At 45.9% G+C, this 144,179-nt stretch overlaps 1 protein-coding gene, 2 long non-coding RNA genes and 1 pseudogene across 4 annotated transcripts; 1 reads left to right on the top strand and 3 right to left on the bottom strand.

Moving 5' to 3' along the window:
* Positions 1-15,281: 15,281 nt before the first annotated feature.
* On the bottom strand, positions 15,282-24,639 carry LOC122213739. The gene is made up of 3 exons (XR_006199624.1): positions 24,551-24,639; positions 18,917-18,996; positions 15,282-16,167 (listed from the first exon to the last, which is right to left on the bottom strand). It is a non-coding gene; the product is annotated as an uncharacterized LOC122213739 (long non-coding RNA).
* LOC122213738 lies at positions 24,579-28,111 on the top strand (annotated as a pseudogene).
* A 28,936-nt stretch (positions 28,112-57,047) lies between these two features.
* On the bottom strand, positions 57,048-138,444 carry LOC122213736 (zinc finger protein 77-like). Its single transcript, XM_042927932.1, has 6 exons — positions 138,389-138,444; positions 121,717-121,843; positions 118,468-118,525; positions 117,794-118,049; positions 65,541-65,667; positions 57,048-57,133 (listed from the first exon to the last, which is right to left on the bottom strand). Exons 1-6 carry the CDS (start codon positions 138,389-138,391, stop codon positions 57,072-57,074), a joined length of 633 nt encoding a protein of 210 aa, XP_042783866.1. The 5' UTR covers positions 138,392-138,444; the 3' UTR covers positions 57,048-57,071.
* LOC122213737 lies at positions 81,618-97,614 on the bottom strand. 2 transcript variants are annotated; one of them, XR_006199622.1, is made up of 4 exons: positions 97,140-97,614; positions 88,120-88,246; positions 85,014-85,177; positions 81,618-84,600 (listed from the first exon to the last, which is right to left on the bottom strand). It is a non-coding gene; the product is annotated as an uncharacterized LOC122213737 (long non-coding RNA). The 2 variants fall into 2 exon arrangements; XR_006199623.1 differs by lacking the exon at positions 97,140-97,614 and adding an exon at positions 95,786-96,465.
* Positions 138,445-144,179: the final 5,735 nt, after the last annotated feature.

The raw sequence follows: 144,179 nt of genomic DNA, 5'->3' as shown, positions 1-144,179 counted from the left end.
GTAGAAAGTCTACATGACAGAGGCACAAAGAAAGTGTCCAGGTTTCTCCAAGGACTTTGGTTTCTCAGGACAATATGAACCTTTGGAGATAAAGAGGGGAGGTTTGGGAATTGGCCAAAATGACAGGCTGAAGGAGTTTGCCTTGTTTTTGGATAATTCTTGGGCCGTAATTAAAGATAAGGACATTCACAGGGCACCCGGGTGACTCAGTTAAGCGTCAGCTTCGGCTCAGATCATGATCTCATGGTTCATGAGTTCCAACCCCGCGTCGGGCTCTGTGCTGTCAGCTCAGAGCCTGGAGCCTGCTTCAGATTCATTCTGTCTCTCTCTCTCTCTCTCTGCCTTTCCCTCCCTTGTACTCTCTCAAAAATGAAACATTTAAAAAAATTTTTTTAAAAGATAAGGACATTTGCTCTCAGTTCCTCAAAGAATTGCATTGCAACTGAAATGACATCTTGGGTTGATCTGCCCATCCAACTACATTATCCTCAGTTTACTTCTTTCTCTCTGGGTACCTGGTTTTATTTTACCTTAGGAGAGAAAGCCTAAATTCCTATCAGGCTGAAAATATCAGCTTCCAATGTTGCCAACTTTTGACCACAGAGCTACTTTAAAAAAATTATTTTGAAGATCGTGTCAGTTTTCAGCCCAAACAGTAAATAACTGCTGGCAGTATTGAGTAACTTATCCCCGCCCCCTCCAAAGGAGGATGCAAAGGATACTGCCTTCCCCAGATACAGAGTCACTCCCAAATTTAGCCATAAGGAAGAAGTGACAACCTGCGTGTCCCAGGCAGGCAGACAAAATGAGCCAAGCAAGGAAGCAACAGCTATACCTGGGAGAGAAAGGACTAATAACCAGTGGGTCTGGATTTGGAAAGGAGGAGGCATCATGGAATTTTATCGTGGTATCCTACCAGCCCCTGAACATCAGCCTTCAGCTGGTCATTTGTGGGAGAGCCCAGGAGAAATTCTAGTCCTCTGTTCCCTCTGTGATGGGGGGGGGGGGGAGGTGAGTAGCCACTGATTTTTCGAACTTCTCTCTGAATTTCGTATAATCTGCTGAAAAGATCCGCTGCTGTTCAGAGGACAAGAATTCTTTGGGTAGGGGCCCAGGACAGATCCATAAAGAACGTTACAGAGGAAGACCAGAAGCTGGCAAGCCCTGCCTGTCCCGGGTGCTTCTGACTTCCAGCATTTGCCTGAGAAACCTGCATACCCCCAGGCCTGGAGAATGAAGGGAAGCTAAAACAGGCAGATGGGGCCACATTGTGATAAGGGGAATTGGCACTGAATTTAATTTTTGTTCTAATTTCTGTTCTTCATCTTAAGGGACTCCCTAAGGCTAGTCGTTACATTTTTTTTTGTGCTAGGTCTCTCCACAGGTGCCAATAAATTGATTGTTTAGGATGACAACTCTTCTAAGGTGTTTTTTTTTTTTTTTTCTCAAATATAGCCAATTCAAAGGATCCATCATCTGGTCATTGATGAGTGGTATCTGTCAATAGCGATTCAAACCATGAAGGCTTTTTGTGGCCCAAAGAGGCCTCACACAAGAGACTATGAAATATGCAGTGTTTACAAGATCCAGAAAGCTCATTCCCAGAGAGTGTAGGAAAGCAAAGGCCTTCATTCATAGGCAGCAGTGATGGTGTAGTCCAGTTCCCAGGAGAACATGAAATGCCTCCAGCCACAAACCCCCTTCACTGGGCAGGTGCTCACTAACAAAGTAATGACGATTGAAATGACAAAGACCCCTCATGGACTGGGACCCTTGATGACAGTTCCCCTGAGACTTGGCATGGCTAAATTGTGCTGCTTGGAACCCCAGCCTATTCAACGAGATGCGATGTTGCCATCCAGATGGTGGAGCCCAGAAAGAATATTCTCAGTGGTCACAAAACCATATTCTCAGGATATAGAACAAGGCAAAAGGTTTTTTTACATGCACATTAACAGCTTTAGCTGAATCTTGGGTCTCTCAGAGCCAAACTACTACCTCTCTCCCTGTGCCTATCAATTGTGTGGCTTTGGCTTTCAGATGTCCCTTAGCAGCAGACTTTCCCTCATGTGCACGTTAACCCATGGCAGAGTTTGTCCAGAAAGACGTGGTCTGGTGAGAGCAGAGCAGTCACCAGTCTGGGACACAGGCTTGGACAGCAGCCTCACGTGCAGAGTTCTGCCCTGTGGTTTCCCTTATAACAAACAACACAACAGAGAAAAACTAGGACCATCTCTGAGAAAAAAAGGACCACTAGAGTTGCTAATCCCAGGGAACCAGTTTCACAGATAAGCTCTCCTGCTAATCTAAGTTTAGAAAAGGGAAAAAAAAAAAAAAAAAAAAGGAAGGAGACTCACCACTGCTTCCACTGGACTGTGTAGGTAGACACCCAAGACTCCGATGTAAGAATTCTTAGTTTTTGCCAGCTCTTCTCAGAGGTCCCAGGATCTTTCTACTGCAACAGGTGTGGGGTGAGCAGCACCCAGATAGTGAGGTCTCCTGGCTGGCTTGCCAAAAGTGTTGGAGAGGAAAAATTTTCCTGTACCCTTCAAAGGTTCTTCTGGCTGGTGTAAGAATTACATTGACATGGGACACATTAATAGGAAGAAATCAAACTTAATTTTGTAACATATGGGAACCTAACATACAAGAGAAATTCAAAGACAGGTAAAATGAGGTATGTATGCCATCCTGAGCATAGGAATGGGATAGGGGCCTGGGGCTTCAAAGGGGAGGAGGGCAAATTCACAGGTCAATAAGAAGAGATGTTTGGGGGCACCTGGGTGGCCCCGTCAGTTAAGTGTCCAACTCTTGATCTCGGCTTGGGTCATGATCTCATGGTTTGTGAGTTTCAGCCCCATGTTGGGCTTTGCACTGACAGCACAGAGTCTCCTTGGGATTCTGTCTCTCCCTCTCTCTGCCCCTCTCCTGCTGTCTGTCTCTCTCAAAATAAGTAAACAAACTTAAAAAAGCAGATGTTTGGTAATCAGATGTTTGCCTTGTCATACAGATAGGTCACTCAGATAAGATTTATCTTTTTAATTGACTCTTATCTGGGAAAGGCCCCCAACTTGGATTTTTCTAGGTAGTTAAGGGAGGGACCAAAGTTTCTCTTCGGGCATTAGACTCACAGGGTCTCTATTGCCTGCAGCTCAGAATAGTCCTTGTGCAAAAGTGGCCTGTTTTAGATTTGATCTGAATCCCTTCAGGAGTGAAATGTATTGAGTAAATCTAGGCCGGCCAAATAGAGGCCCTGAGCTTCTAGGATGTCATTTATCATCATCTCTATTACATTGGGGATGGGAGAATTAATGGCAGGAACATATGCATCTAAACTTCCATTGTTAGAGTCCATTCATTGCCAGCCAGTTTTAACCTGGCACATTAGGCTACTGCGGGGGTGGGGGGTGGGGTGGGGGGGGTAATGACCTCAGGATTAAGTGTGTTTCTTTTTCTTAGGTTTGTTTATTTTTGAGAGAGAAGGTGGGGGGCAGGGAGGATCAGATAGAGAGAGGGAGAGAGAGAGGGAGACACAGAATCTGAAGCAGGCTCCAGGCTCTGAGCTGTCAGCACATGTCTTACACTGTGCTGCATTTACTGTTTGCAATGGCAGAGGCAGTTGCTAATGCCAGTTGGCATTCCCTATGGATGATTAGAAGCATGACCCAATCCATCCTGTCTGTGGTGCCAGCTCTGATTTTTTAAGTTAGCATTTGTTAGGTGGAGCCCAGAGCCCTAGGGTTTCTAACGAACAGTCCTGGTTCAGCAAAAATCCAAGGGGAACTGAAGTAGAATTGATCACACACAGCTCTAGAAGAGGTGCATGGCACACTTGAGGGGCCAGCTGGGAGGTCACTGCAAGTGCCAGCAGAGTGTCTCCTGTAGACAGAATACAGTCAGGTCATGTTTCATGATGCATTCTGACCACCTCTGCCTTTTGTTGTGTTGTATGGTCCTTTCACACTTAATGTCATCATCGATGTGGTTGTCCTGTGTCCCCATTCACTCCTGGTGTGTCTCGTGCCTTTGTTCGTACACTCCTCTACTACTTTGTTTTGCATTAATATTTTCCAGTAAAGCATTTCAATTGGTTTAATTACATTTTTCAGTATTTTTTCTTTTTTAAAACTTGGTTGCTTTATGATTGCCATATACACCTAATCAGATCAGCTTCAGATTTAGGATTGCTCAACTCCAGTGAGGTACAGAAATGTTACTCCTAGGTAGTTCTCTTCCCCCCTTTATGAGACATTACTTCTCTATATGTTACAAAGCCAAAAATGCATGTTTTAATGTATACTTTATCATCTTGAATCATTTTCACCTCTTTTCCATTACAGTTTTGCTCCTACCACCTCCTTTGTGCTGTTATTAGGAAGTAGATTACAAATATGTAATACATCATATGTGTTATACACCCAACGATACATTATAAACATTCTACACCATTGCCTTTGAAGTCAGGAAAGTTAAGGAGAAAAATATGCATTTATGTCACTACATTTATCATTTTTCTTTATTATTTAAAAAAATTTAATGTTTATTTATTTTTGAGAGAGAGAGACAGCATGAGCAAAGGGGGTGGGGAGGGATGAGGGAGAGGGAGACACAGAATCCAAAGCAGGCTGCAGGTTGTGAGCTGTTAGCGCAGAGCCCGATGCAGGGATTGAACCCATGAACAGCGAGATCATGACATGAGCTGAAATTGGACACTTAACCAACTGAGCCACTCAAGTGCCCCTGTTCTTTATTTTTTCATGTGGATTCAACTTTCCATCTTGGAACAATTGCTATCATTTTTTTGTTTTGTTTTATTTTTTTCTTTTTCAAGTTTTTATTTAAATTCCCATTAGTTAAGATACAGTGCAATATTAGTTTCAGGAGTAGAATTCAGTGACTCATCACTTACATACAACATCAGGTGTTCATCATGACAAGTGGCCTCCTTAAAAAGTGCCCTCCTTAATACCCATCACCCATTTAACCCATTCCCCTGCCCACCTCCCCTCCAGCAACCCTCAGTTTGTCTCTATAATTAAGAGTCTGTTTTCTGGTTTGCATCTCTTTTTTGTTTTTTCTGTTTATCTGTTTTATTTCTTCAGTTCCACATATGAGTGAAATCATATGGCCTTTGTCTTTCTCTGACTTATGTCACTTAGCATAATACTTTCCAGCTCCATCCATGTTGTTGCAAATGGTAAGATTTTATTCTTTTTTATGGCTGAATAATATTCCACATACACACACCCCACATCTTTACCCAGTCATCAGTTGATGGACACTTGGGTTGTTTCTATATCTTGGCTATTACAAATGATGCTGCTATAAACATTGGGGTGCGTGAATCCCTTTGAATCAATATTTTTGTATCTTTTAGGTAAATAGTAGTGCAGTTGCTGGATCATAAGGTAATTCTATTTTTAACTTTTTGAAGAAACTCCATACTGTTTTCCAGAGTGGCTGTGCAGTTTGCAATCCCACCAATAGTGCAAGAGGGCCCCCTTTCTCCACATCCTTGCCAACACCTGTTGTTTCCTGTGTTGTTAATGAGGTGTGAGGTGATACCTCATTGAATTTTTATTTCCCTGATGCCGAGTGCCATCAAGCATCTTTTCATGTGTGTTGGCAATTTGTATGTCTTCTTTGGAAAAATATGTATTCATGTCTTCTGCCCATTTTTGAAAGTGGACTATTGGTTTTCTGGGTTCCGAGTTTTATAAATTCTTTATATGCTTGGATATTAACCCTTTATCAGATATGTCATTTGCAAATATCTTCTTTCATTCCAAAGGTTGCCTTTTAGTTTTGTTGATTGTTTCCTTTGCTGAACAGAAGCTTTTTATCTTGAGGAAGTCCCAATAGTTTATTTTTGCTTTTGTTTCGTTTGCCTCAGGAGACCTATCTAGTAAGAAGTTGCTACAGCTGATGTCAAAGAGGTTACTGCCTGTGTTCTTCTCTAGGATTTTGATGGTTTCCTGTCTCACATTTAGGTCTTTCATCCATTTTGAATTTAATTCTGTGTATGGTGTAAGAAAGTGGTCCAGTTCCATTATTCTGCATGTTGCTGTCCAGTTTTCCCAACACCATTTGTTGAAGAGACTTTTTTTTCCTTTGGATATTCTTTCCTGCTTTGTCAAAGCTTAGTTGACCATACAGTTGTGGGCCTATTTCTGGGTTTTCTATTCTGTTACACTGATCTGTGTGTCTGTTTTTGTGCCAGTACCATTCTGTCTTGATGACTACAGCTTTGTAATATGACTTAAAGTCTGGAATTGTGATGTGTCTAGTTTTACTTTCCTTTTTCACAATTGCTTTGGCTATTTGGGATCTTTTGTGGATCCATACAAATTTTAGGGTTGTTTGTTCTAACTCTGTGAAAAATGCTGGTGGTATTTTGATAGGGATTGCATTAAATGTGTAGATTACTTTGGTTAGTACAGACATTTTTTAAAAATGTTTATTTATGTTTGAGAGACAGAGTGTGAGCAGGTGAGGGGCAGGGAGAGAGGGAGACACAGAATCCAAAGCAGGCTCCAGGCTCTGAGCTGTCAACACAGAGCCTGATGCAGGGCTCTAACTTACAGACTGCAAGATCATGACCTGAGCCGAAGTTGGACGCTCAACCTACTGAGCCACTCAGGCGCCCCATTTTCTTTCGTCAGTGTTTTATAGTTTTCAGAGTACAGGTCTTTACCCTCTTTGTTAGGTTTATTCCTAGGTATCTTAGTGCGTTTGGTCTAATTATGAACGAGAATTATTCCTTAGTTTCTCTTTCTGCTGCTTCGTTATTCGTATAAAAATTCAATACATTTATGTATGTTGACTTTGTATTCTGAGACTTTATCTAATTAATGTATCAGTTCTAGCAATTTTTTTGTGGAGACTTGAACTTTCTATATAGAGTGTCATGTCATCTGCAAATAGTGTAAGTTTGACAACTTACTTGCCAATTTGGATACCTTTTATTTTGTTTTGTTGTCTGTTTGCTGTGGCTAGGACTTCTAGCACTATATTAACTAACAGTGGTGAGAGTGGACATCCCTATCTTCTTCCTGACCATAGAAGAAAAGCTCTCAGTTTTTCCCCATTGAGGATGATGTTAGCAGTGGGTTTTTCACATGTGACCTTTATGATGTTGTTATGTTCCCTCTATCCCTACTTTTGTTGAGGGTTTTTATCATGAATGTATGTTCTACTTTGTCAGATGCTTTTTCTGCATCTATTGAGAGGATCATATCATTCTTATTCTTTCTTTTATTAATGTGGTGTATCATGTTGGTTGATTTGTGAATATTTAACCACCCTTGCAGCCTAGGAATAATTCCCACTTGATCGTGAATGATTCTTTTAATGTACTGTTGGATTCAATTTGGCAGTATTTTGTTGAGAATTTTTGCATCTATGTGCATCAGGATACTGTCCTGTAGTTCTCCTTTTTAGTGGAATCTTTAGTTTTGGAATCAGGCTAATGCTGGCCTCATAGAATTAGTTTGGAAGTTTTCCTTCCATTTCTATTTTTTTGGAACAATTTGACAAGAACAGGAGTTCACTCTTTCAATGTTTGGTAGAAATCCCCTGTGAAGCCATTTGGTCTTGGACTTTTGTTTGTTGGGAGATTTTTGATTACTGATTCAGTTTCTTTGCTGGTTATCAGTCTAAGTTTTCTATTTCCCCATTTTGGTTTTGGTAGTTAACATGCTTCTTACATGCTTTTACATGTTTTTATCCATTGCTTCCAGATTGTCTGACTTCGTGGCATATAATTTGTCATGATATTATCTTATAATTGTTTTTATTTCCATGATGTTTGTTGTTATTTCTCCTCTCTCATTCGTGATTCTATTCATTTGGATCCTTTCTCTTTTCTTTTTGATAAGTCTGGCTACGGGTTTATCAATTTTATTAGTGTTTTCAAACTACTAGTGTTCCTTGTTTCATTGATCCGTTCTATAGTTTTTTGTTTGAAGTTTCTGTATCATTTATTTCTGCTGTAATTATTATTTCCCTTCTGCTGGCTTTTGGCTTTGTTTGTTGTTCTTTTTCTAGCTCCTTTAGGTGTAAGGTTAGGTTATGTATTTGAGATTTTTATTGCTTCTTGAGGTAGGCCTGTATTGCAATATACTTTCCTCTTAGGACCACTTTTGCTGCATCCCAAAGGTTTTTGACCATAGTGTTTTCATTCCCATTTGTTTCCATGTACTTTTTAAATTTTCTTCTTTAATTTCCTGGTTAATCCTTTCATTCTTTAGTAGGATGTTCTATACCCTCCATGAATTTGTGGTCTAAATTTTTTCTTATGGTTGATTTCAGGTTTCAAGTGTTGTGGTCTGAAATTATGCAGATATACTCTCAATCTTCTGTACTTCCTGAGGCCTGATTTGTGACCTAGTATATGATCTGTTCTGGGGAATGTCCCATGTGCACTGGTTTAGGATATAATATTCTGAATATATCTGTTAAGTCTTTCCCATCCATTGTGCCTTTCAAAGCCTTTGTTTCCTTGTTGATTTTCTAATTAGGTGGTCTGTCCACTGATGTAAGTGGGGCATTAAAATCTCCACTATTATTGTATTATTATCAACGAGTTCCTTTATGGTTGTTATTATTGACTTATATATTTGGGTGTTCACAAGTTGGGGGATAAATATTTACAATTGTTAAATCTTTTGAAGGACAGATCCCTTAATTATGATATAATGCCTTTCTTCATCTCTTGTTACAGTCTTTGGTTTAAAATCTAATTTGTCTGGGGCACCTGGGTGGCTCAGTTAGTTAGGTGTCTGACTTTGGCTCAGGTCATGATCTCACGGTTCGTGGATTTGAGCCTTGCATTGGGCTCTGTGCTGACAGCTCGGAGCCTGGAGCCTGCTTCAGATTCTGTGTGTGTGTTTCTATCTCTACCCCTCTCTAGCTTGTGTTCTGTCTCAAAAATAAAGAAACAAACATAAAAAAATAAAATCTAGTTTGTCTGATGTAAGTGTGGCTACTCTGGCTTTCTTTTGATGTCTGCATGATAGATGGTTCTCCATTCCCTTACTTCCAATCTGCAGGTGTCTTTAGATCTCAAATGAGTATCTTGTAGGCAGCATATAGATGCTTGTTTTGTTTGTTTGTTTGTTTTGACACAGAGAGAGTGCAAGTGGAGGAGGGGCAGAGAGAGAAGGAGGCACAGAATTTGAAGCAGGCTCCAGGCTCTGAGCTGTTGGCATAGAGCCGGATGCAGGGCTCAGACTCCTTGATCATGAGATCATGACCTGAAGTCAGATGCTTAACTGACTGAGCCACCCAGGTCCCCCTAGATGGGTCTTGTTTTCTTACCCATTCCGATATCCTATGTCTTTTGGTTAGAGCATTTAGTCTATTTAAATTCAGAGAAATTTGTCATTGTTTCTGGGGATATTTCTGTTTCTTTCTAGTCTTTGTTACTTTTGGTCTTTCTTTCCCAAAGAATTCACTTTTAATATTTTTTGCAGGGCTGGTTTAGTGGTCAGTAATCCTTTAGTTTTTGTCTGGGAAATTCTTTATTTCTCCTTCTATTCTGAATAATAGCCTTGCTAGACAGAATATTCTTGGCTGCAGATTTTTCCCAATCAGCACATTGAATATATCATGCTACTCTCTTCTGGTCTGCCAAGTTTTGTGGAGAGACCTGCTGCTAACCTTATTTGTCTTCCCTTGTAAGTTAGTGACTTCCTTTGTCTTGCTGAATTTAGAATTTTTCCTTATCTCTATATTTTGCAAATTTACACCATGTCTTGATTTTGATGTGAGTTCTTTGTGCCTTCTGGATTTGGATGTCCGTTTTCCTCCCCAGCTTAGGGAAGTTTTCAGCTATTATTGCCTCAAATAAACTTTCTGCCCCCTTTCTTCTTCTTCTCCTGGGACTCCTATGATATGAATATTATTACATTGGATCAAGTTACTGAGTTCCCGGAGTCTACTCTCAAGATCTATCATTCTTCTTTCTTTATTTTGTTCAGCTTCATTTTTTCTCCATAATTTTATCTTCTATATCACTTATTCATTCTTGTGCTTCTTCCATCCTTGTGTTCATTACACGTACATGGTTTCAAATTTCAGTTACAGCTGAAATCCTGACTAGGATCTCAAGTTCTTTGTTGCTTTAAATTCAGCATCAGGCATATTATTTATGTCTGCTTCAGTTAGATCCCTGGCCATGACCTCTTTTTATTCTTTCTTTTAGGACGAATTCCTCTATCTTAGAATTTTGTCTAGGTCTCTGTCTTCTTCTCTGTGTTAGGAAAGCCTGTGTCCTCCTCCTGGGCCAGCAGTACCTGCAGAGCACAAGGAGGTGGGACTTGGTGTAAGCAGGTTAGGTAGCCAGTGTTGATGCTGTGCTGTTTACTGAAGTTGGTTTATGCTGAGGGGTGGGGTAGGGAAATGGCACCAACCAGTTCTTTTGCCCCTGAATTTGCTGCTCTCAGGGATGCCCTCCCAGAAGAGTGAACAAAGGCGCCCTAGGTTTTTTTCAGATCGCTATTCTTACACTGTCTGTGTCTGGGTTGCTTGTCTCCCTGGAGTAGTGCAGTGTACTTTGAGCTCTGTCCAAAGCTGGCTGATGTTTATTTTCTTTAAAAAATTTTTTAAATGTTTATTTTTGAGAGAGAGTGGGGGAGGGGCAGAGAGAGAGGAGGAGACAGAGAACCTCAAGTAGACTCTGCACTGTCAGCACAGAGCCCAGTGTGGGGCTTGAACTCACAAACCAGGAAATCATGACCTGAGCCAAAACCAAGAGTTGGATGTTTAACCGACTAAGCCACCCACGTGCCCCACAAGCTTGCTGACTTTTAAAATTACAAATTTCAGGGACCTGGTGTGGCAGGGACCTGCACTGGTCCTATGGGAAGGGTCTCACCATGCGCGATTGATGCAGGTTTGACTCAGAAAGGCAGCCATACCAGATCACAGGGGCATGGCATTTGGAGCAAGCAGGTTAAACAGCCAGTGTCCATTTAACCACCCCTCAACAGGTGTCTCTGTGCCTATGCTGAGGGGTGAGGGAAATGGCACCTGTGGGCTCTTCTGTCCCTTGAGAGGTGACTCTGCGAATGTCACCTCTCACAGATGCACTCCATAAAGAGGAAAGTCTCTCCCTCTGCCCCTTTGGTGATCCTGAGATCATACAGTCAGCCCCAGGATTGTTTGCCTGCCTTCTCTCTAGGAGTAGGGCAGTGGTCTCAGGTCTCTATCCCGGACAAGCATGCCAACCTCTGAAACTCCAGTCTTTGAGCCCTGCTGGTCCGCTCCTCTCATTTTCCCAGACAATGGTTTTGGAGAAGTGTTCTCCTTGTCCATATCCCTGTGTGATCAATCTTCTCTCACCTTTCTCTGCAACCGAGGCTCCCTTTCCTCCATGGCACCCGCCATCTGTTTCTCCCCCAAACCACATCTCCACCCTTCCTAACTTCCTCAGTGTGGCCTCGCCTCTCCCTCTAGTTATGTGCAGTTTGTTCTGTCAGTCCCCAGATTGATTTCTTAGGTATTCAGAGTGATTTGATGCTATCTACCTGCATTAGAGGGATGAGGCAAGCCTGGAGTCCTCCTCCTATGTTGCTATATTAGCTGCATCCTTCGATTGCTACCAGTTTAAGGAATTTTCTTAGTATTTTCTTATAAGGTCCTTCTCTTAGGAAAAAAAGTTCTTAGATTTTTGTTATTTGGAAACGTGTTCATTTTGCCTTCACTGTTGGAAGTTAGCTTTCTGGATGCAGATTCTTTATTGGCAGCTGCTCATTCTCTCAGCACTCCACAAATGTTATTCCATTCCCTTTGACCTCTGCTGTCTCTGTTGAGGATCAGCACTTGTCTTATTGTGGTTCCCTTTTAGGTGACAGGTTTTTCTCTCGCTGCTTTCGTGATTCCTCCTCAGGCCTAACTTCCACAATTTTTACTACGATATATCTGCTCGTGGATCTATTTGCAGTTTTACTCTTTGGAATCAGTCCTTTGAACGTCTAGATGCGTATTTGATTTTCAATAACTTTGGATCATTTTTAGCCATTATTTCTTAAAATTTTTTTTTAATATTTATTTTTGAGAGAGAGAGAGTATGAGCAGGGGAGGGCAGAGAGAGAGGGAGACACAGAATCCAAAACAGGCTCCAGGCTCTGAGCTGTCAGCACAGAGCCCGACGTGGGGCTCAAACTCATGAATGGCGAGATCATGACCTGAGCCAAAGTCAGATGCTCAACCGACTGAGCCACCCAGGTGCCCCATTTTAGCCATTATTTCTTGAGTATTTGTTCTCTCCTGTCCTTGTATGGCCATCACATGTATGTTGGTACACTAGGCAGTACCCCACATTACTTCCACATTTTTATTCTCTCTGTTCTTTGGATTGTATAACCAATCAGTCTGTCTGCAAGTTCACTAATTAACCTGACCGTTTTAAACTACCATTAGCCCTTGTAGTGAATTACTTTCTAACCCAGGGAGTTGATGGTTCTCTGTGTCAGGTCTCCAACACCAACCTCAGATATGAGGACTCACTCTGAGGACTCAGTGAAATATTTATTCCACAGAAGGACTTATTTCAGAAAAGCTGTTATGCACAGTGCTGCAGTTTATTACTGGGAAAGGGTCTGTATTGAAATTAGTGAATGGAAAAGGAACATGGGGCAGAATCCAGGAGATATCAGGCTCAAGGTCCAACTCATCCCCTCTCAATGAAATTGTACAGATAGAGCTTAATGTGTGACAACATTTGTGAAATATTTGTAGTCGGTGAACCTTGGAGGCCTTGGATTTTATTTAAGGATTGGTCATGGGCATGCCCATGTTGCTGGTCTTAGCTTCTTAGCATCCAGTTCCTCTAGAAGTCTGATAGAATGTGCCCCAAGGCCCCGGGTGTACAAAAGGAGGCATGCATCAGAAATCACACTGTTAAATACTTGGAGACTAAAGAACATCCTACTAAAGAATGTATGGGCTGACCAAAAAGTTAAAGAGGAAATTAAAAAGTACAGGAAGCCAATGAAAATGATAACACCATAACCCAAAACCTCTGGGACACGGCAAAGGCAGTCATAAGAGGGAAGTATATAGCAATCCAGGCCTTCCTAAAGAAGGAAGAAAGGTCTCAGATGCACAACCTAACCTTACACCTTAAAGAGCTGGAAAAAGAACAGCAAATAAAACCCCATACCAGCAGAAGGCCGGAAATGATTACAGCAGAAATCAGTGCAATTGAAACCAAAAAAACAAAAACAAAAAAACGGATTAATGAAACCAGAAGCTGGTTCTTTGAAAGAATTAACAAAATTGATAAACCACTAGCCAGTTTGATCAAAAAGAAAAAGGAAAGGACCCAAATAAATAAAATCAAGAATGAAAGAGGAGAGATCACAACCAACACAGCAGAAATAAAAATAATAGAATTTATGAGCAATTATACGCCAATAAAATGGGTAATCTGGAAGAAATGGACAAATTCCTAGAAACATATACACTACTAAAACTGAAACAGGAAGAAATAGAAAATTTGAATAGACCCATAACCAGTAAAGAAATTGAATTAGTAATCAAAAATCTGCCAAAAAACAAGAGTCCAGGGCCAGATGGCTTTCACCAAACATTTAAGGAAGAGTTAACACCTATTCTCTTGAAGCTGTTCCAAAAAGTAGAAATGGAAGGAAAACTTCCAAACTCTTTCTATGAAGCCAGCATTACCTTGATTCCAAAAGCAGACAAAGACCCCACTAAAAAGAACTATAGACCAATTTCCCTGATGAATATGGATGCAAAAATCCTCAAAATTAGCCAACCGGATCCAACAATACATTAAGAAAACTATTCACCATGACTGTTGCAGGGAGTATGGCCGGAGTCGCAAAAGAAGAGTCTGCAAGCAAAATGGTTAAGTGAAGGTCCTCATACTCGAGTCGGAATGAGGCCCGACTCCAGAATGAAGCCCCCTTTTACTAGGGAAACTGCTAAAGGCTACGTGCATAAAGTCAGCTCAGCAAGTGTATTAATCAACTTAATAGTTTTGTTTTTCAAGGTTGAATTTCTAGATAATTGTTCTTTATGAAGCCAGGAAGGGTCGGGAGTGAAGGAGGATCCGGCCCTGGACAATGCTAATGCCTCAAGGCATTCCTTAAGAGCAGCAGCCACGTTCAGCTGTGAAAACATGTCCTAAGGCCTTGCACCTGCTCCAGCCTTTCCCTTTTGAAGTCTTTTCCTTTGATGTTTTTCTCCTACATCTCCCACATCTTCCCCTTTTTCTTTCATTTGGCAAAGCTGAACTACAAAGACAGAGGCTTGTGAGGCATATTCTTGGCTTCGTCATTGGCCTCTTCTCCAGACTAGGTATATCCAAATAAGACAAAGATTAATATAAGAATACCAATCGCAGAAAAGCTTAAAGGTTTTGTATAATTCATTGGATTCAATTCTGAGATTCAATTAGTCATCTCAGCTAGAGAGGGAGCACCAGAAAGCCTCTCAAGTTTAGTTTTGAATGTATCATAAATGTCCTTTTGCAACTGGGCTATATCAGTGGAGGTATTACCTTAAGAAGGTGTCGATGCACAAGGTCCCATGATATCTTGGACTGATTATATACATGGAGAGTGACACAAAAGGTGGTTATGTTCCAATCACATTGAAGCTTTACCTGTTGTTGTAAACTAATCAGTTGATCTCCTAGAAAAAGAACGGGTTGTTGCAAGTCAGATAATTGGCTCTCTAGTTGGCTATCAATCAACCGTTGGCTGTTCCATAGTCTTTCTGAATTTTGATGCCAGTGTTGTACGAAGTGGGTAGTTTGTACAGTCTGGTGCAGCGCAAAACCAGCTGTAGCTGCAATAGCTATCATCCTAAGTACAGCGGTTACCAGTAAAGCTACAAATCGTCAGGTGCGATGTAATACACGTTTCAATATTTCATCTATGAGAAACATTTCAGGGGAGTGCTGCCAAGACCAATCCATAATTACAGGCATCCAAACCCGATCTCATGCCTTAAGGACATATAAGCTTTGTCTCTCCTGTTTAAAGGGATAGAATTAAGACAAGTATAAAAAGAGCAATCATGGCAAGTAAGAAGATTGTTTTCAGGGTCCCAATGGGGCATACCTAACATAAACAGAAGAGGAAGTCTGACACATGCTTGAATTTTATGAGTCTCATTTAATCTAAAAGAGAGGGAGAATTTACTTGAGACATTAAGCAGCCTTTCCAAGAGGACATGCCTAATGATCCAGTACCAATTTTCCAAAGCTCGGAATGAACTGGCCCATCAGGTAAACGTGGGCTGGGGGGGAGTCATCCCTCCTTCATGCCATACAGTGGGTTCAGATGTTATATCTGAAAGGATGTCGTCATGATATCGACACCATCAGAGCTCTTTTTTGGAGTATTTGGTCTGAGCAGAGCCTACAGGGGCCCAATCAATGACGACGTTTCCTTTGGAAGTATTAAGAAGAACTCTACCAACTTCTCCTCTACAGAGCTCCCAATTAATCCGTTCCTCAGGATTTATGGTTTTTCTTAACATCGAGGCAATTTAGGAGGGTAATTGTATGTAGTTTTTTGACTTCTCATGCAGACCCCTTGTAGTAAATACAGTATGGGGACATTAGTCCCATTGGGTATTTCTGCTATCCATGCCTATAAATGAAACACAGTGGTCACCTGTTCCAAAGCATATAGGTGGCCCCTCTGCACCTACAGAATATTCAGGGATTACTTTTCCTTCTTCTTCTGGTTTAAATGGACCTCTATTATCATAAGGTCCAGGCAACCAGACTGAATCATTTACGTAAGCCTGGAAAGAGGGATCATCCTATGCAATTAATCTATTAAGAGGTGGATTTGGAATATAAGCCCAATATGTGTGATTCTCTTTAGCACTCCCAGTTAAAGTAACAACCGACATCATGGCAATAAACAGAGTAGAAGTCTTAAGTGTTCCCATTTTTTGGAGGATCTGTTAGGCTTCTTGAGTCATCTTCACTTGTCCCCATGTTGGAGGTTTGGCTCTCATTGTATTTTTGGTTCTTATTTCTACCTTCCTTATAATCTTGGGTTCCAGGCTTAATTCTTCCATATCTTCCTCCAGTGGTCGAAAACTGTCGAATCTTTTTCTCTTCGTCCAAATGTTCATATCGTGGTTTTGATCACCAGGCTGGAAGCCAGGTATCTCTATCTGTGGATACAAGAGCAAATCCTTGACCCCACAATTTAACATATCCAGGCACCATTGTTTAGTATCATTTTTCCAAAATATCAGTTATGAAAGAGGTCTGGTATTAAGATTGTGTGAGGTTTTCCGGCTGCGGTGAACTCTTGTTCACCTCTTAAATCCGAAAAATTAAGTGTAAGTAATGTTTTCATTAACTGATTCTTTGGATTCAAGGCCATATCCCCGTTTTTGTTTTTGTAACATGGTTTTTAATGTATGGTCAGTGTGTTCAATAATGGCTTGACCCTGTGGATTATAAGGAATGCCCCATTTTTGGTAAAATACAAGGAAAGTGTGAGAAGTATAAGCCGGGCCATTGTCAGTTTTAAGATTCCGGGGGAGCCCCGTCGTGCAAGCGCTTCTGAAAGATGCTGTATAACGTGGGCTGGTTTTTTCCCTGTCAAAGGTGTAGCCCGTATAAAACCGGAATATGTATCTACTGATACATGTACATATGCAAGGCTGCCGAATTGCAGAACATGAGTAACACCCATTTGCCATAAGTCATTAGGTTATTGACCTCCGGGATTAACCCCCTGGGAGTATGGAGGAATGACAATAGGCCCACAAGTAGGGCAGTGTGTGATGATTTCTCTAGCTTGTTTAAGGGGAATAGAAAAGCGTTTACTTAGGCCTTTAGCATTAAAATGAGTAAGATTGTGAAAATCTTGTGCTGTAATAACAGGGGCTGTCAATAAGGAATCAGCTGTAGCATTTCCTTCTGCCAAGGGGCTGGGGAGGCCAGAAGGAGATCATATGTGAGTAATGTATATAGGATGGGATTGGTGCTGAAGATAGTATTGGACCTGAAGGAATAAGTCAGACAATTCTGAGCCATCTGAGTAAATATTAATGATTTCCAAATTTTCAATCACTTGCTTAGAATAGGCTGAATCCATTAAGATATTGATGGAGGAGGGAACGTCTTTAAGCAATAGAATATGGCAAAGTGTTCAGCCTTTTGTACTGAGGCATACAGGGATTTTACACATTTAGAAGTAGGATCATAATATGCAGAATAGCCAGACTTGTTGGCATCCATGAAATAATTAGGTCCATTTACAGATACTGATTGTACAACTCGAGGCATGATGAAGGAGGTGGTTTTGATAAATCCAATTAATTTGGATTTAGATAATGGTTGTCAATGGGACCTATATAATCTGCAACTCCAAGTTGCCATGAAATGCACTGTCGATATGTCATGGATATTTGTGCATGAGATAGAGGTACTATGATTGTCTCAGGGTCTTGGGCTGTTATTTCCTGAAGTCTCTCTCAACCCTTAAAAATTAACATTCCTATTTTGTCTAAATATGTAGATAATTTTTTAAGGGCTTTGTTGGCTAGAAATATCCATTCCATGATTCCATTAGCCTGCCAAAGCACTCCTGTAGGGGAATGGGGTGACGGTAAAATTAACAAAGAGACGGGTAGTGAGGGGTTAATTCGAGGAAGCTGACTGGAAGCAATTTTCTGCTCAATCCACTGTAATTCTTGGGATGCTTCCGGAATTTTCCAGGGCTATTTAAACTGGAATCCCCTTTAAGTAGATCAAAAAGATGAGTCAGTTGATAAGTAGGTATGCCCAGAGTAGGCCGTAGCCAGTTAATGTCTCCTGATAACTTCGGGAAGTCATTTAAAGTATGCAAAGTATCTCTACGAATTTGAACATTTTGAAGCATTATTGAATTTTGTACTAATTTTTGACCTAAATGGAATAAGGGATCTTCAAGCTGAATTTTATCTTCTTCAATAATAAGGCCATATTCTGAGAGGGTTGTCTGAGCTGCTAAAAAGAGTGCATATAAATCATGTCATTCGGGTAAAGCTAATAGGATGCCATCCATGTAATGGATGGTCTTAGCATGAGGAAACTGAGATTGTAAATATCGGAGAGGTTCTGCCACAAAGAGCTGACAAAGAGTGGGACTATTTAACATTCCTTGGGGTAAAACCTTCCATTGAAATCGGCTTATGGGCTCTTCATGATTAACCACAGGAACGGAGAATGCAAATCGCTCAGATTCTTTAGGGCTTAAGGGAATGGAGAAGAAACAATCCTTAAGATCAATAACTATAATTTTCCAATCTCAAGGGATAACAACAGGCGTCGGAAGGCCAGGCTGTAGAGCCCCATTTGCTGTATGATTTTATTTATGGCTCAGAGATCACTCAGCATTCTCCATTTCCCAGATTTTTTTTTTAAATAACAAAACCTGGAGAATTCCAGGGACTAGTTGAGGGTTCAATATGTCCCGCTTCTAATTGTTCGGAAACTAAAGATTTTAAAGCTGCCAGTTTTTTCTTGAGAAAGCGGCCACTGCTCTATCCATATGGGCTCATCAATAAGCCATTTTAAAGGCAGCGCATATTTTTGTTCTCTGGCAGTGGCCATTAGGGTAAATTTGGATATCCTAGCCCTACGGTTTTATGTTTGGGGAAAATATCAAGGGGTGTTTTAATGCCCGTTGATTTTTACCTAATCTCCTCAATGCATCATATCCCATGGCGCACATTATATTTTTACTTTGAGTAGATATAGACGGGATATTAATATATGCACCCCATTGTTGAAGTAAGTCTCTGCCCCACAGATTAATGGCAATGTTAGCCACATAGGGTTTAAGAGTTGATCCTTGGGTCCTTCACATCTCATAATTTGTTGGCTTCTTTTTATTCCCCCTAAAGAGCCAAGTCCTGTAAAACTTACGGGTACGTTGTCGACGGGCCAAGATGAAGGCCATAACTTTTCAGATATGATGGTTAGGTCAGCTCCAGTGTCCACTAATCCTATAAAAGATGTATTATTAATTTTAAGATGTATTTCAGGGTGAGGATCTTTCAAAAAAGTTTGCCAATATAGTTGTTTGCCAGTACTACCAAAATCTCCATTTAGAATAACAGGATTGCTTTGGCCCCCTATATAAGGAAGAATAAGTAAGTGAGCAATTTTATCCCCTGGTTGAATAGTATAAGGGTTATCGGTCGATATCATAACTTGAATTTCATTTTCATAATCACAGTCAATAACACCAGATATACATGAATACCTTTGAGTGTAAGACTACTCCGTGTAAAAATAAGGCCTACTGTGTCTTTTTCCAAAGGCCCATAAACCCCTGTTCTAACTTTAACAACACCTAAAGATGGCTATGAAACAACCGGGTGAATAGCAGGGAGATCGAAGACAGCACTCCCAGTTGTTGCATGACGGAGGTCTGTGACCCGTCGGTGTTGCGGTGTTGAGACCCACTGCTGACTGGATAAAGGCTCATTTTGTTTGTTGGGCCCTGAGCTAGGCCCCGTGAGAAGTTTCCCTGATTTTGATCAATATTAGAAGATTGAAGAGAATGCCCCATCTGTGTGATATTTGGAATAGCGCCGATTGGCCCGATGATGTCCTTTTCACAATAAGGACATAAAGCAGTTGGAGGTATCGATATGGGTAGATTGTTAGTACTGGTACTATTATCATAAATTTGTCCTTCATTTTTGACAGTCTTTCTTCCTATGGCTGATTTTCCCATAACCAGAGCATTCGGTATTAGATTTAAAAGGGCCCATCCCGGGGCGCCTGGGTGGCTCAGTCGGTTAAGCATCCGACTTCAACTCAGGTCACGATCTCGCGGTCCGTGAGTTCGAGCCTCGCGTCGGGCTCTGGGCTGGTGGCTCAGAGCCTGGAGCCTGCTTCCAATTCTGTGTCTCCCTCTCTCTCTGCCCCTCCCCCGTTCATGCTCTGTCTCTCTCTCAAAAATAAATATACGTTAAAAAAATTTTTTTTAAAAATAAATAAAAGGGCCCATCCCTTTTAAAGTAGGTTCATATTGTAAAGTGGGGTGCCCAAATCAGCACATGCTTTCACATAGTCAGCTGTGGACCCAGCAGCTGCTCTTACCGGATGGACGAAGAACTTGTTGGCATTCCAAATTAGCATTATTGTAGGCACAATGGGAAGCAACAAATCCCTTAGGCCCTCTTGAGGAATTGTTTTCCAAAACATCTCTTAATCTTGCTAAAAAGTCAACTTAAGGTTCAGTAAATGAGGGGGTAACCTCGCCTGGAGTAGCTATATGTGGCCAAGCCATCTTGCAACAATTTTGTACTTGTTGTGTCGCTTGATCACTCATACCACATTGACCTCTTAGTTGAGAATATTCTCCTTGTCCAAAAAGTTGTTCTTTGTCAATAGGAATATCATCATGAAGGTTTCTTTCCCCTTGAATCTTAGCCTGATCTTCCCACCGAGTCATAAATTATAAATATTCAGCACGGGATAAAACAGTTCTAGCCAACATTTCCCAATCTTTAGGGATCAAGCGTTCGGTCTCAGCAAATGCTGGAAGTAAGCCCTGCATAAGGGGAGTTAATGCTGTACTGGGCACAAGCCATTTGAAGATCTTTCAGGATTTTTACAGGGATCTGAGAATATTCAGCATTATAGCCTCCATTAAGATATTGTGCATTTGGCGGGAAAGCATTCAGAGTAACCGGAAATAGTTCTGATACCGGTTGTATCAATTCTAAATCTCCTTCCTCTTTAGCCTTTATCAACCCTCGAATCAGAGGTGTAATGATAGGGCCCTCCTGCTCCCTGGGAGGAACTAATATGCAGGGCTGGTTATTAGAAAAAGGATTGAAAGTAACTGGACAGGCAGTTTTTTGTTTAATATGAGTAGGAATTTTTGTATCCTCAGGTAAAGGAGGGGGGGTATACTTTATTATAAGGGGGGGGGCAGTAGCCTCCAAATTATCATTTGTGGGTGGTGGCGGAGGCCATCCTGGTAAAGTATTTTCCTCAGGTGCTACAGCCTTGATTCCTTCAGAAGGAGACTCATCCTCAAAACTATTGGATGTAAAATCCGACTCGTCTCCTTCTTCCGGATGAGTTTTCATTTAGGTGAACGTATATTTTGTTCTGTGTCAGATGTAAAGGCTGTAAAGCCATCTCAATTAAGGAGCATAAAGACCAGACTTTTAAGGAAATGGTATCTCCGTTTTGATGAGTGCATCTAAGCATTTTCGTAATCAATCTCCATTGTTTAAGGTTTAAAAGATTTTTTCCAGAAGGGGTAAATCAACAGCAGTGTTTTCTAACCAACTACCAGGGCTCATCAAAAGTTCCCCTTGTTACTTTCACTCCTGAACTTTGTAATAAAGTACAGAATGATTTAGAGTAAGCCTCTTAATCATGAGATTGGGAGTTTCCTGTAACTTCACTATCCCAAAGCTGAGATTTACCTGTCCTACCCCTCCACTTTGGTCCTTTGCGACTGTAAACCAAAAGTAGTCTCGGAAACCGTTTGCCGCACTGTATCCTGCCGACTACACCAGATGTTGCAGAGAGTATGGCCGGAGTCGCAAAAGAAGAGTCTGCAAGCAAAATTCAGTTAAGTGAAGGTCCTCATACTCGAGTCGGAATGAGGCCCCGACTCCAGAATGAAGCCCCCTTTTACTAGGGAAACTGCTAAAGGCTACGTGCATAAAGTCAGCTCAGCAAGTGTATTAATCAACTTAATGGTTTTGTTTTTCAAGGTTGAATTTCTAGATAATTGTTCTTTATGAAGCCAGGAAGGGTCGGGAGTGAAGGAGGATCGGCCCTGGACAATGCTAATGCCTCAAGGCATTCCTTAAGAGCAGCAGGCACGTTCAGCTGTGAAAACATGTCCTAAGGCCTTGCACCTGCTCCAGCCTTTCCCTTTTGAAGTCTTTTCCTTTGATGTTTTTCTCCTACATCTCCCACACGTGACCAGCTGGGATTTAGACCTGGGATGCAGGGCTGGTTCATCACATCAATAAAAGAAAGGACAAGAACCACACAATCCTCTCAGTAGATGCAGAGAAAGCATTTAACAAAATACAGCATGTTTTCTTGATAAAAACCCTCAAAAAGTAGGGATAGAAGGATCATACCTCGATATCATAAAAGCCATAGATGAAAAACCCAACGCTAATACCATCCTCAATGGGGAAAAACTGAGAGCTTTCCCCCTAAGGTCAGGAACACGACAGGAATGTCCACTCTTGCCACTGTTATTCAACATAGTATTGGAAGTCTTAGCCTCTGCAATCAGACAACACAAAGAAATAAAAGGCATCCAAATCGGCCAGGAGGAAGTCAAACGTTCACACTTCCCAGATGACATGACACTCTATATGGAAAACCCAAAAGATTCCACCAAAAAAACTGCTAGAACTGATCCATGAATTCAGCAACGTTGGAGGATATAAAATCAGTGCACAGAAATCTGTTGCATTCCTATACACCAAGAGAAATCAAGGAATCGATCCCATTTACAATTGCACCAAAACCCATAAAATACCTAGGAATAAATCCAACCAAAGAGGTAAAAAATCTATACACTGAAAAGTATAGAAAGCTTATGAAAGAAATTGAAGACACCAAAAAATGGAAAAATATTCAATGCAATCCCTATCAAAATAACACCAGCATTCTTCACAGAGCTAGAACAAACAATCCTAAAATTTGTATGGAACCAGAAAAGTTCTCAAATAGCCAAAGCAATCTTGAAAAAAAAAAAAATCAAAGCAGGAGGCATCACAATCCCGGACTTCAAGCTGTATTACAAAGCTGTAATCATCAAGACAGTATGGTATGGGCACAAGAACAGACAGGTAGATCAAGAATAGAGAAGACAAAGCAGGAAAGAATATCCAATGGAAGGTGTCTTCAGCAAGTGGTGCTGGGAAAACTGGGCAGCGACAGGCAGAAAAATGAATCTGGACCACTTTCTTACACCCTACACAAAAAGAATCTCAAAATGGATGAAAGACCTAAATGGAAGACAGGAAGCCATCAAAATCCTCGAGGAGAAAGCAGGGAAAACCCTCTTTGACCTTGGCTGCAGCACCTTCTTATTCAACATGTCTCTGGAGGCAAGGGAAACAAAAGCAAAAATGAACTACTGGGACCTCATCAAAATAAAAAGCTTCTGCACAGCGAAGGAAAACAGCAAAACTAAAAGGCAACTGACAGAATGGGAGAAGATATTTGCAAATGACATATCAGATAAAGGGTATCAAAAATCTATAAAGAACTTATCAAACTCAACACCCCAAAAAAAATCCAGGGAAGAAATGGGCAAAAGATATGAGTATACACTTTTCCAAAGAAGACATCCAGATGGCCAACCGACACATGAAAAAATGCTCAACATCACTCATCAACAGGGAAATATAAACCACAATGAGAACCTAACTCACACCTGTCAGAATGGCTAACATTAACAACTCAGGCAACACAGATGTTGGCAAGGATGCAGAGAAAGAGGATCTCTTTTGCACTGCTGGTGGGAAACAGCCACTCTGGAAAACAGTATGGGGGTTCCTCAAAAAATTAAAAATAGAACTACCCTATGAGCTAGCAGTTGCACTACTAGATATTTATCCAAGGGATACAGGTGTGCTGTTTTGAAGGGGCACATGCACCCCAATGTTTATAGCAGCATTATCAACAACAGCCAAAGTATGGAAAGAGCCCAAATGTCCATCGACAGATGAATGGATAAAAAAGATGTGGTATATATACAATGGAGTATTACTCGACAATAAAAAAAAAAAAAATGAAATCTTGCCATTTGCAACTATGTGAATGGAACTAGTGGGTATTATACTAACCATAATTAGTCAGAGAAAGACAAATGTCATAGGACTTCACTCATATGTGGAATTTAAGATACAAAGCAGGTGAACATAAGGGAAGGGAAGCAAAAATCATATAAAAACAGGGAGAGGGACAAAACATAAGAGACTCTTAAATATGGAGAACAGAGCATTAATGAAGGGGTTGAGGGTGGGGGGATGGGCTAAATGGGTAAAGGGCAGTAAGGAATCTACTCCTGAAATCACTGTTGCACTATATGCTAACTAACTTGGATGTAAATTTAAAAAAATAATCATATTGTTAGCATGAGCTCTGCCACAGCCCAAGGCCCCACCTATATGCACAGAGTTACCATTGTATTTCAAGGGCTTGCATGTTTCCTCCCAGGAGCTGGTCAAGGGCTAGTCCTAAAGAATGTGCTTTAGGACTCAGTTTAATGAGTTCTAAAGGATTATTGAAATAGGTTTGGATAATTGAACTCTGTTACCCTTTTACTGCATACTTTCCAACAGAAGTATTTATTTCATATGCATGGCATATCTGTCTGGGGCCTAATGATAGAAAGGAGTAAGACAAGAGTGGTCATAATAAATGTAGATTTAAGGTTGATTCCTTAGTGGCTCAAGAAAGCCTATTAGCAGTCAGGTCACGTATTGTGAGACCAGAAGTTCCGTTTTGAACCTTCTATGAATCGATTTAGTTCCCCAGTGCTTTCAGACTTACCCTTCTTCCTCCACACACTTGAATATGTCAGGACTCAGTGGTCTTTGAGGATGTGGCTGTGGACTTCACCTTGGAGGAGTGGTCTTTGCTGGATTCTGTGCAGAAGAACCTCTACAGAGATGTGATGCTGGTCTCAGTGGGTAAGGATGGCTTCAGGCCAACAAATATCTCTCATCTGTGCTTTTCTTAGGTTTGAAATGTGGAAAAGGAATACACTGGTAAATAAGACAGATGTGGTCACAGCCATCACAGACCTAGAATCTAATAATGTCTCCACGGTAGTGGAAATGTATTCATTAAACTGAGGGTTTATCAGTGTGGAGGTTCCTCAAAAAATTAAAAATAGACCTACCCTATGACCCAGCAATAGCACTGCTGGGAATTTACCCAAGGGATACAGGAGTACTGATGCATAGGGGCACTTGTACCCCAATGTTTATAGCAGCACTCTCAACAATAGCCAAATTATGGAAAGAGCCTAAATGTCCATCAACTGATGATAAAGAAATTGTGGTTTATATATACAATTGAGTACCACGTGGCAATGAGAAAGAATGAAATAGGGCCCTTTGTAGCAACATGGATGGAACTGGAGAGTGTGATGCTAAGTGAAATAAGCCATACAGAGAAAGACAGATACCATATGGTTTCACTCTTATGTGGATCCTGAGAAACTTAACAGAACCCATGGGGGAGGGGAAGGACAAAAAAAAAAAAAGAGGTTAGATTGGAAGAGAGCCAAAGCATAAGAGACTCTTAAAAACTGAGAACAAACTGAGGGTTGATGGGGGGTGGGAGGGAGGGGAGGGTGGGTGATGGGTATTGAGGAGGGTACCTTTTGGGGTGAGCACTGGGTGTTGTATGGAAACCAATTTGACAATAAACTTCATATATTGAAAAATAAATAAATACACATATTTAGAAAAAAAAGAGCAATGAGTTTGGAATAAAAACTTGAGTCTTTTCCAAAAAAAAAAAAAAAACAAAACTGAGGTTTTATTTTTGTCTTGGTTTAGAAGCCCTGAAGCTCTTTTGGTTTCAATAGTCTGGGTATTGGCTTCATGTGTTGTTTTGGTTCACAGAGAGGTTTCTTCTTGGAAACCTTGTGACGGTCATTACTAGTGTACTATGTTGACCCCTTTTGCCTACCATTGATGAAGTTTTGAAAGCACTAAAGTCATCAAAGTCTTTCTTTGCTCAGAAGTGCCTTCTTCCTCTAATATGTTCATTCACCTTTTTGTTTCTGATTACAAGACACTGTTTAAAGCCAGTGGGTTGGTTCCACAGGATGCACTTGAGAAAAAAATATCTAATGAACAGAAAATGGCGAAATTCACAAGAAATAATTCTTGTGCCTACGTTTTAGAAAAAATTGGGAAGACCATAGCATTGAAGATCAGCATGGAAACCATGCAAGACATCTGAGGTGAGTTGTGTTCACAAGATAAAAAAGTCGCAATCCCAGGACAGAATTTTAGTAGGTCATGAACTTTAAAAAAAAAAAAAAATCCAGCTCCAAATCTATTTATTTAGAATTTTAAGAAAGTTTTCAAAAACTTGACTGAGACATTGAATGTTTGAAGCATAATTCAGTTAGAAATGATTCTAGGAAGACCCCATACATAACAAATAGTAATGAACAGTGAACATGCTGAGGTCACTTCCAGGGCATTTAATGAACTCTAAGACAATCCACAGAGGGTAGAAAAACTTCCTGTATACTAAAATGAAGTTAGTCATCTAGTTATAATACTTACTAGTTGCTAATAACAAATCACTAATAAACATAACATTGATAATGTACTTCTTTTAACAGAAATCCTGTGACAGATTCTATGAAAGCAATGAAGGAAATCAACACAGAGACACGTGCAGCCACTGTCCCCATCTTAATTCCCGCAAGAATATTTCTACTGGAGTAAAACTCTATGAATGCACCAAGTGTGGAAATGGCTTCATACATCTTTCTTCCCTTAAGAGGCATGTCAGATCTCACTGTGGGCAAAAAACATATCCATGTCAGGAATGCAAGCAGGCCTTCATTTGTCCCACATGCCTGAGAACTCACACTGGAGAGAAACCCTATGGGTGTAAATTATGTGGTAAAACCTTTCCTTATTTCTGCTCCCTCACTCAACATATCAGGATTCACACCACAGAGGAAAATAATGAATGCAAGCAATGTAGGAAAACCTTCCATGAATTCTCCAGTCTCACTAGACACATGAGAACTCACACTGGGGAGAAGCCATATAAGTGCAAGGAATGTGGGAAACCTTCATTTATCCCTCAATCTTTCAAAGACACATGATAACACACACTGAAGCCGTATGAATGCAAATTACTTGGAAGAGACTTTTACCATTCTTACTCCCTCACTCAACATAGGAAGGTACACACTTCAGGGGAAAACCTATGAATGCAAGTGGTGCAGGCAAGCCTTCAGTCAGTTCTCCAGTTTTACTGGGCATGTGCAAATGCACACAGGAGAAAAGCCATATAAACGTAAGGAATGTGGAAAAGTCTTTATTTATCCTTCAGTCTTTCCAAGACACATGATAACACACACTGGAGAGAAGCCCTATGAATGTGAGTCATGTGGGAAAACTTTCTGGCATCCCTACTCCCTCTCTCAACATATAAAGAGTCACACAGGGGAGAAAACCTATAAATGCAAGCATTGCGGTACAGCCGTCCCAGAGATCACCAGTCTTACCAGACACACGAGAACTCATACTGGGGAGAAGCCATATAAGTGTAAGGAATGTGGGAAAGCCTTCAGTTATCCTTCAACCTTCCGAAGACACGTGATAACACACACTGGGAAGAAGCCCTGTGAGTGTAAACAATGTGAAAAACCCTTCAGTTATCCCCAGTCTTTTCAAAGACACTAAAAGACTCACACTAGAGAGAAGCCCTATGAGTGTAAGGAGTGTGGGAAAGCATTCAGCCCTAAACCTTCCATATACATGTGAGAGTGCAAATTGGGGAGAAGCTGTTTAACTGTGGGCACTGTGAGAAATTGTTCAGTTCCCCAAGTCCTTCCAGGGGCATGTGAGAACCCACACTGGAGAGAAACCTTACGAGTGCAAACAGTGCAAGAAAGCCTTCAGTTGTCCCTCAACCTTTTGAGAACATGTGAGAATTCACACTGAAGAGCAACTGTATAAATGTAAAAATTGTGGGCGAGTCTTCACTTCTTCCAGATCCTTCCAAGGCCACGTGCGGACCTACACCAGAGAGAAGCCTTATGAATGTACACAATGTGGGAAAGCCTTCAGCTGGTCCTCGTCCTTACAGAAACACTTGAGGATGCACACGGGAGAGACACCCCACATGTAAACAGTGTGGGAAAGCCTTCAAGTGGCCCTCATCCTTTCGAAACTATGTGAGGATGCACACTGGGTAGTAGCTCCAGAAAGGCATGGAATATTTGAAAAATTTGTTAAGTCATACTTTTTAGAGGGGAGTTCCATAATTGTAAGTAATGTTGGAAAACCTTGCACTGATTTATATATAATACTCCAGAAAATTCATGCCAGGAAAGAAATATAGAAGATATAAATATGGTATTGTGTTTGTCATTACCTCATTTAAAAAATGGACCCCTGGGGTGCCTGGGTGGCTCAGTCGGTTAAGCGTCTGACTTCAACTCAGGTCACGATCTCGCGGTCTGGGAGTTTGAGCCCTGCGTCGGGCTCTGGGCTGATGGCTCGGAGCCTGGAGCCTGCTTCCGATTCTGTGTTTCCCTCTCTCTCTGCCCCTCCCATATTCATGCTCTGTCTCTCTCTCAAAAATAATAAACATTAAAAAAAATAATAATAATAATTAAAAACGGACCCCTACGAGTGCCTGGGTGGTTCAGTCGATTGAGAGTCTAACTCTTAACTTCCGCTCAGGTCATGGTCTCACAGTTCGTAGGTTCAAGCTTTGTGTTGGGCTCTGTGCATGGAGCCTGCTTGGGATTCTCTGTTTCCCTCTCCTGCTCTCTCTCTCTCTCAAAATAAATAAACTTAAAAAAATGGACCCCTAAATAGTGAATTTCCAGTTCTTTCACAAAAAAATGTTCATGTGAGAAATAACTCTCCAAGTCTTTCAGCTAAAGTGCATATGTTTGAATAGGGTTCCCCCGATTTTCCCATTTATTTTTCTTTCTTTGTAATTTATTTGAACCATAGTAATTTCAAGTGCGCTTTTAATGTTACAGAAAGGTGCTTTTTTTAAAAAAATGTTACAGAAAACTTAACTCTTCTGTATTGTAGGTAAGTGCCTGACAGTACATCCACTTCAAAGCTCCATCTGGAATAAACCTTGCTGGTTGTATAATACAATTGCCAATAGAACCAATAGATAGGGAACCACCCTCCACCCTTGACCCCAACGTATGTAGAACACCCGGTGTGCATGCTCTCTGTACTCACAACCTTGCTATGTGGCCCAGGTGTGCTATGCACTCTCCAGGACTTGTATTAAACCTAGTTCTTGTAAGTTCCATGATGGCCATTGGTGAGGTGCATCTTACAGTCATATGAAGAACCACAAGGAACAGTCCAGTCACAACACTAGCTCTGGATGGGACATGTCTGTGGGGGCTCACCGCAAGTAGTATGGCTCAGGGGAGTGCCCCCAGGCATTCCTAGCCAATAGCATGGCTACTGGCAGGCTGAGATGAACAAAACCGTAGTTTTTCTGTATCGTTAGAACAACAGAACTTTAGCAATTTTCTTACTGTTCTAGTATGGCACATAGTGGATATCACTTCTGTATTTTTCTTACTAAAATAGTCTTGTTTGATGCAAAATTTGGTAAGTATGCAAAACTCTACAAAGAGCAATCTTTATCTCCTGCAATTTTCTCTTTTCCTTACTTCTCCGCGTGACCTGGACAGTAAGTTTTGAATTAAGAATAGAGACCTGTGACATAATGAAATGTATAGATGGAGTTGGAGATGGTTATACCGGATTTCATTACAGAAATGTGGGTAAGTCTGGGAATATTTCCCTAAATGTCTTCCCCACAGACTTCTCGGTTCAAATTCATTAACTGTCAAATATGCATGAGACATACAAAAAGCAGACTGGACACTGACTTCTAGACTATTGTAGTGATTCCTGCCCCTTTTAATCAAGAGTACCCTCAAAACAGACAGCGAGCACTTGACTTTCATTCTCAGGCTGTCAGCATTTCCATGTGATCCCCCAGCATGGATACTAAGAAATGTTCTTTTTTACTTTTCACTCTGGGGATATATTAAAAAATCCCATTGCAATTATGGACTGTGAAATCAACTAATTACCAACTTAGGCAACACTTATTCTGTCAGGGTTACTAGGTTTGTACAAATTCAAGGACTTTTCTTTCTGGTATGATTTGATTTTATTTTTTTTTAAGTTTTTATTTATTTTGAGAGCAAGTGTGTGCATGCAAGTCGGGGAGAGACAGAGAGAGAGAGAGAGGGAGGGAGACTCACAAGCAGGCCCTGTGCTGTCAGTGTGGAGCCTGATGCAGGGCTCAAACCCACAAATCTTGAGATCATGACCCAAGTCGAAACCAAGAATCAGATGCTTAACCGACTGAGCCACCCAGTCGCACCTTGATGCTATTTTCTGAGCAGCCCTCATATACCCAGCATTTTAGTCTCAAAATGTATACAGTTAGGTTTAAAGCTAACCAGGACATCCTAGGCCCTGGATATAGAGGCATGACACAAACAAGTGTTAACACTCCTGGTCTTGTATTTTTGTGAGAAAAGAGAGATTGTCAACATGGCAAAGGTGTGGTTTATAAGGAAATAGGGACCTTTCAGGAAAGCAAACTGTGGCAAGTCAGCTAACAGGAAATGCATGGGGTGTGATGTATATTTTCTCTATGGACAGTAACAGTTGCAGTGAGGAGCTCGTCATTAATTCATACAAACACACTGAATAAATTGTGAATGAAGTGTTTCAGGAACTGTTGGAAGTACTTGTAAATATTGGGAAGAAATACTTACAGCTGTGAATTTGTGGAGTCTACATGAATGACGTCGCATGAAGATAAAGGTGGGGGCATGCTTCAAGCTTAAAATCTCGACGGCTAAAAGTTTTAGGCCACCTGATGTGCACTCAGACTTTGGAAATGGGTATTACGGATCAGGGTCTTTCCAGTGTGGGTGCTCTTGCCTTGGCGTACCACTCCCCTAGCCTCTCCTGCATTCTAGCCCATGATCTTGCTTGGCAGCCCTAATGCCAACACTATAAATGCTGAATTTACTGCTCGGGGTCTGAGTAAATTTGTAATGATTAAAAAAAGGAGGGGGAGGCCGCAGGCTTTCTGTTTTGTGCTCTTGCTTCTGGATCGACACGTGGATGGTAAAAACAGACATAAATGTTTGCAGCGATCGTCTGATACACAGACCGACTGTACTGCTAACTTGTGATTCCTACCAAAAGCTGTTCGTTTGGGGAGGGCACAACACAGGGACAGTGGCCTCTCTGTCCACCCCTGACATCAGGCTCTGATGTCACAACTCTCATCACAACTCTCATCTGCTTTCTGGAAGCCTGACCCACCTCCCTTGCCCTTCCTCCTGGTATGCACACTGTACTAAGGTGGTGGTCTCCAGAAACATACTCCTCTCTTCTGGGCCGCTTGCTGGATAAATCATCAGGACAAAATGAGTGGGAGGTTGTGCAAATTCATTTTTGAAAACTTAGTGTCTCGTCCTGAACAACTTTTAAATGGGATGTGTCTGAGTAAGTTGTAGCAAAATGTTTTCCATGGAAAGGTTGTTATTCCTCTTCTGCACGCCTCTTCCACAGGAAAGGTCTGGATGAGAGGAGGGGCTGGTTTTAAAATGTCATGTTATAATGGCTAAGTGGGACACAAGTCTGGTGTCTAGTGAGGTGATGGGGAAGGCAGAGGCCAATGTCAACCTTGTTTCTCAGAATCCTTCCTGAAGGAAACCTCACGCCACCTTTCTAAAGTGCTGTGAGTGTCTGAGCGCAGACGGCTGGGCTGACCCATGTGAGTCTGGCTCTGTTATTCCCATATGGAGCACATGGAGACACTGTCCAGGCGAATGAAGCAGGGGGTCAGGGCAGGCAAGCCATCTGGGAGTGAGGCAGTCCTTCTAAAGTCAAGGACTGAACTAAATTATCTGGACAGGACAGAGAACTCTAGGGCAGAAGGGGCCACATTAGAAGCCACACAGGGACCTCTGAGCCTGAACTGCCTGATGCACCAATGTGTGCTCAGGACACCGTGACAGCTGTGCCCTCTCTGCCTCCTTTGGGACTGTACTTCCTGTGTGTGTCACATGTGCTGACACTGCCTGAGCTGTGGGAGACATTCGGGTCAACTTCCAGTTACTGGGCAGAGTTGTGTTGTGTCTGAATTGATAGGCCAGCCAAAAAGGTGGACACAGAGGTTTAAGGAGGAATCCAGCTGGCTTTCTAAGAAAAGCCTTTCTTTTTTCCAAAGTCCACTATCCTTAAACATCATAACAGAGATCAGCACTGGCAGATGGTCTCATCCTGCCATATGGTTCCCACTGATAACTATTTTGCTGTAAACCAAGGGCCAAAGGCCTGGACTGTAGACAAGAGTTAACACAGCAGGCCCGACTTCTGTCCTTTGAAACGTTGGCTACGTCTATACTGTTTGTATAAGCAATGTAGTTCAAGCAGAACTTCTGCCCTCCTTCTGGGAGTCTGGAATGTTGGCATGTGACAGGCAGGCAGTACTTGTGTGAGCAGTTCCCCGATACAAACCTTGGCACTGTTTCTGTACTGAGCCTCCCTGGCTGGCAACAATTTACATGAGTTGTCACAAAAAATTCATGAAGTGCACCCTGTGTGCCTCCAGTGGGAGAACACAAAAGCTTGGGCCTTGGTTCCCAAACTTGGGCCCATGGACCTATTCCTCTCACTAATCTGCCCCTGTATCCTTTCCCTATGAGAGATCTTGGCAGTGACCGTGACTAGATGCTGAGTCCTGTCAATCCTTTGGGAATGCTGTGGCCATGAAACAAAAGCCCAGCCCAGTCTTTCCTATGGGGAATCGTAATCCTTGGGCCTCAGCAGCATGTCTCTCTCTCTCTCCAGGGCCTGTCCCGAGGTCTTCCCGAGCTCCAGTGTTCCCATAAGGAACCGAAGTGTCCTCCTGCTGAGAAGCATCATTAGTGATGCACAACTGCACCCACTAGGGAGCAGGTCTCTATGGCATGAGGTGCGGAGGCTGGAACAGTGGCAGAATCCACGTCACAAGGACACACACTCCTCAGCCACAGCAATCCCCACGGCCACACAATTCAGCTCAACACATGCACAGTCACATCCAACAGTGTCACGACTGCCAAGGATATCACAAAGGTGCATGCAGCCATGTGTCCTTCAATCACCCGCTATTCTGTTATGTACCCCAACCTATTTGTAAAACACCAAGAAACAGAGGAGAGCATAAAGACAACGACAGCTATTCTCCACGTAGAACTTGCATACTCTTTGAAGCAGCTGGTTAATTTATCTTTTCTCATTATTTTAGTTAGATTTTACTTCCAGGTATTTCAAATTGCTATCATTTTATTCAAACACAGAGAAGCGGATGGGTGGGTGCAGTAACTGTAACTGCACGAGGACTTCCTTTGCCCTCATCAACCCCAACAGCATATGGTTTCTCTTCAGCAACGGCACCTTTTCTCTGACAGCAATGTTAATTACCATACTTTAAAATAGCTCAAATTGGGGCACCAGGGTGGCTTAGTCGGTTAAGCGTCTGACTTTGGCTTACGTTACAATCTCATGGTTTGTGAGTTCAAGCCCCACGTCAGGCTCTGTGCAGACAGGGGAGCCTGGAGCCCGCTTCCGGTTCTGTGTCTCCCTCTCTCTCTCTCTCTGTCCCCCCTGTTCACACTCTGTCTTTCAAAAATAAACATTAAAAAATAGCTCAAATGGGTCAAAGAAGGCATCACAAGAGAAATTTACAAGTACTTGAGTGAGGGGCACCTGTGTGGCTCAGTGGGCTGAGCATCGGACTTCAGCTCAGGTCATGATCTCGCAGTTCTTGAGTTCAAGTCCTGCATCAGGCTCTGTGCTGACAGCTTAGAACCTGAAGCCTGCTTTGGATTCTGTCTCCCTCTCTATGCCCCTCCCCTACTCACGCTCTGGCTCTCCCTCTCTCTCAAAAATAAACATTAAAAAAAAGTTCTTGAGAGAAATGAAAAGGATAAACTTACCAAAACATACAGAGAGCAGTAAAAGCATTGCTAAGGGAGAATGTATGTACATATGCTTACATTAAGACACAAGGACGACCTCAAATCAACAACCCGACTTCACAACCTCAGAAATCGAGAAAGAGGGACGAAATCCAAACCTAGCGGAAGAAAGGAAATAATAAACATTAGAGCAGAGATAAATGAAGAAGAAAATAGAGAAAATCAATGAAACCAAAACTTGGTTGAGAAGATCAACAAAATTGGCAAACCTTTAGCTAGGTAGACTGAGAAAGAGAAGACTCAAATTACTAAGATCAGAAGTGACAGGACATTGCTACTGAATCTACAGAAATAAAAAGGACTGGGGCGCCTGGGTGGCTCAGTCGGTTGAGCGTCCGACTTTGGCTCAGGTCATGATCTCGCGGTTTGTGGGTTCGAGCAGCGTGTCAGGCTCTGTGCTGACAGCTCAAAGCCTGGAGGCTGCTTCGGATTCTGTGTCTCCCTCTTTCTCTGCCCCTCCCCTGCTCATGCTCCCTGTGTCAAAAATAAAAAATAAAACACTTTTAAAAAAGCAATAAAAAGGACTACAAGAGAATACTATGAAGAAACGTACAGCAAAAACTTGGACAACCTAGATGGAATGGGGGAATTCCTAGAAATACAAAATGTACCGAGAATCAATCATGAGGAAACAAATTCCAAATAGAAATCTAATGAGGTTGAATCACTAGTCAAAACTCTCCCAAAGAAAAGTCCTGAACCTGAAGGCTTCACTGGTGTATTGTACCAAACATGTGAAGAATACTAATCCTTATCAAAATTTTCCAAAAAATTGAAGAGGAAGGAAGGAACACTTCTCAAGTTATTCTATGAGACCAGCATCACCCCCCAGGAAACAAAACTACAAACCAATATCCTTTATGAATTTGTATGCAAAACTCCCCAACAAAATGCTAGCAGATAGAACTCAGCAGCATACTGAAAGGATTGTACACTGTGATGAAGTGAGACTTATCACTGGAATGTAAGAATGGTTGGGTGTACAAAAATTGATCCATGCAATATGCCACATTACTGAGAAAAATGAATGAAGAGAAAAAATCCAAAGGATTATCTTAAACTGATGCAGAAACAGCACGCAACAAAATTCAACACCCTTTTATGTTAACATTCCATCGACTAGGAGTAGAAAGGTACCACCTCCATTTAATAAAATCCGCATGAGAAAAACCCCCAGAGAACATCACACTCAGTGGTGAGAGACTGAAAACTTATGCCCTCAGATCAGGAATAAGAATGAATTTCACCACTCCTGTTTAATGGAGTACTGGAAGTCATACCCAGAGCAATTAGGCAAGGAAAAGAAATAAGCATCCAACTTGGAAAGGAATAAAAATGATCTCTGTACAGCTTAGGTGTAGAATACTCTAAAAATCACACACACACACACAAACCATTAGAAATAATAAATGAACTTAGAAAAATATCAGGATAAAAACACAAAATTTTCTTTTCTAAATCAAATAAAAAATCTAAAAAGGAATTACAAAAACAATTCCATTTAAAACATCATCAAAAAGTATTAAGTGTTTAGGAATTAACCAACGAGGCAAAAGACTCATATAAGATAAAACTACAAACCATTGCTGAAAGAAATTAAAGATATGAATAATGGAAACATCATATATTCATGATTCAAAGACAATTTTTTAAGTATTTTTGTATTTTTAAACTTGTTTTATTTTATTTTTTTAAATTTACATCCAAATTAGTTAGCATATAGTGCAACAATGATTTCAGGGGTAGATTCCTTAATGCCCCTTACCCATTTAGCCCATGCTCTCTCCCACAACCCCTCCAGTAACCCTCTGTTTGTTCTCCATATTTAAGAGTCTCTTCTGTTTTGTCCCCCTCCCTGTTTTTATATTATTTTTGTTTCCCTTCCCTTATGTTCATCTATTTTGTCTCTTAAAGTCCTCATATGAGTGAAGTCATGTGATTTTTGTCTTTCTCTGACTAATTTCACTTAGCATAATACCCTCCAGTTCCATCCACATAGTTGCAAATGGCAAGATTTCATTCTTTTGATTGCCAAGGAATACTCCATGGTATATATATACCACATCTTCTTTATCCATTCAACCATCAATGGACATTTGGGCTCTTTCCATACTTAGGCTATTGATAGTGCTTCTATAAACATGGGGGATGCATGTGTCCCTTCAAAACAGCACATCTGTGTCCCTTAGATAAATGCTTAGTAGTACAATTGCTGGGTCATAGGGTAGTTCTATTTTTAGTTTTTTGAGGAACCTCCATGCTGTTTTCCAGAGTGGCTGCACCAGGTTGCATTCCCAGAAAGACAATATTTTTTAAGGGCACCTAGATGGCTCAATTGGCTAAGCATCCCACTCTTGATTTCGGCTCAGGTCGTGATCTCATGGTTTGTGAGATGGAGTCCTGTGTCAGGCTCTGTGCTTGGAATTTCTCTCTCCCTCTCTCTCTCTCTGTCCCTCCCTATTCACACATCTGTGTGATCTCTCAAAATTAAACTTAAAAAAAAAAAAGACAGTTTTTTTTTAAGTTTATATATTTTGAGAGAGACAGAGATAGCGTAACTTGGAGGGGCAGAGAGAGGGAGACAGAATCCCAAGCAGGCTCCATGCCACCAGCACAGAGCCCAACATGGGACTCAAACTCACAAAACTGTGAGATCATGGCCTGAGCCAAAACCAAGAGTCAGATGCTGAATTAATTGAGCCATCCAGGCGCCCCCCCCCCCCAAAAAAAGAGACAGTATTTTTAAAATGTCAGTACTACTCAAAGCAATCTACAGATTCAATGCAACTCCTATCAAAATCCCAATGGCTTTTTCTTTGCAGAAATAGAAACACCCATGCTAATATTCATAAAGAATCTCCAGCAACCTCAAATAGTCAAAACAGTTTTCAAAAGGTGTGGGGAATAAGCTTAGGAATCCCCTGGGCTTACACCAATGGGTTAACAAGGCATAAAGAAATACAAAGCCATAGGATACTCACAACCTGGGTTTGGGTAAACAAGAGTAGGGAGGTGCAAAGGCACCTCAGAATAAAGAGGGGGTGCAAAGGCACCTAGACTAGAGACGGGGTGCAGATCCCCCCACTCAGAATAGAGAGGGGTGCAAAGACCCCCAATACAAAGGTGTATGAGGTAAGCAAGATTAGGTATTCAGGGCAAAAGTGCCCCCCAATTTAGTAGTATAGCAGGAAGCTGCTTTCATAGGAAGGAAGGACCAAATTAGGTAAGCAGGTAAATTGGGCTATAGACCTGCACTTCAGGTGAAGCAGCCCAGAGCAGAGATGATTAACAAAAGAAAGGTGACTTGTTAACCCTGAGGTTATTTGTCCTGCCTGTCTCATCCCCTAGGCTAGCTAAGATAAACAGGTGGTGCCTCAGGTCCGCAGTAAACAACCTCCTGCCCACCTGCCCAGCACCAATTTTTTTTTTGTATTAACCCAAACCCCTAACCCCGAATATGCTCAAGACCCCCTTTCACTCACGTCCACAAGTTAATGTTCACAGATTCATTGTCTCTTTGTGCATGTCCGTAGCCATGTTTATAAGCCTTCTGATCCTAATAAAAACTGGGCAAGGACCCTTATTCAGGGCTCTTGTCTTTTCCTGGATATTAGCCATCTCTCGGTTTTCATCCTGTATCCCACTCTTTTGCTGGCCAAAAGAGAACTTTAGACTTAGAGTCTATGACTAAAAGGAACAAAATTTGTAAGTCTCCCTCTTCGTGGCTTACAAGTTAACTACAAAGCTACTATAATCAAAACAGTGTGGGAAGGGCATAAAGATAGACATATAGACCAAGCAGATAGAATAGAAAACCCAGAAGTAAATCCTTGCATACATGGTCAACTGATTTTGACAAGTGTGCCAAAACCATTCAATGAGGAAAGGACAGTGATTTCAATAAATGGTGCCAAGGAACTGGACATCCACATGCAAAAGAACAGAGTGGAACCCTTACCTAACACCATACCCAAACATTAACTCAAGATGGATCAAGAACCTACATGTAAGCCCTAAAACAACAAACTCTTAGAAGGAAATATAGGAAAAAAGCTTCACGTCATTGGATGTGGCAGTGACTTCTTAGCTGTAACATCAAAGTCACAAGTAACAAAAGAAAAAATAGACAAACTTGCCTCCATCACCCTCTTCCTCTCTTCCTGCTGAAAGTCCCTATTCTTCTGAGTCTTGACCCAATCCTTCCTCTCCTGCACCTGTTAAAACCTTCCCCTTTAAAACTAAATCTGATGATCCAAACAAACCCCAATTTTTTCCCTGGATGAAAAAGCTGAACTGTGAGCCAGGGTGAATGAGTTTCCCAAAGTGACTGAAGACCCCCATAGATTTGATGAAGAATTTAACATACTTACTCAAACTTCCCAAACTGATTACTCAGATTGATATCAATTAGTCCCTATATGTGTTGGTGAGGGGTCAGACCACACACAGGATGAAGCCAGTCTGCCAGGAAATTCTTGAAAGGGATTTAGAGAAACAGACCCCTCACTTCTGGCAAGATGCTAGAACACACAATGAAAGTCTCCACCGGGCAAATGTGGTAGCTTTTCCTAAGCCTGCTGACTGGAACAGGGTTTAGGATTGCAAACAGCACCTGATGAATGAACCTGTTGATGACAATTACACTCAACTCCAAGTTGTCCTCAAAGAAAGTTCTGCTCTTCCTTTAAGATGGGGAATCCGCCCAAGTAGCCCTTAACTAACTCCATGTTTGCTAATCGTCTGAACCAGGAACATACTCTTCTGGTTAACAGGACCAGGATGGAAAGGGAAGACATATCCACTCCAGACTGAGTTAATTTGGCAATGCTGACAGATCACCTTTTGGCTCCCCATTGCAGTGTATGGGAAACTAAGGCATAGTTTTTATGGTTTACTGCAGGTTTTACCTAAAGGATGATAATGTTGAATGGGTTGTGTGTGCTATTGCAACTTATTTTTGAAATCACTGAGGGGGCACCCTTACTTGTGGCTACTTCAGCCTAATAAGTGAGTTATATTCCCTTATCTGAGCTTGTACCTTAACTAAGGGTAAAACCACAGACTATACCAATTGTCAGTATGCCTTTGGGGTTGTTCATACTTTTGGAATATTGTACAAATTGTGTGGCTTCCTTACCTCCAATGGGGATAAAATTAAAATGACTCCTATGTCCAAAATGTGTTAGATGCTATACTTTTGCTAGCTGCTTGGGCCCTACTAAGGTTCCTGGGCACTCCAGGCTAAACCCCATAGTGGCCCAAAGGAAATCATCTCACTGATATTTCCATGAAAAGCACTACTCTCCAGGAAACCAAAAGCCAAATATCTGTCTTGGTCCAAAGGGATGTTCTCCCATATGATAATTTGGAAAAATTAACAAAGGATACCCAATAATTGGCCTCAGAGAGGGAAAAACAATACTGAAAATCTAATAATTATTGATTCAGTAAAAAGAGAGAACATTGGTTTGGACCAAATAACACTCTGGCCCTACTGGAGATTCCACAATTCCCACTACTCAGCACTGTATATGCGTTAAACCCTGGCCTAATGACAGTGGTAATGTTCATGAACTAATATTGGCAAGGAAACATTAATAAAACCACAGAAAGTGCCTACCTCCCTGGTCCCACCTGTCCAAGTACAACCCAGGGAAACACGTTTGCATAAATGGACTTCACACAGCTCCCTCTCTCCTGGACATGAATACAGTTTAGTCATGGTTTACCTGTTTTCTCACTGGACTGAAACTTTCACTTGCAGACAAGCCAGTGCTTGTCCTGTGGCTGCAGTGCTGTGAGAAAACATTATCCTTACCTGGGGAACACCTCTCAAACTTCATAGTGATTGGTGAACCCATTTTGCCAGTCAGGTGCTTCCGTGAAACAGTTCTGTTAAGCTGGTTTTACAAAACATTCCCTGCACATACCATCCACAATCCTCAGGCTTAGTTGAACACACTAGTGGCACTATCGATGCTCAATTGACAAACTGGAGAGACATCCCCCCACCCCCTACACCATGTCCGAAAGCACTGTGGTTAGTCCTTCTAAATCTCATATCCACCCTCCAGAACTCCTAGACTCCCACCCTGAGATATCACAGCACGTCCATTGCACTGGTCCCTGTTGACTTTGACCCTCAATGAGAAAGGGAGGTATGCTTGAGTATTGGAAAAGATTGGTCGCTTCTATTTGAAATAACCATGCTTTGGAAGAGCAGTCTTCATGGTACCCTTCTGGAGAGAGAGGAAGACCTGGATCCTCCCACCTTGCAACCCCAAGATTTTGCCTACTGACAAGACACCTCCTGGTTCTCTCCATTCTCCCTGGAAAGGCCCCTCTCAGCATCTGCCTGCCAGCCCTTGTGTCACCACACTCCAGGGCACAGACTCTTGGATGCACGTGACCTGTCTAGACACACAGCAAACCCTGACTGCCTTGCACACCACGTGGTGATGTGACAGTAAGGGTTTCCCGGAACAGCAGCAGACCACATCTGTGCCACAGCCTTCCTGTGATGTTTGGCCCTGGTCTGGGGTCCTTTAGCTCACTGTTGTTTTCTTCTCTCTTCACCGAGAGATGCCCTGCCCTTGTCTGCGTTTATAAAACACTTGAGGGAGGGGGAACCCTTTTCTTGGTCTTCTGGCCTTTCAGGAACAGGCTCATGAGCATCCCATGAGTTTTCAGAAGGGATAGAAAGTTCAGAAAATCAAGTCTTTCCTTCACTTGACCTATTGACTGACTTAGGATTTGTACCCAAGTTCATGGTCTCTTCATTTGCAACCTTACAGGCTGTATTATTATTTTTTTTTTTAAATTTTTTTTCAACATTTTTTATTTTTATTTTTGGGACAGAGAGAGACAGAGCATGAACGGGGGAGGGGCAGAGAGAGAGGGAGACACAGAATCGGAAACAGGCTCCAGGCTCCGAGCCATCAGCCCAGAGCCTGACGCGGGGCTCGAACTCACGGACCGCGAGATCGTGACCTGGCTGAAGTCGGACGCTTAACTGACTGCGCCATCCAGGCGCCCCACAGGCTGTATTATTGAGAACACATTTGGTTCCAAGTAGTTTGAGATAAAAATACTATTTCAAAATACCTTTCAAGTTTTGCTATTTTTTTTTTTTTTCAAAAACTTCACCACTAAGCTTTGTGTTCTCCCCCGCACTGTCTCCTCCCACATGCCCTGGGTTCGTTCTCGCCCTGTGCTTCTGCAGGGCCCACTATCTGCCCTCACGGTCTCCCGGGTGGGAACTTCCAGGAGGCATACAGGACTCTGGGTCTGCCTCCACAGGGAGAACTTTCCCCCTGAGGTTGGAATAAGTGCCAATAAACATTTCAGTGAGCTGCCTTCAGACTCGGGGTCCCGGATTAGATTCATCTTACAATTTGGATTTGTCATGTTACTTCTTTACTGTATAATATTTTAATTTTATTTATTTATTTGTTTGTTTATTTATTTATTTATTTATTGCCTCTCAAAACATTTTAAGAAAATGATACACCTGAGGGCACCTGGGTGATTCAGTTGGTTAAGTGTCCAACTTCAGCTCAGGTCATGATCTCGTGGTTCACGAGTTCGAGCCCCACAGTGGGCTCTGTGCTGACAGCTCAGAGCCTGGAGCCTGCTTCATATTCTGTGTCTCCCTCTCCCTCTGCCCCTCCCCTCCTCATGCACTCTCACTCTCTCTCTCAAAAATAAACATTAAAAAAATAAAAAAATAAATGATATACCCAATAATGTGATGTTGGCTCAATGCTTTGAGATAATCTCCAAAGCTTATCACCTCCAGAAGATAGATTATTTAATTGGCAAGTGCCTGAGAGTTTCTCCCTCCCAACCTTCCTTGTGTCTCAAATGTGGCCTTAACTGGTTCCCACTGCTCTGTACGTTCCCCCAAACATAAGACACAAGTAGGAAAGGTTCTTCTTGGCAAAAGACAGAAACACTAAAATACGGAAAAACTGACTCTTGATGAGCAATGCTTTTGAGGAAGGAGCTTGATTGAAAGGGGCAAGTGTGAAAATTAATAAATGGAAATGTGCTTTAGAATGGACTCAGGAGAAAAGCAAGGCAGCCCTTGTCCACTACCACTCGTGCTTAATTGCAGATCCCACAGAAAGAGAAAAGCCTTGCAAGTCAGTAGGACCTCAGCTAATACTTTACTCCCCCAGGAGCAGGAAGAAAGGCTTTCACCCTCTGCCAGCCCAGCCAGTGAGCAGCCACAACGCGTCCAACTGCTAGTTTCCTACAACGCACCCTTGGTTCACAGCAACCCTCCCAACCTTCACATTCCACTAGAAGACTGTTTGTCTCGCTTGTTCTCTGGACTTGTGTGGTTCTGCCATCGCTTGTTCCAGACTGTAATTATCTACTGTCTGTAAATAAGCCAATTTACCAAATTTATTTACTTATTTATTTGCTGGTAAAATAACTAAGAGTTTCATTTTGAAGGTTAACAAGGTTGACATTGATTTCTCACTTGAACTAATGGCAGCACAAATATAGTGCAGTGGCATATTTAAAATGTTAAGAGCAGGTGCGCCTGGGTGGCTCAGTTGGTTGAGCCACCGACTTCGGCTCAGGTCATGATCTCACCATCCGTGGGTTGGAGCCCCAAGTCTGGCTCTGTGCTGGCAGCTCGGAGCCTGGAGCTGCTGCAAATTCTGTGTCTCCCTCTCTCTGACCCCACCCCACCCCCACTCTCACTCTGTCGCTGTCTCTCAAAAATAAACATAAAAAAATAAAAAATAATTTTAAAGGCTAAAAGCAAAATTATCTGTCAAACTAAATGTCTATGCTCAGCGAAAACATCCCTCGAAATGAAGAGGAAGCTAGAGACTGGGTCAGATGAAAGTGGAAGGAATCCGTCCAGGTGGACAGGCTCCACAGGCCCGTGAAAGGCTGTCTTTGAGGCAGAAGAGACCTGATTCCAGCTCAAGTTGAGGTTTCTGCAAAATGTCTTTCTTGCCACTTAAACCTAAGAAACGTTTAATTATTTCAGTGTCATGCTGACCCAACATATTATAGGGCAAATATATGCCTAAAAGTGTGGACAGCCAGGTGCAGCCTCATGGCTTCCACTCTGCGGTCACGGCTACGGTGGGAGGGGCAGCTCTAGGGCACCTGGGTGGTTTTATGGAAGCGGAAACTGTTCACACCTTCACAAAGCAGTTAACCTTTAACTGTATCCTCATGATAACAAGTCTTAAATTAATGAGAATTGACCACATCTTCCTTCACTGAATTTTCAGAGTCCTAAGGATTTTATGAATTTTTAATCACTCCCGCACCCACTTCCCCTTAGGGTGCGGAACTGTGTGTATCGGCCCTTCCAGGACCTTCCTGAGACCCTGCTCTGGTGGCACTCCCACAATGAGCCCCAGAACACATGGGACAGCACTTGGAAGTACTTCCTCAAGGACAGAAACTTACTCTTCACCAGAGAACAGCAGACAAGGCCGTTTACCCAAACCTCAGGCCTGTGTGAAGGCAGTACTATCAGCCCGTGCAGGACACAACTGTCGTTACAAGACAGATCCGTGGGGGGTCGTCCCAGACCCGAACCACCAAAGCAGCGGTGGGCCCCTCCGCCCTCTGCCCCCCTACATTGCCAACAACTGGGGTTGGGGGTCCTGGGACCACCACTCCTGCACCCCACCTCGCGGACAAGGATGGAGAGTCAGGTGAGGACCGACGGTGACCCCAAAACCAGTATGGGACACCGGAACCCCACTCGGGAAGACGGCTATAACTCGGGGCCACACCCCTGGGATCTGGGAGACCTGGGCCCATGACTCAGCCTTTCTCAGTCCCACTCCAGGCTCTCAGAGCATCTTCCTGGTGGTTCTGGGACTGTGGCAGGTAAGAATGTGGACACCACACCTAGAGCAGAGGGAGGCATGTGGTTATGACCCAGCTGCACTGGAAGAGCCACCTTGGAAAGCACAGGATCCCGCCTACCCCCGAGCCTGATTGGATGGTTTCTGAGCACAATGATATAATTGCACCGCGTTATGCACCCCTGTGACCTGATTGGGCATTGCTTCAGGTCCTGACACCTGATTGGACACTGCTCTGAGAAACCCGCTCCCACCCCGTGATAGGACGGCCTGCAGCCCCTTCACGTTCTGATTGGAAGGTGATCCTGGCACCACCCCTGTGTCCCAGAATTGGGCAGATCTGCTAGGTCCCACCTCCTGCTCCCTGATAGGTTGGTGGTACACACGTGTTTGACCCGCCTATCCAGAGGTCAGCTCCCAGCAGGATGGCTCCTGGCCAGGGGATGCACCCGCATCCTCCCTCCTTCAGGTAACTAAGTTTCTCCAGGAACCTCCCTTCTCCAGGAAACCTGCCCAAGTGAGACACAGCAGGGCTGTGAAACAGCACGCTCCCGTGACATCAAAGACTATTCTAGGATTACTCCCTTATTGCAAGTTCAACAGGGGCAAAATCAAGCCATGCACTGCTTGGGGATGAGAACAGAGGTAGAGCTGCAAAGAAAGGAAAACAACAGTAGTCCCCAGGGACAGCACACTCACACACTACAATAGAAAAATCATACACCTGCAAATACGGCACAAAGGTCTTAAGTGCTTGTGAACACTGGAGTCACCATAGCATGAAGGCGTGGAGCCCCCAACCCTGATGGAGAAGGACAGTTCTGTCCTGAGACACTTTTCCCCAGGGGACGCTCTCTGGATAAAGCCCCCCAGTAACCCGAGGAAGAAAGGAGGCAGAAAGAACTCGGGCATTTTACACCTGCTCAACGCGAGGCTGGCGGAGGACAGAGCCATCAGTGCTGAGCTGGACAGGGACAGCGCTGCTCACAGGTGACAGGTGACCTGCAGACGCCTACCTGAGCCCTGTGCTCCTGGGTGGTTCAGTTGGTTAAGTGTTAAATCAAGTGAGTCTTGATTTTGGTTAAGGTGGTGATGTCATGGTTCGTGGGTTTGAGCCCCACATCAGGCTCTGAGCTGAGGGTTCAGAGCCTGCTTGGGATTCTCTGTCCCTGTCTCTCTGCCCCTCCCCCTGCTCACACCCTCTGCCTCAAAATAAATAAAATAAATATAAAAACAGAGAGAGAGAGAGAGAGAGAGAGAGAGAGAGAGAGAGAGAGAGAAGACTCACAGGAAGTCCCCCTGGCTCACCCACGACAGGGCCATGCACAAAGCCCCCAAATCCACACTTTGTGCCTCATCCACGATCAGCTCAGCTGCTTGTCCCCGTGACCAAGGGGCACAAAATGCTGGCTGGTCCCAGCAAAGTGCTGAGAAGCAAAGTGCTTTGGCTTCTCTCCTTCCTCCAGGCCCCTGAATGTGGGCTTGCTCTCAGCCTGAGCCACACACAGCCCCTCCTGGGGACAGGGGGACAGGCTGGCCTCAGGGAACCTCCACGTCAGCACCACACCTGCTCATGCCTGGTTTCTTTCCTCCTCTCCTTTTACATGACTCTTGAGACACTCGCAGGTCTTAGGCTCACAGTGTCCTCCCTGTCGATGTAGCCCCTGCCCCAAATGCAACTGCCCCCCCGATCCCCTGCAGGCCCCTGCCCCCCTGCACAGCCATTGTCCCCAGTGCAAAAGCCATCCCCCCCTCCCCGTCCCCCTGCAAGGCCCCTGCCTCTAGTGCAACAGTCCCCTCCCCCCCGCCCTTTGCAATCATTCTCCTCAATACAGGACTCTCCTTACTCAGTTGGGAATCTTCATTTGACACTGGTTTAACCAACTGTCCACCACCGCCCATTTCCTACCCAAACTTTACCGAGGCCACTGTCCTCCCCACAGGCCCCTGCACTGCGGGTGGCCCACACTCTGACCATCCACTCAGCTGAGGAACAAGGCCCTGGGGACATGAGCCAATGAGGCCTTCCTCCACCGCAGTTGCCGGATCCGGACACTGGGCTTTCCTGCCCATCCCCCTCTTAAAGAACAGCCACGCCCCGGTTCTGTTTCACTGGAGACACTGGAGGATCTCTGAGACTGGACATTGTCCCTGTTGGAGTTTTTTGTATTAAAGGGTCCTCAGACAAGCTGGGATTTGAATTTCTCTCTTAGGTCCATCATGAGTTCCCCGGATTTACCGCCCCACGGGTGGTGGTCCCGGCCTTCTTCCACCAGCCAGGGACTCAGCTGGTGACACGGAAACCAGCACGTGAGAAGGGGACAGGACGCCAGAACCCCACTCCGCGGACGAGGGCTGAAACTCGGGTCCGGTCACCGCGGTCCGGGAGACGTGGGCCCGCGGCCACTTCCGGACGGTTCCGGCCAGTTGGAACGAGCGCCCCCCACCCCGTCTCAATCCCGCCGGACTCACCCTCTGGCGGCTCCGCTCCGGGCTCTCCACGCGTCCTCCACTCGGCACTGCGGCCCCAGGCGGGTGCCAGCCCCGCGCAGAGGAGCCCCAGCCCGCGGGGAACGCGGATTCACGTCCACGAGGTGGGATCGCGCCCGCCCCCGGGCCTGATTGGACGGTTCCCGGGATATAATTGCGGCCCCCGCGCCGTGATAGGACAGCTTGCGGCCCTTCACGGTCTGATTGGAGGGTAACCCTGACACGGCCCCTGGGGCCCCAGATTGGACAGCTCCCCCAGGCCCCGTCTCCTGCCCCCTGAGCGTCCGGCTCGCGATACACCTGTGCCGGATCTGTGAGCCCCCAGGTGGGCTCCCAGCAGAATACGCTCTTGGCCCGTTGACCCGTCTGCACCCTCCTTCTGTCCCGAGAATCTGACTCACTTTCTCCGCGGAGCCTCCCTTGTCCGGCGCCAGATCAGGAAGAGACAGAACAAAAGGGCCCGGCGACCCTTGAGTCCGCCGTGGACACGGGGTGGCGGTGCACGTATCCCCTGTATTTAAGAACAGCTCAATGACCGGTGATGTCACCAAACAGAAGATAAGGTCTTCCTGGGTTTTGACCTGACCCTTTGACACCGCGAGGCCCCACTCTCCATCCCCGCCCCACTTCTCTGGTCTCAGGTCAACCAAACGTGCCCTGTGTCCTCAGCCCCCACGAGACGTGGGATCCCGCGATCCCAGCAGGACACAGCCACAGGTGTGCATGGCTAGGGGAATGTAAGCTAGGGCACCTGATGTGGATAAAATCTTGATTGTTTCTCAAGAAGTTAACCACGGAATTATAATGTGACCCATGTATTGAGTCCTACCCAAATCGAAACAGCTTCCCGGATGTGTGCACACGAATGCCAGGTGCAAAACTATTCAGGACCCACAAGAGGGAAACGTCCCAAGTGTCCCCCAGTGCGTGGATGGATGAAGAGGGTGCAGTGTATACACAGGACGGACGGTGATTCAGCCCCAGAAAGGAATGAGGCACGGACACATCATGCACGTGAACCAATCGTGAAAATGTTATATACCACGTGGAAGACACCAGCCACACCAGGCCACATGGTGTGAGTCCGCTTCCATTAAATAGGCAGAGTGGGCAAATCCATTGCGACATTAAGTATTTCAACAGTGCCCAGGAAGCATGATTTCCTGGCTATTGTGGCCTTTAAATTTGTTTTGAAAATTGAGATATAAGTCACACACCGTAGTGCTCACACTTTTAAGAGTAAAATTCAGGTGTTGTTTTATTTGGTGTGTTCTCAGTGCACCATCTGAAGAAGGAAATGGAGCCTTTTACATTCCGCTTTCACAGGGACTGATTACAAAGAGGATCTGCTGTGACCTTCCTTGCAGAACACAATGCACACCTGAGTATTGCAACACATCACACCTGTGGCTGTGCCCAGCTGGGGGTCCTGATAACACACATCCCTAGACATCGTTTAACGCGATAGGCCATGAAGGAGTTTCTGGTTTAAGTGATGATCTTTGATTCTTATGCAAATACACATCTGTACATCCATACCTTCATCATTATGCTTCCAACATACAAGTTCTTGATGACTGCTCAATTTGGGGTAAGTCCCTGTACCTCATTTTATAAAAATTCATGTCTCTGAACAATTGTTCCTATGTGTAAAATTTTGAAGTGGGATTTGTGAAGTTCCAAGAAAAACTTGGTATAATGCTGATGGAATTCTATTAAAATGATTCAACTATTTGTTAAGTATTGACACGTGGGAAGATTTCCTTGAACCTCTTTCTCAGCCCACCTACAAGCCAGGAAATTCTGATGGCTCTAACTTCAAATACTATCTGGGCTTCAACCTCCACATCATAGCCATTCTACCAACCCAGTGTGATCCACCACCTTGGTTGAAATCACCATCCTACTGTCTGTTGTCATGGTAACAGAAGGATACTCTGCGGGTGCCTGATCAACTCATCTTGAGAAATCACCATCCTAAGGGACCTGAATGTGAGACAGGAAACCATCAAAACACTAGAGGAGAAAGCAGGAAAAGACCTCTCTGACCTCAGTCGCAGCAATTTCTTACTTGACACATCCCCAAAGGCAAGGGAATTAAAAGCAAAAATGAACTATTGGGACCTCGTGAAGATAAAAAGCTTCTGCACAGCAAAGGAAACAATCAACAAAACTAAAAGGCAACCAACGGAATGGGAAAAGATATTTGCAAATGACATATCAGACAAAGGGCTAGTATCCAAAATCTATAAAGAGCTCACCAAACTCCACACCCAAAGAACAAATAATCCAGTGAAGAAATGGGCAGAAAATATGAATAGACACTTCTCTAAAGAAGACATCCAGATTGCCAACAGGCACATGAAATGATGCTCAACATCGCTCCTCATGAGGGAAATACAAATCAAAACCACACTCAGATATCACCTCACGCCAGAGTGGCCAAAATGAACAAATCAGGAGACTATAGATGCTGGAGAGGATGTGGAGAAACGGGAACCCTCTTGCACTGGTGGTGGGAACGCAAATTGGTGCAGCCACTCTGGAAAACAGTGTGGAGGTTCCTCAAAAAATTAAAAATAGACCTACCCTATGACCCAGCAATAGCACTGCTAGGAATTTACCCAAGGGATACAGGAGTACTGATGCATAGGGGCACTTGTACCCCAATGTTTATAGCAGCACTCTCAACAATAGCCAAATTGTGGAAAAAGCCTAAATGTCCATCAACTGATGAATGGATAAAGAAATTATGGTTTATATACACAATGGAGTACCACGTGGCAATGAGAAAGAATGAAATATGGCCCTTTGTAGCAACATGGATGGAACTGGAGAGTGTGATGCTAAGTGAAATAAGCCATACAGAGAAAGACAGATACCATATGGTTTCACTCTTATGTGGATCCTGAGAAACTTAACAGAAACCCATGGGGGAGGGGAAGGAAAAAAAAAAGAGGTTAGAGTGGGGGAGAGCCAAAGCATAAGAGACTCTTAAAAACTGAGAACAAACTGAGGGTTGATGGGGGGTGGGAGGGAGGGGAGGGTGGGTGATGGGTATTGAGGAGGGCACCTTTTGGGATGAGCACTGGGTGTTGTATGGAAACCAATTTGACAATAAATTTCATATATTGAAAAATAAAATAAAATTAAATTAAAAAAAAAACAGAACAAACTGAGGGTTGATGGGGGGGGTGGGAGGGAGGGAAGGGTAGGTGATGGGCATTGAAGAGGGCATCTTTTGGGATGAGCACTGGGTGTTGTATGGAAACCAATTTGACAATAAATTTCATATATTAAAAAAAAAAGAGAAATCACCATCCTGTCTGTTGTCATGGTAACAGAAGGATCCTCTGCGGGTGCCTGATCAACTCACCCACCACCAAAGTCCGTCTTCTTGACTGACCAGCACATGCAACCCACCCCATCCTCTCCTCTCACATCTGCTGTTCCTCCTCCCCCCTCACTCTGCTGGGGGCACAGTGGCCTCTGGTGTCCTTCAGATATCCGAGGTCCCCTCCCTCCTTCAGAATGCATTCGTCTCCTGGGGCTGCCATAACACAGCATGAGACAGACATTTGTGGTGTCACAACTGAGGCTGATGAAAGCCTGAGATCAAGATGTCTTGCAAGGTTGGTTCCTTCTGGAGGCTCTGAAGGACAAACTGTCCCAGGCCTCCCTCCCAGCTTCTGGGGGTTGCCCACAACCCTTTGCATTCCTTGAGGGGGTAGATACATCATGCCAATCCCTGCTGCTGTCTCACATGGTCAAGCCCTGTCTTCAGTGCAGGCCTCTGTGTCCAAATCTCCCAGTTTTATAAGGACACCCATCATTGGGTCAAGACCTACCCTGATCCAGTGTGGCCTCCTCTTCCTTACATGGGCAAACACCTTATTTTTCTTTAAAAAAAAAAAAAAATCTTTTCATGTTTTTATTCATTTTTGAAAGACAGAGCACAAGCAGGGGTGGGGCAGGGGGGGGGGTGTGTGGAACACAGAATCTGAAGCAGGCCCCAGGCTCTGAGCTGTCAGCACAGAGCCCGATGTGGGGCTTGAACCCACGAACCGTGAGCCAAAGTCGGACGCCGAACCAACTGAGCCACCCAGGTGCCCCTGAACTACTTATTTCTAGAGAAGGTTGTATTCTGAGGTTCCACGTGGACATGAAATTTGGGGTGTACAATACTGAACCCAGAGTGTGTGTGTGTTTGTACTGCATATACCTTGTCATGAATTTATCAACTTCCAGTGTTACCTGAAATTGTTATTTTACTCTTCCACTTTCCTATTCCCACCAACCTCCTAAATATATATCCCTGATATTTTAATTAAATAGAACTTGTATAGCAACAAAATGACACCCTGTTTACTTTTCACTGGTGAGACTTATATATAAAAATGATATTTTATCTATTTACATTTATGGGTTGTCAAATCAGCCTTGCAGTTTTTCATTTAAGACAATTCTTGTCCATATTCTCATACATGCTTAGTCATAGTACCAGCTACATATGACCTCATGGATTTTCTCCTTATGAATCAATTTTTAAAATTCTTATCTATTAAGACTTTTGTGATTAACATGATTGTAGTACATTAATAAGACTAAGATAATGACTTTGTCGATGCCCTGAGCCAAAGACCACCAGGACCACACCTGTAGTCAGAGAGGATCATCCTGGATTAGCGCATCAAATGACAACTCATGAAGGAGGGTAGAGGTGTCAGTGTGAGGGGCACACTGTGACATGAGCCACGTGAGGACGTGTTCTGACATGTCACATTCAGACATGTGATGGATGATGTGTGTGGGATGTTCTCCTTTACTCTGGACTGGGTGCTGTCTAATCGAGATACCATCAGGAGGTACGTGTAAATTTATCATTGAAAAATTATCATAGTTCTTATCTGTTTTTATTTTTTGAAAATGTTTATTTATTGGTGCACCTGGGTGGCTTAGTTGGTTAAGCATCCCACTTTGGCTCAGGTTATGAACTCATGGGTCTTGAGTTTGAGCCCCACATGGGGCTGGCTCTCTGTTGTCAGCATGGAGCCTGCTTCCAATTCTCTGTCACCCTCTCTCTCTCTGCCACTCCCTTGCTTGCCCTCTCTCAAAAATAATTAATAAATTAAAAAACAATATTTTGAGAGAGAAAAAGAGAGAGCAGGGGAGGGGCAGAGAGAGAGGAAGAGAGAGAATCCCAAGCAGGCTCCACGCTATCAGCAGAGAGCCCACCGTGGGGCTCAATCTCATGAACCATGAAATCACGTCCTCAGCCAAAAGCAAGACCCGGATGCTGAACTGACTGAACCACCCAGGTGCCCACACAGTTCTTATCTAGAAAAAAGAATGCAGTGCAGCTCAAACTATGAATAAAGAGGCAGCCAGCACATCAGGAAGAAGCAGGGAATATTTGGTGAGTTTTATGGACTGGACTCTATTTTCAAGCCTTTTACAGACATGACCATAACATGGTCTTCATGTGCCTCGACACATCACAGACAAGGAAGTGCCTCGTCCGAGGACAGGTGGGTGAATGGTTTCTGCTCAGTGAGAGAATGTCACAGCCCAGTACTGAGTGCCGGGCCGGCTTCCGTGTCTGAGGCTATGACTGCCATTGTCGCTGACTGTGTGAACACTTGACCTGCTGCTTACTCATATCCGGCAGTGTGTTCCTTCCATAAAGGAACTCCACCAACATATATAAATCCAGTTTCCCCTGAGCAAAATCTGTAAGATAGATATTTTTTATCTCCTTGTCTGAGTTGCCTGAGGCCTACAAATGCAGGTGATTTTCCAGAGGACACAAGAGGAAAGGAAGCACTCAGGATGGTCACTGAAACTGAGCCTTCTTTCCCAGATTCTATACTGTCCGGTAATAAATAATGAGCCTCCCTCATGCCCCACACCGTCGGCCCAGAGCACACAGTGATGTTCCATGCCGATCCAGGCACTGCAGACACTTGCCCACATGGCCTCGTGCTCATGGCCGCCCACCCTCTTGCTCTGCTCGCTCGCCCCCGTGGTGCTCCCCAGTGTCACCCCCTCTTTACATGCACTGACTGTCCTGGGATGTGATCATAATACACGATTATCCTGGGCCTTTCTGTGCACCTGGGTTGGTCACACGAACTGGCTAGCCGCTAAAGGCACACAGAACACGTGCAGAGTCACAGCCTACAGACATCAATGGGCATCCCAGCAAAACTTCTCAGTCAGAATCTGAAGGCACTACAAAGAATAGAACTCCAGGTTCAGAAGGAAAACTGCCACTGGGTATGCAGAAGGGCTAACAACTTATAAGCCAGTTTGACAAAGTATGTCATGGGTCTGCTAAGAAAAAGAGCGTTCCATGGAATATGTCCAGCTTGAACTCTTTTCCACCGGTGATGAAACAGAAGCGTGGTTCTGACCCACAGCTTCCATGCTGTTCTAGTTCAGCGCAGCTATATCTGAGCCTTATCAGTGTGTGGTATCCACGTGACCAGTGGTCGTATCGATTGGTGAACTGAGGACAGCAGAGAGGAAGGCCCATTCTGACAGTGGTTGGAATGACTAGACATAAGCATTCCTCTCTGCAAACACTGTACAGATATCTTGATTTTCCATTTAAACTACCACATTCCTGAACATTCCCTTTACCATTTCCTTCCCCCAGCCCCAGTGGGACTGCTCACCTCACACATCATCTCAGACATGAAGCCCAACTCCACCCGAAATACAACCAGACTCCCACCACGCCCAGGACCAGGGCATCATCCCTGGAGGCCATGTGACACAGAGATAGAAACTGATCTGTGTCCAATGGGGGCGGACCAACAGAAGCATGAGTGGTCTGCAGGAAAAGGGAAAGGCCTGGCCTATTTTTCCTCCACTGGAAATAAGGAAACACCTCTGAGTGAAGCATTACCAATCAATTACCCATCCTTCATGGGAAGAAACATCCTTTTCAGCACAATTTCTAGCAGGGAGGAAGTACAGGTTTCCATTCTGGTATCGATTTTCAAGTAAACATCTAAGAGCTATTTTGGACAACAAACATTGGAAAGATGCCTTTCCAGATATTAGCAGTGTCCTCAAGGCAGTTATGCCCGGAGCTCCATATAAGAACTCATTCCCACCACCACTAGACTCACCTCATCAGCCACACTGTTTCTTCTAGTCGTTCACAGACAAGTAGGGAAGATGCGTGTGTCTGCCTCCTCCTCCCATATTTTTGAGCAGGACAGTCACAGCCCAGCTGATGACAGACCATCAGAGCTCCGCCGTTGAGAGGTGGTCATAGACCAGCCAATGAGAAGGCACCATCTTCAAACCCCCAGTTCGTCCCAACGGACTTTATCTTTACCACAACCCCTCCCAACTCTCCCCATTTCCTGTAAAAGAGCATCCTCTCCTTTCTTCTCTGAACTTGCCCATGGATCGGCCATGTCTTGCCTGTCCTGATTTGCAATCCTTGCTATTCCCAATAAACTCGTTTTTGCTTGTAAAATAATAGACACTTAAAATTAACCTCACTTTGGGGTCAGAAACCACACCCGTTAGAAGTGTGCTTTCAGTCCTACTCCTGTGCGGACTCAGACTCTTCCTACCTGGACCTGTGCAGGCCTTTGGATCATGGCCTTTTGAAACCAGCCAGTTTGCAGGAAACTGTGGTTTTTAGGAGTTTTAGGAGATCCCAGTCATCGGATGCCTTGAGGAAAGAGACCACATTCGGATCCAGACAAACCTCCTCAGGACTGCGGATCGCCGACACGTCTCCTTTTGATTGGTGGCATTTTACACGTCACTCCTCTGAACAATGAAGACTTTTCATAGTTTACTGATAGGTCTTTTAAATAGGATGGAAGTGGTAAATATTCGCTTGGGTGTGCTATCGGAAATCTTTTTTGTTTTTTAAATAACATTGTATCATTTTTTTAAAACTATCTTGACAGCCACTATGGGGATCGAACCCACAACTCTAAGTGCAAGAGTTGCCCACTCCACTGACTGAGCCAGCCAGCCTGCAAGACCTTTTTTAAAAGGTACTACGGGAGCAATGCTTTCCCTTTCACATCCAGCCCAGTAGTATGAGTTACAAACTGCCACTCGGCCATATGCCTTAGCCACGGGCAAAACCAAAAACATTTAGCCCGATAGTTGATATGCACTTGGGGTACCTCAAGACTCTGGAATATTATGGAAACAATGAGGTGTTTTTATCTCCAATGGGGATAAAACTGAAGAGGTTCCTATGTCCAAAATTTATCAGATGCTATATTTTGGCCAGCTGATCTGGCTGATATTAGGGGTACTAGGCACCCCAGGTATTATGTCCTGGGGGCCAGAGGAAAGCACCTCATAAGGATTTCCACCACAATCACTGCTCATGGAAACAAACGGGCAAACCTGAGTCATGGTCCAAAGGGATGTCCTTTGAAGTCACAACTTGACACAAAATTGACTGACACCAAAAATTAGTCCCAAAAAAGAAACAATATTGGAAGTTTACCAATTGTCCATTCAATAAAAAGAGAGAACTCGGGGCACCTGGGTGACTCGGGCAGTTAAACATCTGACTCTTGACTTCCACTCAGGTCATGATCTTGCAATTCGTGGGATCAAGCCCTGCATCGGGTTGCATGTGGACAGTGTGGAGCCTGCTTGGAATTCTCTCTGCCCCTCCCCCACTCTCTCAAAACAAATAAATAAACAACAAAAAAAAGAGAACTGATGTGAAAATATATCCTTTAATAATAAGGATTGAATAGAAGAGTTGGTACTGACTCAGGAAATTGCAGTATCTGCAACAGAGAACAGAACTTTCAACAATAGAAGTCTACATGTTGTGATCATATACTAGAAACATTCTGCAAGGTGAAATTAAAGAAATCTTTTTCTATAATTATATAAAGTTGTACACACACTGCCACACACACACACACACACTCTCTCTTCTCACTCTTGGGTCTGAGATATATACTAATGGAAAGGAGACATGTTGTGCATAACAGTGTGATTACTTGAAATCTGAGACAACAACATCTATGTTGTACAGATGCAGAGGAGAAAGAAGGCCACTTAAAACCAGTAGCATTCATATCAGTGACATGAACTAGGAATTCATACATTTGGGATCCCCATTAAGGAAGAGGCACTTTGAAAGACAAAGTCATATTCATAACAATGAAAAGATTTCTGTCCTGCCGGAATTTTTGTGAACAAAATACATCAAGTTCTATACCTGATGTTTTCCCAAAATCTTGTTTGTTCAGGATCATCTCCAGTGTGTTGGCTCACATTCCCAATAAAATTTTAAGGGAGAATAAATGCTTTTCCACAGTGTGTCTGTGCTCACAGATTCCTGGGATACCTGAAGGCTTTCCCACGGTGCTGAAGTTAATAGGGTTTCACGTCACTCTGCTTGCCCGTGTGTGTGTCCTTGAAGGGAAGAGAGACAAACGAAGGCTTTCCCACAGAGCAGACATTTACGAAGTTTCCCCAGTGTGTGTTCTCACATGTACCTGCAGATGTGTGTGATCCCAGGAGGCCACGCTGCTTATTCAGAGTTTCACTGCACTGTGCGTGTTCGAGTGACGTTTGAAATGTTCATGCTTCTGGAAAGTTTGTCCACACTCCTTAAAATCATGGTGTCTCTCCCCAGTGTGTGTCCACGGGTGTGTTTCCAGGTGTGATGGACACTTGAGGGCCCTCCCACACTGCAGACATTCATAGGGTCACTTTCTAGTGTGTGTCCTAATGTGCACTCGCAGGTTCTCAGAGGAGGTGAAGGCTTTCTCGCAGTGCTGACATTTATAGGGCCTCTCCCCAGTGTGTGTCCGCACATGTATTTGTAGGTCTCTGTGATACCTGAAGGCTTTGCCACACTCCTCGCATTCATAGGGTTTCACTACATTGTGAGTGGTCATGTGACGTTGAAAAGGTCGATGCTTCCGGAAGGTTTCCCCACACTCCTTACATTCCAAGTGTCCATCCCCTGAGTGTCTTCTCGCAGTATGTAGTACGAGGGTGTGGTGTCGAATGAAGGCTTTTCCACAGTGCTGACATTTATAGGGTCTCTCCCCAGTGTGTGTCCTCACATGAGCTTGCAGACTTGAGTTGTACCTGAAGGTTTTCCCACACTCCTGACATTCGTAGGGTCTCTCCCCCGTGTGTGTCCGCATATGTTCTCGCAGATTTCCAAGATATCTGAAGGCTTTCCCACATTGCTGACATTCAAAGGGTCTTTCCCCCGTGTGTGTCCTCATATGGATCCGCAGATCTGTCTGATCCCGGAAGGCTCTGCCACACTGCTTACATTCACAGGGTTTCACCATACTGTGCATGGTCATGTGCCGATTAAAATGTCCACAATTCCAAAAAGATTTCCCACATTCCTTACATTCATAGGGTCTGTCCCCTGTGTGTGTTCTCACATGTCTTACAAGGGAACTGCGACCAGAGAAGGCTTTCCCACAGTGCTGACATTCATAGGACTTCTCCCCAGTGTGTGTTTTCTTATGTGTCCGCAAGCTTGACTTATACCTGAAGACTTTCCCACACACGTCACATGCATGGACTCTCTTTCCACAGTCACCTCGCACATGACCCTGAAAGGAAGACGTGCGAGTGAAAGCTTTTCCACATTTCTTGCACTCTAGAGATTTTTTACTACTGAGCCTCTTCGATGTCTTAGATACTCTCCCAGTGTCCTGACTTTCATCGGGTTCCTCTATAAGGTCTGTGTCCGCGTGAGTGCTGAGGCTCACGACGCAGCTGCAGGCTAGCCCACACTCCTCACCGGGACTAGGTTTGAGTCCTGGGTGAGATCCTCTTGGCTTCCCAAGGAAGGAACCATCTGCGAAGGCTTCTCTACGCTTAGCATGTTGACAGGATTTGCCTCTAGTAGGATAACCCTCATGCACAGTAAGACTTGTAATCGGGTTCAGGGTTTCTCCACATGGATCTCCTTCAATACGTTCACAGACATTCTCCACCAAAGGACTTCTGTTCAAAATAGGAAGGCACATGGTTAGGGAATAATGCTTATAAGCGATCTCTTTGTTAAATAATGATATATTGATGTTTGTTAATCATTATTGGACTACCTAATGGCCATTGTCAATGAATGGGTATGTTTGTGGCACTGTCTCCATGCTTACAAAGTGGTACAAGCTTACTGCTCTGGCTAAGGACTCAAACAAAGTCATAACTTTCTGGGCTTCTTACATATAGTTTTCCCTGATCATTCTTCCCAACTGAATTGTTTTATAGATGATCAATATCTACAATGCATTTATAAAAACTTTGTCTTGTGGGGCGCCTGGGTGGCTCAGTCGCTTAAGCATCCGACTTCAGCTCGGGTCACGATCCCACAGTTTGTGGGTTTGAGCCTCGTGTCGGGCTGTGCTGACAGCTCAGAGCCTGGAGCCTGCTTTGGATTCCGTGTCTCCCTCTCTCTCTGTTCCTCCCCCACTCATGCTTTGTCTCTCTCTCTCTCTCAAAAATAAACATTAAAAAAAAAATTAAAAAAAACAAAAACCTCTGTCTTGTGAAAATTCCGACTGCACAATTGTTGTGCTAGGTTTACAGCTGTTCTTTAATTTCTAGTCTCATAACCGCCAACATCCCCGTTCCTCCCATGCAAGTGTCAGTCACCTTGAATGCCCTTCCTGGGTTTGCAGGTGATCTCCTCTGCTACAAAATGTCTGCTTTTCTCCAAAAACAGAACACGAATCTTTTCTTGTAAATATTCCTGTTTTGTCTTCTCCCGGTGGCTCATTCAGCAAAATGCTCCACTGAAGCCTTGATGCACTTGTGTTACCTTGACTTCGACAACCTGCAAGAATTAGTAGCGTAATTTAATTTCTTGGGAATGGTCGATGTTTCAAGATAAGAAACAGACCTTACATCGACTTCCAGTCACATACTGATCCCAAAATGTAAATGAAGTTCGTCAGGAAGAACGGACACATGACCACAGAAAAATTCTGGGGACCCTAGTGGTTTGGGACTTTGCCATTAAGAAGAGTGTATGAAATGGCAGCCTCTTTACTCAGCAATACTTCAAAATACATGGAGACCAATGTGGAGATAAGTATTATCAGATTATTATCAGATACTAACTAGGCAAGATACACACAGCCACCCGTACCCCTACAAGAGGAACACAAAAGGCTCACTTTGAGGGTGAGAATGGATGAAAAGTCTGGCAGGGAAGCCAAGTGAATGACAAACATCATCTTCTCAAAGAAAGACTGAGTCACCTTTCTAATGGACGTGTCCAAATGCTTTTCCCTTCTCTGGCACCTGGTGCACCCGAGGGTTGCTGGTCTGTCCTGAAGGCACAGAGGCCCTTGGTGAAGCCTTCTGCACTGTCCCAGTTGCCAACGGGAGGTCGGGTGGTGGGTGTGGCTACTGCCCTGCCCCTGGAGAACAGCTCAGCAGGGGGCAGTATTTGAAGGGCATCAAGCAATTTGGAAGATGGATTCATAGTCTTCAAGGTCATTGCTAATGGATACCTGTGTTTTGTTTTGTTTTTAGTGGAAGCATTTTGATCTACACTATTGTCAGTTGTACAACATACAACTATATGTTGGACAATTATATACATTAAAAAGTGCTCACCATAATAAGTGCAATTACTGTCACTATACAAAACTACTATAAAATTATTGACCATATTCTCGGTGCTCTACTTTTCCTTCCTTCCTTATTTATTCAGTAAGTGCAAATCTGTTCTTCTCAATCCCCTCCATGATTTCACCTGTCTCTCCATCCCCTTCCAATCTCACAAACACCATTTTATTCTCTATAGTTCTAAGTCTATCCTTATTTTTTGCTGTTTGTTCGTTCATTATGTTCTTTAGATTTCACATATAAAAGACAGTGTTTGTCTTTCTGTCTTATTTACTTGGAATAATACCCTCTAGATCCATCCAAGTTGTCACAAATTGCAAGACTCCATCCATTTCATATTGCTGAGTGATAGTCCCTTGTATGTGAAGATACCACATCTTCACTATCCATTCATCTGTTGATGGACACCTGCATTGTTTCCATATCTTGAGAATAGTGACTAATGCCACAAAGAATGTGGGGGTGCATGTATCTTACTGTCCTGGTTTTTCCTTTGGTGAACTACCCAGAAATGCAATTATGGACCATATGGTACTTATGTTTAGCTTTTTGTGGAAGCTCCATACTGTTTTCCAACGTGGCTGCACCAGTTTAAATCCCACCAACAATGATGAGTTTCCTTTTCTCCACATCCTCACCAATACTTGTGATATCCTGTGTTTTTTGAAGGTAGCCATTCTGGCTGCTTTAAGGTGACAGCTCATTGTGGTTTTGATTTGCATTTCTCTGAGGATAAGTGCTATTGAGCAGCTTTTCATGTGCTAAGTGGCCAACTCTATATCTCCTTTAGGAAAATGTCTGTTATGTTCCTCATCCCATTTTTTATTTTTCCTTTTGTTTCCCTTACCTGAAGGGAGAATTCCACAAAAATATTGCCAAGGCTGATGACGTCCATGAGTTTATCTCCTCTGTTTTGTCTTAAGAGATACGTGAGTTCAAGTCTTACACATAAGTATCTAATCCATATTGAGTTTACTTTTGTGTGAGATGATGTAAGAAGGTGGTCGAGCCTTACTTTTGCAGGTAGCTGTCTCATTTTTCTAACACCATTTATTGAAGAGACAGTCTTTTTTCCATTGTATATAATCAGCTCCTTTTTTTGTGGATGATTTGACCATATAAGCATGGGTTTATTTCTGGACTCTCTTCTGTTCTCTTGATCTATAGGTCTCTTTTTGTGCCAATACGATACTGTTTTGTTTCGTATAGTTTTGTAGTATAGTTTGAAATCTGGGACTGTTATATCTTCAGCTTTGGTATGCTTTCTTTCTCAGCATTGCTTTAGTTATTTGGAATCTTTACTGTTTCAATAAAAATTTTAGAATTTTTGCTCTAGTTCTTTGAAAAATGTTATTAGTATGTCAATAGGGATTGCATTGAATATGTAGAGTGCTTTTCATAGTATGGGCATTTTTAACAATATTAACCCTTACAATCCATGACAATGGTATATCTTTCCACTTATTGTGTCCTTTTCAATTCATTCATTAAATGTCTTATACTTTCAGAGTACAGGCCTTTCAACTTCATTGAGTACATTTATTCACTATATTTTCTTGTTTCTGAAGGAACTGAACATGAGATTGCTTTCTTAATTCCTCTTTCTGCCATTTTGTTATTATAGAAAAACAACAGACTTAGGTATTATTACTTTTGTATCTTTCAATGATTCTAGTTCTAATAGTACTTGGTGAAGTTTCAAGGATTTTCTATAAATAGTTTCAAATCATCTGCAAATATTGACCATATTTTCATCTTCCTTAACAGTCTGCATATTTCTTAATCTTGTCTGACTTGTTTGGTTAGGACTTCCAGTACTATGTTAAATCAAAGTGGTGAGAGTGGACATCGTTTTTTGTTCCTGATCATAGAGGAAAAACTTTTGGCTCTTGACCACTGAGTATGGTAGCTATGGGTTTGTCATATGTGGCCTATATTCTGTTGAGGTATATTCCCTGTATACACACTTTTTGAGAGTTTTTATGAGGAATGGAGGTTCAATTTTGTCCAAAGATTTTCTACATCTATGGAGATGATCACATGATTTTTAATAATTTATCTCATTAGTGTGGTGTATCATATGTTGATGGATATGCTTATGTTAAATCCTTGCATCCATGGAATAAATCCCTCTTGATTGTGGTGAATGCTCCTTTGAATATATTTTGAATTCAGTTTGCTAACATTTTGTTTTATATTTGACATCTATGTTCAACAGGGATATTCCTGTGTAACTTTTTTTCTCTTTGTAGTGACTTTGTCTGGTTTTGGTATCAGGGTAATGCTGGCCTTATGGAATGAACTTGCAAGTATTCTTTCCGCCTCTATTTTTGAGAATAGTTTGAGTAGGATAGGTATAACTCTTCTTTATATGTTTGGTAGAATGTACCTGTGAGGCCATCTGGATGGTTCTGGATTTTTCCTAGGAGTTGTTTCAGTAGTAATTCAATTTTGTTTCTTGTAATGGATCGATTTACATTTTTTATTACGTCTTGATCTAGCCTTGGCAGATTACAGTTTCTAAAAACTTGTCTATTTCTTCTAGCTTGTGCAGTTTGTTGGCAATTTCTCATGCTAATCTATTTTAGTCCATTGTATTTCTGTGGTGTTGATTGCAAGTTTTCTTTCTAGTTTCATTAGTTTCGTTTCTAATTTTGAGCCTTCTCTCTTGTTTTCTTGATTACTTTCACCAGATATTGTCAATTTTATCTTTTCAAAGAACCAGCTCTTCTTGCAATTGATCTATTTTTAAATCTCCATTTCATGTATTTCTGCTCTGTTCGCTATGATTTGGGCTTTGCTTGTTCTTTTTCTAGTTACTCTAGGTGCAATGGTAGAATGTTTGAGATTTTTCTTGTTTCCTGACGTAGGCTTGTGTCACTATACACTTCCCTCTTCAAACTGCTTATGCTACACATGCCAAAAATCTTCCATCACTGCATTCATTCAGTGAATACCTGGAGGTATTTAACAACTTCACTTTAATTTCTTTGTTGTTTAGTAACATTCTGTTTAGGCTCCATGCGTTGGAGCTTCCTTCTGTTTTCTTGTACTTGACTTGTACTTTTATACTGCTATGCATGGAAAACATGCTTGGTATGGTTTCAGTCTTCTTAAATTTACTGCAACTTGTAAAATTTTGGGCCTAACCTATGGTCTATCCTGCAGAATGTTCCATGCAGACTTGAAAAGAATGTGTATTCCACTGTTTGGGATGGACTGTCCTGTATACATCTATTAAGTCCATCTGGCCTGATGTGTCATTGAAATCCATTCTTTCCTTACTGATTATTAGTCTAGACGTTCTATGCATTCACATTAGTGGAGTGTTAAATTCTCTTACAATTACTGTACTACTGTCATTTTCTGCCTTTGTATTTAGTAATGTTTGCTTTATATATTGAGGTGTTCCTGTCAGATGCATAGATATATGCAATTGTTATACGCCCCCTGTTGGATTAATCTGTTTGTCATCGTGTCATGGCCTTTGTCTATTACAGTCTTTGTTTTGAAGTCTGCTTTATCTCATAGAAGTATTTCTACCTCTGCTTTTCCCCCCACTTCCATTTGCATGGAAAATCTATTTCCATCTGCTTGACTTTCAGTCTGTGTCCACTGGGTGACAGTGACTCCCTTGCAGGCAGAATATACATGGGTCTTTTCTTCTTATTCATTCAGTCACTGTAGATCTTTTGATTGGAGCCTTCAGTCCACCTACACTGAAAGTAACTATTGAGAGGCATGTACTTCTAGCTATTTCGTTCAATGTTTTCTAAGTGCTTTCATAGTTCTTCTCTGTTCCTTTCTACTCATGCTCTCTCCTCGTGTGATCTGACAACTTTCCCTAATGTTTTGCTTGTGTACCTTTCACTATTTTCTGTGCATGGATTATAGGGTTTTGGTTTATGGTCACCATGAGGTTCATATGTAATATCTTATGCATACAGCAGTATGTATTACATTAATAATTGCTTATTTGAACACATTCTAAAACACATTTATACTCCCCCACATTTTAGGTATGATGTCATACTTCATGTCTTTTTTTCCCCAAGGGTTCACACCAATGAATGTGGGGCTTGAACTTATGACTCTGAGATGAAGAGTCACACACTCTACTGACTGACCCAGCCAGGAACCACATATTTCACATCTTTTCTTGTGTATCCCTTGAGTAACCTCAAGATACAACTTTTGAGTTTACTACTTTTGAGTTTTACCTTCATACTAATTCTGTAAGTGATTGATTTACTATCTTTACCACACATTTGCTTCTACCAGGAATTAAAAAAAATTTTTTTAATGTTTATTTATTTTGAGAGAGAGACAGAGTGTGAGCAGAGGAGGGGCAGAGAGAAAGGGAGACACAGAACCCAAAGCAGGCTCCAGGCTCTGAGCAGTCAGCACAAAGCCTGACATGGGGCTCGGACCCAGGAACTGTGAGAATAGGACCTGAGCTGAAATTGGATGCTTAACTGACTAAGCTGCCCAGGTGCCCCTCTACCAGCAATTTTGTTTTTCCTTTCATACTTTTCATGCTTCTACTTATGGCCTTTTCTTTTCCACTTAAAAGAAGTCCTTTGAGATTTCTTGTAAAGCTGGGTTAATGGTGATGAACATCTTTAATTATTTTTCTCTGGGAAGCTCTGTCTCTTTCAATTCTGAATGATTACCTTTGCCTGGTAGAATATCCTTGGTCATAGTTATTTCCTTTTGGCCCTTCGAAAGTATTATGGCACTCCCCACTGACTTGCCATGTTTCTGCTAAAAAAATCAGCTGACAGCCTTACGAAATTTCCCTTAGAGTTTACAGTTTGCTTTTCTCTTTCTTCTTAGACCTTATCTCCTTAGTTTTAAGTTTTTTCCCGTTTTATTATAAGTCTTGGCGTGAACCTCCTTTGGTTCATCCTGTTTCAGCTTGCTGTCCTTCCTGGATCTGGATATCTGTTCCCATCTCCTGATTAGGGAAACCCTCAGCTTTTGTTTCTTCTAGTAAGTTTCTGCCCCTTTCTCTCTCTTCCCCTCCTTAGACTTCTCTAATAAAATGTTATTCCCCCTGACATGGTATAGTGTGGGGCAGTTAGTTAGACATGAGTGAGGAGGGATAAAACAGATCTGGCCACAACCTCAGAGCCACCCCTACGTGGGGCGTGGCGGGGGGTGGGGCTAACAGCCACACCTACAGAGCCACCTCTAAGGGCTAACAAAACAGGAAAGGCCTAGCCACCGAGCTGGCTCAAAAGCCACAAAGGTGTGTATGAGGGAGGTGTGTGTGAGGGGTGTGTATGAGGGAGCCTCAGTGGCTCAGTCTGTTTAGCATCTGACTCTTGATTTTGGCTCAAGTCATGATACCAGGGCCATGGGATCAGGCCCTGCTTTGGACTCCGTGCTTAGCGTGTAGCCTGAGAATTCCCTCTCTCTCTCTCTCTCTCTCCCTCTCCCTTTGCCCCATCCTCTGCTTGCATACTCTCTCTCTCTAAAAAAAAAAAAAAAAATTCAAAAACAAAAAGCCACATTGGGACTTTCAAGAGCTGAGCCATGTGCAGAAAGAGTGCAACTTACTCCTAAGGTTACAGCAAAAGCTCATAAAACTCATAAATAGCAAAAACTCATAAATAGACAATATATAAATCTGTACAATTCTAACAGAATGAATCATGAGCAGGCACAGGCACAGAAGCCCCAATATTCTACAACCACCATTTTGCCAGTCAAAATGTCAACCAAAGGCAAATTTACACGTACACGAAGCAGGCTTCAAAGGAGAGCATCCTGGGGCCACTGCCCCTCTTACTCCAGCAGTGGCCCCTTTTCTCTAATGGAAAGTGCAATGACTACGCCTATCTACTCAAGCCACCCCAGCTCCCCATTCTGGTACAGGTCTCCGATTCTTTGGTGCATCCAGGACAAGAACCAAGCAGCCCAGTAGTGACAGAGGTCCCGGAACCTGTCCTCACTTATTTGTCAGTATTGTTCTTTTGCTGTTCATCCTGGTGGCTTCTCACTAGCGCATCTTCCAGATGACTGATCTGTGTTTAACATCCTCTTACCTCCTGCAGATTCCATCTGGCGTTTTTCAGGCCAGTTATGGAAACTCTGAGCTGTGACTGGTTTTTGTTTACAGCTTCTATCTTCTTGTTGAAGGTCTGTGTTTCTACACTCTTCTCTCAAGACTGGTGAGGATCTGCAGGACCATGACTTTGAACTCCGTCTCTGGTAGGTCTCTTATCTCCATATCATGTAGCTCATTTTCAGTGGTTTTGTCCTGTTGTTTCCTTTACAACATATTTGTTTGTCTCCTCCCTGTGCTGGCATGTAGCAAGTCGGCAACATTTCTTGGTCTTAAAACTAGTGGCCTTGGAGTGCCTGGTGGCTTGCTCAGTTGGTTAAGCACCCAACTCTGGGTTTCAGCTCAGGTCATGGTCTCACGGTTCGTGAGATCAAGTCCACGTTGCTCTCTGTGCTGACGGTGCGGAGCCTCCTTGGGATTCTCTCTCTCCCTGTCCCCCACTCTCATGAGTAGTGTCTACACACACATTCTCTCTCCATCTCAAAATAAATAAACTTAAAAAAACAGGGTAATAAACAACCAATTTAACACATAAAACTATGCTTTTGTGGAAAAGCTATATGACTCCAGATAGGTTTCATGAATGCTTGGACCAACTCTGTCCTTCTTCCAATGTATTCCCATTCCTCCGGCCCAGTAAGAATAGCCAATTGTAAGAAATATTTCTTCCCTAAATGACTAGTGAAGGTATGGAGCCATCCTTACCCACAGCAGACAGGTTCCTGCAGGTCTCCAGCATCACATCTCTGTAGAGCTTCCTCTGACCACGATTCAGCAAAGCCCACTCTTCCGGGGTGAAGTTCACAGCCACATCCTCAAAGACCACAGAGGCCTGAAACATACCACACACTCTATTGCAGCAAAGCTCCATCATCACCCATGTGTGTGGGAGGATGAAGGGTGTGGGTTAGAGAATGAAGGGTGTGGGTGACAGGCAGGGAGCTGACTCCATTCCTAGGACCCCGGAGTCACAACAGAGGGTGAGGACAACAGCTGACATGGACTTACACACACCCAATTTACTGGGATATTTACACTGAGACAGATCTGAGCAGACCAGTACTGTGCAGACCGAAAACTGAAATATTCACTCGGACAACACACAGACCGGAGGACACACGCTTGGCTTGCTCTAAGACGATTGTGCCTCGTCAGCTCCAAGAACTGGGACCAGAATGTCAGGATGCTGTGGACACTTAGATTCCAGTGCTGCTTCATGGGAGCAGCTCTCGCCCTGGAAGGAACAAGGGCAAGAAGCCTGCTGGAGTCCCCTCTCTTCCGACAGAGGCAGACACGACCCTTTCCGCGGATTAGGTGGGCTCTGGGCACCGACACAGGCCAGGGCCCGGGCGCCTGGCACACCTGATGTGTAAGACGAGTCTGGGGCCTTAAGAAACGTGGAAGTCAGCAGGGCCGCTCAAACATTTAACCCAGGGCCCAGAATTCAAGGAAAAGGGCACCAGAAGGAAGAGTCCCTGAGGGATTGATGGGGACACAGCCACCGCTCACGTTAACACAGGAGGAAGAATCACAGTGTATGGACCGTTTTTAGGCAACAGGCCTGAGTGATGGAAAGATACGCAGCAAAGGGCACAGTGAGCACACAGCTGAATGCACACGCGCTCCTGAGTGACCTGCCTCGAAATGGCCACAAGCCCTAACTAACCCCTGCATACTTACAACCGGGCACAGGTCCCACACAGGGAGCATTCCAAAGGTTCTCATGCTCCCTCATGACCCCATAACTGTAGCCCCCAGCACTGCCTCCCGGCAGACGGTCTCTCCTTTGCCATCCTGCCCGCTGCTCCCTTGCAGGGTATTCAGCAAACTCCCATCTCCTCTGTTCTGCCTTGGGGGGAATTCTCTCACCCCCTGAGCTGCGGGCCTCCCTCTGATCGGGTCACCCCACATTTGATGGCCTTCACAGGGACCCTCTGCTATACTCGGCCTCTCCTGGGATTTCCTAGGAATTTCTTGGGAGTTTCTCTTGGTGGCCTGACTCTAGTGTTCTCTGGGCACCTGACAATCTCCACCTGAGAGGTTCCTCCTTGGTGAGGATCCCAAGTCCCAGGGGGCGTCTATGGGGCACCCCTTGCCCAACAGGATGAGGGATTTCCCCTCTTGCCCTTCAGGGGGATCCGTGACTCCCTCTCCTTTCTTTTCGCCCTTTGGCAGGTACAACCATATTACTCACCAGGCAGCCAAAGTTCTCTATCCAAGGGGTCCCTGGTATGGTCTATGGGTCTGAGGGTGAACAAGGTCAGACCATTCGGGCCTGTATGGGCGAATGACCCCTTTCCTCTCCTCTCCACTCTGTTCCCAAGGTCTATTCCCAACGAGTGGCAAATATGGCAACGGCAGCTCGGCCGTGGTGAATCCGCACATGTGAAGGACTCAGCTGGGACCCTTTCCTGATGCTGGCTGAGTCTCGGCAGCCTTGCTTCTGTCAGATTCCCCCCTTAACTCCTTAGTTCCCATGTATGCAGCTGCCATCTTTTTTTTTTTTTTTTATTTTTGGGACAGAGAGAGACAGAGCATGAACGGGGGAGGGGCAGAGAGAGAGGGAGACACAGAATCGGAAACAGGCTCCAGGCTCCGAGCCATCAGCCCAGAGCCTGACGCGGGGCTCGAACTCACAGACCGGGAGATCGTGACCTGGCTGAAGTCGGACGCTTAACCGACTGCGCCACCCAGGCGCCCCACTGCCATCTTGACCTACAAGCAAACACATTCCTACACATCTGAGTGCTGAGTCCTCCCCTCCTTTTTGCTTAAGTACAATGAGAATCTGTTCTCCTTGTAACAAGACACCATTGGACACATTGGTTATTTCACCAAAGATTTGACAGGAATGTCGGATGTGAGACAGACCTGCATAGACCCAGAACTAACCAGACAGCTTGAAGGAATTAAGGTGGACTTTGTGGAACCAATCAACCCCCCTGGAAATACTGGCCTGATGCCTTGCTGACAGAGTTCCCAGCAGCCTTACCAGGTGAGTCAAGTCAACTCCTGGCAGGTGCCGGAAACCTCAGGATGGTTTGGGGACCTTGAGAAGAAGAAATCACATAAATCTACAGGTCTTGCAGACAAGTCTGGTGACAAATATTTGGCTTGTCTTCTGGCCTCGAGGGCCTATTAAAAGTTCGGTCTAGAGGGGCGCCTGGGTGGCTCAGTCGGTTAAGCGTCCAACTTCGGCTCAGGTCATGATCTCACGGTCCGTGAGTTCAAGCCCCGTGTCAGTGTCTGTGCTGACAGCTCAGAGCCTGGAGCCTGCTTCAGATTCTAAGTCTCCCCCTCTCTCTCTGATCCTCCCTTGTTCATGCTCTGTCTCTCTTTGTCTCAAAAATAAACATTTAAATAAATAAATAAAGTTTTTTTAAAAAGTTCGATCTAGAGATTCCTTATTAAAATTTTGAGCAAAGCAAGCTTTTTAAAAAACTTATATGGCCAATCACTGTTCTTGCTGAGCGTTTGGAAATAACTAGGCCATTTTGTTAAAACTGGACCTGTTTTACAAACAAATCAGTCTTGATTTGGCTATCTCTAGAAATAAGAGTGAATGCAGAGAGAAAATAATTATGTTTTCAAAACAACATCTTTGTAGATACTGGGTTTTTGGTACTATTTCTTATAAACCAGACCAGGTTTTGAATTCTTCTGGTTTCCTCAAATATCTGGCTAGAGCTCTCCAAACTAAGGTTTCATATCTTCCTTTCTCATGACTTAAAATCATTAAAAGTTAAAACTGCTGTTTTTATTAAAATTCTGAATACCAACACTAGACAACTTGACGTGAACTTCAGAGAGATTGCCACAATAACTCATGTACAGAGAATCGTCATGCTTGTTACTCTGTTTGGATAAGAACAGAACCCCAGGGACACAGCATTATTTGAACAGGTGGAAAATGGGAAGGACTCCCCAACAACTGCATGACTCAACTGTCACCTTGACCAATTCTGCATGGCTGTGATAAGAAATTCACTCCTTAAATGCTTGAGCATATCCCACTCCATGTGATTAACTATGGACTTACAGAAATAAGGGATGCCCTCTTTTTCCTTATATTGGATTGCATGGTGCAGGTTGGGATGTCCTTATCTCCGGGGAGAGGTAGCTCCCATTTGCCAGCAATTCCTCATAATTAGGATATTGTTAAGGTTAGACATCAGGCATTGAAGGCTTATTAATGGGACTCTCCTGTAACCATATTTCTCCTGGAAAACCTCTATGGATTTAAAATTACAAATAGAGGTTTTAGCCAGGCATACAACAGCCATCTTTAACCAAGCCCAACACACAGTCACCCACAAACTGAGAAGGTGACCCTCCAATACCCAATGGCCTGATATCCTGCAGCAGCTCAAAAAGGAACCTATGCTTTCATTAAAACAGAGTGCCATGTACGCGCTCCAGATTACCCCAATAACGTAACAGGCGCGCTGACAGATACAAATCCTCATGTGGGTGCTTGAAAGGATCCCTCCCTCTCCTTTAATGACTGGCGACACTCCTGGACTGGAGGAAGATCATGGTCAACTATCAAAGGTCTTTTCTTCAGGCTTATTTTCCTGCTGAATGTTGACACACCAGGGACATCTCTATGCCCTCATTCAGCAGGAAGAAGCTACTGAAGGTGACACCCCTGTCCTAACGCCAAAGATTTGTCATTTTCCACCTGTCAGGGGGATGTCAGGGCCACATTTAGACAACAGGCTTCACCAATGGAAACCTAAGTTAGGCAAAAGGGCCCACAGTGACCACACAGATGGATAAAAAACAGGCTCATTAAGTGACCCGCCTCTAAATAGCCACAGGCCCCAACTCGCCAATGGTCTACTTACAACCGGGCACAGTTACCATAAAAAGGGCGAATTTCCATGTGTCCCTACACTCCTTCACTCTGCCCTATGACCATAGCTCGTCACCACCACCTGGTGGCCTGCAGCTCCCCTGCAGTGCATTCAATAGACTTCTAACTCCTTTGTTGGGTAAATTCTGCTGTGGGTGAATTCTTTCACAGCTTATGCTGCCCACCCTCCCTCCCCAACCAATCTGAACACCCTACACATAGTATCTTTGGAGCAATATGAGGACACCACATCACTGAAGGAAAAAGCAAACAATTATGAGAAAATAATCAGGAATTACTTAAATAAAAGACATGTTTCCACAACCTAAGCACACAGAATTCCAGCTACATCAGCTACAATGAAGGCAACACCATTTCATCTGGGGCTGCAGCGTGGGTTTGCTAGTCACATCTGATACGAGGCTTGTAACCTACACAGGTTTTTCAAAACTTGTATAACAACAATAAAAAAGATTATATTATAGGTTACATTATAAAGACAAATAATGCAACTAAATGATGGACAAAAAAATGTGAATGCACATTTCCCTAGGAAGATACAGAAGTGGCCAAAAAGCACATGAAATGAGCTCAACGTCACCACACATCAGGGATCCATATGCAAAATGCAACCATGCACAGACACTTCCAATCTACCCCATGTGGCCAGTTTATCCTGACACCAAAATTAATCCTATATGAAATGGATTCTACAGGGGCACCTGGGTGGCTCAGTTGGTTGAATGTCTGACTTCGGCTCAGGTCATGATCTCTCAAGTCTGTGAGTTCCAGCCCTGCGTCAGGCCCCGTGCTGACAGCTCCGAGCCTGGAGCCTGCTTCGGATTCTGTGTCTCCCTCTCTCTCTGCCTCCCCCGATCATGCTCTGTCTCTCTCACTCTCAAAAAATGAATGTTTAAAAAAAATTTAAAAATAGTAATAAAATGGATTCTACAATGTGACCAAGTGAGATTTATCTGGGAATAAAATGGTTGGTTCAGCAAGCAAAATAGCAGTCATAAACTTCATGAACAGAAGAGAAACAAAAACCCCATGATCACTTACACACAGAAGAGGTATTTCCTTGAACCCACCACCCTCTCTTGACAAAAATACTCAGCCAACTAGGAGCAGAAAGGAACTTCCTCATCCCGAAAAGGGGCGGCGGGGAAAAGTCCACACCTAACATTTGCGCACCCAGACACTTCTCCCAAGAACCTATGCAAATGGCCAGTGGGTCGATGAAAAGATGCTAGACATTCGTCACGCGGGACACGCACCTCGAACTACCAGCAGAGGCCCCTTCGCACCCACCACACTGGCTATAAAGACGCCCCGGGAAGCGCTGGCGAGGACGTGAGCAGGGCGCATTCTCCTTCGTTCATCCTGCTGCGGATGTAAGAGGGGGCGGCCGCCTTGGAAGAGTCTGGTGGACCCCCAACACGAGCAACGTGGAGTTCCCACCCAACACGGCAGGTCCGCTCCTCGTATCCACCTGCCCCAGACCCGGGAGGACGAGCGCCATCACACACACGCGTGCGCACGCGCTCTGCTCTCCGCGGCACGACTCCCGATCGCCAGCGATGAAAACCACCCAGAAGCCGGGCACCCCTTCCAGGCTGAGTAAAGGCGACACGACTGAAGTGCAGTCAGGAGTCCACAGGGGAAGCTCCCCAACCTGCCGCTCAGGGCCAAGGGCAGACACAACACGGAGAGACGCACCTGCACACCCATAATGTATCACTGTTCATGCAGGAGGAAGGATTATTTCCTCCGGTGGCAACAGCTCAGCCAATGAGAGACAATCATAGGCCAGCCAATGAGAGCCAGTCACAGTCCAGCCAATGAGAGCCAGTCACAACCCAGCCAATGAGGGATGGTCGCAGCCCAGCCAATGAGAGACAGTCATGCCTCGGCCAATGAAAGAGAGCCACAGTTCAGCCAATGAGAAGCCACTACACGTGGAACACCCAGTTTGCTCCAATGGCTTTCTGGTTTGGCACAGCCCCTCCCAATGTCCCCTCTCCTCTAGGAAAAAGCGTTCCTCCCTTTGTTCCTCCCTTTCTTCTCCAGACTTGCCTGTGGTATTGCTGGGGCTTACCTGTCCCAAATCCCAATTCTCTGCTATTCTCATTTTTTTCCTGGAAAAATAACTGCCGGTTTCATTTTTAAGTTAACGTTACTTGGTGATCACCAGGGGACCCAGAGGAGACCCCAACCACTCCAGGCTGGCGAGCAAACAGGTGCAGGTACCCACGGAGCCCACTGCTCTCTCTGCTTTCTTGGGGACCCTGAAGTGGAGGTTGTTTTGTGCTGAGATCAGAGCCCCGCTCCCTGGGTCTGCGCTCTCCTGTGTGTGCACTCTCCAGGGTTTATTCAGAACCTGTGTTAGGGGCTTGTCCTTTCTCAGAGAACTCATTTTTGTTCCGACTACTTTCCAAAACCGGACTGTTCCTCTTGGAATCGTGCCTGTTGCAAATGCGTTGGCCCTTGGTCTGATTTCTTCTGGAACAAGGCTACTCCTATAGAGACTAGTGTTCATAAATTTTTATTCTGGTCTAGAGAAAACTACCAAGAAATGGATTCCAGTTATCAAAGCGCATGGAGGGGGCCCTCAAATGGAACCCTGGCCAATCTTATGTTTAAAAACCATGGTGCATCCTCGTGCATTTCTAACAAAATGAGCAACTGAACCAAATATAATTTAGAACTACAAGGGCCTTTATGGGGAACTTTCAATCTCCCCAAACATGTTTTATTGAATACTTTAGAAAAAAAAATTAAAAATTAAGAAGGAAAGAAAGAAGAAAAGAAAGAATGAGAGAAAAGAAAAGAAAAAAAAGAAATGAGGAAGTCATGAATCCAGCAAACTGAATTTGATACATATTTTATTCAGTACCTCAAGACTTGCAAATATTTTCAGGATCTAAGTGTACCTCTTTGCAAAAGACTGTTTCAAATGAACCAAGGCAAACAACTGAAATAACGACAAATGGCTTCCGAAGTGTCTTTTTCTCCCGCCCAGGCTTCCCTGTCTGCAGACATCCGGTGGCTACTCTACACCCGGGACCTGCCTCCAACCACTTTCCTCAACAAGCTCCGAACTTCCCCTTTTCTTCTGAACCTGCCCATGATCCCTCCTTACCTCAGCCTGTTAACCAGGCCTCTTTAAAGGGAAGGCTTCTCAAGATCTAAAAGCCCATGTTTCTCATGTTCCCTGGACTAAGGCAGAAGTTTCCAAAAGTGCCCAGGACCCCCCATAAGCTCGCTGAAGAACATGACATGGCTATTCAACTTACCAACATGGTTTCCCAGATTTAGATCAACTAGTCCACATGCATGTTGCTGAGGCCCAGGCCACACATGGGATGAAACTAACCCAAGAGAGGGAGAGAGAGAGAGAGGCCCAACTTCTGAAAAGATGCCAAACATCTGAAAATCCCCACCAAGCAATTACAGTAGCTTTTCCTAAGACTGTGAATTAAAACAAAATCCAGGTTTCCACACAAAAGCCTGATGAACCTGTACATAGCTATTACAATGGACTTCAGCCTATCTTCAATGTAACTTCTGGTCTTTCTTCACATGTGGAATCCATCAGGCAGCATTTAATGGGCTGGACTGGAATCTTTCTTTTTCGTTAAAAGGACCAGGATGGGCTGGGAAATCTCATCCCCTGCATATTTAATTATTTTGACAAACTAGGCCACTCACAGCCCACATGAAGGAAAGACAGCTAAAATTCTTAATTTGCACCACGAACAACTGAAGGCTTCTATAAGGAGCGCCTGGGTGGCTCGGTGGGTTGAGCATCCAACTTCGGCTCACGTCATGATCTCACAGTTCGTTGGTTTGAGCCCCATGCTGGGCTCTGTGCTGACAGCTCGGAGCCTGGAGCCTGCTTCGGATTCTGTGTCTCCCTCTCTCTCTGCCCCTCCCCCACTCACACTCTGTGTCTCTAAAAATAAACAAACATTTAAAAAAAACCCACCAAATACCTCCTAGTTTGCACTATTATTGCCAACATCCAGGACTTGTGAGGGAAGGTTATCAGCAGCCTGAATGCTCCAGGTGGGAGCCCTCCTCCTGGCCCCTCCCAAGCCCTCCTCATGCCCGACGGCTGGGCTCTAAGGACCACAGGGGCTCTGCCCCAAATTCCCTCCTGATCAGCTTGGAGAAACCACTCTCCAGATGGGGAGGGACTCTCTCTGTGCCGCCTGACACGGGACCTACACTGTGAAGCAGGTCCCGCCGCAGAGAGCTCACGGGGCTCCAACAGTGGGGTCTCTAATGAACCTGCACAGGTTCCTGCCTCTGAACCCGCCCCCTTGTGTCTAGTCCCGTGTGACAGACACACCATTTTCACGTTAGTTCCTCCACCTCTAGTCATTCACTGCACGGATCCTCAGAAGGGATCACGCTGGAATTTCATTCTCCCACAAAGGGGAAGTAATTCTAGAACTGGATGAAGATACTCAAAATACCTAACCAGGGGGCGAAATGCCCTTTGGACATCTTTTATCTACTTCATCTCTGACGCACTAGAGTGGCATCTGGGGACACTGATCATTTGTCTCGGCTGGATCACCTGCCATCCTCTTTCTGAGCAAAATCCCCAACTAATATTGGCAGAACCCACAGCGTACCTCCTATGAAGATTCAAATAAATCCCTCAGAGCGCTGTCGTATTTAATAAATTTCCTGTAAATAAAGAAGCCCTTAAAGGCACCAAGCCCACAGAAGATTACGAGCCTGAGGCTATGATCCCATTATACCCTGCACCCATCCTCTTTTACCAGTGCCCAGACGACGGAGGACTGTCCAGGACACGGTGATCACTGGCACCTGCTGTTCCCAACTCCCACACGCTGACATCCCTTCCCACTGAGAGCAAATTTTCAAGGAAATGAAACTGCACAGTGCATTTTTCGTATTGCAGTTTGTGAGGATGAACGCAGTTAACTCCGCTTGCATTTGAAAGGAACAGAAACACACCAGGGCACTCACGCCCAGGGCGGCACAGGCTTTCTTGCTTTTCTTGAATCTCAAAAGCTGCTCTGGATGATGGAAAATTGCTGCAGGCTCTGCTCTCTGATGATATGTAGACGGTTTCGGTCTCTGCTCCCCTTCTCAGACCGCTTCCCGGGAAGCCCGAATCCACCCGTTACACCTTTTGGCCTTGAAAGGACAAAATGATCGATATGTAGGGCGTCTGATCCGGGAATGAGCATGACACGTGGACCCACGTGAAACCCCTCGTGACTGCTTAGCACGGACACAGCACCTTCTGACTCCCCCTGCAAACAGGAAGTGCCTCTCACGCACAGGTTCTATGGTTTACTCTTATTTACAAATGGAAAACGGTAAATATCGTGCTGGGGATGCGACTGCAAGTCCCTTGAGGTCACTGAGCAGCACTTTACCTTTGGGCTACTTCGGCTCAACACGCTGAATGATCGGCCCTTCCTCTGGCCCTGCACCTTCACCAAGGGTAAAACATGTTCACACATGTTCATAGGGACAGTCGCCATGCCTGTATGGGAGCTCATGACCTTGGACTACTATGGAGACAAGATGTCCTCACCCACACGGGGGTCAATTAAAAATGGCTCCTTTGTCCCAAATTCATTAGATGCCCTACTTGAACTGACCTCTCTGGCATTACGAAGGGTCCTGGCTCCAGATCTGACTCCTTGGAGACCAAAAGAAACCGTTTGGCTGATGATTCTTCAACACAAAAAAGGAAACACAGCTCTAGGAAACCAAGGCAAACTCATGTCATAGTTCAAAGGGATGTTCTCCCAAATAATAACATAGAGAAACTGAACAGAGGTGTCCAAAAATGTTCCCCAGAAATGTAAAAGCATTGAGGGAAATCTAATAATTGTGACGTTAGTAAAAAGAGAACTCTGGTTGGACAAATACCAGTCCAGCAATATCCAGAGACACTATAATATGCACTACTCACCAGTGGACGGACATTAGAGCAGTGGCCTCCAACAACCTAATAGTGTTCGATAATGACTATGAGCGGAGAAATACTAATAAGGTCACAAGAGTGACAACCTCGCAGGTTCCACCGGTCCAAGGACAACCCCAGGGAAGCTGGCTCGCACAAACGGATGTCACACAGCTCCCTCTCTCGTAAACACGAATACAGTTTAGCCACGGTTTATATGTTATCTCACTGGACAGAAGCCCAGTGTTTCCCTATGGCTTCAGACTGTGAGAGAACGATATCCCTACCTGGGGAACACCTCTCAAACTTCACAGGGATCGGGGAACCCAGTTTACCAGCCAGGTGCTTAAAAGTTCACCAGCCAGGCTGGGAACCTAGTTTACCACCCAGGTGATACCAGCCAGAAGCACTGTCGAGTGGTTCACACTCCGCACCCCGTTACCTGCTAACATGTAACTTACAAGCTACAACATGCAATGTCCCCCCAGCGCAGAAGGACTTACGAGGCATTTACCCTGAAGACAGGACCACACTGACGGCAACAGCAGAGCCCACAGAAGGAAAACATGAACTGGAGACCCCCACGCCCCACCATCCCGGGACAGAGGGGTTCACTAGGAGGCCCCAGCCGCAAATACCCGCCCGAGCGACACAGATGAGCCCTGGGCAGCCACACGGCAGCCACATCACCGGTGGCACTGCTGACATTCCCCTCTCGCACCGCAACAGAGATCCGGTCAAGTGACACCTGCTTGGGGGTGACGACACGGAAAGCTGCCAGCAGAAAGAGGTATGGCCAAAGGACAAAAGTCCTAAGTGTCACCCACACTGGACTCCCGGGGCAGCGAGAGCCTCTCCAGGAACAACAGGCCAAGGAGCAGAGCAGGAGCCGCTCACATCGGTCACCCGCGGTGCCCACACCGCACAGGACACCCCATTGCAGAGGGTCACGCCCAATCCCCATACGGGAGCTAAGCTCTCCCTGCTGACACCAGTCCTCCAGGAAGAAAGGAGGGGACCCGGAGACCCCAGGGGACCCAACCCTGGAGATCTGCACACCCTGCACCCCCTACTCCAGGGCTCCAATTCTAACCAGGGAGGAAACCCTCCCAGTTTAGGATCTGACCCCTACACGCTGTGTTCATGACCCTTCCAATGGCACTTGACCTGAGGAGCCTTCCCTCAGTCTGACCTGCACATCTTCCTGTTTCCACAGATCCCACTTAACCCCACAACCCCTTGGACGATGCCAACACCGTTCCTCAGGAGACATCCCAGGGCGGCCCCAGATCGTTCCCAGCACAGGTGTACCGGCATCCCCTTCTTGGGGCCCTGCGTCCTCTCTGGGCGGCCACAGCCCCTTCCGCATTGGTCCCGGGGGCCACTTGCAGGCAAGCGAGACCCCACCGTACCTTCCCTTGCCTCCCACCAGGCCCAGCTTTGGGGGTGGCCGGTCCCCAGCCCAGAGGAGGCCCCAGCTTCCAGCAACTTGGGTCATCTGAATGACACGGGGACCCCAAGCTGCTGTGTGGACAACCAGGTACAGCATCACGGCTTCCACCCTGAGGGCAAGGCCACAGTGGGAGGGGCGGCTCTAGTGCCCCTGCGTGGTTTCCCATGAATGGAAGCTGTTTATCCCTTTCAGAGAACAGGGACCTGGTACCGTTAGAATTGAACCCATCTCAGTTCACAGAATTTGTGTGCGTCTCTGACACCGGCAATTCCCAAGGGACAGATCAGGAAGACAGTTTTCCAGCTCTGGACCCTGCGTGGAACCGTCACCAGCATTTGGATGAATCCTCTGATCCATGACTCCACCCACCTGCATGAAGGTGTGGAGCCCCCTGCAGATCCCCCCCAACCCTAATGGAGAAGGACAGTTCTGTCCTGAGACACTTTTCCCCAGGGGACGCTCTCTGGATAAAGCCCCCAGTAACCCGAGTCAGCAGGGACAGGAACGACCTGACACATTTACCACCCTCTGCCCTGAAGGGGAAGAAAAGAGGCAGAAAGAACTCGGGCATTTTACACCTGCTCAACAAGAGGCTGGCGGAGGACAGAGCCATCAGTGCTGAGCTGGACAGGGTGACAGGTCCTGCTCACAGGTGACAAGTGACATGGAGACGCCTACCTGAGCCCTGTGCTCCCAGGAAAACCTCAGTGGAAAGGCACTCCCTCCCCCACCCTGTTGGGGTTTGGAAAACAGCAGGCTGCACAAGGGCCCCTCCCCCGTCAGACCAGGAGAAGGCTCACAGGAAGTCCCCCTGTTCACCCACGACAGGGCCACGCGCAGACCCCCCCACACCCACACTTTGTGCCTCATCTGTGATCAGCTCAGCTGCTTGTCCCCGTGACCAAGGGGCACAAAATGCTGGCTGGTCCCGCTTTGCTTTGGCTTCTCTCCTTCCTCCAGACCCCTGAACGTGGGCTTGCTCTCAGCCTGAGCCACACACAGCCCCTCCTGGGGACAGGGGGACAGGCTGGCCGCAGGGAACCCCAACATCAGCACCACACCTGCTCATGCCTGGTTTCTTTCCTCTTCTCCTCCCTTGTACACAACTCGCAGACAACTTACACAACTTGAGACACTCGCAAGTCTTATGCTCACAGTGTCCTCCCTGTCGACGTAGCCCCCCGCCTCCCGCACAGCCCTTGCCCCTAATGCAACAGCCCCCTCCCCCCTGTAGCCCCTGCCTCTAATGTAACAGCTGCACCCCCCCCCCCCCATGGCTCCTGCATCTAGTGCAAAAGTGCCCCGCCCCTGGCATGGCCCCAGCCTGAAGTGCAACGGTGCCCCTGCTCCCCACTTTGCAATCATTCTTCTCAATACAGGACTCTCCTTACTCACTTCGGATTTTTGACTGAATTGACACCGGTTTGACCAACTGTCCACCACTGCCCCCTTCCTACGCAAACTTTGCCCAGGCCGCTGTGCTCCCCACAGGCCCCTGAACTGCAGGTGGCCCACACGCTGAGCATCCACTGAGCTGAGGAACAAGGCCCTGGGGACGTGAGCCAATGAGGCCTTCCTCCACCACAGGGGCCAGATCCTGACATTGGGCCTTCCTGCCCATCCCCCTCTCACAGAACAGCCAAGCCGGTTCTGTTTCACTGGAGGGTCCCTGAGATGGGACCTGGTCCCTGTTGGAACTGATTGTAATAAACTGTCCTCAGCCAGGTGCAGATTTGAGGTCATCTCCCAAGTCTGTCACCAGCTAGACCTCAAGCTGATGAGCTTGTACTCACAGAACTTTGCCCCACGTTTCCCTAAGCTGTCCTTTCCAGCTGTCCTTTTAACTCAGGCAAAGGACAGGAACCCGCCCCTGGAGCAGACCCACTGCCCTCACCAGACCTCCAGGGCCCCAACCTCCCCGACCAGTTTGAGAAGCCCCAGGATTCCTGTCTGTGCAGAGGGACCTGGAGGGACCTCTGGAATGACCACCAACTACCTTTACCTCATTATCACACTGAAGTCTCCACTGGGGGAGGAGCACAGCCTCCTGTACATGACATACTCCCTGGGGACAGGCCTGCTGCCCTAAGGCCCACCCGCAGCACCCCTTCTTCCCACCCCACACAGGACGAGGAGGCTTCCCCATGGGAATACCCATCCAGCCCTAAACCAGAAGAGCCCATCCACCCTCCCTCCGGGGAGTCAGGGCTTTGGAAGTTATTCCCTGTGATCTACTGATCTCTGTATCTGCTGCTAATAAAGTTTTCTTCCTGGGACTGCTCAGTGTGGAGCACTTTCTGACTCACCAAGCAGAGAACTCAGGTTGGTTGGGTGACAGGTCCACCGTGGGTCCCCCTGTAAGCTTAGCAGGTTTAGGGGGTGCCCAGAAAAGCAATCGTTTTAGGACCCCCGCTCCATTCCGTGATCTACGCCTCTCCGGCTCTAATTGCCCAGTACACCCCTTGCAGAACTTCCTGGTCCGGGTCAGAATCACAAAGAAATGGAAAAACAGAAAACCAATCTCAGCCATTTACGACTTGAAGGGAACAGCGGGTTGCAGACTGACAGTCTGCACCAGGCCAGGAAACAGCCAAACCCGTGAAACTCTCCGCGCGGTTTCCAAAGTGAGAAAACCCTGCATTTCTTACCCGAGATCGCAGCCCAGGACCCCGTGCGCGCGCACCTGCTCCCTCAGCGCGCGCTCAGCCCCGGCCCCACGTCCCACACTTACCTCCGCTGGATTCTAACGTCCAAGTCTCAGCCCCCGGGAGCAGCTCTGGCTCCGTGACCGTCACGCTGCACGCGTGCTTTCTGGGCACGTCTTCCAGCTCGGTCCGAGCAACCTCACGCCCGCCTAGACTGCCCCCGACAAAGCTCCCCTTTCTGAATATTCATCGTTACCCTCCATAAAAGACCCCCCCCCCCGGGGAGTCGCGGATTCAGAAGCTATTCCCTGCGGCCTCTTTACGGCTGCAGTTTCCTTTATGAGACAACTCGCCGGACAGTCTCTACCTGTCCCCCACCGAGGAGCAAACTCCTGCTTAGTCAGGTCGGCGCACACGCTCCCCGAATCCCAGGCCTCCCCCCTGCCCTCCCCCAGCCTCCCTTCTCAGTTCCATCCGCCCAGGACCCAGGTGCGGACCCCTGGGGACGGGACACCCCGCCGCGGCCGCTTCCACCTAGGTCCGGCTGGTCCCATCCGCCCCGCCGGCCCGCGCACTCACCATCTTGGGGCCCTGCTCCGCGCCCTCGGGGCTTCCTCCTCCGACGCCCACACCCGCGCCTGGGGCAGCACCGGATCCGAGGGCGCCAACGGCTCCGGCTGAGAGCCACACCCCCCGGACTCTCACTCGGGTCTGGTAGGGTAGCTTACACGTCCCGGGCCCTGATTGGACGGTGCTTCAATCCCTGCGGCCTGATTGGATGCTGTCCCGAAGATACCACCCCGAACCAGATTGGACTTTACCGACAGCGCTTCCGCACCTTGATAGGACAGTCTGGGGCCTTCACGTTCTGATTGGAAGATAATCCTGACACCACCTCTGCGGTCACAGATTGGGCTGAACGCCCAGGCCCCGCCTTCTCCACTTTGAGTGACAGGTTGGAGGCACGCACGTGGTTCCTCCTCCGGCCGGGAGGTGGGCCCTCAGTCCAATGTGCTCTGGGCGGGGTCTCCTGCCCGCCTCCTCCTTTTCTGTCGCTCATTCCACTCAGTTTCTCTGTGGATACTCCCTTGTCCGGCGTGGGATCGGGACGTGACAGAACAGAAGGGCCCAGTGATCCTTCAGTCCGTGCTCTACACGTGGTCACTACGTTTAAGAACAGCTCACTGACCGGTGACCTCATCGCACGGGAGCCAGGTCCACCCGTGTTTGGAGCTGACATTTGACACCTAGAGTCGCCCCCCCCCCCCCCCCCCCCCCCCCCCGACCCAACCTCCACTTCTCAGTCCTCGGGTCAATCAAAAGTGCCCTGTGTCTTCAGCCACCATGAGACGTGGGATCCCGCGGTCCCAGCCGGGCACAGCCACAGGTGTGACACGTTACAACACTCAGGTGTGCGTTATATTCTGCAAGGAAAGTCACGGCAGATACAGTTTGTAATCAGTCCCTGTGGATGTGGAATGTAAAAGCTCCACTTCCTTCTTCAGGTGGTGTGTTGATGTGGGACAGCCTGGGAACACGCAAGGGGAGGGGAGGGCAGGGCAGGGCAGGGGAGGGGAGGGGAGGGAAGAACACTGAGTTTTACTCTTAAAAGTGTGAGCACAGGAGCACCTGGGCAACTCAGTCGCTTGAGCCAAGGACTTCAGCTCAGGTCATGAGCTCCTGGTTAGTGAGTCGGAGCCCAGTATTGGGCTTAAGTATATTGTCCGTTTCAGATCTGTCCCCATCTCTCCCTGCCCCTACCCCTGCTCCCTCTCTCAAAATAAATAAACATGTAAAAACATGTGTGAGACCTATGGGATGCGACTTATATCTCCATTTTCCTAGACAAATTTAAAGGCCACAACAGCCAGGAAATCATGCCTCCTGGGCAATGTTGAAATACTTCGTGTCTCTGCGGATTTGCCCACTCTGCCTATTTAATGTTAGCGGATTCACGCTACGTGGCCTGGTGTGGCAGGTGTCTTCCGCGTGGTATAACATTCTCAGGATTCGTTCACGTGCATGATGTGTCCGTGCCTCATTCCTTTCTGGGGCTGAATCACCGAACGTCCTGTGGATACGCAGCACCCTGTTCATCCATCCACACACTGGGGGACAGTTGGGACGTTTCCCTCTTTTGCGGGGAACGCACAGTTTTGCACCTGGCATTCGTGGGCACACATCTGAGTGTCTGTTTCCGTTTCCGTAGGACTGGAACACTTGGGTCACACTGCGGTTCTGTGTTTCACTTCTTGAGGAACCACCAAACGTTTTCCACGTCAGCTGTCCTAGTTTATACTCCCACCAGTGTAGCTACCAGTGTAGCGAGGTTTTGTTCTCTCTTGGAGGCACAGAAATACACTGGACAGTCGTGCCCCAGGGACTGATGATCTTCCTGTCGTTTCACAAACCACTAAAGCTGATCTGGAGGAGAGAGAGTCTTCCGCATCTCTACTTAGCTACAGTACGCAGGTAGTTTCATTGTCTGCTTGCCCCCAGTGGAAGACATCATGTACCTGTTGCAACTTTTGGCCTTAAAGGGACAGAAAGCCTCAAAAATCTGCAGTTTGCTCAAACTCAGGACCGACGCTTAGGGCACTTGATCGTGGAACCAGACCTCATTTGGATCCAAAGAAAACCCCTCAGGACTGCTTAATGCTGACACGTCCCCTTTTGACTCCCCATGGCAATTTACATGCCACTCCTCTAAACAGTAAAGATTTTGCATAATTTACTGATGGGTCTTTTAAAAAAAAGATCAAAGTGGTAAATATTAACTTGCGTGTACTATTGCAAATCCTTTTTTTTCCTTTAAAGATTTTATTTTATTATCATTGGTTTTAACGTTATCTCTACACCCAGTGTGGAGTCAAAATCCAAAAGTCCAAGACCAAAAGTTGCACGCTCCACTGAATGAGTCTGCCAAATGCCCTGTAAATCCTCTTGAAAGTACTGAGGAAACAATACTTCTCCCTTTGACATCCAACCCAACAGGATAGTTACATATGCTTACTTGGCCATATACCTTAGTGAAGGGTAAAACCAAAACCATTTAGTCCCATAGTTTGAATGCCTTTGGGGTACCTAGGAACTGTGGAATATTATGGAAATAATGAGGTGTTTTTATCTCCAGTGGGGGGATAAAACGGAAAAGGCTCCTGTGTCCAAAATTTACAAGATACCATATTTTGACCGACTGATCTGTCTGATATTAAGGGTACTGGTCTTTCCAGACTTTACCTCCTGGGGGCCAGAGGAAAGCACCCCACTGTATTTCCACCACAGTCACTGTTCATTAAAAAAAAAAAAAAAAAAAACAAAAAACAAAAAACAGGCAAATCTGAGTCATGGTCCAAAGGGATGTTCTTCCAGGTCATAATTGGGAACAAAACTGACCAAAGATACCAAGATTCAGTGCCCGAACACATTAACCAATATTGGAATTTTAACAAATATCCGTTAAATAAAGAGATAACTGAACTTGAAATGTATCTTTCAATAATAAGGACTGAAAGTACACACAGAATTGGCAAATTCCAGTATCCGCAACAGCGAACAGAAATGAACTTGCAACAAGACAAGTCTGGTGTCGTGATCAGATAGTAGCCATATTCTGGGATGTAGAATTCACGGAATTTTTCTCTAAAATTATATAAAGTTGCATGTACACCTCCCCTCAACAGACACTTTCTTATCACCCCAGGGTCCAAGAGACATTGTAATGGAAAACAGGTATTTTTATATAACCATATGATTACTTCAAGTCTGAGATAACAACATCTACATCCTACAGATGTAGAGGACAAAGAAGGACACTTAAAACCATCAGTGTTCATATCAGTGACACGAACTAGGAATCCATACATGTGGGATCCCTATTAAGGAAGAGGCATCTGGAAACTCAAAGCCATATTCCCAACAATGAACAGATTTTTGTCCCACCTGAATTTTCATGAACAAAATACATGAAGTTCTATACCTGGAGTTTTCCCAAAATTGTGTGCATCCAGGATCATCTCCAATGTACTGGCTCACATTTTAATTAAGATTTTAAGAGAAAAAGAGAAAAATAAATAAGATTTTAAGGGAGAAAAAAATGCTTTCCCACAGCATGTCTGTGCTCAAAGATTCCTGGGATACCTGAAGGCTTTTCCATGGTGCTTAAGCTCATAAGGTTTCATGTCACTGTGCTTGCATGTGTGTCCTCGAAAGGAAGAGAGACAAGTGAAGACTTTCCCACAGTGTGGTCGTTCATAGTGTTTCTCCTGAGCGTGTGTTCACACATGTTTTCTCAGGCTTGACTTATACCTGAAGGCGCTCCCACACTCTTAACATTGACAGGAGTCTCTCCCCAGTGTGAGTTCTCACATAGCGTGGGAGGTAGCAGTGATACATACAGGTTTTCCCACAAACGTCACACTCATGGACTTTCTGTCCACAGTGAACTGACACATGACCCTGAAAGGAAGACGTGCAAGTGAAAGCTTTTCCACATTTCTTGCACTCTAGAGATTTTTCACTACTGAGACTCTTCCCTTTTGTGTCAGATGCTCTCCCAGCATCCTGACCTTCATAGGATCTCTCTACGAGGTCTACATCCACGTGAGTGCTCAGGCTCGAGACGGGGCTACAGCCCAGCCCACGTTCCTCACAGGGACTACGTTTGAGCCCTGGGTGAGAGCTTCACGTCCTCTCTAGGAAGGAACCATCCGCGAAGGCTTCTCTACACTTAGTGCACGATTTGCCTGAAGTAGGACACCCCTCATGCACAGGAAGACTTGTAATCAGGTTCAGGGCTTCTCTACGTCGATCTCCTTCATTCAGAACGTTCACAGACACTCCCCACCAAAAGACTTCTGTTCAAAATAGGAAGGCACATTGTCAGGGAATAATGATTATAAGTGATCTCTTTATTAATAAATGATCTATTGATGCTTGTTAATTATTATTGGACTACATAATGTCCATTGTCAATGAATGGGTTTGTTTGTGGCACCGTCTGTATGGTTACAACGTGGAACAAGATTAATGCTTTGGCATTAATGACAGTCATAACTTTCTGGGTTTCTTACATATAGTTTTTCCTGACCATTATTTCCAACTGAATTGTTCTTCAGATGGTCAGTACCTAGAATGCGTTTGTAAAAACAGTGTCCTGTGCAAATCTGACTATACGATTGTTGAGCTAGGTTATGGCTGTTCTTAAATTTCAAGGTAGTCTCCCAATCTCTCCGGATCCACGCATGCCTCCCGTACAACTGTCACTCACCTCACACACCCTTCCTGGGTTTGGGTTTCGTCTCCACTGCTATGAAACTTCTGGTTTTCTCCAAAGGCAGAACAGGAATCGTTTATCGTAAATATTACTGTTTCCTCTTCACTCAGTAGCCCACGGAGTCTTTGATCCACACGCTTTACCTTTACTGGGAGAAACTACAAGAATTGGGAGCCTAATTTAATTTCTTTGGAAGTGACCTGGTGTGTAAGGTAAGAACATAGACCATATGCTGATTTCTATTCATACACGGATCCTGAAATGTAGATGAAGTTCATCAGAAAGAATGGACACGTGACCAAAGAAAACTTCGGGAGACCCTAGTGATTTGGGACTTTGGCAGTAATAGGAAAAGGGTACATAATGGCGGCCCATTCACTCACAAATACTTCCGAACAGATGGAGACTGGGGCGCCTGACCATTGGAAACTGTGGGTTAAGCAGCCGACTTCAGCTCTAGTCATGACCTCATGGTTCACGAGCTCCAGCCCTGTGTGGGCTCTGCACTGACAGTGTGGGGCCTGCTTGGGATTCCCTCTCTGCTCCTTCCACACACTCTTTCTCTCAAAGTAAATAAATAATCTTAAAAAAAAAAAAATAGACATAAAGTGGAGATAAGTATCAGACAAGCAAAGTAGGAAGGAATTGGGCAAGACACACACGTCCACACCTACCTCTACAAGAGGAACACAAAAGGCTCACCACGAGGGTGAGGATGGGTGAAAAGTCCAACAGGGAAGCCACGTGAATGACAGACATCATCTTCTCCAGCAAAGGCTGAGTCACCTTTCTAATGGCTGTGTCCAAATGCTTTTCCTTCTCCAGAACTTGGTCAACCAGAGGAACACTGGTCTGTTCTGAAGGCACAGAGGCCCTCGGTGGAGCCTGTCTGCGCTGCCCCAGCTGCCACTAGGAGATTAGATGGTGCGTGTGTGGCTGCTGTCCTGCCCCTGAGAAGAGCTCTCACCAGGGAGGATTTGAAGGACCACAAGCAATCTGGAAGATGGGCTCTTACTTTAGTCTTCAGGTTCGTTAATGATGATAAGTGTGGGGCGTTTTCAGTGGAAATCTATTGATCTGTAATATTGTACAGCCTAGTGCTTGGGACAATTACAGTCATTACAAGATCCTCACCACGATAATTGGAATTACCATCTGTCACTGAACAAAATACTACAATATTACTGCCCATATTCCCTGTGCAGGACTCTGCATTCCCATGACCTCTTTGCTGAATAAACCCAACTCTGTACTTTTCAATCCCCTTTACCTATTTCACATGTTCCTCCAACCCCTTCCAATCCCACAAACGCCAATTGAATCTCTATAGTTTTAAGTCTGTTTCTATTTCTTGTTGTTCGTTCGTTCATTGTGCTGTTTCGATTCCACACGTAAGTAAAATACGTTTGCCTTTCTGACTTGTTTACTTGGAATAATGTCCTGTAGGTCCAACCGTGTTGTCACAAATGGCTGAGTAGATACCACATCTTCACTATCCGTTCACCTGTTGATGGACTCCTGGGTTGCTTTCATATCTTAAGTATTGTGACTGATGCCACAGGGAGTGGGACGGTGCGCCTATCTTTTTCTGTTAGTTTTTTTGGTAAGTTTACCCACCCAGAAGTAGAATTATGGACAGATGGTACTTGTGTTTAGTTTTTTGTGGAAACTCCATACTGTTTTCCAAGGTGGCTGCACCAATTTAAATCCCAACAACGAGATTTTTTTTCTCCACACCTTCAACATCACTTGCTATTTCTTATCTTTCTGATACTAGCCATTCTGGCTTCTGGGAGGGGACAGCTCATTGTGGTTTTGATGTGCATCTCCCTGATGATTAGTGACATTGAGCAGCTTTTCATGCGTTAAGTGCCCATCTCTATATCTTCTGTGGGAAAATGTCTGTTATGTCCCTGTTCCCATTTTTTACTTTCCCTTTTGTTTCCCTTACCTGATGGCATAATTCCACAAAAATATTGCTAAGACTGATGTCCATGAGTTCAGCGCCTCTGTTTTGTCCTAAGACATGTATGGGTTCAAGTCCTATCCTGAGGTGTTTAATCCATACTGAGCTTCCTTTCAGGTAAGAGGTACGAAGATTTTCCAATTTCATCTTGCGGGTAGCTGTCTCATTTTCCCAGCACCGCTTCCTGAAGAGACAGTCTTTTCCCCACGGTATATTCTCAGCTCCTTCTTTGTAGATAATCTGGCCATATAAACATGGGTTGACTTCTGGACTCTCTATTCTGTTGCCTTGAGCTCTGTATCTGCTTTTGTACTATATGGTTTTGTTTACTACAGTTTGAAATCTAGGACTGTTTTTTGCTTAGCTTTGGTATGCTTTCTCAAAATGGCTTTGTTTGTTGGGAATCTTTTCTGTTCTTACACAAATTTGAGAGTATTTTGCTCTAGTTCTTTCAAAAATACTATTAGTATATTGATAGAGATTGCACTCAGTACGTAGAGGGCTTTTTATACTATGGGCGTTTTCAAAAAAATTAGTCCGTACAATCCGTGACAATGTCACCTTCAATGTCTTTCATTAAATGTTTCGGGGCGCCTGGGTGGCGCAGTCGGTTAAGCGTCCGACTTCAGCCAGGTCACGATCTCGCGGTCCGTGAGTTCGAGCCCTGCGTCAGGCTCTGGGCTGATGGCTCGGAGCCTGGAGCCTGTTTCCGATTCTGTGTCTCCCTCTCTCTCTGCCCCTCCCCTGTTCATGCTCTGTCTCTCTCTGTCCCAAAAATAAATAAAAAACGTTGAAAAAAAAAATTAAAAAAAAAAAAAAAAAATGTTTTATACCTGCCAGAGTAAGCTGTTTCAACATCCTTGGTTACTTTTAACATAGTATTCTATTGTTTTTGAACGAATTGAACATGGGTTTGTTTCCTTAATTTCTCAGCTACGTGGGTAGTAAATATAGAAATGCACAGATTTTGCAATATTAATTTGTGTTCTGCAACTTTTCCAATTCATTTATTACTTCTAATACTAATTAGTGAAGCCTTAAGGATATTCTAGGTACAGTCTCATATGATTTGCAAATATTGACCTTTTCTCCCTCCTCCTGAAGAGACCAGTGAAGGTATGGAGCCATGCTTACCCACAGCAGACAGGTTCCTGCAGGTCTCCAGCATCACATCTCTGTAGAGCTTCCTCTGACCTCAATCCAGCAAAGCCCACTCTTCCGGGGTGAAGTTCACAGCCACGTCCTCAAAGACCACAGGGGCCTGAAACATACCACACACTCTATTGCAGCAAAGCTCCATCATCACCCACGTGTGTGGGAGGATGAAGGGTGTGGGTTAGAGAATGAAGGGTGTGGGTGACAGGCAGGGAGCTGACTCCATTCCTAGGACCCCTGAGTCACAACAGAGGGTGAGGACAACAGCTGACATGGACTTACACACACCCCATTTACTGGGATATTTACACTGAGACAGATCTGAGCAGACCAGTACTGTACAGACCGAAAACTGAAATATTCACTCGGACCACACACAGACTGGAGGACACACGCTTGGCTTGCTCTAAGAAGATTATGCCTCGTCATCAGCTCCAAGAACTGGAACCAGAATGTCAGGATGGTGTGGACACTTAGATTCCAGTGCTGCTTCATGGGAGCAGCTCTCGCCCTGGAAGGAACAAGGGCACGAAGCCTGCTGGAGTCCCCTCTCTTCCGACAGAGGCAGACACGACCCTTTCCCCGGATTAGGTGGGCTCTGGGCACGGACACAGGCCAGGGCCCGGGCACCTGGCACACCTGATGTGTAAGACGAGTCCGGGGCCTCAAGAAACGTGGAAGTCAGCAGGGCCGCTCAAACTTTTAACCCAGGGCCCAGAATTCAAGGAAAAGGGCACCAGAAGGAAGAGTCCCTGAGGGATTGATGGGGACACAGCCACCGCTCACGTCACAGGAGGGAGAATCACAGTGTATGGACCGTTTTTAGGCAACAGGCCTGAGTGATGGAAAGATATGCAGCGAAGGGCACAGTGAGCACACAGCTGAATGCACACGCGCTCCTGAGTGACCTGCCTCGAAATGGCCACAGGCCCTAACTAACCCCTGCGTACTTACAACCGGGCACAGGTCCCACACAGGGAGCATTCCAAAGGTTCCCATGCTCCCTCGTGACCCCATAACTGTAGCCCCTCAACACTGCCTCCCGGCAGACGGCCTCTCCTTTGCCATCCTGCCCGCTGCTCCCTCGCAGGGTATTCAGCAAACTCCCATCTCCTCTGTTCTGCCTTGGGGGAACTCTCACCCCCTGAGCTGCGGGCCTCCCTCTGATCGGGTCACCCCACATTTAATGGCCTTCACAGGGACCCTCTGCTGTACTGGGCCTCTCCTGGGATTTTCTAGGAATTTTCTGGGAGTTTCCCTCGGTGGACTGACCCTAGCGTTCTCTGGGCAGCTGACAACCTCCACCTGAGGTTCCTCCTTGGTGAGGATCCCAAGTCCCAGGGGGTGTCTATGGGGCACCCCTTGCCCAACAGGATGAGGGATTTCCCCTCTTGCCCTTCAGGGGGATCCGTGACTCCCTCTCCTTTCTTTTTGCCCTTTGGCAGGTGTAACCACAGTCCTCACCAGGCAGCCAAAGTTCTCTATCCAAGGGGTCCCTGGTATGGTCTATGGGTCTGAGGGTGAACAAGGTCAGACCATTCGGGCCTGTATGGGCGAATGACCCCTTTCCTCTCCTCTCCACTCTGTTCCCAAGGTCTATTCCCAACGAGTGGCAAATATGGCAACGGCAGCTCGGCCGTGGTGAATCCGCACATGTGAAGGACTCAGCTGGGACCCTTTCCTGACGCTGGCTGAGTCTCGGCAGCCTTGCTTCTGTCAGATTCCCCCCTTAACTCCTTAGTTCCCATGTACCCAGCTGCCATCTTGACCTACAAGCAAACACATTCCTACACATCTGAGTGCTGAGTCCTCCCCTCCTTTTGCATAAGTTCAATGAGAACGTATTCTCCTTGTAATAGGACACCATTGGACACAATGGTTGTTTTACTAAGGCTCTGACTGGAATGTTAGATTTGACAGAGACCTGCATAGACTCAGAATAAGCAGACAGCATGAAGGAATTAAGGTAGACTTACTGGAACCAATCAGGCCTCCTGGAAATACTGGCCTGATGCCTTGCTGACAGAGTTCCCAGCAGCCTTACCAGGTGAGTCAAGTCAACTCCTGGCAGGCGCAGAAAACCTCAGGATAGTTTGGGGGCCTCAAGAGGAGGAAGTCACGAAAATTTATAGGTCTTGCAGACAAGTCTGATGACAGATATTTCACTTACCTTCTGGCCTCAAGGGGCTAATGAAGTTCAATCTAGAGATTCCTTATGAAAATTTTGAGCAAAGCAAGTTTTTGGAAAACTTATATGGTCAATCACTGCGTTTGCTGAGCTTTTGTAAGTAAGTAGGCCATTTTGTTAAAACTGGACTTGTTTTACAAATGAATTGTTCTTGATTTGGCTATCTCTGGAAATAAGAGTGAATGCAGAGAGAAAATTATGTTTCAGGAACACATTTTTGTAGGTATTAGACTTTGATACTCTTTCTTATAAACCAGACTAGGTCCTGAATTCGTCTGGTTTCCTCAAATTTCTGGCTACCGTTCTCCAAACTAGGGTTCCCATCGTCCATTCTCTTGAGTTAAAGTCATTAAAAACCAATCTGCCCTCTTTCCTCAAGTCCTGAAAACCGATCCTGAACAACTTGAGGTCAGCTTCAGAGAAACCACCCTACGGCTCATGTAGACACAATCTCCATGCTTGTGTCTCTAGAGGGATAATGACAGGACCCCATGGACACAGGATTTTGTGATCAGCTGGAAAATGGGAAGGACTCCCCAACAACTGCATGACTCATCTATCACCTTGACCAATCCTGTGAGACTGGGATCTCAAAATCGCTCCTTAAACCACAGCGTACCCCACTCCATAGGCTTAACTACGGACTTGTGGAAATACCGGGTGGGATCACATTCCTTATCTTGGACTGGAGGATGCACTTGGGGATGCTCTTATCTCCCAGGACAAGTATCTCCCACTTGCCATCGATTCCCGTAATGAGGATATAGTTAAGGGGAGACATCAGTCGCCCCTGATTTAGGCAAGTGGATGTCCACACGGCAAGTGCCACAGGGCGGTGGCAGAGACAGGGACACCAGGACACAGGGGGCCAGGGAAGACTGGTTTTCTAAAGGGTAAAAGGGATCATCAGATTCACGGGCAATAACCGAGTCTGGTGGATTTAACTGGAAACAAGAGGAACACACGGACAGAAAGTTCCAGCACGTGTGATCAGACCTGAGCGATGGAGGAGTTTTCCCACAGAACAAAAGACGGTCGTCTACACAGGAAGAGACGGGGAAGGACAAGTCTACTAACAACGTGAAGGGTGCATCTACGCAGACAACCCAGAGAAAGGACACACCCTGACGTGGAGAAAACACAACACGTAGAAATGAAACAGACAAATGTCCTCAGGACGTGAAGGAAACAGAAGTTCAGGAAGAAGACACATGAGTTACAGGAGACAACACGCTGGAAATGCTTCCACGGAAGAGGAAACCCACACGTGAGAAATGCTCAGCCCTGGAGGAATCAGATAAACCAACGTGTGACGCCCAGGAGACCCCATGTCACCCACTCGAGCTGGACGCCATGAAGTCGCAAGTGACGGGACCCAAAACCGACATGTGGTTCACACTCTGCACCCCGTTTCCTGCTAACGTGTAACTTACGAGCTACAACATGCAATGTCCCCCCAGCGCAGAAGGACTTACGAGACTTTTACCCTGGAGACAAGACCACACTGACGGCAACAGCAGAGCCCACAAAAGGAAAACATGAACTGGAGACCCCGCGCCCCACCATCCCGGGACGGAGGGCTTCACCGGACACACTGAGCCGCAAGCACCCGCCCGAGAGGCACAGACGAGCCCTGGGCAGCCACACATCACCGGTGGCACTGCTGACATTCCCCTCTCGCCCCGCAACAGAGATCAGGTCGAGTGACGCCTGCTGGGGGGTGACGACACGGAAAGCTGCCAGCACAAAGAGGTATGGCCAAGGGACAAAAGTCCTAAGTGTCACCCACACTGGATGCCCAGGGCAGCGAGAGCCTCTCCAGAAACAACGGGCTGAGCACCAGAGCAGGAGCCGCTCAGACTGGTCACCCACGGCGCCCACACCACACATGACACCCCAGTGCACAGGGTGACACCCAGTCCCCCCATGAGCGCCAAGCTCTCCCTGCTGACACCGGTCCTCTGGGATGGAAGGAGGGGACCAGAGACCCCTGGGGACTGGACTCTGAGCTCCACACGCCCTGAACCCCCTCCTCTGGGGCCACAATTCTCACCAGAGAGGAAGCCCTCCCAGTTTAGGATCTGACCCCTACACGCTCTGTGTTCATGACCCTTCCAATGGCACTTGACCCCGAGGAGCCTTCCCTCAGTCTGACCTGCACATCTTCCTGTTTCCACAGATCCCACTTAACCCCACAACTCCTTGGACGATGCCAACACCGGTCCTCGGGAGACACCCCAGGGCGGCCCCAGCCCCTTCCCCACTGGTCCCCACTGGTCCCCACTGATCCCGGGGGCTGGAGGCCACCTGCAGGCGAGCGAGACCCCACCACACCCTCCCTTGCCTCCCACCAGGCCCAGCTTTGGGGGTGGCCGGTCCCCAGCCCAGAGGAGGCCCCAGCTTCCAGCAACCCAGGTCACCCGAATGACACGGGGACCCCAAGCTGCTGTGTGGACAACCAGGTGCAGCATCACGGCTTCCACCCTGAGGTCAAGGCCACAGTGGGAGGGGCGGCTCTAGGGCCCCTGTGTGGTTTCACAAGCATGGAAGCTGTTTATCCCTTTCAGAGAACAGGGACCTGGTACCGTTAGAATTGAACCCGTCTCAGTTCACAGAATTTGTGTGCGTCTCTGACACCGGCAATTCCCAGGGGACAGATCAGGAAGACAGTTTTCCACCTCTGGACCCTGCGTGGAACCGTCACCAGCATTTGGATGAATCCTCTGACCCATGACTCCACCCACCTGCATGAAGGTGTGGAGCCCCCTGCAGACCCCCCCCCAACCCTCATGGAGAAGGACAGTTCTGTCCTGAGACACTTTTCCCCAGGGGACGCTCTCTGGATAAAGCCCCAGTAACCCGGGTCAGCAGGGACAGGAACGACCTGACACACTTACTACCCTCTGCCCTGAAGGGGAAGAAAAGAGGCAGAAAGAACTCGGGCATTTTACACCTGCTCAACAAGAGGCTGGCAGAGGACCCGTGCGGAGCTGGACAGGGTGACAGGTCCTGCTCACAGGTGACAGGTGACATGCAGACGCCTACCTGAGCCCTGTGCTCCCAGGAAAACCTCAGTGGAAGGGAAAGGCACTCCCTCCCCCACCCTGCTGGGGTCTGGAAAACAGCAGGCTGCACGAGGGCCCCTCCCCCATCAGACCAGGAGAAGACTGACAGGAAGTCCCCCTGGCTCACCCACGACAGGGCCACGCGCAGACCCCCACACCCACACTTTGTGCCTCATCTGTGATCAGCTCAGCTGCTTGTCCCCGTGACCAAGGGGCACAAAATGCTGGCTGGTCCCACTTTGCTTTGGCTTCTCTCCTTCCTTCTGAGCCCTGAACGTGGGCTTGCCCTCATCCTGAGCCACACAGCCCCTCCTGGGGACAGGGGGACGAGCTGGCCTCAGGGACCCACCACGTCAGCCCCACACCTGCACTTTCCTGGTCTCTTTTCTCTTCTCCTTCCTGTTACACGACTCGAGACACTCAGATGCCTTTTGCTCACAGTGTCTCCCTGTTGATGTAGCCCCTGCCCCCCTGCAAGGCCCCTGCCCCTAGTGCAACAGTCCCCTCCCACCCCACCTCTTTGCAATCATTCTCCTCAATACAGGACTCTCCTTACTCAATTGGGAATCTTCATTTGACACTGGTTTGACCAACTGTCCACCACTGCCCCTTTCCTACCCAAACTTTACCCAGGCCACTGTCCTCCCTTGAAGTGTGGGAGGCCCACACTCTGAGCATCCACTGAGCTGAAGAACGAGGCCCTGGGGACCTGAGCCACTGAGGCCTTCCTCCACCGCAGGGGTCGGATCCTGACACTGGGCGTTCCTGCCCATCCCCCTCTTGCAGAACAGCCACGCCCCGGCTCTGTTTCACTGGAGGGTCCCTGAGATGGGAGCAGGTCCCTGTTGGAATTGATTGTAATAAACTGTCCTCAGCCAGGTGCAGATTTGAGGTCATCCGCCAGGTCTGTCACCAGCTAGACCTCAAGCCCACGTGGTTGTACTCACAGACCTTTGCCCCACGTTTCCCTAAGCTGTCCTTTCCAGCTGTCCTCTTTAACTCAGGCAAACGACAGGAACCCGCCCCTGGAGCAGACTGACCTGCCCTCACCAGACCTCCAGGGCCCCAACCTCCCCGACCAGTTTGAGGAGCCTCTGATTCCTGCCTGTGCGGAGGGACCTGGAGGGACCTCTGGAATGACCACCAATTACCTTTACCTCATTATCACACTAAAGTCTCTACCCAAGAAGGAGCAAAGCCTCCTGTACATGACACACACCCTGGGGACAGGCCTGCTGCCCTAAGGCCCACCCCCAGCACTCCTCCTGCCTGCCCCACTCAGGGTGACGAGGCTTCCCCATGGAAATACCCATCCCAGCCCTAAACCAGAAGAGCCCATCCACCCTCCCTCCGGGGGGTCAGGGCTTTGGAAGTTATTCCCTGTGATCTACTGATCTCTGTATCTGCTGCTAATAAAGTTTTCTTCCTGGGACTGCTCAGTGTGGAGCAGTTTCTGACTCACCAAGCAGAGAACTCAGGTTGGTTGGGTGACAGGTCCACCGTGGGTCTCCCTATAAGCTCAGCGGGTTTAGGGGGTGCCCAGAAAAGCAATCATTTTAGGACCCCCGCTCCATTCCGTGATCTACGCCTCACCAGCTCTATTTGCCCAGTACACTCCTTGCATAACTTCCTGGTCCGGGTCAGAATCGCAAAGAAATGGAAAAACAGAAAACCAATCTCAGCCATTTAAGACTTGAAGGGAACAGCGTGGAAGCAAAGACTGACAGTGCACCAGGCCAGGAAACAGCCAAACCCGTGAAACTCTCCGCGCGGTTTCCAAAGTGAGAAAACCCTGCATTTCTTACCCGAGATCGCAGCCCAGGACCCCGTGCGCGCGCACCTGCTCCCTCAGCGCGCGCTCAGCCCCGGCCCCACGTCCCACACTTACCTCCGCTGGATTCTAACGTCCAAGTGTCAGCCCCCGGGAGCAGCTCTGGCTCCGTGACCGTCACACTGCACGCGTGCTTTCTGGGCACGTCTTGCAGCTCGGTCCGAGCAACCTCACGCCCGCCTAGACTGCCCCCAACAGAGCTCCCCTTTCTGAATATTCATCCTCACCCTCCATAAAAGAAAAACCCTCTTCCCTGCTGGGGAGTCGCGGATTCGGAAGCTATTCCCTGCGGCCTCCTTATGGCTGCAAATAGTTTCCTTTATGAGACAACTCGCCGGACAGTCTCTACCTGTCCCCCACCGAGGAGCAAACTCCTGCTTAGTCAGGTCGTCGCACACGCTCCCCGAATCCCAGGCCTCCCCCCTGCCCTCCCCCAGCCTCCCTTCTCAGTTCCAACCGCCCAGGACCCAGGTGCGGACCCCTGGGGACGGGACACCCCGCCGCGGCCGCTTCCACCTAGGTCTGGCTGGTCCCATCCGCCCCGCCGGCCCGCGCACTCACCATCTCGGGGCCCCCGCTCCACGCCCTCGGGGCGTCCTCCTACGCCGCGCACACCCGAAACCGTGGCAGCGCAGGATCCGACTGCGCCAGCCGCCCCGGCGGAGAGCCACACCCACCGGGCTCTCGCTCGGGCCTGATTGGGTGGTGCACAGGTCCCGGGCCCTGATTGGGCGATCCTTCAGTCCCTGCGGCCTGATTGGATGGGTTCCGAAGATAATCCCCCAGAACCCGATTGGACGTTACCAGGCCACCTCGCTTCCTCACCGTGATAGGACAGCCTTCGGCCCTTCCCGTTCTGATTGGAGGGTAGTCCTGGGTGGCTGAAAATTGGGCAGATACCCCCAGGTCCCGCCTTTTTCCCCCCTGAGTGACAGGCTGGCGGTACACACGCGTCCGATCCGCCTGCCAGGAGGTGGGCTCTCAGCTGAAAGAGCTCGGGGCGAGCTGAGCAGCCTGCCTCCTCCTATGCTGTTCAGGGAATCCGACTCACTTTCTCTGCGGAGACTCCCTAGTCCAGGGTCGATTCGGGACGCGAAAGAACAGAATGTCCTGGTGACCCTGTGTTCGTGGTCGACACGGGGTGACGATGCACTTGTCCCCTGTGTTTAAGAACAGCTCACTGACGGGGTGCCTGGGTGGCTCAGAGCCTGCAGCCTGCTTCAGATTCCGTGTCTCCCTCTCTCTCTGGCCCTCCCCCCACTTGTGCTCTGCCTCTGTCTCTCAAAAATAAAAGAACATTTAAAAAATTAAAAAATAAGAGAGAAGAAAGTCACTGGTCTGTGGCCTCACCTAAGGGATGATTGGTCTCCTTGAGTTTTAACCTGGCCCATTGAAAGCGTGAGGCCCCGACCTCTGAACCAACCTCCACGTCTCAGGCCTCAGGTCAATCAAAAGTGCCCCGAGGCCTCAGCCACCAAGGGATGTGGGACCCCGCGGCCCCAGCCAGGCACAGCCCCAGACGTGACACATTGCAATGATCAGGTGTGCGTTAAATTCTGCAAGGAAAGTCACGCAGATCCATTTTATAATCCGTCCCTGTGGATGTGGAATGTAAAAGCTCCACATCCTTCTTCAGGGGGTGGGTTGATGTGGGACAGCTCTGGGAACACACAAAATAAAAAGAACGCTGAGTTTTACTCTTACAAGTGTGAGCCCTATGGGATGTGAATTATACCTCCATTTTCCGAAACAAATTTAAAGGCCACAATAGCCAGGAAATCATGCCTCCTGGGCACTGTTGAAATACTTCGTGTCTCTACGGATTTGCCCACTCTGCCTATTTAATGTAAGTGACTCACACCACGTGGCCAGGTGTGGCTGGTGTCTTCCACGTGGTATAACATTGTCACCATACCGTTCACGTGCATGCTGTGTCTGTCCTTCATTCCTCTCTGGGGCTGAATCACCGTCCGTCCTGTGGATACGCCGCACCCTGTTCATCCATCCACGCACTGGGGGACACTTGGGACGTGTCCCTCTTTTGCGGGGTCTGCACAGTTTTGCACCTGGCATTCGTGTGCACACATCTGAGTGTCTGTTTCCGTTTACGTAGGACTGGAACACTTGGGTCACACTGCAGTTCTGTGTTTCACTTTTTGAGGAACCACCAATCTTTTTTCCACGTCAGCTGCCCTGACACTCCCACCAGCCAAGCACAGGGTTCCGCTTTCTCCAATCCTGGCCGCCGCTTCTTTTCTGGATTCTGGCTCCTAGCCGTCCTCGTGAGTGGGAAGTGGCATCTCATCGTGGTTCTGACTCGCATCGTCCTGATGGGAGGATCGGTTCAGGTGTCTATTAGACATTTGTGCGTCATCTTTTTTTTTTTAATTTTTTTTAACGTTTATTTATTTATTTTTTATTTATTTTTTTTTTTTATTTATTTTTGGGACAGAGAGAGACAGAGCATGAACGGGGGAGGGGCAGAGAGAGAGGGAGACACAGAATCGGAAGCAGGCTCCAGGCTCCGAGCCATCAGCCCAGAGCCTGACGCGGGGCTCGAACTCACAGACCGCGAGATCGTGACCTGGCTGAAGTCGGACGCTTAACCGACTGCGCCACCCAGGCGCCCCTACGTTTATTTATTTTTGAGACAGAGAGAGACAGAGCATGAACGGGGGAGGGGCAGAGAGAGAGGGAGACACAGAATCGGTAGCAGGCTCCAGGCTCTGAGCCGTCAGCCCAGAGCCCGACGCGGGGCTCAAACTCACGGACCGCGAGATCATGACCTGAGCTGAAGTCGGACGCTTAACCGACTGAGCCACCCAGGCGCCCCTGTGCGTCATCTTAAGAGAAATGTCTCTTCAAGGTGTTGCTTGCTTTCTGACTGGGCCACGTTTTTGTTACTCACTTAAGACTTCTTTGTGTATTCTGAATGATAAAATCTTACCATGGATGTGATTTACAAGGTTGTTCTCCCATTTTATGTCCTTTCAATCTCTTGATATTGACCTTTGATGCACAAAAGATTTTCATCTTGCTGAAGCCTTATTTAGCTACTTTTTCTTGTGTTCCCTGAGATTATCCTGTCAGTTAAGAAACCTTACCGAATGCGAGTTCATGAAGATTTCTCCCTGAGTTTCTTTCACTCTCGAATTATCCAGGACAGGCCCCTTCAGGGCTGGGGATTCTCAGCAGAGCTGTTTCCAAGGCCTGGAACTGAGATGCTCTGATAACACACATGTCCCTGGACACTTGTCTAATGTGCGAGGCCATGAAGGTGTTTCTGTTTAAAAAAAAAATTTTTTTAACATTTATTTATTTTTGAGACAGGGAGAGACCGAGCATGAACTGGGGAGGGTCAGAGAGAGGGAGACACAGAATCTGAAACCGGCTCCAGGCTCTGAGCTGTCAGCACAGAGCCCGACGCGGGGCTCGAACTCACGGACCGCGAGATCATGACCTGAGCCGAAGTCGGCCCCTTAACCGACTGAGCCACCCAGGCGCCCCAGGTGTTTCTGTTTTAAGTGATGATCTTTGATTCCTATGTGAAAATACTTCTATACATCCATACCTTCAGCATTATACTTCCAACATACAAGTTCTTGATGATTGCTCGTTTTTGGGTAATTCCCTCTACCTCATTATATAGAAAAGCATGTCCATGATCGAACAATTGTTCTTCTGTATAAAATGCTGAAGTGGCATTTGTGAAGTTCCAAGAAAAACTTGGTTATAGTATTGATGAAATTCTACCAAAACCATCCAACTATTTGCGAAGTATTGACATCGTGGGAACATTTCCTGGAATCTCTGTCAGCCCACCTGCAAACCGCGAAATTCTCATGGCTCCAACTCCAACTCTATCTGCACTCCAACCTCCACGTCATTGCCACTGCTATGATCCGCCCAGCGTGACCCACCACCTTGGACGACATCACCATCCTGCTGTCTGTTGTCATGGTAACGGGTCCAGTGAGGCTGCCCTATCGGTTCATCTTGAGGGTCCACACCACCCACCACCAAAGTCCGTCTTCTTGGCTGAGTGGCACATGTGACCCGCCCCATCCTCTCCTCTCACATCTCCTGTGCCTCTTCCCCTCTCACTCTGCTGTAGACACAGCGGCTTCCAGCTGTCCCTTGGATATCCGAGGTCCCTTCCCTCCTTCGGAATGCATTCTTCTCCTGGGGCTGCTGTAACACAGTGCTACACACTGGGTGGCTCAGAGGACAGATATTTGTGGACAGACAATTGAGGTGGCTGGAAGCCTGAGATCAAGTTGTCTGCAAGGTTGGTTCCTTCTGAAAGTTCTGAAGGAGAATGTGTCCCAGGCCTCCCTCCCAGCTTCCAGGGGTTGCCAAAGAATCTTTGCATTCCTCAGTGGGTAGACACATCATGCCAATCCCTGCTTCTGTCTCATATGGTCAAGCCCTGTCTTCAGTACAGGCCTCTGTGTCCCAATTTCCCCGTTTTATAAGGACACCCATCACTGGGTCAAGACCTACCCTAATCCAGTGTGGCCTCATCTTCCTTAAATGTGCAAACACCTTATTTCTAGATAAGGCTGTATTTTGAGGTTCCGCGTAGACAGGAAATGTGGGGGGTACAATACTGAACCCAGAGTATGTGTGTGTTTGTACTGCATATACCTTGTCATGAATTTAGGTATCAACTTCCAGTGTTACGTGAAATCATTACTTTACTGTTTTGTTTTCCTAGTCCTTCCAACCACATATACAGCTATCCCTCTAAAATATACATATATGTTTCAGACTGTATGTATATATATTTCAGACTGTATGTATATTTAAGAAATATATAATCTCCATATACCTTTTCTTTTTGTCCCTTCACTGTACTCCATTTTTCCATGCGACTGTGAAAGGTCAACAAAATTACGTAGATAATTATGGTTCTGCTGAATTATTTCATTGTGGATAAGGCTAACAGCCACTTTTCCCAGAATCCCCATATTTGTGGTTCTAGGTGACAACTCACCAGTGGTCTGAGTATTGAAAGTAGAGGTGAAGATGCCCTAGTCTAGTGTTGGGGTCACCATACAGATGGACAAATGCATAGGGGCTTATTTGCCAACAGCCTGCAGCCCAAATTTCTACTAGCAGCCTGTCAATCAAGCATGTACCAAACCAAACACTAACCTTTTCCCCTCCTATTTTTTTAGCAGTCTTGCCTTCCATTCATGTCTCTATGACCCCCCAAATACAGATCAGATTCCATGGTCAGAAAGCCACAGCTTTGGGTTTTCCACCCAGCCCCACTGTGTCCCCCGAGCCACTGATTTAAAGTCATATTTCTTAAATTTCTCTAATGCTTTGACTCCCCTTTTCTTACCGTATTTGTGTAACATATCATTTGTATAGCAAGCACCCATTCTCTCAGTAATTGTGGAAGACCAGGCATCTTGATTCCAGGACAACAGATATAATGGTGCAGCTAAAAACTACATGGGACTCTGACCCTCTACTGCCCTGTTGAGTGTCTGTACTGTTCTATCCTTCCGTGTGAGAAACGAGCACCTTCTGCATGTCTCAGGCGGGATGTGGGAGATTTCTTTTACTTGGGAGTTGAAGCCAAGAATTCAGCAAGTGTTCACATTTTATATTATGATTAAAAACTGCGTGCATTTGTTTAGTCAAACACAAGTTTGTATGCATGTTGCCCGGAAGAAAACTTGTCAATCATTTTTAAAAACCACCTGTATACTAACGAATGTAATTCTCTTTAACTTTTCATTGGCTGAGAGATTTTATCAAAATATCCCTTTGCACTTATGTAGTGTCAAGTCAGCCTTGCTATTTCTCATTTAGGACAATTCTTGGTTAATATTTTCATGCATTCTTAGTCATGGTACCAGCTGCACAGGATTTTAGGGATGTTTTCTTTTGGGTCGATATTTTAAATTCTTATATACTTACAATCTTTGTCATTACCGTGATTGTAACACATTACTAAGACTAAGGCGATGACTTCATCAATGCCCTCCACTCAAAGACCACCAGGACCACACCTGTTGGCAGAGAGGATCGCACTGCATCGGGACATTGGATGACCACAACTCATGAAGGTGGGCGGAGGTGTCGGTGTGAGGGACACACTGTGACATGTACCGCGTGAGGACGTGTTCTGACATGACGCATGCAGACGTGTGACAGATGATGGGGGCGTGTGGGAAGGGCTCCCTTATTCTGGATTAGATGCCGTCAGGACGTACAGGTAAGTTTGTGATTGGAGATCTTCACACTTCTTGTCTAGAAAGCAGGCGGGATGCGGTGCAGCTCGAACTATGAATAAAGAGGAAGCACGGGGCGCCTGGGTGGCTCAGTCGGTTAAGCGTCCTACTTTGGCTCAGGTCATGATCTCCTGGTTCATGAGTTCGAGCCCCATGTCGGGATCTGTGCTGACAGCTCAGAGCCTGGAGCCTGCTTCGGATTCTGTATCTACTAGTCTCTCTGCCCCTCCCCTGCTCATGTTCTGTCTCTCTCTCTCTCTCTCTCTCAAAAATAAAATAAACATTAAAAAAAAATTTGTTTTAAAAAAGAGGCAGCAAGCACATCAGCAAGAAGCAGGGAATATGTGGGGAGCTGTATGGACTGGACTCTATTTTTTAGCTTCTTTACACACATGACCGTATCGTGGTCTTCATGTGCCTTGATGCCTCACAGACAAGGGTGTGCCTCGTCCGAGGACAGGCGGGTAAAATGGTTTCTGCTCAGTGAATGTCACAGCCCAGTACCGAGCGCCGGGCCGGCTTCCGTGTCTGAGGCTATGACTGCCATTCTCACCGACTGTGTGAACACGGACGTGCTGCTTACTCATATCCGGCAGTGTGTTAAATGCCCTCCTTAAAGGAACCCTGTCAGCACATATAAATCAAGTTGCTCAAATGCCATCCTTTTTTTCCCCTCTCCTTGTATGAGTTAACTGAGGCCTATAAATCTAGGTGAATTTTTAGAGGGCACCAAGCATAGGAACAACAACAACAAAACAAACAACTCAGGATTATGATTCAAATTTATCCTTTCTTTCCCAGACTCTATACTCGGTATCAGGTGCTAAAAGTTGAGCCCCCTCTTATGTGCCACACAGCTGGCTCAAAGCAAAGCAATGTTTGCTCAAAGCACACAATTATATTCCATGTGGACCCAGGCACTGCAGACACTTGCCCACATGTCCTCACGCTCACTGCTTCCCAGCTGCCCGTTTAGGCTCGTTCCCTTGGTGCCTCCCACGGTCACCCCATCTCTACGCACTGACTGTCCGTCTCAGACCTGAGGATAAGGTTGTCTGTTGTCCTGGGCCTTCCTGTGCCCCCTCCTGTCACTGCCAAGACTGGCCAACCTTAAATGGCCACAGAACAGGTGCACCTTCAAGGCCTCTAAACATGTACTCAGTGGTTGTCCTGCAAAACTGCAGACTCGGAATCAGAAGGGCATTGCAAAGAAAAGGAACATAAATTCACAAAGAAAACATCCTCTGAGTATTTGCAATTGTGAACTCTTTTTAGACAATGTTTAAAATCAGGGATTTCTTGGTTTTTCTATGAACAAGCAAGAATCCCACATCAAATGTCACATACGGACTCTTTCCCGCCAGTGCAGAAATTGCAATGTTGTTGTGATCCACACTTCCCATGTTGTTAGGTCAGTGTGTTGTCGTCCCCATGACAAGGTCATTTTGGTGAACTGAGGACAGTAGACAGGAAAGCCCATTCTGACCCTGGTTGGAATGATAAGACATAAGCATTCCTCTCTGCAAAGACTGCACAGTGCACAGGTATCTCTATTTTCCATTTATGCTACCACATTCCTGTACATTTCCTTTACTGTTTCCTTCCCCACATCCCAGTGGGACTGCGGCTCCCCTTACACACCATCTCAGACATGAAACCCAACCTGAAATACAACCAGACTACGACCATGCCCGGGGCCAGAGAAGCATCCCTGGAGGCCATCTGACACAGCAATAGAAACTGATTTATGTCAATTGGGGGCAGATCAACAGAAGTATCAGTGGTTTGAAGGAAAAGAGAAAGGCATGGCCCATTTTTCCTCCACTGGAATTAATACAAGGATACATCGATGGGTGAAATATTACCAACCAATTACCCACCCATCACAGGAAGAAACCTCCTGTTGAACACAAATAGCACTATTCCTAGTAAGAACAAGTAAGGAAATAAGGACATGTTTCCATTCTGGTAAAGATTTTCATGTAAACATCAAAGAGCTATTTGGAAAACACACATTGGGAACAGCATTTCCAGAAATTAATAGTGTCCTCAACGCAGTTATGCCTGGAGCTCCGTGTAAGAACTCATTCCCACCACAACTAAGACTCACCTCACCGACACTGTTCTAGTTGTTGACAGACAAGTAGGGAAGATGTGTGTCTGGCTCCCCATCCCACAATCTTAACCTGCAAGGCCAAGACTCCTGGTGTTCTTTGTCAAAGACCATTTCATAAGCAATATTTAGGTTTTCAAGATTAGGAGTGACAACGTCATTTTTATAAATAAAAAGTGGTAGTTGTAAAGGAGTTAAAGAAAATCACAGCAGAAAGTAAAACGTCAAAAGGTGTAAGTTTTGTGAGAACACAAAAGGGAAATAAAATAAAGGCAGGAGGCCAGCCGGAGATGCTCCTTGTTCAACCCCTGGCCACCTGCAGACTCAACAGGAAAAGACTTTACTGCCCTTACCCCATTGAGAAAACTTTCCCCTGCCCAGCAACAGTCTAGCCAATGAGAGGCTGTCACACCCCAATGAGACAGTCACAGCTCCGCCAATGAGAGATGGTGACAGCTCAGTCAATGAGAAGCCACCATCTTCAAACCACAGTTTGCCCAAATGGACTTTTTCTGTATAGTTCCTCCCCTCTCCCTACTCCTCCTTTGCCTATAAAAGAGCATCCTCTCCTTTGTTCTCAGGACTTGCTCTCAGATATGCCATTTCTTGCATGTCTTGATTTGCAGTTCTTGCAATTAGCTCCCAATAGACCCCTTTTGCTGGAAAAACAACCAACACTTAAGGTTAACCTACTTGGTACCAAACACTGTCCCATTAGAAGTGTGCCAGCCTCTGGTCTGACTTCTGTGTGGACTTAGACTGTTTCTACCTGGAAGTGTGTGGGCCTTTGGGCCAAGTCCTTTTGGAACCAGCCTGTTCCTGTCACAACAGTGGTTTTTAGGATCTGATCCTTTTGTTCTAAAGAAAAAGCCAAGAAAGGGGATCCCAGTCATCAAAATGCTTTGAGGGTGTCTCTCAGCCCCAATTCAGTGGTCCCCTCTGGTTTCATGTTTAAAAACTGCGGTCTTTCCTCGTGTGAATTTCTAACTAAATGGACTAACTTTAGCAGGGGTAACTTAGAACATCAATGGCCATTACGGAAGACTTCTGATCTCCCAACTCTAATCAAAATAGAATTGGACAGCCATGGCTCTCAAATTGTCAGAACCAGATTGGATGCCTATTTTAATGGGAATTTTGAAGCTTCCAAACACTATCAGGATCTAAAGTTCCTTCTCCACTATTTCTAAATTATCAGAGACAAAGCACTCAAGGGTGTCAAAATGGCTTCCAAGCCTCCTTCCCCTTCCCCATCTTCTTTGTTTCCAGACACGTGGGTGCCTCTTCCAGTGGAGACCAGGCCATCAATGTCCCCTTCCTCTGTTCCCTCTGCCCCATCCCGGCCTTCTATGTACCCCCACCTACTTTTAATCCTTTTACTGAAGGTCCTTTTCCTCTGATTCTCTCCCCAATCCTTCCTCCCCTGAACCTGTTAAGACATGCCCCTGTGAGAATCCAAATAAAGCTCAATTACTTACCTTCCCTGGACTAAGGCAGAATTGTGAGCCAGAATTAGGCTTTCCCAAAGTAACTGAGAATCCCCAGAGGTTTGCCAAAGAATTTAACAGTTATTCATACTCACCTACTTAGTTTCTTAACTTTATACCAATTAGCTCACATGCTTGCTGGAGACCGCCAGGCCCAGCGGGCCCAATGGGAACATCCTTAAAGGTATTTGGAAAGCAGACACCTACATTCTGGCAAAGATGCTAGAACAGTCACTGGAAATATGACTGAGCAATTATACATCTTCCCTTAAGCCTCTAGGGTGGAGCAAAATTCAGACTTGCACACCACAACCTGATGAATGTTTTCTTAATGATCACAATTGAGTCCAAATTGTCTCTCAAGACAATTCTCAGAGGGGCCAAGATGGCAGAGCCACATTGAACTTCTCTGCTTCTCTCATCCCTGAAATGCAGCTAGATCAGCACCAAACCATTTTGCACACCTATAAAATTGATCTGAAGACTAACACAACAATCTGCAGAACTTGAGCCACAGAATTTGGCCGGTACGTGGCATGGAGAGGTAAACTGAGGCAGGAAGAAGCCACGGAGGGTAGGGAACTATTTTTGCTTGCAGAGAGAAGACAGAGACAGGGGAGAGAGTACAGGGAAAGCATTTCCCCCAAAAGCAGCTGGAAAGAAAAAGAGTGGAAACACTCATAAGGGACTGAACAAGAAAGGGAGAAAGGAGAAAGGAGAGGATTTCAGTACCATTAGAAGTCTATAAACTGGGGAGCACAGAGTCGGAAAGTTTGCAGCTCAATACCTGGTGGTGCTCTGGTGGGAAGGGAGAATCCCCAGGAGCAAATAGCGAGGTACTGGGGGTCCTCGGACCATATGGGGAGAGGCAGGTCCCCTGCCAGGAGGATATATGGTAGAGGCCATGCAGCTTCCTCACAGGCAAAGGTCTCAGCAGACCCCATATTTCACCCATGTTTGCTGGTATTGGAACAAGGACGTTAGGGGGCATGAGGGAGCAGTGAAATGTGGCGTCAGATGTATGTTGTGATTTACCATAGTCCCCGAACCACTGCTGCTACATGATAATGCTAAATTTTTCTGGGGCGGACTGGCACCAGCCACAGTCTCTCAGCATCTGCACCAGCACAGTCATGTGAACATACCTGGGGGTAGGCTGGCACCCGGCCATTATTCAAGGATACCCTCCCCAGAGGGTCAGAGCAGGTTCAAGCCTCAGGGCCCTCAGTAGTGAGGGATTTGGAAACACAGCCCCATCTGAGATAAAATTCGGGAGGGAGGTGCTGCTTGGCAGGCTGAAGGCTTGGTTGCAGACAGTGTAGAAGTGGTGAGTAGATGGAAGCCAGAGACAAAGGAGGGATGCTTGGTTGCTAGTCAGCGAGAGCAGAGTTCTGATCCTAGAGACTGGGAAGCTGGGTGACACCATTTTCACCTCTCCTGAGCATGCACATACACATACACATGTGACACACCAATCCACCCCCAGTAAGCTAAGCAGCACCACCTAGTGGAGTACAGAGCCATTACACCAAGCCTGGTCCAACTATACCAACCAAGCCCTAGAGGACCACCACAAGTCTCTCTGCCTGCTTAGTGTACAGACTATAAAATGCTTCATAGTTTGACTTCTAGGGGAAACCAATGTAATTTCATTCAGATTTCATTCTGATTGCTGGTCCATCTATTCATTTTTTTTTCTTTTCTTACTCTTGAACAGAAAGAGAAAAAAATTATTTTTACTTTCCATTTTTATGAAGATTTTTCTATTTTTAATTTTTTTTAAATTTTTAGTCTGTTTTACTTTCTTAATTTTATTTTATTTTACTGTATACATCCTTTTAAAATTTTTAAAGTTTTCTTTTTTTTCCTTTCCTTTTTTTCTATATTCTATCAAGCTTCTTTCAACAACCAGATCAAAACACACTTAGAATCTAGCTTCCTTTATTTGACTTTTTTGTGTTGTTTTTAATTTTTAATTTAATTTTTTATTTTATTAATTATTTTTCTTCCTCCAAAATGACAAAATCAAGGAATTCACTCCAAAAGAAAGAACAGGAAGAAATGACAGCCAAGGACTTAACACAGATATAAGTAAGATGTCTGAACTAGAATTTAGAGCCATGATAATAATACTAGCTTGGGGTGAAAAAAAATAGAATACCTTTCTGCGGAGATAAAAGAAGTAAAATCTAGTCAGGACAAAATTAAAAATGCTATAACTGAGATGCAATCTCAATGGTTCCCACAGCAGCAAGGATAGATGAAGCAGAGCAGCAAATCAGCAATATAGAAGACAAACATGGAGAATAATGAAGCAAAAAACAAGAGGGAAACTAAGGCAAAAGAGCATGATATAAGAATTAGAGAACTCAGTGACTCATTAAAAAGGAATAACATCCAAATCATAGGGATCCCAGAAGAAGAGCAAGAAAAAGAGGTCGAAGTTTTGTGTGAGCAAATCATAGTGGAAAACTTTCCTAACCTGGGGGAAGACAGACATCAAAATCCAGGAAGCACAGAGAATTCCCATTAGAGTCAACAAAAACTGACCATCAACAAGGCATATCATAGTCAAATTCACAAAATATGTAGACAGGGAAAGAATTATGAAAGCAGCAAGGGAAAAAAGTCCTTAACCTGTAAGGAAAGACAGATCAGGTTTGCAACACACCTAGCCACAGAAACCTGGCAGATATATTCAATGGCAAGATATATTCAATGTGCTGAATCAGAAAAATATGCAGAAGAAAGAAGTGGCAAGATATATTCAATGTGCTGAATCAGAAAAATATGCAGTCAAGAATTCTTTATCCAGCAAGGCTGTCATTCAAAATAGAGGAGACATAAAGAGTTTCCCAGAGAAACAAAAACTAAAAAAGCTCATGACCACTAAACTAGCCCTGCAGGAAGTTTTAAGAGGGACTCTCTGAGGAGAGAAAAGACAAAACAAAACAAAAACACCAAAAGCAACAAAGACTAGAGAGGACCAGAGAACACCATCAGAAACTCCAACTCTATAGGCAATACAATGGCAATACATACCTATCTTTCTGTACTCACTCTAAATGTGAATGGACTAAAAGTTCCAACCAAAAGACATAGGGAAACAGAATGGATAAGAAAACAAGATCCATCTATATGCTGTTTACAAGAGACCCATTTTAGACCTAAAGACACCTTCAGATTGAAAGTAAGGTGGTGGAGAACCATCTATCATGCTAATGGTTGCCAAAAGAAAGCTGGAGTAGCCACAATTGTATCAGACAATCTAGATTTTATTCATTTATTTATTAACATTTATTCACTTTTGAGAGACAGAGCACAAGTCGGGGAGAGGCAGAGAGAGAGAGAGAGCCAGAATCGGAAGCAGGCTCCAGGCTCCGAGCTGCCAGCACAGAGCCTGACACAGGGCTTGAACCATGAAGTGTGAGATCATGACCTGAGCTGAAGTTGGACGCCCAACCTACTGAGCCATGCAGGCGCCCCAGACAATCTAGATTTTAAAATTAAAGTGTAACAAGAGATTAAGAAGGGCATTATATCATAATTAGGGGGTCCATCCACCAAGATCTAACAATTGTGAACATTTATGCCCCTAACGTGGTGCACCCAAATATATAAATCAATTTACCACAAACATAAAGAAACGCATTGACGATAATACCATAATAGTAGGGGACTTTAACACCCCATTTACAACAATGGACAGAGCATCTAAGCAGATACTCAACAAGGAAACAATGGCTTTGAATGACACACTGGACCGGATGGACTTAACAGATATATTCAGAACTTTTCATCCTAAAGCAGCAGAATACACATTCTTCTCAAGTGCACATGGAACATTCTCCAGAACAGATCACATACTGGAACACAAATCAGCCCTCAAAAAGTACAAAAAGATTGAGATCATACCATGCATATTTTCAGACCATAGAGCTATGAAACTTGAAATCAACTACAAGAAAAAAATGGAAAGACAACAAATACTTGGAAACTAAAGAACATACTACTAAAGAATGAATAGGCTAACCATGAAGTTGAAGAGGAAATTAAAAAGTACATGGAAGTCAATGGAAATGATAATACCACAGCCCCAAACCTCTGGGATGCAGCAAAGGCGATCATAAAAGGGAAGTATATAGCAATTCAGGCATTCCTAAAGAAGGAATAAAGGTCTTAGATACACAACCTAACCTTACACCTTAAAGAGCTGGAAAAAGAACAGCAAATAAAATTCAAAACCAGCAGAAGATGGGACATAATAAATATTATAGTGGAAATCAATGCTATTAAAATAAAACAGGCAGGCAAACAAACAGTAGAACAGATCAATGCAACCAGGAGCTGGTTCTTTGAAAGAATTAACAAAATTGATAAACCCCTAGCCAGATTGATCATAAAGAAAAAGGAAAGACCCAAATAAATAAAATCACAAATGAAAGAGAGATCATAACCAACACTGCAGAAATACAAACAGTAATAAATGAATATTATGAGCAATTAGATGCCAATAAAATGGGCAATCTGGGAGAAATGGACAAATTCCTAGAAACCTATAACTACCAAAACTGAAACAGGAAGAAATAGAAAATTTGAACAGACCCAAAACCAGTAAAGAAATTGAATTAATAATCAAAAATCTCTAGGAGCACCTGGGTGGCTCAGTTGGTTAAGCATCTGACTTCAGCCTAGGTCATGATCTCACCATTCCCGAGTTCAAACCCTGTGTTGGGCTCTGTGCTGACAGCTAAGAACCTGGAACCTGTTTCAGATTCTGTGTCTCCCTGTCTTTCTCTGCCCCTCCCCCACTCAACACTCTCTCTCTCTCTCTCTCTCTCTCTCTCTCTCTCTTTCTCTCTCTCTCTCTCTCTCAAAAATAAACGCTAAAAAAAAAAAAAATTCTCCCAAAAAAACAGAGTCCTGGGCCAGATGGCTTTCAGGGGAACTCTACTAAACATTTAAAGAGTTAACACCTATTCTGTTGAAGCTGTTCCAAAAAACAGAAATGGAAGGAAAACTTCCAAACTCATTCTATGAGGCCAGCATTACCTTCATTCCAGAACCAGACAAAGACCCCCTAAAAAGGAGAGCTACAGACTAATTTCACTGATGAACACGGATGCAAAAATTCTCAACAAGATACTAGCCAAATGGATCCAACAATACATTAAAAGAATTATTCACCATGATCAAGTGGGATTTATACCTGGAATGCAGGGCTGGTTCAATATCCACAAGTCAATGCGGTACATCACATTAATAAAATAAAGGACAAGAACTACATGATCCTCTCAACAAATGCAGAGAAAGCATTGACAAAATACAGCATCTTTTCCTGATAAAAACCCTCAAGAAAGCAGGGATAGAAGGATCATACCTCAAGACCATAAAAGCCATATATGAGAGACCCACTGCTAATATCATCCTCAATGGGGAAAAACTGAGAGCTTTCCCCCTAATGTCAGGAACACGACAGGGATGTCCACTCTTGCCACTGTTATTCAATATAGCATTGGAAGTCCTAGCCTCAGCAATCAGACGACACAAAGGAACAAAAGCCATCCAAATCGTCCAGGAGGAAGACATACTTTCACTCTTTGCAGATGATGTGATTCTCTATATGGAAAACCCAAAAGATTCCACCAAAAAACTGCTAGGACTGATCCATGAATTCGGCAAAGGCACAGGATATAAAGTCAATGCACAGAAATCAGTTGCATTTCTATACACCAATGATGAAGTAACAGAAAGAGAAATCAAGGAATTGATCTCAATTTAAAATTGCACCAAAACACATAAAATACCTAGGAATAAACCTAATCACAGAGGTGAAAAATCTATGCACTGAAAACTATAGAAAGCTTATGAAAGAAATTGAAGAAGACACAAAAAATGGAAAAATATTCCATGCTCATGGACAGAACAAATATTGTTAAAATGTTGATAGTACCCAAAGCAATCTACATATTCAATGCAATCCCTATCAAAATAACACCAGCATTCTTCACAGAGCTAGAACAAACAATCCTAAACTTTGCATGGAACCAGAAAAGACCCCTAATAGCCAAAGAAATCCTGAAAAAGAAAACCAAAGCTGGAGGCATCACAATCCCAGACTTCAGGATGTATTTATTACAAAGCTGTAATCATCAAGACAGTATGGTACTGGCAGAAGAACAGACACTCGGATCAATGGAACAGAGTAGAGAACCCAGAAATGGACCCACAAACATATGGCCAACTAATCTTTGACAAAGCAGGAAAGAATATCCAATGGAATAAAGACAGTCTCTTCAGCAAGTGGTGCTGGGAAAACTGGGCAGCGACATGCAGTAAAATGAACCTGGACCACTTTCTTACACCATCCACAAAAATAAACTCAACATGGATGAAAGACCTAAATGTAAGACAGGACGCCATCAAAATCCTTGAGGAGAAAACGAGGCAAAAACCTCTTTGACTTCAACCACAGCAACTTCTTACTCAATATGTCTCCAGAAGCAAGGGAAACTAAACCAAAAATGAACTATTGGGACCTCATCAAGATAAAAACTTGGAAACAATCAGCAAAACTAAAAGATAACTGATGGAATGGGAGAAGACATTTTCAAATGACATATCAGATAAAGGGTTAGTATCCAAAATCTATAAAGAACTTATCAAACTCAACACCCAAAAAACAAATAATCCAGTGAAGAAATGGGCAAAAGACATGAATAGACACTTCTCAAACTTTTCAAAAGACATCCAGGTGGCTAACAGACATATGAAAAAGTGCTCAACATCACGGAAATACAAATCAAATCAATACAAACACAAATCAAAACCACAATGAGATACCACCTTAAACCTGTCAGAATGGCTAACATTAACAACTCAGGCAACAACAGATGTTGTCAAGGATGTGGAGAAAGGGGAACTCTTTTGTACTGCTGTTGGGAATGCACACTGGTGCAGCCACTCTGGAAAACAGTATGGAGGTTCCTCAAAAAATTAAAAATAGAACTACCCTATGACCCAGCAATTTCACTACTAGGTATTTATCCAAAGGATACAGGTGTGCAGTTTCAAAGGGACATATTCACCCCAATGTTTATAGCAGAGCTATCAACAATAGCCAAAATATGGAAAGAGCCCAAATGTCCATCAACAGATGAATGGATAAAGAAGATGTGGTGTGTGCATATACACACACATATACATACATACATACATACATACATACATACATACATACATACAATGGAGATTACTCAGCAGTCAAAAAGAATGAAATCTTGCCATTTGGAATAACATAGATGGAACTAGAGGCTGTTATGCTAAGCAAAATCAGTCAGACAGAGAAAGAGAAATATCGTATGACTTCACTCATATGTGGAATTTAAGATACTAAACAGATGAACATAGGGGAAGGGAAGCAAAAATAATATAAAAAGAGGGAGGGGGAAAAACATAAAAGACTCTTAAATATAGAGAACAAACTGAGGGTTGCTGGAGAGGGTTGTGGGTGGGGGGATGGGCTAAATGGGCAAGGGGCATTAAGGAGGACACCTGTTGGGATGAGCACTGGGTATTATACGTAGGGGATGAATCACTGGATTCTATTCCTGAAACCATTATTGCACTATATGCTAACTAACTTGGATATAAATTTAAAAATAAAATAAGAAAATTCTCACTTTTTACTGACAGCATATGAAATCTCTCCACACAAAAATTTTAAAAAGTGTAGCTTCTGGTATTATTACAAAGAGCCAGGATTTTGGAAAAAATCTTCTTCAAATGTAAGCACTCCATCCACCCGCATCCCTCCACCTGGTCTTTCTGACATCCTCCTCATTCCCAGTGACAGGGCTCCAGGGAACCACAGGGGCTCTTCCCAGCTGTCCGTCTTAATCAGCTTGTGGAACCACCTGCACATTGGGAATGAATCTCTGTCCTTGTTGACACCAGAAGTACACTCTTGGTGCCCAAACCCCTGCTGTAATGCAGCCCCTGCCTGGAAGGATTAATATAGTACCAGTATTTGTGGGGGGGGGGGGGTGTCTAAAAAAAAAATCTGAACAAGTTCCTGTCTGTGAGCCTATTCCTTTTGTCTAGGACATTTGCGAGAAACTCACCGTCTTTTTCTCCCTTCTTCCTCTATTCACGTATTAGGCAGAGATTTCTTACAACAGGATCATGACAGAATTTCTTTCCTCCAAAAGGGAGACATAATTCTAAACTTTGACAGTAGTAATCAGATTAACCAACCAGGGAGATCAAATGACCCTTGAACACATTTTATCAGCACTAGAGTGGAATCTGGGGACACTAACCATTTCTTTCAACTGGATCACCTACCATCGTCTTTCTGGGAAGCATCCTCAACTGATATTGGCAGAATCGTAGTGTAGCTGCTATGAATATAAAATTGTATTTTTCAAACCCTCCTGGCAGAATGGAATGAGACAATATACTACAAATAAAGAGGCTCTTCAGGGCATCAGGCCCATCCTAAGAACAGAAGGCTCAGGTGCTCAGAATCCCCTATACTGTTTCCTGAAGTGCCTCCTTTACGTGGCAGAACCTAATGGATGATAACGGATGTCTGTCCAAGACGTCTCAGCAATAAATAACATCTTTATCCCTCCAAACTCTGTTGTTCTTAAGCCCTATTGGCTACTGGCATGCACTGCCACTGAGAGCAAATTCTTCAGACCACATTTGGATCCAAAGAAAACTCATGACAACTTAATGCTGACACGTCCCCTTTTGACTCCCCATGGCATTTTACATGCCACTCCTCTAAACAATAAAGATTTTTCATAGTTTACTGATGTGTTTTTTTAAAAAGGAGGAAAACAGTAAATATTAGGTTGGGTATGCTTTTGCAAATCCTTTTTTTTTTTTTAATTCCATTTTATTATTTTTTTACATTACCTCTACACCCAGTGTGGGGCAAAACCCCACAAGTCCAAGACTAAGAATTACATGCTCTACTGACCGAGTCAGCCAAGTGCCCTGCAAATCCTTTTAAAGGTACCAAGGTGGCAATACTTTTCCCTTTGAATGTCCAGCCCCATAGGATGTTACATACCGTTACATGACCAAATATCATAGTCAAGGGTAAAACCACAAGCATTTCGTCCCATAGTTGGAATGACTTTGGGGTACCTCAGAACTGTGGAACATTATGGAAACAGCAAGGGTTTTTTTGTTTTTGGTTTTGGTTTTTTGGGTTTTTTTCTTACCTCTATTAAGGATAAAACCGAAGGGGCTCCTATGTCCAGAATTTACCAGATACCATATTTTGGTCGACTGATCTGGCTGATATCAAGGGTACTGGTCTTTCCAGACACCCCCTGGGGGCCAGAGGAAAGCACCCCACTGGTATTTCCACCACAATCACTGCTTTCGGAAATAAGCAGGCAAACCTGAGTCATGGTCCAAAGGGATGTCCCTGCACACTGAAGAAAAAGTTCTCACTTAGAGTGGACATGCAAGGCTCTCTCTGCCAGCAAAACAGCACCAGGAGCAAACTGCATAGTCTTTATTTCCTGTTCACCAGGAATAAACATCAAAGAATGTCAAAGCATGGGAGGAAAACACAAAGAGCCTCCGGACATAGACCACACACACATATCCGGTGTTTACATGAAAGCACGTAGGGAAGATGTGCGGTTTTGAAGACTGCCAGACGACTACAGTGGGTCTGTTCCCGAACTGGCTCCTGGGAGATCATGGGACTCTGGATCTCACAGGGCTATTGGTGGACAGCCTTGAGCCCAGAACATTGCTGATGTTTCAGCATTTACCCCATTCACTTTCCCAGGCCTTGCAATCCACTCTCAAGAAAGAACTGCACAAGGGATGTTCTTCTAGGTCATAATTTGGAACGAAATCAATCTAAGACAAGAACTAGTGCCAGAAAGATAAACCAATATCAGAACTTGAAAAATTGAAGAAAAAGGGGTGCCCAGGTGACTCAGTGGGTTAAGTGTCCAAGTCATGATCTTGAGGTTTGTAAGTTCAAGCCCCGCGTTGGACTCTGTGCTGACAGCTCGGAGGCTGAAGCCTACTTCAGATTCCGTGTATCCCTCTCTCTCTCTCTGCCTCTCCCCCGCTTGTACTCTCTCTCTCTCTCTCTCTCTCTCTCTCTCTCTCACCCTATCTCAAAAATAAACATTTTTGAATTTTTTTAAAATTGAAGACAATGAGAAAATTGATGTGAAAATATAACTTTTAATAATAAAGACTGAAAAGACGAGTAGACACAGAATCAGGAAATTCCAGTATCCATAACAGAGGACAGAAAAGAACTTTCAACAATGAGGGGTCTAACATCATGAAAATTTATCAAGGACATTTTGGAATGTTTAATTCAAGAGATTCTTTTGTAAAAGTATATAAAAGTGTTAAGTACACACCAACAACAGACACATTTTTATCACCTCTAGGTCCAAAAGACATTATAATGGGAAAGAGACATGTTGTACAAAACCATGTGATTACTTCAAGTCTGAGGTAACATCTAGGTTGTACAGATAGAGAGGGCAAAGAAGGCCACTTAAAACCATCAGTGTTCGTATCAATGAGATGAACTAGGAATTCATACACTTGGGATCCCAATCAAGGAAGAGGCACCTGGAAAGTCAAAGCCATATTCACAACAATGAAAAGATTTCTCTCCTGCCTGAATTTTCATGAACAAAATACATGAAGTTCTATACCTGAAGTTTTCCCAAAATTGTGTGCATTCAGGATCATCTCCGTTGTACTGACTTGCATTTTCAATAAGATTTGAAAGGAGGGATGCCTGGGTGGCTCAGTCATTTGATCATCTGACTTTGGCTCAATCATGATCTCACGGTTCATGAGTTCAAGCCCCGCATCTGGCTCTATGCCGACAGCTCAGAGCCTGGAGCCTACCTCAGATTGTTTCCCTCTCTCTCAGCCCCTCTCCTGCTCATGCTCATGCTCTGTCTCAAAAATAAACATAAAAAAATATTTGAAGGAAAAATAAATGCTTTCCTACAGTGTGGCTTTGCTCACAGATTCCTGGACAGGCTCTTCCATGGTGCTTAAGTGTGTAATGTTTCACATTACTGTGCTTGCACGTGTGTTCTCGAAGGGAAGAGGGACAACTGAAGGCTTTCCCACAGAGCGAAAATTCATAAGGTTCTTCTGCCCAGGTCTACGAGACACTGGAAGGTCTTACCAGAGTCCTTACATACAGAGGCCTACTGTCCACTGTGCAGCCTCACGTGTTCTTGAAGGGAGCAGTGATTTGTCAAGGTCTCTCCCCAGGGTGCTTCTTCATATGCGCTCGAAGAGAGGAGGAGAACTTGTACACCTTCCCACACTTCTTACATTCATAGGATTTAATGGTGCTGTGTGTTTTCAAATGACTTTGAAAATTTTGCAGCTGACGGAAAGCTTTCCCACACTCCATACACTCAAAAAGTCTCTCCTCAGCATGTGTCCTCATGTGTGCTCCCAGGTTGGAAGGAGATGTGAAGGCTTTCCCACAGTGCTGACATTTACAGGGTTTTTCCCCAGTGTGTGTCCGTGCATGTATTCGTAGGTCTCTGTGATACCTGAAGGCTTTCCCACACTCCTGACATTCATAGGGTTTCACTACATTGTGTGTGGTCATGTGACGTTGAAAAGGTTGATGCTTCCGGAAGGTTTCCCCACACTCCTTACATTCCAAGTGTCCACCCACTGAGTGTCTTCTCGCAGTATGTAGTACGAGGGTGTGGTGTCGAATGAAGGCTTTTCCACAGTGCTGACATTTATAGGGCCTCTCCCCAGTGTGTTTCCTCACATGTTCTCGCAGGCATGAGTTATACCTGAAGGCTTTCCCACACTCCTGACATTCATAGGGTCTCTCCCCCGTGTGTATTGTCACATGCTCTCGCAGATTCCCAAGATATCTGAAGGCTTTCCCACATTGTTGACATTCATATGGTCTTTCCCCAGTGTGTGTCCTCATATGCACTCGCAGGTCTGTGTGATCCCGGAAGGCTCTGCCACATTGCTTACATTCATAGGGTTTCACAGTACTGTGAGTGGTCATGTGACGTTTAAAATGTTCATACTTTCGGAAAGATTTCCCACATTCCTTACATTCATAGGGTCTTTCCCCAGTGTGTGTCCTCATATGTACTCGCAGGTCTGGGTGATGCTTGAAGGTTTTTCCACACTCCCGACATTCATAGGGTTTGACTACATTGTGTGTGGTCATGTGACGTTCAAACTGTAGATGCTTCTTGAAAGTTTTCCCACACTCCTTACATTCCAAGTGTCTGTCCCCTGTGTGTCTTCTCCTAGGTACTAGAAAGGACTGCTGGCCAGGGAAGGATTTCTTACAGGGCTGATATTTATAGAGTTTCTCTGGAGTGTGAGTCCTCACATGTTTCTGTAGGCCTGACTTACACTGGAAGGCTCTCCCACACTCCTGACATTGATAGGTTCTCTCCCCAGTATGAGTTCTCACGTGATGTGTAAGATCAGAGTGACACATAAAGGCTTTCCCACACACGTCACATGCATGGACCCTCTGTACACAGTCATTTTGCACATGACCCTGAAAAGAAGAAACGCAAGTGAAAGCTTTTCCACATTTTTTGCACTCCTCTAGAGATTTTTTACTACTCAGACTCTTTGCGTATGTCTCTGATGCTCTCCCGGTGTCCTGACCTTCATAGGGTTTCTCTACAAGGTCTGCACCCACCTGAGTGCTGAGGCTTGAGACGGAGCTACAGGCCGGCCCACATTCCTCACAGGGACTAGATTTGAGTCCTGGGTGAGATCTTCCCAGATTCCCTAGAAAAAAAACATCTGTGAGGGCTTCCCTACACTTAGCGCATTCACAGGATTTGCCTCCAGTGGGACAGCCCTCATGCACAGTAAGACTTGTAATCGGGTTCAGGGTTTCTCCACATGGATCTCCTTCAATACGTTCACAGACACTCTCCACCAAAGGACTTCTGTTCAAAATAGGAAGGTACATTGTTAGGGAATAATGATTATAAGTGATCTCTTTATTACCTAATGATCTATTGATGTTTGTTAATCATTATTGGGTTACATGATGGATATTCTCAACGAATGAGTATGTTTTTAGCACTGTGTGCAAGGTTCCAAAGTGGAACAAGCTTCCTGTTCTCCCTGAGGACTCAAATAGAGTCAACATTCAGGGCTTCTTACATATGCTTTTCCCTGACCATTTTTTTCCAACTGAATTGTTTTTCAGATGATCAATAGGTAGAATGCATTTATAAAGGTTTGTCTTGTGAAAATTTCGACTACAGGATTGTTGTGCTAGGTTTGCAACTGTTCTCTAATTTCAGGTCAGTCTCACAATCGCCAACATCCCCCCCTTCCTCCCTTACAAGTGTCATTCACCTCAAAAGCCCTTCCTGCATTCGGGTCAAATCTCCACTGCTGTGAAATTTCTGCTTCTCTACAAACACAGAACAGGAATCATTTTTTGTATACATTAGTATTTTCACTCAGAGGCTCATTCTGCAAAGAATTCCACTGAGCCTTTGATCCACTCATTTTACCTTGACTGGGAGAAACTACAAGAATTAGGAGTCTAATTGAATTTCTCGGAAATGATCTGATATGTAAGGTAAGAAAACAGACCATGTATCTCTATTTATATACGGATCCCGAAATGTAAATGAACTTCATGAGGAAGAATGGTCAGGTGACCAAAAAATTCCGAGGACCCTTGTGACTCGGGACTTTGGCAATAATAGAGAAAGTGTCTGAAATGGCAGCCCGTTCATTCAAAAATACTTCAAACTAGATGGACACTAATGTGGAGGTAAGAATTATCAGAAGAGCCAAGTAGGAAGGAACTGGGCAAGATACACACATCCATACCCTACCTCTACAGGAAGACAGAAAGACTGGGCACAGGGGGTATGATAGATGAAAAGTCCAACAGGAAAGCCGGGTGAATGACAAATATCACCCTTCTCAAAAACAGAGTCATGTTTCTAGGGGATGTGTCCAAATGTCAATCCCTTGTCTGGAACCTGGTCCAACCAAGGGTTGATCAGTTCTGAAGGCACACAGGCCTTTGGTGAAGCCTTCCTACACTGCCCCAGCTGCCATTAGAGGTCAGGTGATGTGTGTGGCTGCTGGCCTGCCCCTGAGAAGAGCTCAGCGGGACGGAGGATTTGAAGAACAAGCAATCTGGAAGATGGGCACTAACTTTAGTCTTCAGGGTCATTGATGACCGATAATTGGTGGCTTTTTATTATTTATTCATTTATTAATTCATTCATTTAATCATTCTTTTACTAGAAGCATACTGACCTATATATTAGTGTCAGGTGTACAATATGGTGATTTGACAATTACATACGTTACAAAATGCTCACCATAAAAAGTGTAATTGCTGTCATTATACACAACTATACAATTATTGACCATATTCCCTGTGCTCTACTTTTCCTTCTGGTAACGTATTTATTCAACAAGTGCAAATCTGTTCTTCTCAATCCCCTCCATGATTTCACCTGTCTCTCAATCCCATTCCAATCTCACAAACACCAATTTGTTCCCTAGAATTTTAAGACTGTCCCTATTTTCTGTTGTTTGTTCATTTTGTCATTTAGATTCCACATATAAGTAACGTGTTTTGTTTGTCTCTCTGTCGGACTTATTTACTTGGTATAATACTCTCTAGGTCCATCCACGTTGCCGCAAACATCACAAATTCGTCCCTTTTGTATTACTGAGGGATAGTCCCTTGTATGTAGATACCACATCTTCATTATCCATTCATCTGTTGAAGGACACCTGCATTGCTTCCCTATGTTGAGTACAGCGAGTAACAGTCCAGTGAACCAGGGGGTGCACATGTCTTATTGTGCTGGCTTTTTTTTCTTTGGTGAACTACCCAGAAGTGGAATTATGGGCTATATGTTAGGTTTCATTTTATTGTGGAAATTCCAAACTGTTTGCCAAGCTGGTTGCACCCATTTAAATCCCACCGACGAGGAGTTTCCTTTTCTCCACATCCTCACCAACACTCGTATTTCCTGTCTTTTTGACACTAGCCGTTCCGGCTGCTGTGAGGGGACAGCTCATTGTGGTTTTGATGTGCATTTCCCTAAGGATTAGTGATATTGAGCAGCCTTTCGTGTGCCAAGTGGCCACCTCTATTATTTTCTGTGGGAAAATGTCTGTTATGTTTGCTATGTTCCCCTTTCAATTTTTTATTTTTCCTTTTGTTTCCCTTACCTGAAGGGATGATTCCACAAAAATAATGCTAAGGCTGATGTCCATGAGTTCAGTGCCTCCGTTTAGTCTTAAGACGTGTATGGGTTCAAGTCCTACACCGAGGTGTTTAATCCATACGGAGTCTCCTTTCAGGTAAGGGGTACGAAGCTGGCCCAGTTTCACCTCCTTGCAGGTAGCTGTCTCATTTTCCCAACACCACTTATTGAAGAGACAGTCTTAACCCCATTGTATATTTTCAGCTCCTTCTTTGTACATAATCCGGCCATATAAGCATGGGTTTATTTCTGGACTATTTTGTTGCCTTGATCTATGTGTATATTTTTGTCCCGGTACTACACTGTTTTGCTTAGTATAGTTTGAAATCTGAGACTGTTGTATCTTCAGCTTTGGTATGTTTTCTTAAAATTGCTTTATTTGGAATCTTTTCTGTTTTCATAAAAATTTTAAAATTTCTTGCTCTAGTTCTTTCAAAAATACTATCTGTATATTGATGGGGATTGCATTGAATATGTATAACACTTTTCATAGTATGGGCATTTTCAATAATATTAGTTCTTATAATCCAGGACAATGGTATACCTTTTTTTATTGTGTCGTCTTCAATTTCCTTTTTTTTAAGTATTTTTAAATGTTTATTTACTCTTTTTTGAGAGAGACAGAGACAGAGCATGAGTGGGGGAGGGGCAGAGAGAGGGAAACACAGAATCCGAAACAGGCTCCAGGCTCTGAGCTGTCAGCACAGAGCCCAACGCAGGGCTCAAACTCACAGACCATGAGATCATGGCCTGAGCCAAAGTCGGATGCCCAACCAACTGAGCCACTGAAGTGCCCCTTCAATTTATTTTTTTAAAAATTTCTTAATATTTATTTTTGAAAGAGAGAGAGAGAAAGAGAGAGAATGAGTGGGGGAGGGGCAGAGTGAGAAGAAGACATAGAATGTGAAGCAGGCTCCAGGCTGTGAGCTGTCAGCACAGAGCCCAACGCAGGGCTCAAACCCACAAACTGTGAGATCACGACCTGAGCCAAAGTTGACACTTAACCAACTGAGCCACCCAGACGCCCCTTCAATTTCTTTCACTAAATGTTTATACCTCCTAGATTAAGTATCTTTAAACTTCCTTAGTTACATTTAACATAGTATTTTATGGTTTTTGAGGTAATTTAACATGGGTTTGTTTTCTACATTTCTCTGCTATTTTGATAGTAGATACGGAAGTGCAACAGATTTTGGAATATTAATTTTGTGTTCTGCAAGTCTTCTAAATTCATGTATTAGTTCTAATAGTATTTGGTGAAGTGTTAAGGACATTCTATGTATTGTTTCATATCATTTGCAAATTTGACTTATTCTTCTTCCTCCTGAAAAGACCAGTGAAGGTATGGAGCCATCCTTACCAACGGCAGACAGGTTCCTGCAGGTCTCCAGCATCACATCTCTGTAGAGCTTCCTCTGACCACGATTCAGCAAAGCCCACTCTTCCGGGGTAAAGTTCACAGCCACATCCTCAAAGACCACAGAGGCCTGAAACATACCACACACTCTATTGCTGCAAAGCTCCATCATCACCCATGTGTGTGGAAGGATGAAGGGTGACAGGCGGGGAGCTGCACTCCATTCCTAGAACCCCTGAGTCACAATAGAGGGTGAGGACAACAGCTGACATGGACTTACACACAGCCTATTTAGTGGGATATTTACACTGAGACAGATCTGAGCAGACCAGTACTGTACAGACTGAAAACTGAAATATTCACTCGGACAACACACAGACCGGAGGACACACGCTTGGCTTGCTCTAAGACGATTGTGCCTCGTCAGCTCCAAGAACTGGAACCAGAATGTCAGGATGCTGTGGACACTCAGATTCAGCCTTTGGGCTGTATTTTTAAAAAGTGGATAAAACATGAACCCCAAGACCTGAGAAAAATCATCTCATCTTTCATGTCATGTGTCCTGGCCTCATACAAACTCCCAGATCAAGACATATGGCCCCACTACGCAACTTGAAGTCTTTTGCCAGAACTCCTCCAAATGCTCACAGGTCCCATACATGCAAGCCTTCATATTCATGGCACTGTCCCCAAATCCCAACCTCTACAAAAACTGCAGATTGTGTCTTCCTCAGACACATGGCCCATCTGACCCTTCAGACATTCTAGATGACCTCTCTTTTATTCCACCCATTGGCTTTCCCCTGCCTCTACAGGAACAGGGGCTCTACTGGACTTAAATGGCCAACTTTAGATTTTTCCCATAGGTATCCCAGGTTTAAAAAAAAAAAAAAAAAACAGTGGGCAACAAATTGACTCCTAGTGGACGCAGATGCAACATATTTGATTTTTTTTTAATTTTTAATGTTTGTTTATTTTTGAGAGAGAGAGAGATACAGAGCATGAGCAGGAGAGGGGCAAAGAGAGAGGGAGACACAGAATCCAAAGCAGGCTCCAGGCTCTGAGCTGGCAGCACAGAGCCCGACGGCAGGGCTCGAAGTCATGAACGATAAGATCATGACCTGAGCCAAAGTCAGACACTTAACCTACTGAGCCACCCAGCTGCCCCAGAATATATTTGATATTAAAGCTAATTTAAGGTTGCTGATGTAACGAAAAGACATGATTTTAGAGTTATCCATACATATTTATTACATATAAAACTTTTATACTAAAGGTCAAATAAGCTCATGTTATCTCTGTTGCAGTTTGTAAATAAATGATGACTTAAAATCATGGTTAACTTTGTCTCAGAAAGTTCTCATGGGTAATTTTTAAGATAGCTTTCAAAATCTTTCATAACCTGAAACTTTGAAATTTTGCTAAGTTCAGTGATAAATTCGGTTTAATTCACTGGGCATCTAAGTCTTTTCTCAATAAGATAAAATACTAACATGTTAATTAGCAAAAAAATAAGTTTCATCTGCTTTTGACTTCTTATTGCAGAGAAACTAAAGATACCTGCACCTGTAGGAAAACATACATTGTGCCTCATATAAAGACTGTGCTATGAAAAAGGCATGTTCCTAAAAACTATGAAATGCGTCCATAAATTTGTCATCTAAAGAATCCTGGTGTATAGACAGTTCTCAATTGGTTTTCACTGGAAACTAAGGTTTCTAAGAGGTACAATTCTAAATGTAACTGAGACCGACCGGAATGGGGAAAGCAAGTCTGTATCTAAGAGAGTAGGAGATATGAGGGATGGGAATACATTTTGTTAAGGTGAAAGAAAGTAATTTTCTCCTAAAATGAGACTGGTTATTTAGAGAAAAAAATCTCAGGACAAACTCTGAGTGCAAAAGAATGTTGCAGACAAGTTTGTGAAGGGACAGCTTTAGAAAGTAATTTTATGTGTGTGTGCTTAGGATGGACTAATATTGAAATAAATTGATTTTAAAAGGATACTGCTTCAATAGTAAACATGCACTTTTCTCGCTGGGACAAAGCTTTCTTGGATTGTTGGTCTGGTCTTGATCAAGACGATGTAAACAAAAGTCTTCTTCCTTTCCTTATCTGCCCCCAAAACCAAAGTTTCTATGTTTTGCTTTCACCAGGTCTTTGACTACTTAAAGTTAAAACTTCTCAAAATGTGTAAGATCTGTAATTCTATTTAGACATGTGCTTTAAAAATTTCTGAGAGTTCAAGGGGTGCCTGAGTGGCTCAGTCAGTTAAGCAACCAACTTCGGCTCAGGTCATGATCTTACGATTTGTGAGTTTGAGCCCCACATCGGGCTCTGTGCGGATGGCTTGGAGCGTGGAGCCTGTTTCAGATTCTGTGTGTGTGTCTCTCTCTCTGCCCTTCCCCCAGTAATGATCTGTCTGTCTCTGTATCAAAAGTAAATAAACATTTAAAATAAATAAAAATAAAAATTTCTGAGGATTCCAACACACTTTCCCAAGTTTAGAAATTGTAAATGAAGTCTTTTTTGACTAATTAGGCTTGCATATTTGGTATGTTAAGTTACTTGGAAAGCAGGGTCAAACAAATAGTAATAAACCTTAGATTGTATCATTTGAGTGTATACTACAGCTGTTTTGAAATTACATAAAATCCATAAAGTTTAAATATGTTCTCATATAACATCATCACTTGACATTCTAATTGTTAAAATACTAGTTGTCAAAGAAATGAGCAGATTTCCTTGTCAGCTATATTACACTGAAGTCACAGATCAGATCATGAGTCATGGCCATTTCTATGTTGTTTTGTTTTTTTTGTCATTTATATTTATTGTTCTGATGCTCTTGCCAAATGAGTTTTGTCTTCAAGGAGATTCATGAAAAGGATTTTTTTTTGTAAATACAGGTACTTGATATCTTTAAATCATAAAACTGAACTGGGTAAGAATTTCCAGAACTAATGGGAAAGTTGCATTCAAACAAACAGGAATTAATTAACATAGGACTAAGTGAATTAAAGATGCTTATAGTTTTTGTAACTCTTATTTGAAATATTGCTGGTTCTATAGTGTTTGCTCTAACAAATTGAGGAAGTTTTCTCTTGAAATACCTAGGACTTACAGAAATGTGATGAAGTATTCCTTTGTGAACAAATGGAAACATTTCCCTTTTTTCCCTACCTCAATGCCACAGAAGTCCGAAACTCTCAGTGAGTATTCTTTCTTTTCCTGTCAAGGATAAGCATTTGTGTAAGTTCAATGAGCCTCTCTTCTTCTTGTAACAGGACACCATCGGAAATGTTGGTTATCCTACCGAGGCTTCGACTGAAATGTCATATTTCAGAGAGACATGGTAAGACAGCAGATACTACCGGGCAGCTTTAAAGAAATAAGGTTGACTTTATGCAGCCAATCAAGCCCCTTAGAAATGCTGGCCTGATCCCTTGCTGACAGAGTTCCCAGCAGCCTTACCAGGTGAGTAGACAAAGTCAATTCCTGGCAGGTGCAGGTAACCTCAGGATTTATTCAGGGCCTCAAGAAGAGGTATTCACCTGAATCTACAGGGATTGTAGACAAGTCTGACAGCAAGTATTTGACTTGGCTTCTGGCCTTGAGAGGTTATTAAAAATTCAATCTAGAGATTATTTATAAACATTTCAAGCAAAGAAAGTCATTAAAAAAAACTCCTATGACCAATCACTATTCTTTTTATCATTATTATTATTATTTTATATTTTATTTATTTTTGAGAGCAAGAGAAACAGAACACAAGCAGGGGAGAGGCAGAGAGAGAGGAAGACACAGAATCCGAAACAGGATCCAGGCTCTGAGGTGTCAGCACAGAGCCCAACGCAGGGTTCAAACCCACAAACTGTGAGATCATGACCTTAGCCAAAGTTGAATGCTTAACCGACTGAGCCACCCAGGCGCCCCACCAACACATTCTTCCTGAGCTTCTGTGGATAATTAAGCCATGTTTGTTAGTCTTGATTTGACTATGTCTGGAAATAAGGGTGATTTCAGAGAGAATAAAAAATAATGTTTCAATAACACATCTTTGTAGATATTAGATTTTAACACTATTTCTTATAAACCAGACTAGGTCCTGAATTCTTCTGGTTTCATCAAATATTTAGCTAGAGTTCTCCAAACTAAGGTTTCCAACCTTCCATCCTCTTGACTAAAGTCATTAAAAACCACAACCACCCTTTTTCCTAAAGTCTTGAAAACTGATACTGGACAACTTGAGGTGAGGTTCAGAGAAACTGGCAAAAGCTCATGTATAAAGAATCATGATGCTTGTTACTGTGAGGATGATAACAAGACCTCATGGACATAGAATCATCTGAACAGCCAAAAAAATGGGAGGAACTCTCCAACATTTTCATAACTCAACTATCACCTTGACCAATTCTGTGTGGCTGGGAGGCCAAAAATCACTCCACAAAATCCAGAATTTCCCCTTCTCCATGGGATTGGCCGTAGACTTCTGGAAATAATGGGTAGCCATTCTTTCCTTATGATATGACTGCATGATGCACTTAGGGATGCCCTTATCTACCAGGACAAGTCACCTCTCACTTGCCAGCAATTCCTCATCATTAGAATATCATTAAGGCTAGTGGCACCTGGGTGGCTCAGTCGGTTAAGCATCTGACCTCGGCTCAGGTCCTGATCTCACGGTTCCTGTGTTCAAGCCCCACGTCAGGCTCTGTGCTGACAGCTCAGAGCCTGGAGCCTGCTTTGGATTCTGTGTCTCCCTCTCTCTCTCTGCCCCTCCCCTGCTCACATTCTCTCTCTCTCTCTCTCTCTCTCTCTCTCTCTCTCTCTCTCTCTCTCTCTCAAAAATAAACAGTAAAAAAATTTTTTTAAAAAGAATGTCATTAGGGCTGGACATCAGGCAAAGAAGCCTTCTTGATGGTTTTACCCCTTAGACATATCTGTCACAGGAGTTGCCTCTATCAATGTAAAATTATAAGTAGATGCTTTAACCAAGCACACAGACATCACCTTTAACCAACCCCAACACATGCTCACCCAGAAATTGAGGTGGTCCTGCAAAACCAAACAGCCCTTAAAATCCTGCTGCAGCTCAAGGAGTAACGTATACTTTCATTAAAACAGTGTTGGGGCAGCTGAGTGGCTCAGTTGGTTAAGAGTCTGACTTCTGCTCAGGTCATATCTCCTGGTTCGGGAGTTTGGGCTCCACATTGGGATCTCTGCTGTCAGCGCAGAGCTCACTTTGGATCCCCTGTCTTCCACTCTCCTTGCCCTTCTACTGCTTCGTGCACTCTCTCTCTCAAAAAGAAATAAGCAGGGAAGGGACAGAGAGGGAGACACAGAATCCAAAGCAGGCTCCAGGCTCTGAGCTGTCAGCACCCATGAACTGTGAGATCATGATCTGAGCCAAAGTCGGATGCTTAACAGACTGAGCCACCCAGGCAACCCAACCCTCCCCCAAAAAAATCGTTTTAAAAGAGTGTTAAATATATGCTTCAGATTACAATAATGCTAAAAGATATGGATACTCATGTTGGTGCTTGAAAGGATCCCTCCCTCTCCTTTAATAACTGGTTAAACTCCACTGTAGGAAGATTTTGGTCAACTATTAAAGGTGTTTTATTTCAGCTTCTCTTCCTGCTGAATGTTGACCCACCAGGGACATCTCTATGCCCTCATTCAGCAGGAAGAAGCTACTGAAGGTGACACCCCTGCCCTAATGCCAAAGAGTTGTATTGTCCACCTGTCAGGGGGATGTCAGGGCCACATTTAGATAACAGGCTTCACCAATGGAAAACGGAGTTAGGCAAAAGGGCCCACAGTGAACACACAGATGCATAAAAAGCAGGCTCATGAAGTGACCCACCTCGAAATGGCCACAGGCCCCAACTATCCAATGGCCTACTTATAACCAGGCACAGTTACCATAAAAAGGGGAATTTCCATATGTTCCCACACTCCCTCATTCTGCCCTATAAGTCTAGCCCCAAACCACTTCCTGGTGGCTCCCTCATGGTGCATTCAATAAACCTCTATCTCCTTTGTGCTGCATTGGGTGAATTCTTACACAACCCACACTGCTGGGTCCCCCAAACATCAGAACCCCCATACGTAATATCTTTGGAGCAATACAAGAAGCCACTATATCAGTGAAATAAAGAAAACAATTATCATAAAATTATCAAAAGTTGTTTAAACAAAAGACATGTTCCCAAAATCTAAGGACACAGAACCCCAGCTACATCAGCTACAACAAAGGCAACACCCCTTCGTCTGGGGCTGCAATGTGGGTTTGCTAGTCACACAGCTGATACGAGGTTTGTGATCTAAACAAGTTTTTAAAAACTCATATAACAACAATTAAAAAAAGACATTATAAAGACAAATAATACAACCAAATAATGGACAAAGAACGCGAGTACACATTTCCCCAGGAAGAGACACAATGGCCAAAAAGCATATGAAATGATGCTCGATGTCACCAATCATCTGGGATCCATCCACAAAATTTAATTGTGCACAGACACGTCTAACCTACTCTATGAGGCCAGTTTATGGTGATACCAAAACCAGTCATATACAAAATGGATTCTACAACGTGACCAAGCGGGATTTATCTGGGAATAAAATGGTTGGTTCAGCAAGCAAAATAGCAGTCATAAACTTTATGAACAGAAGAGAAACAAAAACCCCATGATCACTTACACACAGAAGAGGTATCTCCTTGAACCCACCACCCTCTCTTGACAAAAATGCTCAGCCAACTAGGAACAGAAAGGAACTTCCTCATCCCAGAAAAGGGGCGGCGGGGAAAAGTCCACACCTAACATTTGCGCACCCAGACACTTCTCCAAAGAACATATGCAAATGGCCAGTGGGTCGATGAAAAGATGCTAGACATTCGTCACGCGGGACACGCACCTCGAACTACCAGCAGAGGCCCCTTCGCACCCACCACACTGGCTATGAAGACGCCCCAGGAAGCGCTGGCGAGGACGTGAGCAGGGCGCATTCTCCTTCATTCATCCTGCTGCGGATGTAAGGGGGGCGGCCGCTTTGGAAGAGTCTGGTGGACCCCCAACACGAGCAACGTGGAGTTCCCACCCAACACGGCAGGTCCGCTCCTCGTATCCACCTGCCCCAGACCCGGGAGGACGAGCGCCATCACACACACGCGTGCGCACGCGCTCTGCTCTCCGCGGCACGACTCCCGATCGCCAGCGATGAAAACCACCCAGAAGCCGGGCACCCCTTCCAGACTGAGTAAAGGCGACACGACTGAAGTGCAGTCAGGAGTCCACAGGGGAAGCTCCCCAACCTGCCGCTCAGGGCCAAGGGCAGACACAACACGGAGAGACGCACCCGCACACCCATAATGCATCACTGCTCCTGCAGGAGGAAGGAAGATTATTTCCTGGGGTGGCAACAGCCCAGCCAATGAGAGACAATCATAGCCCAGCCAATGAGAGAGAGCCAGGGCTCAGCCAGTGAGAGCCACAACCCAGCCAATGAGAGACGGCCACAGCCCTGCCAATGCAGGATAGTAGCAGCCCAGCCAATGAGAGACAGTCATGGATCACCCAATGAGAGATGGTCATAGCCCAGCCAATGAGAAGCCCCTGAACGTAGAACACCCCCCCCCCCTCCCCAGTTTGCTCCAACGGACTTCTTGTTTGCACAGTCCCTCCCAATGCCCCCTCTCCTCTAGAAAACAGTAGCCCTCCCTATAGTCCTCCCCTTTTTTCCTCCAGATTTGCCTGTGGTTTTGCTGTGGCATATGTGTCCCAAATTACAATTCTCTGCTAGTCCCAGATAAACCCATTTTTTCCTGGAAAAATAATCTGGTTTCAAGGTTAACAGTTACTTGATCACTGGTGGACCCACAAAAGACCCCAACCACTCGGGGCTGGCGAGCAAACAGGTGCAGGTCCCACAGAGCCCATTGCGCTGCTTTCTCGCGGACCCTGAAGTGGAGGGTAAGTTTTGTGCCAGGATCAGAGCCCCGCTCCCCGGGTCTGCGCTCTCCTGTGTCTGTGCTCTCCGGGGTTTACTGGGGACCTGTCTTAGGGGCTTGTCCTTTCTGAGAGAGCTCATTTGGCTTTTGTTCCGACTATTTTCAGAACTGGACTGTACCTCTTAGAACCGTACCTGTTGGAAATGTGCTAGCCCTTGGTCTGATTTCTTCTGTAAAGAGGCTACCCCTGTAGAGACCAGTGTTTATACATTTTATTCTGGTCTAGAGAAAACCACCATGAAATGGATTCCAGACATCAAAGCGCAGGGAGGGGGGGCTCCCACCTGGGACCCTGACCAGTCTTACGTTTAAAAAGCCATGGTGCGTCCTCATGTGCATTTCTAAAAAGTGAACAACTGAACCAAATGTAATTTAAAATTACAATGGCCTTTATGGGGAACTTTCGATCTCCCCAAACTTGTTTTATTGAAAATTAAATTAGGAAGTCATGACTTCAGAACGTTGAGTTTGATACAGATTTTATTCGGTACCTCAAGACTTGCAAATATTTTCAGGATCTAAGTGTGCCTCTTTCCAAAAGACTATTTCAAATGAACGGAGGCAAACAACTGAAATACGACAAATGGCTTCCAAAGTGTCTTTTTCTCCCACCCCGACTTCACTGCTGCAGACACCCGGCGGCTACTCTACACCCAGGACCTGCCTCCAACCACTTTCCTCAACAAGCTCTGAACTTCCCTTTTCTTCTGAACCTGCCCTTGATCCTCCTTACCTCAGCCTGTTAACCAGGCCTCTTTAAAGGGAAGGCTTCTCAAGATCTAAAACCCCACATTTCTCATGTTCCCTGGACTAAGGCAGAAGTTTCCAGAAATGCCTAGAACCCCCATAAGCTCGCTGAAGAACATAACACAGCTATTCAACTGGGACACACCAACAGGGTGTCCCAGATTGAGATCAATTAGTCCACATGCATGTTGCTGAGGCCCAGGCCACACATGGGATGAAACTAACCCGCGAGACACAGATGCCCACTTCTGGAAAGATGCTTATGACACTCGCTGGAAATCCCCACCGAGCAATTACAGTAGCTTTTCCTAAGATTGTGAATTAAGACAAAATCTAGACTTCCACACAAAAGCCTGATGAACCTGTACGTGGCTGTTGTAACAGACTCCAGCTTGTCTTCAACATAACTTCAGGTCTTTCTTCACATGTGAAATCTACCCAGGCAGCATTTAATGGGCTGAACTGGGATCCTACTTTTTACTTAAAAGGCCCAAGATGGAATGGGACTCCACGTCCACTGCATTTTAGTTATTTTGGCAAACAAGCGGACTCACACCCCACATGGAGGAAAGACAGCCAAAATTCTTAATTCTCACCTACGGCATCTGAAGCCTCCTAAAAACCAAACACCTACAGTTCGCACTACGATTGCAAACAGGCGGGACATGTGAGAGAAGGTTGTCAGCAGCCTGAATGCTCCAGGTGCGGGAGCCCTCCTCCCAGCCCTTCCCAACCCCTCCTCATTGCCAACATCTGGGCCCTAAGGACCACAGGGGCTCTGCCCCAAGTTCCCTCTTGATCTCTGACATGTCTTCAACGCAAAAAATGGAAGCCAGCTCAAGGAAACCAACAGGCAAACTTCTGTTCTACTTCAAAGGGATGTTCTCCTAAATAATAATTTAGCAAAACTAACCAGAGGTGTCCCCAGAATGCGCCCCAGAAATGGAAACACTTTATTAGAAGTCTAACTGTTACTTCAAAAAAAGGGAGAACTCTGGTTTGGGCCAAAGAACAGTCTGGCCCTAGGAGCGATTCTACAATATTCACTACTCACCACTGAACACACAGTAGAGCAGCGGCCTCCAACAACAGGAGAGTGTTCGAGAAGTACTCGTGGAGAAAGACTGAAGCCACAAAAAAACGTGACAACCTCACTGGTCCCACCTGTCCAGTTACAACCCAGGGAAACCCGTTTGCATGAACGGATTTCACACAGCCCCCTCTCTATGAGTATGGGTTAGTCACGGTTCATAGGTTATCTCACTGGCGGAAGCCTTCTCTTGTCCTGTGGCTGCAGTGCTGTGAGAAAAGAGCGTCCCTACCTGGGGAACACCTTGCAAACTTCACAGGGATCCGGGAGCCCAGTTTACCAGCCAGGTGCCGTTCCGTTCGGCCCGTTTTACACCTTCGCTCTGCGTAACACCCAGGATCCTGGGGCTCAGGTGGACTCACTGAAGGCATTGCTGCTACTCAACGGACACCCTGTGTGGAGACACCCCCGCCTCCCAAACACCGTGTCCAAAAGCACTGGGGTTGGTCCTTTTCCATCTCACACCCCCCCTCCAGAGCCCCCCCGACTCCCACCCTGAGAAATCACAGCACGTCATAGGCCCTGGCCCTCGCTCCTTTGACTCTCGGTGACAAAAAGGTGTATATGTTAGTATTGGAAAAAATTAATAGCCTCTTATCAAAATAACCATGCCGTAGGGGCGTCTGGGCGGCTCGGTCGGTTGAGCGTCCGACTTCGGCTCAGGTCACGATCTCGCGGTCCGTGAGTTCGAGCCCCGCGTTGGGTTCTGGGCTGATGGCTCAGAGCCTGGAGCCTGCTTCTGATTCTGTGTCTCCCTCTCTCTCTGCCCCTCCCCCATTCATGCTCTCTCTCTGTCTCAAAAATAAATAAATGTAAAAAAAAAATTAAAAACAAAACAAAATAACCATGCCGTGGGAGAGCAACGTTCACAGTGCCCTCCCGGGGGGAGGAAGACCCTGAGGCCTCCCACCTTCCAACTCCCGAGATTTCGTCTACTGACGCGACCCCTCCTGGTTCCCTCTGGCCTCCCCGGAAAGGCCCCCCGTCAGCATCTGCCCGCCAGCCCCTGTGTCACCACACTCCAGGGCACAGACCCTGGAGGCACGTGGCACATGTAGACACACAGCAAACCCTGACTGCCCTGCACACCACATGGTGACGCAACAGGAAAGGTTTCCCGAACGGCAGCAGACGACATCTGTGCCACAGCCTTCCCGAGACGTCCGGCCCTGGCTTGGGGCCCTTTTTCTCACTGTTGCTTCTTCTCTGCTTCATGGAACTCTCTTCGTGGGGTTCTGGCCTTTCAGGAAAGGGCTCATCAGGATCCCGAGACAAATGAACCGGTCACTTGCCTTTTCTCACGTGTTAGAAGGCTCTAAATTCACAAAAGTCTTTCCCCATCCGAACTATCAGCTGATGCCGTCCTATTACCCAAATTCATGGTCTCTCCATTCACAACCTTACAGGCTGCATTTCTGGGGAACATGTGGTTCCAAACTGCACTTTTGAGAACACTTGTTAAAACATCTTTCAAGTTTTGCTACTTTTTCAGAAACTTCACCACTAAGCTTTGTGTCCCCCCCCCACCCCCCCCCCCCCCGGGACTGTCTCCTCCCAAATGCCCTGGGTTCGTTCTCTCCCTCTGGGTCCCTGGGATTCACCATCTGCCCTCACGGTGGCCCAGGCGGGGACTTCCAGGAGGCCAACAGGACTCCGGGTCTGCTCCACAGGGAGAACTTTCTCCCCGGGGTTGGAACAAGTGCCAATAAACAGTTCAGTGGGCTGCCTTCAGACCCGGGGTCCCGGATTAGGACAAACCATAGAGTTATGCTACTTTTCTTCCATATTTTATTGCCGGTGACTCGTGTGATTCATACAAGTACACGCTCTGCAAGGCGGACACTGCTGATGAACATGGCCTAGATGACAAGTGTCTGACGGCATCTCCCTCCGAACCGTCCCTCTTACTCAGGTGTGGCCTCGACTGGTTTCCGCTGCTCTGCTCGTTCCCTCCAACACGAGCCACGCCAAGCGGGAGACGTCCTTCCTGGCGCTGAGGGACAAATCCACTAAATACAGCAAACCCGCCTCTCACTCCCAGATGCTTCTCAGGAAACACTGAGGTCACACAGAGGAAATGTAGAAATTCGCACACGGAAAGCTCCTTAGGGACGGAGTGGGGGGCCGGCAGGGGGCGCCCTCGCGTCCTGCCCCGTCCTCACCGGGGGCCCCAGCCGCAAGCCCAGCACCCTGCAAGCCCAGCCTGCCTCGGCCGGGACGCCACCTCCCCACCCCCACCCTGCCAGGGGGGAGCCACCGTGCTTCCAGCTCTAGGTTCTTCCACATCCCGTGTTTCCATCCCGGCCCCTCCTGGCCTCTCTAGGAGAGCGTCCCTCTCCTCTGTTCTAGTAACTGCCTGTGGTCCTGTGGTATCTTACACGTTCAGAACTAAATCTCTGCTGTTCCGGAACAACCTCAGTTTTGGGGGTAAAGTAACTGACAGCTTCAATTTACAAGTTACCAGTAACCAGAACACGTGGCAGCAACAGACAGACGGATAAACACCCTGATCGACAAAGAAATGCACAGACAGGCGCCCCTGACTTTAGCAAGTGGCATCAGCAGAGATGGGGACACTTGGACACATGGGGCCAGGGAAGGCTGGTTATCTAAGGGGTAAAAGGAATCATCAGATTCACGGACAATAACCGAGTGTTGTGGATTTAACTGCCACGGAAACAAGAGGAACACACACGGACAGAAAGTTCCAGCACGTGTGATCAGACCTGAGCGATGGAGGAGTTTTCCCACAGAACAAAAGACGGTCGTCTGCACGGAAGAGACGGGGAAGGACAAGTCTACTAACAACGCAAAGGGTGCATCCACGCAGACAACCCAGAGAAATGACACACCCTGACGTGGAGAAAACACAACAGGTAGAAATGAAACAGCCTGAATGTCCCCAGGACGTGAAGGAAACAGATCATCAGGAAGAAGACATGTGAGTTACAGGTCACAACACGCTGGAAACGCTTCCACGGAAGAGGGAACCCACACGTGAGAAATGCTCAGCCCTGGAGGAATCAGAAAAACCAACGTGCGACGTCCAGGAGACCCCGCATCACACCCACGAACTAGAAAACAGGAAGCCAGAAGGGACAGGACCCAGCACTGACGTGTGGTTCACACTCTGCACCCGCGTTTCCTACTAACATGTAAGTTACTCATGAGCTGCAATATGCAATATGTGAGACAGATCAGGGTCACAGCTTTGCAACCCTGGACCCTGCATGGAACCGTCACTAGCATTTGGATGAATCCTTTTTTTTTTTTTTAATCTTTATTTTTAGGACAGCACAAGCAGGGAAGGGGCAGAGAGAGGGGGAGAGAAAAGGGATTCTCCACTGACAGTCTGACAGAATTGAGCTGGATGTGAGGCCTGGCCTTGACCTCACAAACCCGGAGATCACGACCTGAGGGGAAGTCAGCTGCTCAACCAACTGAGCAACCCAGGTGCCTGGGATGAATCCTCTGATCCATGACTCCACCCACCTGGCATGAAGGTGTGGAGCCCCCTGCAGATCCCCCCCAACCCTCATGGAGAAGGACAGCTCTGTCCTGAGATACTTTTCCCCAGGGGACGCTCTCTGGATAAAGCCCCCCAGTAACCCGAGGAAGAAAGGAGGCAGAAAAAACTCGGGCACTTTACACCTGCTCAACGCGAGGCTGGCGGAGGACAGAGCCATCAGTGCTGAGCTGGACAGGGACAGTGCTGCTCACAGGTGACAGGTGACCTGCAGACGCCTACCTGAGCCCTGTGCTCCTGGGTGGTTCAGTTGGTTAAGTGTTAAATCAAGTGAGTCTTGATTTTGGTTAAGGTGGTGATGTCATGGTTCGTGGGTTCGAGCCCCACATCGAGCTCTGAGCTGAGGCTTCAGAGCCTGCTTGGGATTCTCTGTCCCTGTCTCTCTGCCCCTCCCCCTGCTCACACTCTCTGCCTGAAAATAAATAAAATAAATATAAAAAGAGAGAGAAGACTCACAGGAAGTCCCCCTGGCTCACCCACGACAGGGCCATGCACAAAGCCCCCAAGTCCACACTTTGTGCCTCATCTGCGATCAGCTCAGCTGCTTGTCCCTGTGACCAAGGGGCACAAAATGCTGGCTGGTCCCACTTTGCTTTGGCTTCTTTCCTTCCTCCAGACCCCTGAATGTGGGCTTGCTCTCAGGCTGAGCCACACACAGCCCCTCCTGGGGGACAGGGGGGACAGGCTGGCCTCAGGGAACCCCAACGTCAGCACCATACCTGTTCATGCCTGGTTTCTTTCCTCCTCTCCTCCCTTCTACACGACTCTTGAGACACTCGCAGGTCTTAGGCTCACAGTGTCGATGTAGCCCCTGCCCCAAATGCAACTGCCCCCCGATCCCCTGCATGGCCCCTGCCCCTGATACTACAGTCCTCCTCCCCCCTGCACAGCCCCTGCCCCTAATGTAACTGCCCCCCCACTCCCCTTCATGGCCTCTGCACCCAATGTAATAGCCTCCCCTGCCCCCTGCACATCCCCTGCCCCTAGTGCAACAGCCTCCCCTGCCCCTCTGCCCCTAATGCAACTGCTCCCCCTTTCCCCTGCACAGCCCCTGCCCCTAATGCAACAGCCCTCCTACCCCCCTGCACAGCCCCCGCCCCTAGTGCAACAGCCCCCCCGTGCCCTGCATGGCCCCTGATCCTAATGCAACAGCCCCCCATTCCCCCTGCACAGACCCTGCCCCTAATGCAACTGCCCCCCACTCTGTTCTCAGCCCCTGCACCTAATGCAATAGCCCGCCCCTGCCCCCCTGGACAGCCCATGTCCCTAGTGCAACAGCCCCCTGCCTCCCTGCACAGCCCCCACCACTAATGCTACAGTCCCCCTCACCCCTGCACAGTCCCTGCCCATAGTGCAACAGCCCTCCTACCCCCCTGCACGGCCCCTGCCCCTAATGCAACAGTCCCCTCCCCCTTCTTTGCAGTCATTCTTCTCAATACAGGACTCTCCTTACTCAACTCGGATTTTTTTTTTTGACACTGGTTTGACCAACTGTCCACGACCGCCCTTTCCTACCCAAACTTTGCCCAGGCCGCTGTGCTCCCCACAGGCCCCTGAACTGCAGGTGGCCCACACGCTGAGCATCCACTGAGCTGAGGAACAAGGCCCTGGGGACGTGAGCCAATGAGGCCTTCCTCCACCAGAGGGGCCAGATCCTGACACTGGGCCTTCCTGCCCATCCCCCTCTCGCAGAACAGCCAAGCTGGGTTCTGTTTCACTGGAGGGTCCCTGAGATGGGAGCAGGTCCTGTTGGAACTGATTGTAATAAACTGTCCTCAGCCAGGTGCAGATTTGAGGTCATCTCTCAGGTCTGTCACCAGCTGGACCCCAAGCCCACGTGGTTGTACTCACAGACCTTTGCCCCACGTTTCCCTAAGCTGTCCTTTCCAGCTGTCCTCTTTAACTCAGGCAAATGACAGGAACCTGCCCCTGGAGCAGATCGCAGATCGACTGCCCTCACCAGACCTCCAGAGCCCCAACCTCCCTGACCAGTTTGAGGAGCCCCGGGATTCCTGTCTGTGCAGAGGGACCTGGAGGGACCTCTGGAATGACCACCAATTACCTTTACCTCATTATCACACTGAAGTCTCCACTGGGGGAGGAGCACAGCCTCCTGTACATGACATACTCCCTGGGGACAGGCCTGCTGACCTAAGGTCCACCTCCAGCACCCCTCCTTCCACCCCACACAGGACGAGGAGGTTTCCCCATGGAAATATCCATCCAGCCCTAAACCAGAAGAGCCCATCCACCCTCCCTCCGGGGAGTCAGGGCTTTGGAAGTTATTTCCTGTGATCTACTGATCTCTGTATCTGCTGCTAATAAAGTTTTCTTCCTGGGACTGCTCAGTGTGGAGCACTTTCTGACTCACCAAGCAGAGAACTCAGGTTGGTTGGGTGACAGGTCCACCGTGGGTCCCCCTGTAAGCTCAGCGGGTTTAGGGGGTGCCCAGAAAAGCAATCGTTTTAGGACCCCAGCTCCATTCCGTGATCTACGCCTCTCCGGCTCTAATTGCCCAGTACACTCCTTGCATAACTTCCTGGTCCGGGTCAGAATCGCAAAGAAATGGAAAAACAAAAAAGCAATCTCAGCCATTTAAGACTTGAAGGGAACAGCGGGTTGCACACTGACAGTCTGCACCAGGCCAGGAAACAGCCAAACCCGTGAAACTCTCCGCGCGGTTTCCAAAGTGAGAAAACCCTGCATTTCTTACCCGAGATCGCAGCCCAGGACCCCGTGCGCGCGCACCTGCTCCCTCAGCGCGCGCTCAGCCCCGGCCCCACGTCCCACACTTACCTCCGCTGGATTCTAACGTCCAAGTCTCAGCCCCCGGGAGCAGCTCTGGCTCCGTGACCGTCACACTGCACGCGTGCTTTCTGGGCACGTCTTGCAGCTCGGTCCGAGCAACCTCACGCCTGCCTAGACTGCCCCCGACAAAGCTCCCCTTTCTGAATATTCATCGTCACCCTCCATAAAAGACCCCCCCCCCCGGGGAGTCGCGGATTCAGAAGCTATTCCCTGCGGCCTCTTTACGGCTGCAAACAGTTTTCTTTATGAGACAACTCACCCGGACAGTCTCTACCTGTCCCCCACCGAGGAGCAAACTCCTGCTTAGTCAGGTCGTCGCACACGCTCCCCGAATCCCAGGCCTCCCCCCTGCCCTCCCCCAGCCTCCCTTCTCAGTTCCATCCGCCCAGGACCCAGGTGCGGACCCCGGGGAACGGGGACACCCCGCCGCGGCCGCTTCCACCTAGGTCCGGCTGGTCCCATCCGCCCCTCCGGCCCGCGCACTCACCATCTCGGGACCCCGCTCCGCGCCCTCGGGGCGTCCTTCCACGGCGCGCACCCCAGCAACTGTGGCAGCGCAGGATCCGACTGCACCAGCAGCCCCGGCGGAGAGCCACACCCACCGGGCTCTCGCTCGCGCCTGATTGGGTGGTGTGCAGGTCCCGAGCCCTGATTGGGCGATCCTTCAGTCCCTGCGACCTGATTGGATGGGTTCCGAAGCTGACTCTCCCCGAATCTGATTGGATATTGGTCCTGCAGCTGATTTCCTCCCCCCCCCCCCCCCCCAGGCCCGCCCCCTGCCCCTGAGCGACAGGCTGGCGGTACACACGTGTCAGATCCCCCTGCCCGAGGTGGGCTCTCAGTAGAATGCGCTCCGGGCGGACTGAGCCGCCTGTCTCCTCCTCCTTCTGTCTGAGGATCTGACTCAGTTTCTCCGCGGAGCCTCCCTTACGCGGGGATCCGGATCCGGATGTGACAGAATAGAAGGACCCGGTGACCCTTCAGTCCGTGGCCCATACAGCATAACGGTGCACCTGTCCCCTGTGTTTTGGAACTGCTCACTGACCGGTGACGTCACTGTAAGGAAGCCAAGCTCCCCCGAGATTTTGACCTGACCCTTGGACACCGCAAGGCCCCGCCCTCCGGCCCCACCCCTACTTCTCTGGCCTCAAGTCAACCAAACAAGCCCTGGGTCCTGGGTCCTGGGACGTGGCTTCATTACCTGTGTGCCCAGCTGGGCACAGCCACAGGTGTGACACGTTACAGTACTCAGGTGTGCGTTATATTCTGCAAGGAAAGTCACGCAGATCCATTTTATAATCCGTCCCTGTGGATGTGGAATGTAAAAGCTCCACATCCTTCTTCAGGGGGTGGGTTGATGTGGGACAGCTCTGGGAACACACAAAATAAAAAGAACGCTGAGTTTTACTCTTACAAGTGTGAGCCCTATGGGATGTGAATTATATCTCCATTTTCCGAAACAAATTTAAAGGCCACAATAGCCAGGAAATCATGCCTCCTGGGCACTGTTGAAATATTTCGTGTCTCTGCGGATTTGCCCACTCTGCCTATTTAATGTAAGTGACTCACACCATGTGGCCTGGTGTGGCTGGTGTCTTCCACGTGGTATAACATTGTCACCATACGTTCACGTGCATGCTGTGTCTGTCCTTCATTCCTCTCTGGGGCTGAATCACCGTCCGTCCTGTGGATACGCCGCACCCTGTTCATCCATCCACACACTGGGGGACACTTGGGACGTGTCCCTCTTTTGCGGGGTCTGCACAGTTTTGCACCTGGCATTCGTGTGCACACATCTGAGTGTTTCCGTCTACGTAGGACTGGAACACTTGGGTCACACTGCAGTTCTGTGTTTCACTTTTTGAGGAACCACCAAACGTTTTCCACATCAGCTGCCCTGACACTCCCACCAGCCAAGCACACGGTTCCGCTTTCTCCACATCCTGGCCGCCGCTTCTTTTCTGGATTCTGGCTCCTAGCCGTCCTCGTGAGTGGGAAGTGGCATCTCATCGTGGTTCTGACTCGCATCGTCCTGATGGGAGGATCGTTTCATGTGTCTATTAGACATTTGTGCATCATCTTAAGAGAAATGGCTGTTCAAGGTTTTGCTCACTTTTAACCAGGTTTTTTCACGCTCTGTATTGCAGATATAAGGGCCGTATTCCAGTTAATAAAGTCTTATCGCATAAGTGATATAAAAATGTTCTCCCATTTTTGCGGGTGTCTTTTCACTCCCTTGATAGTGTCCTTTGATGCACAAAGATTTACTCTACCGTCAGTTGTGGGAGACAGACTTGAGCCAGCTTCCTATCGGGCGGCTTGGCTCTTAAACACAGGCGCCCTGACTGCATCCCCCAAGACCCCGTGATCAGCATTGCTGCCAGTGGGGAAAAGGTCGTGGGTTCAGTCACGATGTCAGAGCAGCGAGGCCCTGAGAGGGACCTTGGCTTTGCACAAGAAATCCAAGGGCCAGCCATTTAAGGAAAGGGACAAAGATTTACTAAGGATAGAGGTAAGAAAGGAGGTCCTTCACACAATGATGGCCTCTCCTCCCAGATGACCCAGAAGACAACCCTCCCTTGCCTCTAACCAAAGGTTTTATGCGTTTGTTTTATTTTATTTTATCTTAATTAGCTCACCGTACAGAAAAGAACTTACTCTTTAACTCTGGGTTCATCACTGAGGTGAGTTTTTCCTTTGTCTTAAGGTTGTGGAACCACCCACGGCGGGCAATTTTCAGCATGTCCAGCCTTTGTGGCTTTTACTGCTGGAGGGAGCGGGGTCTTGTGGTTTCTCATGAGTCAGACCATGTGACTCTTCTCATGACCTGATGACTTTTAGGTTAAGGGTCAGCCTCAGACCGAAAGGGCTTTACACCGGTCTGTCTCCTGAGTCTCCCTCCCTTCCCTCCAGCCTCAGCCACGGCAGGTCTTTCCCCAAGCCCCTCCCGGCAGTGCCTGCTGCCCTCTGGTCCTCCCTCAGATGCCACCCGGCCAAGGACTGGAGTGCACACCCCGTGGAAAGAGGGGATGGACGGGGTACCGGGACCCCAGCCCACGGCCAGGGGCATAAACTGTGGTGGGGACCCCTACAGTACTGGGAGACCCAGGCTGCGGCCACGTCCAGCCCGCTCAAGTGGGAACCAGCCCCTCCCAGTCTCCCTGGTCCTACCAGGTGAGGGTAACATGGTGGCGACACCTGGGGCCCCAAGGACAGATGCACAGAGCCACGTCCACGAGGCTAGGAGACCTCCCCCTTGGATGATGCTGTAGCTCCCCGCACCCTGAACGGTCTGCACTCCCCTCCCAGAACCTGTGACCCAACAGAGCTTCGGAAGTTGCCCCCACATCCGCCCACTGGGCGGCGCCCCAGCACTGGCACTGGGTTTGGTCAGGGCTCCTGGCTCTCCATGCCTGGCCAACTTGACTGGAGAGAGTGCTTCGTGGGTCCTGCGTGACAGGCACATGGCTGAGCCCGCGTGAACTCGGGCTCTGGCCCCAGCCTCCCCTGCCCGGCCGCCTTCGTGCAACCGGACCCTGCTGCCGAGGACGCAGAGGCAGAAACCACTTGCATCCTCCTCCTGGACCAGAAGTCCTGACTCAGTGTCCCTGCGGAGCGCCCCCTTGTCCAGAGCTGGGACAAGAGGGGACAGGCCTGGACGGGACAGGAGGGTCTGGAGACTTCGGGGGTCGGGGCGTCAGCCTGGGGACGAGGTCCTGGTGGCTCTGTGTCCTTCCTCTAACAACAAAGACACTCAACAGTGTCCCAGCTGTTTTGACATGTGACCTTGGACACCCTGAGGCCCAGCCCTGCCCTCCGCAGCGTCTGGGGTTTGACCGAGGGTTCCCCACACCTCATTTCTTGCCCCTTGGTTATATCAGGTTCTCTCCATTCAGGCCCCAAAGTTTGGGCCACCTCCAGGACTGAGCAAACACCGGAACTGAGAACCAGCTCCTGGTCTGTTTCTCCTGAGAACAAGTTGACCACAGGGCGCCCTACCCTGTCTCCACCCCGCTGGTCCTGCCGTCCTCCGGTCTGTCCTCATCAGTGCACTTTCCCCTTCTTACCTGGAAAAGAAAAGCCCCTTTCTGTCTGATTCGAGACCTTTGCAGACTTCTGGGCTCATTTTGTTCCTACCTAAGTCAAGTTCGTCCTTATGACAAATCCAAGTTTTTGTTTTCTGTTTTTTGTTTTTTTTGGACATACATGCACTTTAAATCAGGAAACCCACAGCTTCCTGAGAGCTTGGTGCTCATGGGAAGTTGGAACTGTTTAAAAAGCAAAACTCAACTGAATTCATTTTAAAGATCTTTGTTGGCTTCATTCAATGATTCATGGATCGGGCAGCATGCCATCTCGCCGATACAAGGGAGCCCAGAGGAGCTGTGCAAAATGAAGGGCTCACAGGCGGGAGGAGTGGGGACAGGAAGTTCTGTTAGACAAAAAGTGGATGGGTGGTGGGAGGTCACCTTTCCTTCCGGGAGGGCAGGGGTCTAGCAGCCCGGCGACCTCACCAGGGCTGACCAGGTCGTTCCTGATTGACTGGTTTAAGATTGCATTTCTGGGAGAGGCCGAAACTGCAATTAAGTTAACTCTTGGTCTGGTGACCAGGAGCTTAGCAAGTGATTCCATTTTGGACTCGTGGTCTTATTTTCAACAGAACCCAGGCTCTTCAAACAACCACAGATATGACATGTACTTAAAAAATTTACAGGGTGCCTAGGTGGCTCAGTCAGTTGAGCGTCCGACTTAGGCTCGGGTCACGATCTCACGGTTTCATGGGTTCGAGCCCCATGTCGGGCTCTGTGCTGACAGCTCAGAGCCTGGAGCCTGCTTCGGATTCTGGGTCTCCCTCTCTCTCTGACCCTCCCTTGCTGTCTCTCTCTCTCAAAAATAAACATTAAAAAAAAAATTTCAAGTGGACATTTCACACTGGAAAGAAATTTATTTGAGATCACTGTCTGAACGTGGTCCTAAAGGACTTTGAGACATAGGCGGCCATGCTAGCCGTGTGGGGTTGGCCGGTGACACAGGCAGCGAGGATGTGCAGAGAGAGCAGAGCCACAAGCGGGATGGAGCTGATTCTGTCTCCAAGGGAGGAGAGGGACCGGACATCTGGAGAAATGTCGGCCCTGGTTCCTGGCGGGCTGGGCCTTTTAAGGGTTTTTTGGGGCATGAGAAGGTTGTAGCTGTGTCCACAGTGGAGGGTGGGGGAAGGGGTGGATCCTGGGCAGGGTGGAGCAGGAGGTGACAGGTTTTCAAGGGGCTCTGTCCCGAGCTCATCCAGGATGTGGATTGTGGTCAGGCTAGACAAGAACTTGACTTGGGGCCTACTTCCTACTTGGGGCCTACTTCCTGAGAACGGAAGGCACCGTGACCTAGAAAAACCAGAGAGTTAGGGGCGCCTGGGCGGCGCAGTCAGTTAAGCGTCTGACTTTGGTCAAGTCATGATCTCCCAGTTTGTGGGTTTGAGCCCCAGGTCACGCTCTGTGCCGACAGCTCAGAGCCTGGAGCCTGTTTCGGATTCTGTGTCTCCCCTCTCTCTCTGCCTCTCCTCTCCTCACACTCACATTAAAAATAATGTTTATTTATTTTTAAGAGGCAGAGAGAGACAGAGCATGAGTGAGGGGCAGAGAGAGAGGGAGACACAGAATCCGAAACAGGCTCCAAGCTGTCAGCACAGAGCCCCAGGCAGGGCTCAAACCCATGGACCGTGAGATCATGACCTGAGCCGAAGTCAGACGCTTAACCGACTGAGCCAGCCAGGTGGCCCCCCCAAAAAATTTTTTAATTAAAAAAAATAAAAGTATACTGGTATAAAATTGAAATTCAGCTTTTCTCTCTGTTAAAACGACAAAGTTTTCTTGGATTGTTGGTCCACTCTTGATAAGAAAGCACAAACAAAGGTTGTTATTTTTTTTTCTCTTCTCTTTATCTGCCCAGAAAACCAAAGCTTCTAAGTTTTGTCTTTATCGGGTCTTTGATTACTTAACAAAGTTAAAAACTTCTCAATGTTAAAGCAGCTAAGTTTTGCCAACAATTATACGGCTTCCTGTGGAATCCTATTGCCACCTTGGTTAAACATAAATATTAAATTTATTATGATATGGAATCCTATTTCAGGCTTGTGCTTTAAAATTTTCTGAGGTTTCTGGGGCGGCTGAGTGGCTCTGTCGGTTAAGCGTCTGACTTCAGCTCAGGTCATGATCTTGTGGTTCGTGGGTTCCAGCCCTGCCTGGGGCTCTGTGCTGACAGCTCAGAGCCTGGAGCCTGCCTCA

This window comes from Panthera leo, chromosome A2 (assembly GCF_018350215.1).
Source record: "Panthera leo isolate Ple1 chromosome A2, P.leo_Ple1_pat1.1, whole genome shotgun sequence".
Lineage (NCBI taxonomy): Eukaryota > Metazoa > Chordata > Mammalia > Carnivora > Felidae > Panthera > Panthera leo.
This window is presented reverse-complemented; position numbering and strand designations above follow the sequence as displayed.

Bases quoted from the DNA above. Each gene is read 5' to 3' on its own strand.
- LOC122213736 (XM_042927932.1), bottom strand. The intron at 118,526-121,716 runs GTAAGGATGGCT...CTGTGTTTGTAG, and splicing joins CAGGAACCTGTCTGCCGTTG to AGAAGCAGAAATTTCACAGC. The intron at 57,134-65,540 runs GTAAGGATGGCT...TATTTTGAACAG, and splicing joins CAGGAACCTGTCTGCTGTGG to AAGTCCTTTGGTGGAGAATG.